Here is a 144,179-nt window from a genome sequence, read left to right as displayed (position 1 = left end):
GTGCGGACTCTAGTACAGCAGTAAACTAACTTCACTGTGCAAGAAAAGCCCCATATACGACCTCATATTGGGCAACGTAAAGGGGAAAAATTTCCAGAGCCCAGAAAGTAGGCACGAGACAAAGAAGTCCGAATCGTGCTCTTCCGAACGGCACAGTGATCGCCAAGCGAAAAAAAAGTGGCGAAGGAGGCGCGAGCGTGCTAGCACAAGCAAAGGAGTAGTGAAGCAGACAGTCAAGCATGAAGAACGGAAGAGTCCCGTGGAGAAACATTCCGAGGAAGAAAAAATGTTTCCGCAGGAAGGGACGGGCACTGCAGCAGAAAGGTGTGCGAAGCCGAAAGAAAGGCCACGGAAGGGTCACAAGGAAGCAGCGAAACGCGAAAGACAGCTCAAGAGGACAAGGTGTCTGAAACTCCGGCTAAGCCCAGCTTGGGGCACGTTGTGGACATGTTCATCGTGCTTTTGTGCACATTACTTCAGCTGCATTTCGGTCGCACAGGAAAATTCTGGAATTTGACCAAGCGTGCATTCACACCAGCAAATATTCTGTGCCTGTGTGTGGCTGTGTGTGCCCTGGAATCCATCGATTGCCTTGTTTGTGTGTGCATACCTTAGCGCACAATTCTTTTACAAGTCAGAATTTTTAGCTGGAGGGTTCAGGTTGTGCGAAACAGAAGCCCAGGTTGACCAGGAAAAAGACCCATGAGGCGAAGAGACTCTTGGGGACATTGAACGTCCTCACGCGCTCATTACCGAAGCGCAAGTAGGAACTGTATGTTGAAGTATCGCTTGAAGTACGCTTGTGTGCTCCCAGTGTAATATTATGCTAAAGTGTTGCCGAGTTGCGGCATGAAGTGAACGTTGAAAGTGGTCAAGTGTCATGTACGTGGAAACATTGTATTAGTGATGTGTGTTTTTTGGCATTCGCCATTGAATTTGTGAGTGCAAGGATGTGCGCACAAATTTTGTGTTTTGTGAATATTGTTGCACAATATTCTTAAAGGAAGAGGCAATGTCACAAAATTCGGCACATTTTCGAAAAAAAACCCGACGCTGAACCTCAAAAATCGCACCCGCGCGCGGTTAAATAAAAGAAAAACAGCGTGGAAGGACCTCCGGAGAGTGCGTAGCTTTGCGCGTACTGCTGCAAAGCTCGCCGGCGCGGCGCCGAGGGAGGCATGGCCGCGCGCAGCGTCGATTTTTCTAGAATGTCTGAGTGGTTTCTACTCGTTGTCAACGGAAAGGGGTAACTCTGCCCGCGCTAAGGTGATAGCCTCTCGCCTTCACTCATGCGCCGATGACTCAGCGTGAGGATAATGACCTGAATTTTTCTGGGCGGTGATTTCCGCGCTCGACCAATGGGGTCCCGCGCCCGGCGCGAGAAGGAGTTTGTGCAGTTGAAGCTGCGTGTAGGTGCGCGCCTTCCTTGGCGCGAAGTACAAACAGACATGGGCTGCGCCTATAAACGCGGGGCTGCAACCACTGCCTGGAAGCCAGAGCCACCGTTTAAGCTTCCGAGAAGAGCGCCCGCTCGACTCCCGGGAGAACACCGCTCACCCAGCCCGGACCAGCGAGGCAACGTGCGCCAACCTGCGGGACGGCCCCGTCGAGCTCCCCAGGTCGTCGGACTGTCGCAGTGCTCGGTGAAAAAATAGTGTTTTGTATGTTTGCCTCTCTCTGTTTTAGTCCACTTTAGGTGCAAATGATTTTGTTGTATTGTAATCTCTCTCGGTTGTTACTTTGCATGAGTTGCATTGTATTTTTAAATCACTTTGAATGTGCTCGTACGAGTGATAGTGAAATCCTTTGTATTGTCTCTTCGCTGTATAAACATTGTTTTGTTTTGTGAACCCTTTGGCTCCGACCCATTCTCTAGCTTAAGACCGGCGAAAGCGGGGCACCAAACGACCATCCCCCTTGTCACTTGGTAGCTGGTCTCCGGCTGAGCTTGCCACGTTGAGTCGAATGCATCTCCTCTGTGACCGAGACCGCCACCTCCACCCGCTCTGAAGCTGTTTGGGAGAGCTCGAAAATGTGCGCAAAGTGGTGACTCTTGTGCATAACGATCTGCTGAAAGGGCCATAAGGGGACTTCAATTGTGTTCAGTAATCCTGTTGGTCAGGTAGGAGGGGCCTTCGTCGCTGGAAATTTTGGCAGGTTTTCGCATAATGTGCGACATCGGCAAACAGTCGGGGCCAGTTATACATATCTTGAATGCGGCGGCGGGTGCGAGAAACCCAGAGATGTTGAGTGGTCGCCTCATCGTGTGAGCCCTGTAGAACATTCCGTGAACTTGCATGTACAACAAGGAGTTAGGCTGTTTTGCTCGCTGCGTAGTTCTTCTTCATGAGGACATCATTTTGTGCTCAAAAGGAAGACAATTCTCGCCGTTTGCACTAGGCGTGGGTATAGAAACCTTGTCGTCCAAGTACTTGAGGCGTTTTAGCACAGTGTCCGAGCGTTGCTGCTATGACAAAGAGCTGGTGCTCGTAGTTCGCCGGAAGGCGTCATTATCGCCGTCCCGCGGCTGTGCATCTAAAAGGTTTGGTTTATGGGGGTTTAACGTTCCAAAGCGACTCAAGCTATGAGAGACGCCGTAGTGAAGGGCTCCGGAAATTTCGACCACCTGGGGTTCTTTAACGTGCACTGACGCATCTATAAGGGCTCGCGACAAGCAATCGGCGCCAGAGTGCTTGCGTCTGGACTTGCGAACTACGGCGTCGTCATACTCCTGAAAGCACAGAGTGTCGAGCAAGGTGACCGGAAGGCTCCTTCAACCTAGAAATTGTACCAAAGACTTAATTAAACTAGGAGTTGAGCGTTGAGGATGAGAGGCCAACTCATATTTCTGCAATTTTATCCATTAGGGGTCTTCTGAAAGTCTCTCCACACGGCTCAAAAGAAGAGTTTTTACCAACGGTTGCAGAGAGTTTTTTTTTTGGTTGGGGTAAAAAGTTAAGCATTTTGTTCTTTGATATCATAACGCTGGATTTCTAAGTGTAGTTAGTCAACTTACATATTTTGCATGGCAGACAACTGGGTTTGTGTATGCGCCTAAGAAATGCTTAGCTTACTGTTATAGATGTTACTATTAAGCTCTATACTTGAGACCATGAAAATTGTGCGCAGGTTGATGTTTATTTTTTTCCGTTCCACACAAACTTCATTTGTACTGTAGACAGGAACCTTGATTGTTTTCTTAGTGTGGCCTTACAATAAGCTATCATTTCTTTCTGTAAAAACAGGGTGCCATTTTTCGAACAATCCAACGCACTTTTCACGGTCAGTGAATAAAGCGCACATACACATGACTGCCTTTGCTCTATGAAGTAAACGTTAGCATTATACAGGCTTTCACCACAATGCAGCCAGGTCGCTGGGTGGTAGAAAATGTAAGCTGAAACGGATTTTTTGCTGCTTGTAGACGAGGCTTCTAATATTGGTTCGGCATAGGTACTTTCGTTTGCTTTGAAATTGTGGCTGTATTCAGCATAGTCGCGCATATTTTGATTCAATCATGCTGTATGCGGCTTAACTGAGTTCATTTGCGGGCTCTACAGCTAACTTCGCCAATAAATAGTGTATAATTTATCCATAGCCCTTTCGAAACGTTCATTACTTCTTTCTCGAACATTTAGAACAGCATACTCTTGCATGAAATAAACAAGGAAGGTTACGATTACGAATTTGAGACATTCTCTTTGACCTATCGCTGTAAACTATGGGATATCAAAATAATCCGCTTTATAGAAATATGCTAATAGCGCTGCGGCACTCATCTTACTAAATGCAGCACACCGACCTAGTCAATATGACTCAATTTTTGCCATGCCTTTAAAGAACTAACTGAGCACTCCTGTGATAGTACTTCACTGAAAAGCTGTAATTTGAGACCAGCCTTTTGGTGCCCTCCAGTCACCTATATAGGCCGCTCTTAAGCCGAACTGTACATTCTGTAATTCTATGCATCGTTCGCTGGGGCAAAACGCAGCAATGTCTCGTTTTTTTTAGAGGTCGAATTGTTAAAGGCAAGATATTCGGGCCATTCCGTAATAGTAGTAGTGGAGGCCGCCTAGCGCCCGAGTTTCTGTGGCTGTTCTCGGCACAGAGACCCTGCCTCGAGTCTGTCGCTGCTATTATCTCCTGCACCTCAAGCAGATAAAAGATGCGCAAAGCGCCATTAAACGCAAGAACTCGATCACCATCATCAAAGCTGGTCTTGCACATCTCCCGCTGTCTTTTTCGTTACGAGCTTGGACACAAGTCAATCAAGAATGCGTCTTACTATATTAAGGGTTATCATGAATATATCATGCAGTGACTGGCTAGTGCCGCACACTGCGTGACGCGAAGCACCAGCCACGGCTGTTATAAAAAGCCGCTCTCGACGACGCGACCCATCTGCAGCGTTGCAGGATCACCCCGGATGCAGCAGTGGTGCAGGGCGCCGCTTGAGCTCTCAGCATTAGCGGTAGTCGTTTGCCAAAATCCTGCTATGTGTCACGGGATGAACGCTTCAGTACGCTCCCCGAAAAAGCACAGCACGAGCGGATGCTTTAGCTCGTGCGAAAACCTCTCCCACACCAAAAAGCACTCGTTCTAATCCTCCCGAAGTAAAGGCACAATCATCACACACTCATGTGTGATGATGTGGTCTATCGCAAAAGACCTTACTGCCACTACTGATCCAATGCGGGCAACTCTAGCGTGGCTCAAGCATTTGAAGTAAATCCAACCGTTTTAAAACGATACGGTGGATTAGCAAGTGCAGACATTCAGCATTACTATCGACGTTATCACCTCTAAATATTTAAGAACACGCGACTGCTTCTGCAGAAAACAGTGCATTGGAGTGGATCCATTAGATGAATTTGCCTGATTTAGCTCTCTGTTAAGGTCCCGCACGTTCGAAGCAATTGCTGCCTTATTATGGGGGAATAATTTTAACTAAAAACGACCCAGGTTAAAATAATTAACTCTTCTGTCTGTGCAGCCGACTGGAGTCTGATACTTTCTCCTCTTCCATAAGTATCCAGTAATGTCGTACTGGTTTACGGTGGCATCCTCAAGAACTTCGTCAAAAGCCATGTTGGAAATTCCGATAATTTTTGTCAGATAATTCAGAGAAGGCCTGCAACCGCAAGAAATATTTTCAGAGCTGAAGCCTTTTTCTTTCTCTCCCGCATGGTTGCTTCGGGCTTCATGCTTCATATTGTAGAGCAGCCATTACGAAAAGGTAGTGGGCTAAGGCAGGATGTAATATGAAGTCATTCAAAGAAAATTTGCTCTTGCACAAGTTAGTGGGCTTAAAAAATGGTGATTGTTAGGCATAAATTTTACTCCTTAAGAAATAAGGTGTTTGTCGTCCGCAATTTCAAGACTGCTTGGAGTAGTTCTGCACTCATTAAAATATATAGTGGTAACGAAATGCTACCAGAGGGGAGTTAATGTGGTTGCATTAATGACCATAAAGAAACGTAACACAAGCACACACGGGCATCTGAAATAAGAGATAGTGTTACTTACTGTATTCTACAGGTCAACAAGTAAGAACTACGATATATGGAAATGTGGTAGAACTAGACCGTAGCTCCTTATTTCAAAATATTTAATATTCTCTCCTTGTTATTTCTAAACTGATGCACAGCCTTCGCCATGGCAATTTCGTATCATGCGTTAATGCCCACTATGAATGTGTGCGCATCTTAAACAAAAATTTATTTAAAGATAGCGCTTCTTTGAGTGCAATTTCTTGTCATTTTTCTTCCTTGAAAAAATAGAATGTATATTCAGCATGATGGCGCTGATTACAACTTCCAGTCAGAATTGTGTCGCCTTAATTAGGTCACACCAGCGGGATTCGATTTTTTTCTGTCTCTTTCTACAGTCGTTCATTTCTAATAGTGATACATTATGTTGATATAAAAGGCACAGATTGCTTTACTAAGACATTTTAAAGTGTTTGTGGAACGTTCAAATATGTGGATCTTTTAAAAATGCAATACTCATCACTTTGGCACAGCTCACGCGGGCGAGTTATAGCGGCTGAAATCGGAGCCAAGCTGCTAACTCATGGTTTTCATAGTTTTTATTTTTCAGGCAGCGCTGTATCCGGCTGCCAACTTCTGCTGCAGTGTGATAGGGCCTAGTGACTCTTCAAGTGTTATTGCGCAGGCGGATGTCGTCATCCGTCGTGTTCTCCTTCAGAAGATTGATATGACAAACTTCCGTCCTCCTAAGAAGTTCCCCCTTTGTTTCAGACTGTAAGGTTGGGCGATTTCTCTGTCATATTGTCAGAGAAAAATGTCTAGAGAACGCCGGTTTTAGACGAAAGCTTAGATTATGTAACACAATTCTCGTGCACGTTTGAAATTTACGTCCTACTTCAGCCCGCTCGATATGTGAACGAAATGAGGTTTTTAAATCTCTTTAAGAGTCCAGTTTAAATAACTAAATATTCGTCTTTGGCAAGACTCTTGAAATATGAATCGGTCGATAGCTTTTTCAGCCGCCACATTAATTTCGACAGTGAAGTCAGCTTGCCTCTTCAATGGGCGGTACGAAACGCTTGTCTTCGAATTTTTAATCGTTAACATCGACGCCAATGCATTGTCCCGTTTGAACGCTTTGACGAACCCTAGGTTTCCTGTTTTGAATGCGCTCATTGGATATATAGAGCTTTGCCTCTACGTTTGTCTTTTTGCGCTGTTACGTGTCAGTGTTATCTTACTTCGAGAACAATTGGTTTCTAGCGGGAATAGACACAAGTTATTGAAGCTTCTCAATAACTGCAACCGGAGAATTGAAGAAGTCACATTAAAAATGGGAGCACAGTATTCCTCTTCAGACACAGGTACAATTGGTGAATATTTTGGACTGCGTATTCACTGTATTCCAGCTAAGAGAGCAGCGAGAAGCTCAAAGAAGGCGATCCATTGCAGTGGTGATGCTGGAGATTTTCCAGTATCGGCCCTTATTGTTGCGCCCCGTCATAGCGTTCTTGTTGCTCTGGCCTTGCGATAAAGTGACCAAAGTTGAATTCTCTTTCATTTAGACAACGTTATCAGCCGCCGCCCATGATTTACAGGACTGCTGAGGAGCGATGATGATGAAGAAGGAAGGTTAGATTATATAAGAACGCATGTAAAAAATAAATAACATATTTCTCACTGAGCACACTTTTGGTGCTAATGACTGATTACTTATGACAGCAATTCACACTCGTTTTACAAATGGGTTCTGTACCCGCTTTAGTACGGTAAGGAATTATTTATGATTCAATGTTTATGCATTAGATTACGCAGGGTAAAGCTCCCTTCTTTCTTTTCACCTATGTTCTCTGCGACGTTAGTGCACGTTAAATATCCCCAGAAGGACGAAATTAATCCGCAGACGTTGACTAGGCCATTTCTTCCTTTCTCCGTTCACTCCCTCCTTTATCCCTTCCCTTACGGCGCGGTTCGGGTGTCCACCGAGATGTGTGGGGCAGTTACTGCGCAACTTATCTTCCTGAAAACCAATTTTCAATTTCATTTTTCTGACCAGGTTCTTGCACACCGAAGATATTTTTAGATTTCGGTAAAGCGCCATTTATTCACGAAAATGAGTTTTAGAAAAATTTTGGTTAGCAATTTGTGCTAAAATATTTCTTATTGCGGAGAGATGTCTGCCCTCAATTACGGTTCTCAAACATCTTTTCAGACCCTCGTTTAATGCTGCGGAGAAATGTGAGGATAACTCTAAAGGCGCGATTTAGAAGTGAGGGGCCGAAACATGCATACCAAGACCAAGACAGCGTTTTATCGGAGTCACTGTATTAAGCGCATTCATGACAACGACCTCGTGATCCGAGTATCTTAGGTGCTTAAAATGGTTGCTGCAATGTTTAATGTTTTGAAAGTGTGTAAAAAATCACTAACATATTTTGCCACTGAATACACTTTTTGTGGTAATGAGTAATGATTCAAGGAAGCAATTCACACACGTTTACATATGAGCCCTGTAGCCGCATTATTACGATAAGGAATTATTTTTTATTTATTGTTTATGCATTTCGTGAGGTACGACAAAACTTATTTCTTTTCACCTTTGTGCTGAGCGAAGTCAGTGCACGTTAATGATCCCCAGGTGGGCGAAAATAATCCGGAGCTCTCAACAACGGCACCTTTTCCTTCCTTTCTTCTTTCACTCTCTCCTTTATCCCTTCCCTTACGGCGCGGTTCAGGTGTCCGCCGATGTATGAGACAGATGCTTCACATTTTCCTTTCCCAGAAACCAATTATTATTATTATTATTATTATTATTCATTCTTTCTTTCTTTTTCACTCCCTCCTTTATCCCTTTCCATACGGCGCGGTTCGGGCGTCCACCGAGAAATGTGAGGATGCTACTGCACTGCTTAATTTACTGAAAACCAATTTTCAATTTTATTTTTATACGTGGTTTTTACACCCCGCAGATATTTCTAAATTTGCGCAAAGCGCCATTTCGCCACGAATATAGGTTTTCTTGAAAATCTTGGCTTGCAATTTTTGCTAAACGAGTTCACATTCCAGAAAGGGTGTCTGCCCTCAATTACGGTTATCAAACGTATTTTAAAACCCTCGTTTTAATGAGGCGGACGAATATGAAGATACCTTAAACGCGCGAGTTTGAAGTAAAGGGCCGAAGCATGGGTAGCATGACGTTTTATGGGAGTCACTCTATTAAGCGCGTTAATAATCACGACGTCGCGACCCGAGTACCGTCGGTGCTTAAATTGGTTGCTTTGATGTGGAATGTTTTTCACGTTGCAAGTAAATGCAAGCAGGTCATTTTCAGACTCTGCAGTACCCCCGTCAGAGATGCGTGACGTACGCGAAGAAAGATTATAAATATCGCCCGAAAAAAGTCTTACTTCGTGAATAATATTTCAGTGGATCCTGCGAGTTTCATGTTGTTAAAGAAATGTTGAGAAAAATGTAGCGTCTAAATAAGAACAATTATTGTAAATTTCTTTGTGCTGCAGATTATAACCGGGTAAAACCAGAACGCCAGATATTTTCGCATAATAAGCCGATTTGTATTCATTATTAGGCTGGAAAAATATCTCTCACTTTTCACCGGAAAAATTCAGAAAAAATTTAACCTGTAAGCGATGCATCATATGAATAAAATACAATGCTTGTATGGATTCAACACCGTAGAAGGAGACTGGGAGTGTAGAACTTGTATCGTCCTCAGGCCCTTTGTATATACTACGACCCCAGTTTACATGAAGCACTTTGAATGTGATAATGTAGCTTCTAAACATGATTCAAATACTTCTGCTATTCGAATTTCGTACAGAGCCCTGGAATAAGTACTAAATACTGAAACTCATGGTGTTTGTGAAGTGGAAGCCTAAAGTACTGTTCGCTCTACGGTACGATGGCACGCATGTGTCCGTGCTACATGATGTCCTGTGCTCTTAAGTGGTTAAAAATGCATTAAACACTTGAAAGCATGTGAAACTCACTAATTTTTTTCTCTTATTTTTAAACGTCCTTGCAGTGATCTGCACATACTTTACATTTACTAAAGAGCACAAAAGCAACAGCTGCTGACGAGGTTTGTTTTACAGAAAAAAAGAAATAATGTTAAACCGCATATCCTATAAGGTTGAAGGGTAATTAAAGAAGCGGGCACCAGGAAGCTGTGCCCGTGCCCGCGATTCGGTTCCCCGGTAAATTAAGCAAATATCTATAGCCGAAACCCAGGGTTATAAAATAAAACAAGAAATGGGGAAGCAAACGACAAATCTTGCTTCCAAATGCAAAACAAATTTTTACAGGTTTTCAAACAACGCCTGTAAGAACAACTACTTTTTCAGAGGCTTAGAAAATTTCATATAGTAAAAAATTTTACGGGACGCGAATATTACCTAAAAATTATTCTGATATAAAGACCTCTCAAGAGTAGAACGTATTGCTTTAGTACAGGTATATACCGTAGAAATCCGCGCAAAACTCGAATACGCCCCGTTTAAGAGCTTTTATTTGTGCAGATGAAATTAGTGCTAGGTGAACCAGAAATGAAAAGATTTAGAACATGCCAAGATTCCACTTATCTAGCGTGTGAAAAGACAGCGAAACCATTCGTCCTATTTTTTCTTACCTAAAATATGAAAGAACTTGGCTGTGAGAATTCTGCACCCAGAATAGTCTTGGGTAGCGGAGCAGCAGATATTATAGGCCAATGGCTTGCTAAAATCAAAGAAATTCTAGAGAAGTGGTGCTGATGATTAGTCGCTTGTCGGTATATGGCCAGACGGAGGAAGGCGCGTGTTAAAGCAGAGTAAAATCTTTGTGTTGCCTTTGCTGATGATACCATCTACATTGTGTGCACAGCATGAGACTGCACGTAGATCTCTAAACGTCGAGGCAACGTTAATTTTTGTTCATGTCATAATATTTCCTGTTAGCACAAAGAAATACCATGCTTTATACATGTTTAATTCGATGTTCCGCAACTGTTCACACATTTTCCCGCTTTCCTTGAAAGGAACAATGAATAATGAAATTTCTCTATATCGGTAGCGGTAAGATTTGTAACCAATCACAGGCCGCTCTGGCTAACTATACATTTTTTATATATACCTACAAAACAGGAAGCCTAAACCAGCGCTCGAGTTCACAAGTTAACTCCGGTTTGTCAAGACCGCTATTTTCCCGTATCCCAAAGGTAATTTCCTCTGCGATGTACTTCAAGCAGGGCTAAGAGAATCCTTGTCGTTGTGGACGTTACGTGTCTCAATGCAGCGGCTGGAAAATTTTTAAACGCCAACTCGTAGCACTTAAGGTGTCTTATTGGTGCAGGTCAAATCAACATGCAAGAAAGGACCATTAAATCGACTTTACAAAAAAAATGGGTGAATTTATTTCGCCGGTATTTCTAAAGAACTCATACTTGCTTTTGTGACCGGAAATAAATATAATCAAGGAATAATGAAATACATAAAATGAAGCTACTGTCGGGAAGCATAGAGCGCTCTCATCATTTCTTCGCTGATCGCTATTAAGTAGCTGAGTTTTGCTGCAAAATATTCTGTCGCGCCCTGTTTCAGATGGCATTGTTCACGCGACGAAATATTACGCTATGCGATGAATAATTTTTGTGGAGCGAGTCAATGTTTAAGGTTAAAAAAATTTTTTGGATTCGTTTATTCGTGGACCAGTGGATTGCGATTATATTTTATTTACTGTATTGCCATTTTGGTTGATTATTCCCTCTTAGAGGTTATAGAGAACACAGAGATCAAGGTGGCTGACGCTATGAATAAGATTTACTTAACAAAAAAAACCTATACGAAAAAGCTAGCAGCAAAGACCATGCGCTTCAATGGATGACATAGAACAGGGCGCCTAGTGCTGGAGTGAAACTGAATTCTTGATAATGCCTCAAATACCTCACCGTAGACAGCCCTGCAAGATTTCTATAGGGCAGGCTCCCAACAGTCATTGAACAAAGCTGCAGTTACCTGATTTCCACTAGTTACTTCAATTTTTGCACTGCAAGTAGTCGTTACAGTAAACATTGCTTAGCTCCAAAATCAATTGGCAAGGAGGTCGGCGGTTTTATCGTAAAATAAAGAGTTGATCCTCCAGCGCAGAGTACACCAGAAGGGAGAAACATAAGTCAAGGACACGTTCAGGTTAATAGGGTGCGAAAGGCGACAAGAAAACGGAAAAGTTGGTGGTCCAGGTCAGCTTAAAGGAATACGCTTTGGGCGCGCCTGATCTAAATGAAAGTTTTGAGTTTTCTAGACTACCTCTTTCGTCGCCGACGGGATGTGCAATCAATACTAAAGAATGATAAACCTACCACATGCGCTTCATACAGCTCTTCACTGAGATGATCACTAATCTTATTAAATCAAAGCACAGATTTCTGTGAAGAAAAGTACTCAGCAAGTAGTGAAAATATCTCGACAACAGACACAGAAAACACGTAGCATACACAGAATGATAGAAAAAGCGAATACAACGCACGTGCTTCGTCTGTCTGCCTTTCTGTGTATGTGTAATGTTTTCTGTTCCAGTCAACGTGATATTCCCAGTCATCACCGTCGCCATCATCATCATCAGACTGCCTAGCCAACTGCAGAGCAAAAGCCTCTCGCATGTCTCTCTAACCCTGTCCTTTGCCAGCTGCGCCTACAGTAGTGCGCAAAGTTCTTAATCTCATTTGCCCACCAAACTTTCTGCAGCCCCCTGTTACGCTTGCCTTCTCTTGTAATGTACTCTGTTACCCTCAAAGACCAGCGGTTATCTTGACTTCCTAGTGCATGCCCTGCCGAAGACCATTTCTTCCTCTTGATTTCGACTAGGTTTCATTAACCTGCGTTTGTTTCCTAACCAACTCTGCTCGTTTCCGGTCTCTTAACGATACGCCTATCATTTTTATTTCCATGGCTCATATCGTTGTGCCTAACTTAAACTGAACCCTTTTCGCTAACCTCCACGTTTCTGCCACGTGGTTGAGTACCGGTAAGATACAGCTGTTGTACACCCTGTATACAAGTGGGCTCGGCAACGCAGCAGCGATGGGCTTCGCTCACATTCGTCGCCTCTTTGCCGCGCAGGTAATCACCCTTGCCCTGGACTGCTTTTCGTCCACCAACGACCTAAGTGGAACCGACATACCGTAACTACACCATACAAGTTCCTTGGACGCGTCTCCAATCTCGCCGGAACCTTCGCCTGCAGAAAGTGTGGTCGCGCCCGTGCACTCCTCCCCTGTACTGTGCACTACGGAGCATCCCATCTGCGCAGCGAATTGGCCTCTCGGTTCGCAAGCTGCCAGATTGCCAACAACATCAGCCCGTCAAATAAAAGGCGCGGTGCGCTTGTACTGCTCTTCAGGGGGTTCGGCAACGCAGCAGCGATGGGCTTCGCTCCCATTCATCGCCTCTTTGCCGCGCAGGTAACGGACTGCTTCTCGTTACATGCTCCCCGTGCGCGCTACCGGGCGCTCTTAGCGTTGCCGAGTCCACGCTGTTGTTTATCCATTGCTTATTACTGTGCCGAAGTTGCTTTATCTTGGGTAGTTTTGTTGGGCGATGTCGAGTTAAACCCTGGCCCTAATCTTCGTTCTACTGAAACTACTAGCGACATACTGTCTGCACTCGAGGAACTGAAATCCGGGCAGTTATCATTACTGAATGAAGTGAAAGCAATGCACGCAAATTTATCAAAAATGACAAGGAATTCGAAGCAATTCGGAACCAGCTTCTAAAAGTTGAACAAGATTGTTCCTCTATTCCCGATTTCAAACAAAAGTTAGATGACGTAGAATCTGTCGCTCAAGAAAATGCAAACTTTTCCACCTGTCGTGAGAAGCGGATGCGTTCGAGGACAGGGCCCGTAGGTCAAATCTTCTCTTCTATGGCGTATCACATAGCCAAGAAGAAACTTGGAATGAAGCCGAGGGTTTGGTAACTGAATTGTGCAAAACAAAGCTTGACACCGATTTACAAACTGTCGACATTGAACGTGCACATAGGATTGGCTCTTTCGCCGCCCATTGGCTCTTTCGCCGCCCATAATTCAAGAGCAATAATTGTTAAATTCGCACATTTCAAAGTTAAAGTTCAAGAGCGTATTCTGGCAAACGCAAGTAAACTGAAAGACACCCATTTCAGTGTGTCAACTGACTATTCACCGAACACTTGGCTCGCCCGCAAAAAGCTTGTTGAATTTGTGAAATCCAAAGATAAATATTATAAAATTCGACATGACAGGTTGACCATGGAACATATTACCTCTGTTTATGACCACTCTACTGAGGAACCTGTTGAACGTCCTGCATAGCTAAGAGTAAGGTCTGAAGAGCAACCACCAATTGTCATTTTTCCGTCTTATATAAAAACATTAGAAGCATTCTGTCAAAGCTTCACTCAGTTGCTAACCTTTGTTACCACTACAGATAGCAACGTTGTCATTAAACTGAAAATTGGTTGAATTCTGGCATCGCCAATCTTGAACTTCAAATTGTTTTCTCTAACTTTGATATCTTCCGCTGCGATCGCAATGGTGGAAAGGTGTTAATAGCAACTAACAGTTGTCTACACTACTTTAAAATTGATATATCCTGTCCGTTGGAAATACTGTTCGTTTGCACTAAAACTTCGCACCCACCTTTAATACTAGGAGCATATTTAATACTAGGAGCACCGACCCCCAGTCGCCGACCCAAGCTTTGTCGCATTTTTCCACAAGGCACTTGGCACTCTGGCGCATCTCTTTCCTAGTACACCAATTCTTCTGTTCGGGGATTTCAACTTTTCAGCAATAACGTGGTCGGACATAGCACTAACAATGTCGAAAACAACACCGAAAGTTATTTTTCTTAACTCGTGCCTTACGTTTGGCTTGTCACAGCCTATCTCCACCCCAACAAGGCATAATAATCAGTCTTCCAGTCTGCTCGATCTTTTGTTCACCACACATCCTTATAACCTTTCTACGCTAACTTTATTGCACGAGCTCAGCGATCATGCCGTAAATCAAGCTACATATCAATCCCGTATAGTGTACTTGAAAATGGTGAAGAAAATAACCCTCTACGACAGAGGTGATTACATCGCTTTCAATGAAAAGTTAACTCAATTCAGTTTCTCTTCTCTTGACACACCCTCATGTCGTTCAGTTGAAGATAACTGGCTAATTTTTAAATAAACTTGCAGGAATTAAACAAAACCCCTAATCCCACAGTTGCCGTAACCGAACGGCCGTCTTCCCCCTGGTTCAATGACACGTTAAAGCGCCTCAACAATAAAAAAACGACTCTATCGCATTGCCAAAGAAAATAACACTTCACGCGCATGGGAAAAATACCGCAGCGCTGATAAAATGTTCCAGTCTCTAGCTGCAAAAGCTAAGCGACCTTTCTTTTCTACTTCACTCCCTGATATGCTGCGTACTAACCCCGGTCAATTTTGTAAGTTATAAAACCATGCCCGAAGAAATCCATAAGATTACTTGCCCAAAACGACATTCCTATTCCAGATACCGACGTTGCAACCGCTCTACACTCTGCTTTTTTTTCAGTTTTCACCAAAGAACCCGTAGGCAATCTTCCTTGTTTTCCTAACCTGTAACAACCTGGCATGCCAGACATTACTTTTGAACTTCACGGCATGTGCAAATTAATCGAATCCCTGAAAACTAACCTCATCTGCTGCAGTGAACGACATCAACGCCAAAGTACTCGAAAACACGAAAGGAATTACCAGTGTCATACTGTCGTACATTTTTCAACAGTATCTTTAGTCTGGAGTGGTGCAGCTGGATTGGAAAACAGGTAAGGTCATTCCAATTCCTAAGAAAGGATCATCATCATCATGTCTTGACTACCGGTAAATTTCTATTACTACCGTTTGTTCTAAGCTGATGGAGCATATTTTTAGCCAAATCATGAATTTTCTTATTTGTAACAACTTTTTTTATTCCAGTCAGCATGGATTTCTTAAGAATTTATCTTGCGACACACAACTTGCATTATTCATCAATGACATCAGCTTCCACGTAGACTTCAACACACCTGTAGATTCACTGTTTTTAGACTTTGAGAAAGCTTTTGACAAGGGTCCTCGTAATGGAATTTTCTTGAAACTTTCTCGCCTAAATCTTCATCCTCTAGTCTATAACTGGTTACGTAGTTTTTTAATTGGCCATCATCAGTTCGTTTTCGCAAATAACAATTCCTCTCTGCTGTCTCCTGTGGTTTTTTGTGTGCCTCAGGGTTCCGTTCTCGGCCCACTGCTCTTCTTAATCTACATCAATGACCTCCCTAACGATATATCTTTTAACATCCGTCTGTTTGCTGATGACTGTGTTATATACCGACCGATTAATGATTGTTCAGATGCCCTCATTCTTAAACGCGACTTACAAAAAGTAGAAATATGATGTAAAACTCTGTAAATGCCTTTAAATGTCAGCAAAACGTCATTAATTACTTTTCACCGCCGCCGTCCTCACGTAGTGCCTACGTATTTTTTTGGTAGCACAGAAATATTCTCTATGACATCTTAAAAACGTCTAGGTCTTATTTTAACACAGAATCTTTCATGGTCCTCTCACATAGCGAAAATATCTAACGATGTTAACCGCACTCTCGGCTTTCAAAGGCGAAATCTTAAATCCGCTCCCCTTCCGTAAAAACCCTTGCTTACAAATCCCTTATAAGGCCCAAGCTAAAATATCCATGCTCAGTTTTGGGCCCTCATAAGACTAATCTTTCTAACTCCATTGAATCTATCCAAAACAGGGCAGCTCTGTTTATTTTTAATGACTATTCTTCCTACATTAGTGTCGCAGCTGCAAAATCTAATGAAAATCTTCTCAACCTAGAAACTCGACGTAAAATAGCCAGGCTCGTTCTCTACCATAAGTTCTATCATTTTTCAATTGATGACAGCGTTATATCTCCCGCTCACCGCCATTCATCCCGGACCAGTCATTCCAAGTCTGTATACCCGCTCACGCGCGCAGATTGTCGCACGTTCACTCGTTTTTTCCACAAACAGCGAAAGACTGGAATGATCTGCCTGAAGAAACGGTTCACCACTCCAGTGCGACAAATGTCAGGACAGTCATTGCAAATCTTTCTTTGTTGAGCCACAAATCCTTGAAATCGTCTGTGAATCCGCCCACCTCTCATGTAAAACACCTGTCCGAGGGGTATTTGAGGACTAAATATATAAAATAAATAATGAAGCAACAAATGGCCCCCGCTCTTCCCTTGCATGCTGATCAAGCTCGCTTGGACCATCAATCAGGTGATAGAGAAATGCTGCGAATTGAAACAACCTGTATATAAAGCTCTCATAGGTCATGAGGAATCATTCGAGTCAATCGATACCTATGTTGTGATGTCCACTTGTGTAAGCAGGACGTAGAAGAAGCAATTTTGAGGATACAGGCGTGGACGGAAGCAAACAAACTGCGCCGCAAACGAAAACACTGCGTGTCATAGCCGGTCAACTTAGCCGGGCCATAGCTATGGCCGGGCGAACACTCAAAATTGGCACGCGCTTATGCAGGCCTCAACCGCCGCGATCCTCCCACAGCTTTGGTTGCCTCTCATAAGGCTTACATGAATGTCGCGGTCATGATGACTATGATAGAATGGTCGGGCACTCTGTAGAGAGCTAGAATTTTGGAAAGAGCAGACGGCTACACGAATAAGGCACAGCCTGCGGAAATGGCGCTTCTCTTGAGACCGCTATATGCAGGCCAAGGCCGCAAACAGCCCACGTCTTTCGCGATTTTGTTCCATTTGGGACTGAGTTCCGTCTCGCTAGCAAACAAACGCTCTCGAAACGCTCTATATACAGCCGCAGTTCACAATAGACACAGAAGGGCTAGAAATGGCAAAGGAAAGTACCTACCAATGGCAGGTGGTCACGCAGGGCGGAAACTTGAGACAAAAGAAACTAGAACAAGAATTAGTTGCTTTAATTTTAGCAAGCTCTCAAGTGACAGGCAGCAGTTTACCAATATTACTCGAAGGAGAAGCACGTTGCACGTGCAAGTTACCGGAAAAGGACGGAACGAAAACTGTGCACAGCTCAGCTAGCCAAGAAAAGGAAAACGAGAGCATACCTACGTAACATACGCAGCGAAGACGGAGAGGTACAGCGTCCGCCTCGCGTGCAAGAGGACCAGGGCTCGAATCCCGGTCCCGCGCAATTCTCCACTGGGCTTGAAAACAAACTTCGCATGTCGATGGAACTGCATCAAAAAGCCTGGAGCGCGGGCTAATCTAATTAACCTTCGGCTTTCAGCCCCCAACGGCTGCGGAGGAACTTACCAAGGTGGTGGTCATACCTGTGATGCAGCGAAGGGTGCTAGGAATCACTTGCTCTAGACAGGCCGCCATTGAAACCTGAACCTGGCAAAGTTTGACGCTAGAGTCTTATCTGGTGAGGCTAGCCTAGCAGTACTGTTCGAGGAACTAGAGGGCATTATATTGGATGTCATAGGGCTTAGTGAAGTTAGGAGGACAGGTGAGGCGTGTACAGCACTAAATGACGTGTACATACTGCGCTTTCGCGGATTAGCGGATAAGCAAGAACTAGATGTGGTATTCCTCATCAATCAGAATATAACTGAAAACGTTCTATAATATAGTAACGAGAAGGTTGCAGCTGTCGTAATTCGGCTCAAGAGAATGTACAAGGTGATTGCGTTGCTGGCCTAAGCGCCAACATCCAGCCATGATTACCAGACCGTTCAAATTTTCCACGAAGGCGTTGAATCGAAAACGAACAAAGTAAAATCACAGTACACTGTAATGATGGGCGAGTTTAATTTGTAGGTGGACTAGAAGTAGGCTGGTGACCGGGTGGTAGGCGACCATGGCATAGGTTCCAAAAATAGTAGGGGAGATTTGTTAGTGGAGTTCGCAGAAACGAAATAATTTACGAATCATAAATACCTCCTTCCGCAAGCGAGAAAACAGGAAGTGGACCTGGAAGAGCACCAATGGTAAGACTAAAATGAAATCGACTAGACACTATGCGCTCAACCTGGCATCCTTAAGACTGTGGACGTCATTAGAAAGGTGCGCTGTGGCGACAACAAAATGGTAAGATCTGATACTTGCTTAGACTTGAAGAATGTACGAAAAAAGCTAGTGAAGAGGAAGTCGATTCGCAAGTTTGAGGTAAGCGGGGAAATACATGAATTCAAGATATCGCTGCTGTACCAATTTTCAGCCTTATCAGAGGAAGGCGATCTTATGTTCGCATAACGAATGATAATCTGACAGCTATCATTACGGAGTGCTCAGTAGAAGTAGGCGATAGGACGGTCCGGCAGGATACAAGCAAGCTATCTCAGGATAGGAAAGATCAGATAAAGAAACGCCAAAGCACAAGGGCGTTTAACGCCACTGGGAGAATAGAGCTAGCAGAGCTATCAAAGTTGTTAAATAGGCTCAAGGTAGCCGGCGTAAGGAAGTTTAATATGGAGAGAATCGAGCATGCTCTAAAGAACGGAGGCAGCCTAAACGTTGTGAAGATGAAGCTAAGTATAGGTAAAACCCAGATATATGCGCTACGAGACAAGGAGCACAAATTCATTATCAATATGGAAAAGAAGACTAAGTAGCAGAAGAGTTCTACCCTGCATACGAAACGCCTTGTGACCTCGACTGCCCCAGAAGCCTTGAAGAATGCAAACATTATATTAATTCTTTAGAAAGGGGAAGCCAAGGAGTCGCAAGATTACAGACCGATCAGCTAACTGTGCGTTGCCTAAAGGTAGTTACTAAGGCAACCTTGCACTTTGATCAGCCACATGATCAGGCAGGCTTTCGTAAAGGATATTTTACAATCGCTCATATTCACACTATCAATCAGGTATTAGAGAAATGCTCAAAATAAAACCAACCCCTATATATCGCTTTCATTGATTACGAGAAGCACTCAACGTAGTGGAAACCTGAGCAGTAGTAGGGATATTACGCATTCAGGGTGCAAAAGAACTTTATGTCAAAATATTAGAAGATATGTATAGCAACTGCACCGCTACAATAGTCCTCCATAAAGAGAGCAATAGAATTCCAAGAAGGAAGGGCGTCAGGCAAGGAGACACAATCTCTTCAATGCTATTCACCTCCTGTTTACAGGAGGTAATCCGACGCCTTATTTGGGAACAGTTGGAGGTAAGAGTTAATTGAGAATACCTAAGTAATCAGCTATTCGTTGATGACATTGCCTTGCTGAGTCCCTCAGGAAGTGAACTGAAAATCATGGTCGATGAGTTAGGCACAGCACAACGGTGAGTCTAAATTTATTATGCAGAAAACCAAAGTAATATTCAACACTCTACCTAGGAAACAACAGTACACAATTGGCAGCGAGGTGCTGGAAGTGGTAAAGGAATACGTCTCGTTAGGACAGGCAGTGACAACTGCTCCAGATCATGAGAGGGAAATAGCTAAAGGATAACAATGGGGTTGAGCGCAATTGACAGGTTCTCTCAGATCATCAACGGCAGTTTACCAATATCCGTCACATACCGGCCGATACGTGGAGGCTTGGAAAAAGAGTTCAGCTTAAGGACAACGCCATGGAAAGAAAAATGATAGGTGTAACGTTAAGAGACCGGAATCGGGAAGAGTGGGTGAGGGACCAATAAACGCGGGTTAATTACACCCTAGTCGAAATCAAGAGGAATAAATGGCTTGGGCAGGACATATAATGGGAAGGCAAGATCACTGCTGTGTGTATTCCAAGAGAAGGCACGGTGTGAAATTTAAGACAAGGCAAGCGTAGCAGGGGGTGTCGGAAGGTTAGTTTAGGGATAATCGAGAAACAGGAGAGAGGCGTTTGCCCTCTAGGGGGTGCAGTCAGGTTGATGATGATGATGGTGATGATGATGACCAGTGTAAGCTTAAGAGACAGGATGGACGAGAAGGCCGCAGAATGGTTGAAGAAATAAAACTGCATTATTAATATTGTCATGATATTTGTGACAACACAGAGACCCGATAACTTTGCAGCACGCCCTTCAGTGGGCTCGTTGCCCTAAAATAAAGATTACACATACCCACAACGGGGGAGTATCCAAGACACAGAGGGTGAACTGCTGGAAACAAGAACATTTAGAAATGAAAAGGAGTAGTAATAGGATATAGCCTGGCGGACTGGACGATGAAAGGACAGGGCTCCTGTTAACTGGGAAATCGAAGACGGGACAATGGCCTTACGTGCATATTGGTATACAACGCATGTAATATTTCAATTTCACTCTAACTGAGAGGTAGAAGAGAACGTCCTTCAGAAGGGGAGCTGGCGGACTTCAACGTCCTATAATCCGAATGCGACCAGCGTCCACATCTTTTTGCCTGAGCGCCACCTGGCATTCCTTTCCTCGTAAAAAAAGGCACGCACACCAGGAGATATAATCACGCAAAAAAGATTCGTAAAAACCGGGGATTCACCGCGCAAAGTAGGGCAAAACCCACGAGTTCTGAATAGCACGTCGCTACTGTACCACTTGAGCTATGGCGATAGCTTTCCAATCTTCTGCTTTCGAGTGTATTTATACATTTATTTATTAAAACTGAAGCGTTGCTTCATATGACTAAAAATGTGGTAAGAAAGCGGTATGAAGGGTGGTGAAAAAGCGACAATAAACAACAATCATGTTTAACTGATGGGCAACGGTGTCAGACGAATGAGTATGTCTCTTCGACGGCAGATTTAAAGAAATGAGCCTTGACAATGGTCGCCACTTCAGTCCGAAAGCCATTCTAGTCATGGGCTGTCTTCATAAACAATGATTGCTGAAAAGTAGTGGTATGGGCACGAAGAGGGTACATTGCATTCGGTTAGCTGTGGTGTGAATTGCGCTGTGCGCTTCGGGCGATTTGGTTTGCTTCCTGGGTAATATGAAAAAAAACTTATGAAATAAACAAAGACGTGCACATATACGACGTGAGACCGATGTAAGCGCACGTAGGCGGGTTTTTAGTGCTCAGATGCTTGTAAGATAGGAATAGTCAGCTGAGATGAATCTGGCTGCACGATTATGAAACGACTCAGTTGTGTTGACCAGGTTAGTGTGGTGAGGATCCCAAACAGAACCGGCGTATTCCAGTTTTGGTCGGACGGAGTTTATGTAAGACAGCGATTTAACGGTATGTATTCTAGAACCAGGATGCGCCGCCGGTAGCCAAGAACACTGTTTTCCGCGGTGTTTAAGTGGGTGATGCGGTCTTCCCATGTTAGGTAATGGGAAGTGTAGACGCCTAAGTGCTTGTACGAATCGGCAGAGGAAATTACACGCATATTAATAGTGCAAATAGCACGGTAAAATTAAGACGACGATGGAAGAAAATAAGTGAGGTTTTGAATATATTAAGAGACATAAGTCATGTGTTACACTATTCTTGCACTTCTGTTAGGTCATTTTGGAGCGTAGTAACGTCTAATCGATTTGCTATGAAGCGATATACGACACATTCATTAGCAAAGGAATGAATATTGCAGATGCTGCAACACGAGATTAGCAACAGATGCTGCAGAAAGAAGTCATTCGAGTCTTGCACCCTGTGGGCCACGCCAGTAATACTAGTAAGAAATAAAGACACTTCATGGCGAATTTGTCTCTATTATGATCGCTTGAATGCAATCAAAAAGAAGGACGTGTACTTATTACCACGCATTGATGACGCTGGTGACTGTCTAAACTCAGCATCATGCTTCTCCTCCGTTCATCTCCGATACGCGTATTGCCAAATACCGAGTCATCCATCAGACCGAGAGAAAACGGCGAGAAAAGAAATATGATAGTTGTAACGTTGAGAGACCGGAAGCGGGTGGAGTGAGTGAGGAAACAAACGCGTGTTAATGACATCCCAGTCGAAATCAAGAGGAAGAAATGTGCTTGAGCAGGGCATGTAAACGAATGCAAGATAACGCTCGTCCTTAAGGATCACGGAGTGGATTCCAAGAGAAGGCGAGCGTAGCAGAGGTGCGGCAGAAGGTTAGTTGGGCGGATGACATTACAAAGTTCGCTGGCATAGGGTGGGCGCAGCTGGCAAAGGGCAGGGTTAATTGGAGAGACATCCAAGAGGCCTTTGGCCTGCATTGGGTGGTGTAGTCAGGATGATGATGATGATGATGATGATGATGATGATGATGATGATGATGGTGATGGTATTGAGTATGCTAGTCGCGCATGAACGAAGTTCGAGTGCAGCTTCACTGTTTCTATGTTTTGTTTTGGGCTTTCTTTATTCACTTCTTGTGTTCTGATGAGCTGACTGCCACCGCTGCTCTGCCAAGCGTACACCAAGATGCAGGACCGGTCAAGCCTCCAGGAGGCTTTTTGCCTGCCATCCTCGACATTATAGCTGTATGGTGTAATGTTGGAATAAATATTTGAAATTTGAAAAAAAATATTTGGCTGTTGTTTTTGCTGTCCACAAGCTCCGCCCGTATCTGTGGGGACATCTGTTTGCAGTCGTGACCGGTCATCATTTCCTATGCTGGGTATTAGGAATTGATCAAGATGAGAGCATTGCTCTATTTCGAGTTGTTTATATAGCAATAGTCGATCTGTATGCAAAGAAAAATGTAAAACATTGAAAATGATTGTTATGGACTCTATGATATACGCCATCGTAGAAAGTTGAAAGACCAATTCTTTTTGTGGCCGCATTAATTCGGTTCGCTGATTTCTAATTAGTAGTTTGCTCCTTTCCTTGGTAGCTGGTTTCATTTGTCCTAACAATATACAACATGTTCCAGAAAAGTCTGACACTGATCTTTACAAAGAAGTTGAGGTAGTCAATAGCTTTTGCGGCATTGCAATATTTTTAATATTTGTGTTAGCGAACTTCAAAATACAGGATCATCATGGTAACTTCCCTCATACAACTGTAGAACGAAGCGGCAGATGACCCTCAACAGAGGCCCTACCACCCCATGGCTTCGGCAATTTGTGACAATGTTGTGGTTAATCCATTCCCAATCCCAAGTTGCTTGAACTTATTCTACTCTCACGCTAGCGTGAAAGAGGTTAACTGCGACATCATCATAATTGGCCAATATTAAAATTGTGCACGCAGGATTGTAAGTCATCCTTTCGCCCGTCACTGATTATGGTCTGCTTTATAGGTCTAAAAAAACGCTTTTCTTTTTTTCTGAGGGCAGCTCGAACCGAGCAAGAGTCTTGTATTCGTTGATGCTGCGTTCAGCCTTGGCTGGTGTGAAAAGTGAATGTGGGGCTCATTATTATTAACTCTCCTCTCAGATTTGTGATCTAAATCATGGGTGGCCGCTTGCAGCAATAAAAAAAAATTTGAAGCACCGGTATCTTTCATACTCTAATTCACCATGTTTGCTATGGGTCTTTTCCTCTCGGAATGTGTCCTTACTTTTAGCTGGAAATATAACGTAGAAAAAAACCGCAGGCCACCCTAATTCTTGCTCCACACAGCATTTTGTATGAGACATTAATTCATACTTGTAATACTACAGAACACGCACTGAAGCATTTCCGAATTATGCTTTCGCTCTCACCAATGTTGTTTTTCAAGAACGAGCTGTCAAAGAAAAGTATGCACGAAATCAAGGAACAATAAAATAAATACGGCTTTTTCTGTGGCACAGACAAAGCTAAACTGAAATTATAAACTTAGATAATAATTTTTTCAGCTGACGCTAATTTTGGCACCTTTTTATCAGAAAAACAAAAGTCAACGCAGATATTTCTCCGAATTTAACGTAACCTTGGTATTAAAGCTCTGACACCTATGGTAAATAACTGGCCATAGTTTTTAACGCCCGTTTAAACATTAGTTTTGGCTCATTTCAGGTCAAATTGCTAAGCCTTACCGGTCTCTGGTCAAAGCTGTACCAGTGTTTGCAGCACAAGTCTCTCATATAAGTACCGTGGAACTGAGCTCGCCCCTGATGACGCAGTGATTTGTTTGACGCTGCACCGAGTAATTATTAAGTTTAGAAACGCCGAATATCCCTTGAAAACAGGATCGGGCACCTACCTAGTTATCAAAGAAGTAAAATGGTAATTTGTGTCTTGAGAAAGCGTTCAGTTCCAACGTGACAGCGTTAAGGCTCTAATTCAGCGGAGACCAGTGGTTGTCCGGTCGCGACGGCGTTGTGTCCACAAATCCAACAGGCTTGACGTCACGAGTGGATGATTGAGTGAAAACGTTGCGGAAGACGACTTTTAATGTGAAATAAACCTCAGTGCATGCCTGAATTTACCTTATATGCAATGATTTTTGTTTTACATGAAAAATATTGTTCATTATTTGATAAGGCGACGTAGGCGCGTTTACATTGCTGTCGTGCATGTGAGGGGAGCGGCGATGTATGTGTGGTGCTCAAATAATTTCATGCTTAGTAACATGCTAATTTGTGCGGTGAGTAACATTGCTGGAGTAAAATTAAGTGCGGTATAGTTCAAAGACAGCCATGCGAAAACTGTGTGCTGGTAACTCAGATACATGTCTGAATGTGAACAATGAACACGGTCTGTGTGCGAAGAAACACCGCTGACAACCCATAAAGGCATCGCTTAAGTATCCCCCCCTTTTTTTCCAATGCACGTTTGAGGTCAACGGCACGAGATCGCCTACCTATGTGTCAGCTACAAGCATTAAAGCTCTACTGTAGTCGAGTGTTCGACGGACACTGGTTTGGTCAGGCATGGCAATACGATGAAATCATGAAGCCGACACTGACAAAAGCCTAAAAAAGTACAGGCGTTCCAAAGCCTGCACGGTTTTTTGGAGGGAGCATCCCAGACACAAGGCGAAGGTGTACGGTGTGCGTAAATTTATTAAGAGGAGCGAGATGGTACGCAGGGTGAAAAAGGGACGGCAGGGATGCCCGTTAGCACGGAGAAAACAAGATCGGGTGGAGCTCCGATTAAAGGCCTCAGGCTTCGGGTGGTCGACCAAGACTGAATCGTGCTGGCCGAGGAAGAGGCGGTGAGGTTGAAGACGGCCGCACTTGAAGCCGGGTGTCCGAGCCTGAGTGGCAAGGAGTTACGCGAAGGGCACAAGACCCACAGAGGCGACAAATGGCATATGGAAGTATGCTGTACATATGCACCACGCCGTGTTCGGAGGCCCAGACATTCGGTATCGGTGTAGGGAAGCAGATGGTGCAAGGCGGACGAGAAGACAGGGCTGTCACCGCCATTGAGTCAGGATACGAGGTCGGCTCAAGGGCAGTGTGGAAATGCTCACCGGGTGTTAAGCTAGACTGAAGAGATTCCTGTGCTACGGCACAGGAGCTCGAAGCAGAAGTAGGCATATCGTAAGGCTCATCAACAGTGGGAGTGGCGAAATGCGAATGCGTCGCAAGTGGTGGCAGGGCGTAGGATGGTGAGGAGGCAGCCGGCTGGATTGACTAAACGAGGGCCGGAGTTGTGGTCACAGTTGGTGGGGTCGGTACCTGCGGTTTACAGTGCGATCGGAAACGCAGGGAAGTCGGAGAAGGGGAAGACTCCTGGCATGCTGATGTGCTCGCCATGAAGAGGTCGTCCGTGGCCGTGCGAAGCGGAAAATCCCAAGCACGCTGGTCGCTTGGGAAGGTGCATGGTTGCGAGCAGTGGCGAGTTCAGGAATCGTAGTGTGCGTAGGACGAGCAGCGGCGATGCGACCACAGAGAGCACTCATCCCTGCGGAGCGCCTCATAGTGCCGAAACTGGGATGACGCGCCAGTGCGATGTGCGCGCAGGACCGTACAGTCGGAAGACAGCTTTTGACTCGTGCGACTCAGCGCGAAGATGTGACCGGAGCGGAGAAACAATGAACAGCAGACAAGACATCCATAAGCAGGCCAGCCATTTGGGCCTTTGAGGCGATGTCTGCTGTCAACACGCTAAGGATTGTGTGCACACGCTCAGGAGGGCGTTGCAGCAACAGTTCCCACAGGAGCGATGCGTCCACAGACGAAGAATGGTTAGCAGCCAGGTGCAGCATACAACGAAGGAGCCCGATGGGCTCGCGGGCGCCGAATTCTTCTGTCTCAGCAAATGTTTCAGGCGACGTTTCTCTGATTGAAAAGTGCACAAAATGAGCGCCGCTCGTAGATGGCCGAAAGGGCGATCAGCGGGCGGGGAGAGCAGAATGTCCCGGACGACCATAGCAGTGACAGGAGGCAGAGCACCAATGACATTATCGTATATCCTCTTTTGGGGGTCAGATGCCACGTTTGCGAAACTTGCACTCGATGGTCAGGAACCAGAGTTACGAGTCCGAGGGAATTCAGACAGCTTAAGCGCGGAGACGTCGTGCTCATGCGGTGGCGGCGGCGGGCCCGATAGAAGCGACGAGGTAGTGGAGGAAGCTGCTACCATCGCTTACAGTATCTGTGGCAGGTGTCGAAGGCAGCCGGTGTCTCGAGTTCCGTGCAGCGGTAGGTGTAGGCTGATGCAGGCGCAGGCCGGTATTAAAGGCGGGGCAGCTCGAAGTCCGGAGTCACCAGTTCGTGGAGGGAGCATCCCAAACACAAGCTGAATGTGTCTGGTGTCCACAAACTTATTAAGAGGACTCGTTTATGCAGGTTGGAGTGGAGCCGCCAGCAAGCCGAGAAGGTAGAGGGCCGAGATCCGATCGCGTAGACGTCGAATTTTTGCTGTTTTTGTTTCCTTAGTGGCATGGCACGCACACAAGACGGTGGATTGGCCAGGGTTATCTGCGCGCGCCCGCCGAGCATGCTGGAGTATGTCTTCTTCTGGAGGCGGCCACCACGCTGTACCGCGCAGGTCCTTCACAAAAAGCAGGAAAGTGGCGGTGGCGAGACACCCCTATAGGTTTCGAAACTCTTTTGGCTTTTCGATAGCAGCCAGTGACAGCTTCTTCATTTCATCGGATGAAGCACTACTGCTGTCCACGCAGGACACATTTTTTTGTATCACTAAGTATTCGAAATTAAAAACTTTTTTCACTTTTACGGCATTCAAAAATGTTTATGAATTTTACCTATAAATGTACTCTACAGAAGTCATAGGAGCTCGATATCAAGATCGGGGCGTCTCTAAATGATAAATGTGCATTTTTTCTTCTGATCGGCAATGATCTTTGAAAACAAGTGTGGGTAGGCAATCGATTAGACTATATAGAAATCATAGTCATTGAATTCCTCTCTTTAATAGCATATCTCCTGCTTACGTCTTGCTACTGCAAAAGCAATTTCGTAGGCGATGCCTAAATATAACAGTTTTAAAACTGTCACCTTCGTATTTATTTTCTCCTTTGTTGTTCGCATTATGTTCTATTATCCACAAAATTTGGAACAATAGTGTGGGTATATTTCGAGCCTTCCATTTCACAATAACAGCATGAATGGCCCAAATAGTTTAGTAATTCACGCAGGCCAAGAACACTCACGGTCATGGAATTTTTCAAGCCTATTCATAAAAAAGGCCTTCATTTCCAATTGTTTATTTTTTTATCATCCAGAGCGGTTTTAAGAATGATATTATCAACAACTACTTGTATTAAAGCATTGCACTGTATGAGAGAAGCAAACATTACAGCACAATGCACATCCTAGCCGCACTTTAAAACTTCACGACGTCTGTTACTGTTATTTTTTAATGAGCCTTTTTTTCCGTGCACGAAATGCCAGCTCCATTAGCAATGTTACCATAGTCGCGTGCAAGCTAGGCACAATGCATAGACTCCGTACTTTACGGGTTAGATTTGACACATTTTTTGCACACTATAGCTGCAAATATAACTTAACTGAAATCTAAGGTTCGACGAAATCTCTGCCAGTACTGGCTACCGCAGTGTTCCACAGTTACTAAAGGTGGTACGTTCTCATGCCCGACCACCTTTGACACCTCTGCAGTAGCCCATTTCAGTGAAGGAGTTTAGTTGCAGCCCAAAAGCATATATTGACTCGACAACCGCTTTTGTCTCATACGGACTTTTCTGAAGAGGAAGTTGCGTTTCCGGGGTCTCATATTATCAAGAGCTTTCGATGCTTCGCCAAACAACTTCCTTGTGCCCCTTTTCGCAAGATTTGGTCTTCGCACTACGCGGCAGTTCTTGCAGTACATGGCTGGGTTAACGACTGAAAAGTCGCTCATAAAGCAGAGGGCGTAGATCTGTGCTGTGTGTCGGGTGAGGTAAAGCCTTCCATGTTACGTCTGATCAAGCTCTGAGCAAAAGCGCTCCATCTGATAATACGAACATCGCGAAGGTTTACTGAAACCATTCGCTCCGAGTTAGCATTTGTTATGGAAAACTCTTGCTATAGAAACAAGGTGCCAAACCTCGCCGGCCGTATAGAATAGGGTTCTGTATGCAAACTGGTACTGGAACAAGCGACTCACTGGGAACGCCTCCAAGCAACGCTTACTGTTGTGAAGCTTTCACTGTTGAATGTGAGTTTTTTTGCTCTTAGCACTTCTGTTTTGTGATTCCTTCGTTCCTCTTTTTGCTTTTCAAGTGTTCTTGGGGGGGGGGGGGGGAGCTAATTCATGAGCAGACCATGCTAAAAAAGCGTAAATATCAACAGCTTTGCTGAAACGCTGGGAGGGCGAGTTGTATTATAAAGTAAGTACTTTGTGTCTAGGACCATAGCGCGAGTAAAGATGTTATATTCTTTGCAGGTGAAAATGAGCGAAGATAGGGAGGAGATCAGTGTTCAGTACGTGAGGAAAGATTGTTCCGTGAAGCTCCTGGAGAGGTCTGCTAATCAAGCAGGTGTACCGGAGCCACGAAAACATCAGAAAAAGCACAACTGCCGCAAGAAAACGTTGCTGGTTGTGAAGATTGTGTTGCCCGTATGCCTGATTATAGCGGGTCCTGCATTGACTTTCTTCTGGCTTCGGCATGTGGAGAAGGTATGCTAAAATGTTTTTATTTGCATGCATTAATCAGCTGCTCTTGCCTCACTAGAAAACTCAGGAGCCGCCTTAAAAATTGAGATGTTCAATTGTTGCATAACAATACCAATGAACTGGTTTGCCTCTCCCGCTTTATCTTGACAAGATCTATAACCTCGAATGTTGAGTAATATCTACAATCTGCACTCTGATAATTATATTATTTTAATAGGAAAGAAATGCCAAAATTCTGAACACAAACAAACATTTACAAAATTTTTCTCCGCGTGGATTCGTGGAAAAGATAATCAATATTTCATTGCCTCGTTAGCGAGTCAGTTGCTGCTCACTTCAACACGTCAAGCATCGCAATTCTTCAAAACTCTACGTTTTAAATTGATAAGCTTTACCTCACCGGGGAGAAATAACTTTTCTTTCCGGGAAACTGCCTCCCGTAAACTTTCTCATTGCGCGCATGTAACTCACTATCACTGACGCTTCCTTATCAACTAGTCTGCTCGTACTCCCTATTTCGAGCACATTTTAGTCACTTAAAGAAACACAAATTTCAGCAAGCTCTCCCTAATCGTCACTTGAAAGAGAACACTCAAGTTGATTTCTTTGATATACAGTTAATATCGAAATTGCTCTTACTTTTTTAGGTGGCGTTTCCTGGCGAGCACGCTTCGCTTTACAGTGAGTAGCCCGCTCATTTGGTCTTCATAGAACATTTTAGGTTGTGGCTATTAGGGTGATTTAAAAAACTACATTACCAGAATCATGGCAAAAACGGGCAATGGCTGAAAAAGTAACTTCTGGACTGAAATTTTTTATTGACCTCATTTAAATCACACTGCTTCAGCTAAAAAACTTAATGATTTGATGCGCATAACGAATATTATTCGCTGATTAGTAACCAAGCAAACTGAAGTTGATGTAGCAGAAATCTAGAGAATATGAACGTTTAATATAGGTCTGCAAGAATTTAAAACCTCATTTTCAAATTACTTCTTTTGGTTTCGAGAAGAATTGCATAAAACAATTCCGTAGAGCCCAAACAGATTTCCGTACACTGAGTGTAAATGGTGTCTATTTGGCGAGTCTGTATTCGTCTGCAGAGTGCGAAGCATGTAGATAGAATCTTGACACAGAAAGAAAGCCTGTATAGGTGGTCCGATATCAATGCACGTTGATTATAACGGGTGATTGCCATCTTTCAGCAGCCACCCATTCGCTTCTGTGCCGCACTTTCTTTATCCATAGCGGTTGAAGGGTCCTCCATAAGACTTTGCTTGGCTCCGAAATCACTTCAGTTTTTCGAGGCTTCTTTCAGCTATCAATGGACCAGTCTAATCTCACTTCCCTCTCTTCACTAGACGCCAACATACCCGTTAGAGGGAAGAGGGGGTGAAAACATGCATTGCATTTGCAGCGGACCGGAGGAATGCTTGGATCAGCCCGTAAGGGACCAGTCCCTACAAGCACTAGGTGGAGGTCCCTAGTTTGCGAACCCAGTAGCGTGGGCCACCTCCCACGCGCTCCATTAAGACTTTTAGGGCCTGCAAGTCATGGCAGCCGAGCAGGGCCGGCTTTGTCTTCTTGATCAGCCCATATTGTTATCTTGAACATGCGCCCTTTTTCATCATTCAGTAGCAGCCTCTACTCAAGTTACGTTCGCATGTAACATTTATATGACTTGAGGGGACATTTGGTAATATCATATGAAAACTTTATTCTCCTACCTCCTAATTTCAGATGAAATCAAATCAAATCATTATTCAGCATTCTTCCGCGTATAACAAAAGGAATGCTGTGACAAGAGCTAAAAGCTGCTACAAGCAGCTTGACGAGGCCCTTGCCCCTGTTTGATTGGCAGCACGAAGGTTTTGCACTCACGGTAAATACATATTGTTTGCATATATCTGTTGAATCTCACAGAAAAACGCAAGACAAATGTATACGCGTACAATAGCATCCCACGTACAGAACAACATGTTTGTAAACATATACAGCAAAAGAAAAAGAAAAAAACGCATTTCCGGTCCAATTTAGACCATTCTCACTCAGGACGTAGACATATTGAAGAACCATACAAACCTAACACAAAAACAAGTATGCTGCAAGATAAGAGAAGACGTTTACATTGCAAAATTTTTCTTTTCTTTTTTTAAATCTGGAGACCATCGTTCATCATTAAACATTCTTTCCATTGTTTTCTAGTCATGGGGCTTGGGTCTATATGTCTCTTTTCAAGGCCGTTTAGCAGGAACGGTACACGAAATTTCAACCTTTTAAAACCATTATTGGTTCGGGAAAATATCAAGAGAGAGAGAGGGTTTATTGATAGGAAAGGCAGAGAGGAGCGAAAATATCAAATCCCATATTTCTCTTTGCCTTACCCTGCACAGCAGCTGCAAGGAGTTTTTGAGGCGGCTTATACGAAGAAAATGCTCATTTGTGTGTGTTTAAGCTGTTCTTGCATTTTTAGAAAAGTTTAAATATGTATGCAAGCCGTACAGTAGGGGCATTAAGTGATTGAAACAAATGCCGCGTATGGGCATCGTATGGGGCATTTGCAACATGGCGGATAGCTTTTTTCTGTATTAAACGTACTTTGTGAATGCTTGTTCGAAATGTCGTCCACCAAACAAGGTTACGGTAGTTTATATGCGGGAGGAATGAGGCATTAGTAGCTTGAGTTTTGGTAGAATCACCTGTCGCAATCTACAAATGATTTCACATGCCCTCCATACCTTCTTAGCTACAGGGTCAACATGAGCGTCCCATGCTAAAATTTTCGCTAAAAAGGACTCCTAGTGTTTTAACCTGTTTCGAGAGCTCTACTTTATAATTGTCAAAATAGATATCCAGGCAATCTTTTATTTGCTTTTTCACCGGCGAAAAAAAAATACATTTGATTTTCGCTGCGTTTATTTTTAAGGAATTTACAGTGCTCCATTGAAACAATCTATCAAGGGTAGTATTAGCTAAGCTTGCGAGTTTGTTAATCTTCTTGGATTGAAAGGAAATGCTGGTATCATCTGCATTGATAACAAAATATGCTCGATCACTAATGCTTTTTTAAATCAATAATATAAAGATTGAATAAGATCGGTTCCAGTATACTGCCCATCGGAACCCCTGCCTTCACAGGAAGCAAAGACGAGTATTCACCTGTAATAGCGACGCAATGTTTTCTTTGTTCTAGATATGACTTTAGTAATGCTAGAGGCATTCCTTGAAATTTATAATGTGCCAATTTGCATAAAAAAGTAATATGATTAATCCTGTAGATGGCATTCTAAAAGTCTACAAATATGCCAAGGGTTAACATTCTTCAAATCTATCAAGTATGTACTCTTTTTGCGTCTAGAGAGCCAGTTCGGTTCACACCTGCTTTCGAAAACCGTACTGCTGAGACGTTATAACAGAAAACTATTACAAAACGTTGTCGCTCGATTAAAAATAAATTTTTCTAGACCTTTTGAAATAACAAATATTGCTACTGGTCGGTGATTGCATAAATTGCACAACACCGAAACCTTTGCCAGCTTCATTTTGTCTGTAAAAACACCCGTAGACAAACAAGTATTAAACAGATGGGTGAAAACTGGTACCAGGAGATTGAGTACAAACTTAAAACGTCCAATTTGAATTCCATCTATATCACGAGCTTTACTATTTTTTAGTGATAAAAATACTAAGAATACTTCCTCCGGAGATGCCAGCTCAAAAAAAGCACCGTTTGTAATCTGCGTGTCCAGAAAGCTCGTGGCAGTTTCATCGTGGACACTGTCAACCAGATTTATGAAACATTCATTAAACTTGTTCGCCAAATTTTGTCCTTTAAATGCTTCATTATTAACTAGTATTTCAAGTTCTTCATTTTGGCGGCTTCCCCTTTGTATAAGTTCGCTCGATTTGCGCCAGATTTAATTACCACAAGCGCCCGGTTCCCCAAGAGGTTTTCAAGATAGCTATTTTTAGCATTCCTTTAAAACTTTGTCACGAAGTTTCTGGGTTTTCTTTTTGTAAGCAAGAAAGTCTGCGCGGTTTTTTGTTTGCAGAAATATGGAATACAATGCATTTTTTTTTATCATATTCAGACATTCATCTGTAAGCCAGGGCTTACATATCTTCCTGGACTGCTTTATCATTTTGAACCTAAAACAAGTTCTGTAGGCTTCAGTAAGGATACAAATGAGAGTGTTGTAGGCTTTCTGAGCGTCTATGCATTAATAGACAGGGTTTCAATTTATTTTTTTGGATTTATTCCTAAAAGTAATTTAATGTTCTCGGATTTATCTCTTGAACAATGAATGGGTCAGAATGATTCACAATTTTTTTCATAATTTCGCGTGCTTTACAAAACATACAAGTAGGTAAGTTGACACTCACGGCTGCTGAGACAACACCCGATTGTACCGTTTATTCGATGCTGTTAGTTACGAATAAATCCAGGAGGCTTTCATAAGAGTCGCTGATGCGTTTTGGCTCATTTATAACGTTTTTGCAACCAAAATAATCCAACATTACCTGCAGTTCTCGTGACTGATTTGAGTTTTGCAATAGGTCAATGTAGCAGTCACTCCCAATTGTAATGTGCAGGCTATTTAATGACACAAAACTCAGCACGCTCTCTAGAAAAGCAAGAGATGCGCCCAGTTTACCATCCGGCGGCCGGTACAGTAGAACAAACACAGATTTCTGATACTGTAAGGATAAGGCTCCATAATCTGGCGTTACTATCGATAATTCGGTGAGTAAGCTGCATGGCATGCGCACGGATATAAGTTGCGAAACACCCCCACAACGGCAATGTGATATATTTAAAAAACGTTCGAAAACCAGGCATGCAAAGTTCTTCCCCTACAGATTCGTACCACGTTTCTGTGACCATGATGACGCCAAATTTGAAGCCGAACTCAGCCAGAAACATCATCAGTTCGTCATGCTTGTTCCTAGCCGATTGCGTATTGCAATGCGAGAATGAGATATAGGCACAACCGCCTGGGCAGACAACGTCACCTGGTATAATGATCGGAGTAAAAGGAACGAGAATGACCGCGCCAATAGATAGAAAAGAGCTACATAATCTTTTCGAAGTCGGCTTCACATGTTACGCGTAGCATGCGGGCATTTTCAGTCTTTCGAGCAAATATTTTGCCTCCCCTCGCCCATGCATAGCGCGATTTAATTTCCTTTTTCTCCGCCACAGTCATTCCAAAGTAGCTTCTTTAGTTGAGGGGCCGGTTGCTCATTCACAAACACGGTTTGCTCAGTTTCAAATCTTAGCTCAGTTGTAGTGAGCCTCGTCTTTTGTGCTTTTTCAACAACTGCGTCCTGTTTCGACCACCGGTTAAACACCACAACAATGCTCTGATCCGACCCATCTGTCCCATCCGACCCGCTGTTCCGCACAGGAAGGCGATAGCAAACCTCAATGTACTGCCAATTTATGGGCTCGCTCAGAGCTTCACCTAACTTTCCAAGCACGTTCACAAGGTTCTCGTCTTCTTCAACCGAAATTCCCTCTACTTCAACGTGTTTGTTTCTCGAGTACTGATCCTGAGCTGTTATCCTGAGAGAATGATCATGGACTTGAGCCGTTAATTTCTCCACCTCCTGAGCCAAAAGACCATTCGACACATTTAAAGCTGCATTCTCTTCCTTGAATCTAGCACATTCCTCCTTCATGTCTTCATACTGTTTGTTTATGAATTCCAATGATTCTTTTAGTTCCCTTAACTCCTTCCGGAATTCGCGTCTTAGGTCAGCTATCTCGGTTCCCACTGGGGCAGGTTGCGATTCAAACACAGGCGTACAAAAATTGACAATCAGGCAGAAAAAATGACAGTAAGGCAGCAGGGGCAGCAGAGACAGCAGAGGCAGTACGTCAAAAATTAGCTGAAGTAATAAGAGTTCAGACCTGTGAAGGTAAAGAAAGCACGTTGTGCTCCATGCGCTGCCCGCTGCCAAATGCTTCCAGCAACGGTCGTGGCGTGCTTTTAAGCCAGGCAAAGTAAGCGTGTAACGTGGTTCCACAAAACCGGTCAATTCACCGGCGCCAGGACGACGTCGCTGTATCTTGATGCAGCTGTACAGCAGACACTTCGTCAGTGGTCGAGCGTTTCGCCTGTGAAATGCAAGGTGAAAAAATCACGCTCTCCTCAGTGCGCCGCCCCACCGCAAAATGCTGCCAAATGCTGCCACATAAAATATTTAGTGCAATTATGGCATTACTGTGCCGCATGTAAGAGTTTGTCTGTTATAAAAGGCATGAAAAAATTGACAGACAATTAACACTGCTTACTTGTGTAAATGCGAAACCATTACTGCTTCTGGCTGAGTGTCTTAGGCATAAAATGTATATATGCATTAAAGTTTTTTCTCCGAGTATATGTGTTTGTGTATTGGTTGCGCACCAGACAGGTAACGTTCGGCCCCTCTAGCAGGAAAGCGCCTCACAAGAATGCGCTTATAGCACCGCCCGGAACGCTGTACGACGAACGGTTTCATCATAGTTTACATACTAATGTTTTGGAAGGCATAATATTAAAAGTGCATATCTCTACAATTCAAATCCCAGTCTCCAGCTAGCCTCCAATTTGTTTACCACGTGTAAGCTATATGCAACGAGAAATCATGCGACCCCACCGGAAAGCTTCACGATAAATGATTGCGCCAAGATATTGGTACGAAAGTCGAGAAATCCGGCACAACTTGAAGGTCGGCCAGCGTAGAGCATATATAGACAAACAACATCTATAAGATTGCCTGAAGTGCTGTTCGGCTTGCAGTGTGCGTCATACGTTTCCTTGATTAGATCACCTTTTCTTGTCATCGCTGGGATTTTCTGTACCGTCTGAACCACAGACACGCACACACGCTGCCGGCTTTTTTCGCTATAGGACTACTAATTCTTTCGCATTAATATTTCTGCAGTGCTCGCAGATGTGACAAACCTCACCTTAGAATCGACAGACGGCAGCTCATTCACAGTGACCTGGGAGCCTGCGGAGGGCCTCTTCGACTACTACATGGTTGAGGTGACTAAGAGCAGCGATGAGAATGGCGGCAAAATTCAAACACACCTCGAGGGCTCATGTGCCAAAGGAACCATCATCGGCCCTGATAAGACGCGCATCACATGCAATAGCCAACAAGCTTGCACAAGGGCGAGCTTTACCCTGCGCACCTATAGCAAAGGGCCACCAGAACTTATATCACAGGGATCTTCACTGAGCGGCATTATTATGCCTGGTCAAGGTAAATATTTATACTTATCGTACAGTGATAAAATTTTAATTGCACGAAAGACCAATCTCATGTAAATATGTTAAAGCGCATGGACGTGGCAAGAAAATGTATATTACAATCTCTTCTTGACACTATAACACATATGTGCTATCAGATGTTCAACGTTATGAGCAGACGAAATCAGATGCTGTCGATTTCACTTCGTGCCGTTCAGTTAACGAGAGGTTTCTTTAACGCCAAGGAACAAGGAGCATACTGAGTGCCACAGTGCCTTCATTATATTAAAACGCTGGCGCTACCGATTTATACAACTTTGTCGCTACCTCTAGCTGCCATATGCGGAGAGACCGTATGACTTTGTGTCAGCAGTCACGAGTGCTTTAGCTTCAAACAGGCGCCCACTTTATTGCGCACTGCTTTCTAGGTGGTAAACTAGCGAAACATATATACGGCTTTTAATATTTGGGCTTTGAGGAAGGAAGAAAATAAGGTTCCAGCTTGGACGCTTTAAGTTTCATGCTCGACATGTTGGACAGCGATGCCAAGGCACGCCGGGTATGATCGGCTGCTTAAATCTGGCTGGTGGAGGTGTCGAGCGGAGCCGACTAGGCAGGGAAGTATTTTGCTACCGTTGTGCAAAATTCCAATTGAGTTAAGGTTGGCTCAGAAGGTATGGCCGAGCACACCTCCCTGTCGGGAACTTCACAAGCGAGGTGCAGTCTGAATATTTATATGGACTTAAAATGGCCTCGTTCTACGCTTGAAAGAAAATTGGTGCGTACCGCGGTGTGGCAAACCGAATAGTTGTGCCAAGCATACGACATATGGAGAGTCCCGAGAAGACACATCGCAGTCATCCAGAGGAGCAGGTGCTGGCTGGCTACACATTCAAAGTCATATTTGCAGTTTTTGGAAATTTGCACTTGAAATATTCAGCGCTAACGAAGCGGCTGTCAGGTTTACGACTTCTCTCGAATGCAGACGGGTGAAAAGAACCTTGTTACGCTTTCATTTCCTTTAACAGAGTGGCAAACTTATACCCCTGAAGAAATTGCTCTCAAACTGATCGCACTTGGAGTAGTATTCCCCGCTGGAAAGGCAGCCTTCTGCATCGATATCGCTCGCCTATAGCGGCGATAACACCAGCTTGAACCTACTAATGAATGAAATTGTCGAATCCAAAAAGGAACGCATTCCTTTGATTTAGAAAGATTGATAAGTAGATAAATGGCCAACTTTTGAAGGACTTCCTGTCAAAACAAAAACAAAGATTAGTAACTGCTCCAAATTTTAACATTGGTCTTGGCTTGCTTGCTGTAGTGCATGAGAATTTTTACGAATTTCTAGAATTGACGTGTTCTTTACGACGACTGAAAAGTTGATGCTTCATTAGCCACTGCTTGCAATTTTGTAATGCCAACGTCAACGAGTAGATTAGGCAAGGGCGCATGCATGGCAAGAGGTAGTTCAAGAGGACGGTTTGCCTAGCACCATGCCATTCTACAAATTACTTCATCAAAAACCGGGCAGTGTACATAAAAAGATTGCAAAGCAATCTCTCTATGACTAGGTGATTAGGGTAAACGATTTCAGGTATTTAAGCATCTTCAAAGATCAAGTCTTTTTTCTAGAGAACAACTGACGGTCAGAGATTTATTACCTCTTTTCCTAGCCCCACACCCGCCACGCAACATCACCTATTTTGGAATCGCTCCTTCATTGACGCGCCTGCAGTGGGAACCGCCGGAGGAAACGTCCGGCAGTATCGGAGAATACACAGTGAAACTATGCGAGAACTTCACATCGTGTGACCTACAGGAAAGTCTGAGCGGCTGCATTGAACGCGAAACTCCTGTGACATGGCTGGATTTCAAGAGCACAATGGGCACACCGTATTGCGTTCTGGTCGTAGCCACAACTAAATGCGCGGCAGGCGTCCTCAGGAGCCCCGTAGGGACGTCAGAATTCAGGACGCCTTTGTTTGGTGAGTAAACTTTGCACCGCTGATCGAGACAACAGCATGGTCCTGCTTTAGGAGTCCACTATACAAATAAAAATCAGACTTAAATAGATTTAAATGATGGGACCACTTTTGCCTGAATACAAGATCCTTGTTAATTGAGAAGCTTGAGAAGGCTTAGTTCTTACATTCAGATGGGTACCTGAGTACAATGTTTGCAACAAATTGTGTCAGGCCACCTGTGCGCCATCAGGCTAAAATGAGTTTTGTGCTAAAAATTTTTGAATTACTCTGGGTTGGTTGAGCACTTAGTAAAAATAGCACTGGGCTTGTAAGTTCATTTTCTTGTCTTTACAAGTTTATAGATCTTATTACACCGCAGTCTGAACTCTTCCCGAATCTTCATCTCCTAAAAGCATACTTTTTCTAGTTTCACTGAAGAATTTCGTAGTTCATTCTTTTATTAAAAACATATGTAGTGCACTGCCTGCGTAAAGTGACGAAAAATACTGCTTTTTCTCCTTCTCAATATCTGGCATCCAAAAGGGCTAATAATTTTATCTCGCATTTCTACCGAAATAAAAGGACCTTTGTACCTGAAATTATCTCTAAATTTCTCTTTAGAGCTACCTGACGTCGCACATCTACGCCTGGTTTCCACTGCCGAGAATTCCTTTACTGCTACGTGGAAGAAACCCGAAGTAAGCTTCGACTACTACAGGATTCAAGTCAGCGATGACAGCGGTGATAGAAGCGGTCTAAGTGAGCCACATCAGAACGGCTCCTGTGCAACAGGAACAATTATTCATCCCGATCAAACACAAGTTACGTGCAGTCCCCTCCAGCCGTGCACGAAGGCAAGCTTCACAGTGCGCACCTATGCAAGTGGACCGCCTGAACTTACATCATTGGGAGTCACCCTTCACGACATCTTCATACCCGGTCAAGGTAATTTATTGTCGACTGCCGCATGCAAAGTGTTCTTAGAGAAATCGATTCCTTTGCCTGCTTCAGTTATTGTACCTGCTGTGAACTGTTTCAACAATATAGAGTTTTTAAAATTAGTTTTGATGAAGCAAGGTGATCATTTCCAATCTACGAATGTCATATTATATAAACTCTGAATAGGTTACAGACCACATAGGGATCGAATACATAATATCAACGCATGCATTCTGAAAGCAGGGACTACAACACAAAAAAGCACCAAAAAACTGGAAACAGAGCCACTAAACAAAAACCGCACGGTAAAGGTTAAGTGAATGCCTCAGTCCTCTTGAAAACGACATAGCAAAGAAATATGTCTCCTTGACAAACCGTTCGCTAGAGGACAGGGGCTCCCCGTCGAACTTTGTTCCTTTTGTTTTGTGTGTTCGGAAACCACATCGCCCAGCCCTCTCTAACCAAGAACACTTATGTTCTCTGCCCCATTGATATCGCTCATCTGGCAATACAATGTCGAACACAAAAGCAAATGCAAAAATACCTTGCTCATCCGCTCTATCAGAGAGGCTAAAGGCAGCTAGTAAGGACTGATTAAAGCTCGGAGTTCTACAACCAAGGAAATTGTCCATTCAGTGCTCATGTTGATTTTTAGCAGCATCGTTAGCCAAAATTATTTTTCAATGGGTTATGGCAGATAGATAACTGTCCCTGCGAATTTGCGAACTTGTGGAGGTAGGAAGAAATTTCTAAGATAACATGCAAGTTGCGCAATGTTTACTCTTAGCGCCAGATTATGGAGGAGGAGGACTCAGTTTGACATTTTATTTAACATACCACACACCTGCAATAGCATGTATGCATGATGACTTCAATCTGATATTTGCTATAACCATAAGTGGGCCACGTGAAAGGCTCGAGGTGTAGCGGCCTGCGTGTCTGTAACCCAAATTTTCCCTTAAACTTTCAATGCAAATTCTTCTGTCTGTGCGGCAAGTAGCCACGTGGAATTGATTATCATTCAGTGGGTCAGGGCGCGAACAAACTGATGAACCCACTTTTTGTCGAGCATCTCTTTTGTTCTTGTAGCGTAATTTTTCCACTCCCATTGTTTAGATCCTGAACCCCCCGGCAGCATCACCATAATCGCGACATCACCTTCCCTGACTCGCCTCCAGTGGACGCCGCCGACAAAATTTTCTGGCGGCATCCAATCTTATGCCGTGAAGGTATGCGAGGAGTTCACGTCATTCAACACACAGGCAAGTGTCGCCGGCTGCACTGAGCACCAAACATCGGCGAACTGGCTAGAATTCGCAAGCACCGCAGACACCCCGTACTGTGTTCTGGCTTCAGTAAGCGTTCAGTGCGGCTTCAATGTCCTCTGGAGCAGACCAGCCGTGGAAGAGTTCAGGACCCCCTCATTCGGTAAGGCTTAAGATTTTCAAAGGAGAGATAATTATTCTTCACTCGTATGTTGCTCGAATATTTCCATTTGCTATATTTGCTATTTAAAAATTTTGATCCTTAAAGAACATTCTAAACCTGGGCCACTGCATATGAGTATTCATGAGCTGTGGAATGTGTGTTCATTTCCAAGACGCCCCTTCAAGCTGGAAGCCTTAAATCTTGTGGTTTTCTTATAACATAATATATTATCTTCCTACATATTCACAGCATGCTCCTCAAAGCTGACACAGACTTTATTTTAACCATAACTTCCTTATATCGTGAACCTTCAGTGTGTAAAAAAAAAAAAACTTCATATCTACTTTCTGGCAACATTGCTTATTATTTATCGAGCCATTCGCATCGTTAAATTCAAGGTCCTAAAGCTTCATATTAGCAGTGCACATATTTATGTCCCCCATGTCACTATATTTGCTGTAAAAGAGCACATTTCAGACTGTCTAACGTAATCAGCACGATCTTGCTGCAGTTCTTCCTGACGTCGTAAATCTTCGCCTGGTGTCCACTGCGGCAAACTCCTTCACTGCCAGTTGGGATCGACCTGAAGCACGCTTCGACTACTACACAATTGAAGTTTTGAATGACAAGGACCAGGGAAGCGGCCCCAGTGAACCCCAACGTTTGGGCTCATGTGCCAGCGGCGTCATTATTCATCCTAACCAAACGGTCGTCACCTGCACCCTCCTTGAAGCGTGCGCTAAGGCGACCCTCATAGTGCGAACATTTAGGAGTGGACCACCTGCGCTTACATCGTTGGGGGTTTCTCTCCACGGTATATTCGTCCCTGGAGAAGGTGATCCATGAGCCACATATCATCTGCACGTTTATTTCTAAATGAAGTCGTTTATTAGAACTGTTTTCAAGTATAATTTCTGGCCCTTATTTCAATATTTTTCTTAGAAACTTCTAAAGCATTTTCATTATAAGCTGATGCTTTTCGCCATCGAAAACACATTTCGTTCCTTAGTAAAACCAATTAAAATGTAAAACATTTTTTCTACGCCTCCAATTAAAATGGTGGCGTCAGGAACGAAAACGATACGAGATCACAATTTGTATATAAATGAGGGTTTAGACGTCACTCAAAAGTTTTTTTTCAGTTTCATTATGACACCGCAGTTCACTCGCGAGAATGCATGCTGGTTATGAAAACCGTATTTTTGGCTAGTTTTGATTTCTGTCAAGGTGTTATTTGTTCCGCAAAAAAAATTGCAATTTTGGTCCCTTGATTTAGAGGAAGGACAGAGTTGGTTTCGAGCAATTCCCGATGTTGCACGTCAATTATCAGTGTAAAGAGAGCTGACCCAATATTTTCCCGAAGCGCAGTAGCCGATATAAAAAGTGGTACAATAATACCACACTGCTCCACTCAAGAGAACATGAAGAAATATTGAAAATATATTGGAAATGATATGACGTCGAGGCTCTCCTTGGAACCATTCTTCTCTGCGCGTTGAACCACGGGGAACTTTTTGAAGGCACTGAGCACAGGAAAACAGAATAGACGTTTTCACAGTTGTGGGTTCCAGCTGTTCATTTATTTTGCAAATATAAATGAGATTATAATTTAAACATGGTAAGTTACAGAATAATGTAATCATATTTTTATTTTTCGACGCAGACCCACCCCCACCAAGAGGTCTGACTATGATCAGCAAGTCGCCTTCTTTGTCCAAAATCCAGTGGCTAGCACCAGGGAATGTACCCGGTAATCTCGTTGCTTTCACGGCCAAGGTATGCACCGGATACTTTTCGTGCGACGCCCAGCAAACTGGTAGTGGATGCATGGAGTATGAGACGTCGGACACCTGGGTGGAATTTGAGAGTACGGGAGACACATCGTACTGCGTTCAAGTGAACGCTAGGGTCCGTTGTGGCTTGGACGACATTTCGAGCGTTGCAATGACAGCTGATTTCAGGACAGCGTTGTTTGGTAAGATTTTGCAGATATGCTGCACTCCTGCATACTGATAAGTAAGGGCGCCTCTAGTAGCTCAGCGCAAATTGCCATGGATCTGAAGGTATATGCTGATGATGCAAACTGCCACAGGTTCACAAAACATTAACAGATTTTCACTGACCACTTAAGTGTGAGCTAGGCTTCATACGTTGCTGCCATAAATTGTTACACTTTGTAACATATGGCCTCTGTAAAAGACTTGCCGAGATTCTTCTATACTACAACAAGATCAAGAGCCTGGATCATATAGGGATTGTTGCCTAGGCGGAGAAAAGCGGCGCAAGTCCACTTTCAGTAATATATTGGCCAACTCTGCAGTGCTTCATTACATAATGTATACACAGTAAAGTAACCTAGATGCCAGACAATATTTCGCAAACTTGTCGTCCGCTGTCTCTCTCTTCTACATAGAGATTTTATAGCAGCTTTGGATGACGGCAATGCAATTGTTTCCCCAGAGGGTGTGAAGCACCGAGTGCACCCGCTCACGTGAGCCTGGATTACAATAGGGTGGTACGCTGTATGAACGTAAAACTAAGAAAATATTTTTTGCCAACTAGTGGTGCTATTGAAGGTATCTTTTATAGATTTTGTGTAATTAGTGGACAAAAATGAAAGCATGAAAAGACTGCAATGTTTACTTCACAGCCAAATGCGGGTCAGGTCGTTATGTGAATATGTGGCGGCGACCTTTTTTCGGCATGAAAAGCGATGACTCTAAATATAAAAATAATCACGACTGCGCTCTTGTAAGTACATCCTAGCCCTCTGTGACTTTTTTGAACGAGAAGAAGAGTGCAAGCTGATAGTGTCGAAGTGAGCGGCTCACCTCCTGAATGTTTATCAATGCATTCACACAGAACACGTAACGCACGCCCCGCCGAATCAGGAAAGCGATGGCCACGCCACCAAGAGTATAATGAGGGAAGCTCTTGGGCATTCATCGCATTCAGCTACTAAAAATGCTAATGAAAGTGGTGGGATGACGTACATCAAGATTGTCTCCGTTTCATGTTTTGCTACTATTTTGCAATCTGTCGAAGCGAGTGGCGGCCGCTCAACATTGCATGGTATGCGCGCATGGTTTTATCGCAGAAATCACGACAAATAACGCTGCAATACGGTTGCAGAAAAGCGCAGTTATATCGTAGTACTTCGTTTCTCGTGGCCTTCCTTCAAATAGCAGAGAAAATACCACACAGAAGGCACATCGCTATAGAAATTTTGATCAGTCGTTTCTTATCCACGTTCACAGATTAAAGAAATGTATTCGGCACTACAACGACTACCATTTGAGTGCAACTATTATTATCTAATAACTATACGAGAAAAATTTAAAAGAAACACATTTGGGTCACGCAATGGAAAGCAGCATTTTTTATTCATTGCGGATGTGTGGCGAAGGCAGGTATATATCAGAGGAAGCGACTGTAGTAAAGATTTACGCTAGCGTAGGTCTTAAGCCAATGTTGCGAAACTCGCTCGCTTCACAGACTTACCTTTCACTGACGAGAGAAAATAACAGCGGCACCGTCCATAATAATGTCAGCTCAGCATCAATTACCTCTTTTCTGGTTACCCATACAGCCAGTAGGTCGTAATCTAGTATCCGAATTTTAGGAGCTCCGGGGTTGTATCACCAGTGTCTCGGCGTACGCACGGTTTCTACAATAAACACAAGCTTTCCCCTGACCTGGTGCTCGGCTTATTTAGGGTGAAAGTATTTGTAAATGGTCATGTGAGAACATCTTGAGAAGAGAAAACCATCATGCGCCTTGGTGCTCTTTGGCCCCATGAGCCCTTGCGCCATAAAGATGCACAACCATCAATTTCCTAATTTCAAAATTTCTGTATTTGTTCCCACAGAGCTGCCGGATGTGACCAACTTAACCCTCGTGGCTACAGGGGACAGGTCATTTACTGTACGCTGGGAGCGCCCCGATGTTCTCTTCGACTACTACAGAGTTGAAGTCCTCTCCAATTACAACGAGCAGAGCCCTGGTGGTACCGAATGGCGCCGTGGGAGCTCGTGCGCCGCAGGCTCCATCGTTCACTCTGATCAGACGGAAGTCACATGCAACTTCCTCGAGACCTGTACTAACGTCAGCTTCAGGCTGCAAACCTACCGCAGAGGACCACCGGAACTTGCATCTTCAGGAAATATACTAGAAGGCATCCTCATCACCGCCGAAGGTATTTCCCTCAGGTATACGGAAGAACTATCAGTAAAACATGCTAGGTAAAAACAGATCTACACAAATGTGGTACGGTTTAGACATCACTTTCTGCGACAACGGAAAAAATGGTTCGAATAAATGATACCTGGCACTAATATAAATCCAATTTCGTTACGTAGTTTACTTTTTGGAAGAGTGTCCGGCAGCATATTGTTTCCCTTTTCTAAACGATATCTGCGATCTCCATCTTGAACAAGATGTGTTACGTTCAGAAGATGTGACTGGTAAGAATTACTTGCAGATTCAAAATTCGCGCAATCTGGTAAATACAATTTTTTCGTTTTACTGGTCGGCGTCTCTTTGTTTTGATATCTGGTAAATATAGGCGACAAGGCCCTAAACCTAACATATCTGAAAACATCGCATAATATTAAATTTGAAAAAAGCCATCGCTCCTTAAGAGAAGAAACATGTAATTATAACTTCAAATGCCGTGGGTAAATAAAGAACTAAATGCATTTTCCTGTTCTTGTTTATGCCGAAGCAAAAGAGATGAAGAGCAAGAGCAAGCCCAACACGTGTGCATATAGTGCGTGGTGGGGCACTCGCTGCGTTTTAATGCCATGCATTCATGCCTCGCATTTACAGCGTTTGTGATTTATCCTGCAAGCACGCAGCCGAAAAGTATGCTGCCGCGAAGACTGCATATCTGCCTATATTTCTTATTTGAGGCTGTTAGTAGGTACCGTCATGCATTTCATTGGTTAATTTGTTACTGCGCGGTTAAACTTTTTTTTCTCTGCTGGGCTCACAATGCTTGCTCGAGCTAACTCTTAGCTAAAGCTGAGAGATGCAAAGAAAATGCGGCTTGAATCCAACGGGTATTCCCCGTCACTGGATCCTTCACATGAACAGCATATTCGGTATATCGGTAAGGAACAGTATATCCGCCTACATTTGACTGGCCCGTTTGACTGAGTAACGCTGCCTTCCACCAGCGTATGCCAGAAGTGTTTCCGTGGAGCGTGCCTTTCCCATTTTCAAGCCAAAAAATAAATACTCGGATCTGCCTTTAAAAAAAATTAAATGCGGCATTATTCTGTTCTGCACATACCGCAGTTTAGAACGAATATTTGATATATTTTTGAATTCCTCATAAAAATACACATGTTTAGGTTTTTTTGGCAACTGCAGAAAAAATTATCTGGTAACTGTTGAGGGTACTGCCGTACTTATTCCATTTTCTGCAGGCAACCATTCAGGAACAAATAAGATGCTCTAAAGCAATAAAGACCGAAATAATATTTGATCTCTGACACTTCATGAAAAGTTGCGTTTACGACGTGCTATCGTAAATAAAATAAATCCCTACCTGAAAGCTGTGGACGCCCAAATGGACAACGTTTCATCCAGTCTATATACAACGTGGAATGCATTTCTTAAAAATACTGCAAAAATTATCGACACGAAATTAAACATAAAATCTTAACATTTCAGACCCAGATCCACCAAGGAGCGTCAGCGTAGTCGGCATATCGTCCTCTTTGACCCGTCTGCAGTGGGACCCGCCTACTAAGATCCCCAAAAATATTCTATCATACACGGTGAAGGTTTGTGACGTATTCAGCACATGTGACGGAGTAGAACCTATGACCGGATGCACCGAACGAGAAACCTCGCACACATGGCTCGAGTTTGAGAGCATGCCTGACACCTTATACTGTGCTTTGGTCAGCACTAGTGCCCTATGTCGTGGAGATGTCCTCCGGAGCCGTCCAGTGACAGAGGAATTCAGGACGCCAGTTTTCGGTGAGAAATTTATTTTCTAATAGAATATTTTTTCTTACCCTCTGGCTCCTGCCATGTAATATTTCGTTCTTGTATTTCAAAAAAACTACATATTGCACGGCGTAGCCTTCCTTTCTTAAATACCCATGTGTTTTTAATATTTTTCTAATCTGGGGACATAAATATGAATTACCGGCTCTAATTTTTTGCTACATGAGCATGGCTGCATTCTCTCGCACATCACGCACCAAGGTTGTTACTCTAAAGCGATTTTCGCTCGTATCTTAGAGGAAGAGGCAAAAAAAGGCTAAAAGACTTTAGCACTCAAGTGAAATGCAGCTGTGAACGACACTGTAGGTGTCGTCAAAAACTGGTTTATAATTTCTGGATCAGCATGCAGGGCGTAGCACACATTTATAATAATAGGATATACAATATCTTTAGATTTCCAAGATTTTAAAAGGAAGATCGAAAAACTTGAGTTACGCTGAGTGGGCGCACTTAGAGAGCGCATTAGTATTTTAGGCTTAGATATGATGGACCTTTCAAGATAATGAATGCAAACAAGCCGCTTGCACAGTAGATATAGAGAACACACTCAAAGGTGCGGAGAACTTTCGCATTTTACGTACGATTTTGCATTATGTATCTATCTAATGCTTGTCAACTTGTTCTATTCAGCCTAGATTCTCCCTCTCTTGCGTCAGAGTATGTTGCCTTTTCCGTAAAAAAAATATAGTAACCACCTGATCAATCTTGTGTAAGTTGAACGCATATGTGTTTTGTACGCAGTAGAGTCAGTATATAAAGAGTGAATCTGAGAGAAGCTCACACCACGCGTACCTAAAAAAGAAATGTTATGTCCCTGGTCTGAGACATAATCTAGCGAAGGACGAAAGCATTTTGCAGTGAAAGGAAGATATTGTCTCTTCGATTCTTTTGCATCGCGTTGTCTTGCCGGCTCGTTGACCGCTTCCTCTCCTAGCGAGCCTTTCCATATTCTCGCTTCCTTCCTCTCCTTCGCTTTCTTTCATTTTCTCTTTATAGCCCTCCTAAAACACTTCACGTGCTCAGTCTCTCTTGCTTCACTTCTTACCATATTACTGTTGGTGTTAGAAAGTGAATTTCCCAAAACTGAAAACCTCTCCTGAAGGAAATGGCTTATAATTCTTATGGTTCACGCAGTTCAAACACTGAACGAACACAGAGCTCTCATCTCGCAGAGAAGTTTTATAGTTTATATTGTTACAAGTTGGAAATGCAACACAAAACAACACACGCAGCATGCTACTGCTCTCAACACGAGAATAAACTCATACGAGACGACAGAAAGTACTTCCAGGATTATAATATTCAACAGCCATAGAATATAAATTTCGAACTTTCCAAGAAACTTTAGGCCGCACGCTTTGAAGGTTAACTTTATTGAAGATTTTAACCGAGTAGTTTACACGTGTGGCTTATTTTACAGCTTAAAAGTGGAGCACAGTGCACCAGTGATTTCATTTCTCATTTCTGTAGCCGATCTCTTAATGGAGCTTCTGTAGCTGCGTAGATGAAGAGAGTGGTAATAAAGCAATAGTCTAACACGAGCAATGACTATCTCTTGCCACGCAGTTCAACCTCAAATTTCTTTCGCAGAGATAACGGATGTGTCCAACTTAACTCTAATATCTGCGGCGGACAACTCCTTCACTGTGGCATGGGAGCGCCCCGCCGACCACTTCGACTACTACAGGATAGAGGCAAAAGGCGGCAGCAATGGCGTAGATGAAAGCATCGGAACGCCATACGTCGTATCGTGCGCTAGAGGCACCATTCTTCACCCCGACCAGAACCGAGTTGTATGCAGCTACTTCGATTCCTGCTCGGTCGTGAGCTTCACCGTGCACGCCTACATCAAGGGACCACCTGAAATTACCTCACAAGGAGTAACACTCAGCGACATCTTCATACCTGGTCAAGGTTCGTGGTATCCAAACCCACTTCATTCAGTGGCAGCAAGCAGTAATGCGGCTATCCGGACCCTTTCGAAAGCAGTTCTGGGGTTTGATTTATTAAGTGGGTCGGGAGAAAGAGCATAATTTAGTTTCAAAGAAGCTTTTTTTCTGTCTTCAGTTTTGAGAAGAATAGATTAACATATTATAAATATGGTACAAAATGAATCGTACTCGTTGCGCTTTCTCCACATTCTTTCGTATTCGATGCGCGGTTAAATCACAAAGACACAATACAGCTAAGCAAGCTAGGTTCTCTTTGTTCACAGCACCCCGCCCATAATCTATGGCACGCTTCCAACACATACATGTCTTGTGCAGGGGACGTTAGAGTGTGCAGAGCGCCAGCGAGCTCGTCGCTGAACTCATCTAACGCTGTGCAGAAAAAAACACTGATGTGTTCGAACATTCCACGGGTCACGACATCCCTGCCCGTCAAAAGTTTTGGACTGAGTTGTACAGTCTATGGAGCTAAGGTGCGTTGTGGGTTAGCTAACCCGAAGCAAAAACAAGATTACTAACGAGGGTCCTATTTTTTCTCGTTTGGCTGCGTTTTAATGCGCGCTATTTTGCCCGAAACTCACCCCTGATTATTGTTGATGGCGGTTGCTGTGCATGTGTCTGCCAAAACGTGTGGCCAAGATAGCAACAAGGGCGGGCTACAAAGCATGGCAGTGTGGCATATACTGTGAACGGTGGAAAAACTGACTGACTTTTTTCAAACAAAATATGCAGGATGCTTTTTACCTTCTCTTTACGTTGTTGCCATTCTTTATCCGCGAAACTAGCAATAGTTTTTCTAATTTTGAGCCATTTCCCACCAATATCCAGACGCATTATTTTTTGTGTTTGAAACGGTCATTTTCCACGTTCTTGGTCGCAAACGTGAGACTAGGTATGAAGTGAAAAACTTTGCGTTCAAAACAAGCAATGTGCATTTATTTTTCCAAAGCAAAATTTGTCATAGCTGTCAGTACCATCCGTCAGCACATGCAATGAACCAGAACGGGCAATTTCCTGCACCTAAAGGACGACCTCTTCGATTTCTCGCATCCCACACAATGAGTTTACAAACCAGCGAACAATCACGCAGTGCAGGGTAAAAACGTCTGCACGCTAATATATCTGGTGTTCCAAGCCATTCTGAAAAGTGGAGCACGAAAGCAAAGTTAAATTCCCTGTCTTAATCCCTGTCAGTGCAATTTATATGCATTTTAGGAATGAAGCTCAAGAGGTAGGATACTTACCTCAATGTCTGCTTCAATTATCGCAGTGCTTGATCGAAAATAAACTGATTTCTCACGAACAGCCTGTGCTAAAGTGAATCTTAACAACTACACTCTTTCCAGCTGGATTTGTATGCGCACTGCCATCCTTTCTGCGGCGTCAAACCATGAGCACGTCTTTACTGTCACAAAGAACGCTTGACAGCAAAAAAAAAAACGTAACTTCTCGGTAACATTACTGAGCAATTAATGCCGCGTGAAATACTAAAGCTGTAGCGGTGTGTTTCGATCCCTCGCTGACCTGCGCCCGAAAGCTGTTGTGGTGGGAGGGCTTAACAACCTGCGATTGCCAACGATTACGTGTAGTTGCGATGAACACTGACGCCCGGTATGACACATTCTTGGGTATTTTCAGAAAATGTAGGCAACCGCACGGCGTGGTACCACTGCCTGTCCCGCGCTGCGCATGCAATTGGCCTATTTGATAACAAAAGCGGCTTGTAAAACCCAATGCTATACAAGACATGTGTCACAGGCTAGGTGTACAGTGCTGCTGACAACTTTAAATTTGCTTCGTCATGTAAAACTGAACCGCGTTTGTGACAATGAGCTACATTGTTTCAATTGATAACAATCCCTTAACTTCTACAAATTCACAACTTGTTTCTGTACTGAGCTATATAAGCACATATAGGACCGATTATTTCATCACATTTGTGCAGGAAAGGAGGCCTCGGTCAGGTAGTACGAGAGGTACGTCTGACGCGAATAGTAGAGTTATTAGTTGTCGCTACAAAGTGTGAGAAAATTTGTTGGGTTGTCTGGACGTTCTCTGTTTTGCTAATGCTTCAGGCAATAGCTCTAGGCGCACAAGAGAAGGTACAGTCTTCTCTGCGTGTCTAGAGAGACGAGGTTAGATTCATAGGGAAGAAAAGTTTTGGCTAATATCTTGTGCATTATTGCAGAACCTGAACCACCGAAGAGCATCACCATGGTAGCCCTAGCACCCTCAATAACTCGTCTACAGTGGGAGTCACCGAAGAAACTTCCTGCCAGCGTCGTTTTCTATACGGTGATGATGTGCGAAGACTTCGCATCTTGTAGCGCACAAAAAAACCTGACCGGATGCATCGAGCATGAAACGTTTGCAACTTGGCTGGAAATCGAGACCAGCGTGGACACGAATTACTGTGTTTTGCTGTGGGCGACCACAAGGTGTGGGGCAGACCTCCTCAGAAGCCGCCCAGAGGCAGCAGAATTCAAGACACCAATGTTCGGTGGGTAAGCTGTGCACGTTACGGGGAGAGAATATAATTTGTCCGCTTGCGATAATCAAGCTTTCGAAATAGCGCAGGCAGACTTTGTGTTTAAAGTAGAAAGTGTTTGATAGTATCCAGAAAAAGCCGGGTGTGGTTAAAGTAGAAAGTGTTTGATAGTATTCATAAAAATCCCGGTTGTAAATTGCTTTATAATGAATTCCATGACTTGCTCTATATTCGAGTGAAGCAAGTCTACTCTTGCTTTTAAAGGAGACGCAGAATGAACAATCACTTACGGAGCAGAGTTTTAGGGCAGCTGTCATTCTTGATATATCTAGCAGCAGCGGCAATACGAAGGCGGACAAAAACACAAAATTACAGTTGTTTGCGTTTTTTGGTCCATCTGTCTGTTGTGCCGCAGCAAGGTAATTTAAAACTGAACAGTGCTGTAACACCATTTTATGGTGCACGATATTCTAAAATGCACACTGCTATGTTCTTGCTAAAAAGGCACCTTTTCGAAGTGAACCTTTGGGATGCAACCGTCTACTGCTTCTTATCCACGAAATATGTCACGATTGAGTTCTTAGCATTTGGTATCACTTATTTGTTTTTGGTTTCTTCGCGATATGAAGAAATGGACCGCTGCAGTTCTTGCATATATTCCAATAGAAATTTGATAATCACCTGCGCCTTGCTATATTCGGGCAGCGGCTGTGATAAAAAAAAACAGCACCAGTTGAAAAAACGGGACTGCGCGATTGTCTACAGTCATTGGACTTTTGCTGTCGCAGTGCTCCCCGACGTCACCAATCTGAGACTTGAAAGCGCTGGAGACCACTCCTTTACTGCGACCTGGCAGCGGCCCAAGGCCCTCTTCGACTACTACATGATTGAACTGGCCTCAGAAACCGATGGTGGAAGCAGCCTGCGAAAGCCGAAACAAGTAGGATCGTGTGCGAGTGGCACGATTGTGCACCCTAATCATACTAGAGTAACCTGTAACCTGCTGGAAGCTTGCAGCGAGGCAAGCTTGACAGTGCGCACCTACAGCCGAGGACCGCCCGAACTTTTCTCTTTGGGTGTTACTCTGCACAACGTATTCATTCCTGGCAAAGGTACTTGCATGGACATGTTGCGGTTATTTAGCTTTTGTCATGTGCAGAGCTGACATAAACAGCACATGAGACAGAAGAGAGTAGAAGAAAATGGCGTCAGACTCGGCAGCGCTAGCTAAAATGCCTACATCAGGTCGCATTTTCCCATACCATTCACCTCTCGTGAACACAGAAGCGGGTACAGTATCAGATATTTTTAATATCACTTAGTAATAGAAATTTCACGCGACAAATAAATGTGTCGCCCACGTATTTGAATACGAGCGCTCAAAAAGCGTCCTTAAACCAAATCTGCTTTTCCTTAAACTAACTTAGGTGTCATAGGGGTATTAAAAGGGCTAATGACTTTTTCGCTACATGGGCTATGTACACGGGTCAAAATACGATCGACTGAAAGCTAGGAGTGCTGTCACGTTCGACCAAATCTGGCCTCAGTGGCAAAGCCAGAACAGCACCACACGGGCGGCTCAAATCGATCACACATCAGCCCGATCTCACAACTCTTCTTGTATTGCATGCATTATTATGCCAACAAATGACCTTTTCTACATATCCTGACCCTCCCAGGAGTGTCGGCATGTTCGGATTAACACCATCGCTAACAAGTCTTCAGTGGCAATCACCGCAGAAGATATCCGGCAGCACTGTAGAATACACAGTGAAAGTTTGTGAGTTGTTCACTTCATGCGACGCACAGGAAACTCTAAGCGGATGCATCGAACACGAGACATCATCAACGTCGCTGGAATTCGAAAGCACAGCGGACAAAAGGTACTGCGCCCTGGTCACTGCCACCACACTCTGCGGCAGCGTCATCCTTAGAAGCCGCCCAGAGGCAGCGTTATTCCGAACTCCTTTGTTTGGTGAGCCAGCTCTCCATCATTTTCGAACTCTTCTAATAGTCAGGCGTTTAAAAAATCGTCTGTGGCCATGTTTTACCTCACTGACGAAAAAAACTCAGATAATATTTTGCGATAATACATTCAAGGAAGTGGATTCATGAGTCATCCCGATAATCACTTCGTAGCTGGTGTGGATTGCTTCGTAATTTTGATGCATTTCACCACTGAGAAGCCCATTCATTAAATATCTGCTTTTACTTGAAACTTGGGGGCAACAGAAAATAGTTTCTGGAAGACAATAGAGAGTTTTAGTTTCACGTACGTAGAGGCTTCACCTACGTAGACCTCTTACGGGTGACCAGTGCGCATGCGAAGAACGAAAAGGGTATGCGCGAGTTTCACGTACGTAAGTGTGATTCGGATTTTTACGTTGCGGTCTTTGCGCTGCTTGCGTACATAGCGTTGACAAAGATGGCGGCGCCCTGCCCGCCGCTTCACAGCTATAACAGCTTCGTCGCTAATCCCTCGAGGCGATATCGTGTTCTAAACTGTTGTATTCGCCTTCGATTTGCCCATTCTTACCCTCGCATAAGGTTTCAAGCGACAAATAGCTTTTTGTTTTTCAGACAGAAGGGCGATTTTTCAGCTGTTAAGCCTGACGAAGTAGCGTTGGTCGTCGTTATAGCAACAGTATCGCTATGAATGGCTTGGCTTAAAGACTTGTCTTGGATGATTTTGGCTACAACCAGTGTGTGTTTCTTAGTAGATGGCGATAGGAGTAACGCGCGGCTAGTGTTCCTGTATATGCTCCCGCAGGGAGCAGAGTTGCGCGAAGGGTCGCCATTTTGTTCCAAGCTGTGCGGGAAAGCAGCTCCTCGAGCGCACAGGCGCTGGGATTATGACGGGGCTGGCATTGTAGAGCAGTTCGCTTTTTTTTAAATGCTTACAAACGGCGCTCGATTGCGGGCATCCTTTTTTCCTTTTACTGTCTCAGTGCTCAGGTATCGATACTAAGCCCATCATACTTCGTTGAAAAAAACGTCGGAAAAAAATCTGATTTGCCGAAAATATCATACAGCATGACAGAAAGATCGCGGAATGGCAGCGATAGCTCGCAGTACGGACAAAATGGCGCAGAAATGCTTGGAAATGAAAATCCTGCGTGAGTTGTGCGATGAAGAGAAGTGCGGTAATGCATCTCCCGGCAGAACCACATTGAGATACATTATTCTATAGGGTTTCGACCGCCGATGTGGTACGAAGCTTGTGAAACCACGCTGCATACGATGTGAATGCGCGCAGTCAAAAGCTATCCATTTTGCACGCAAGTTAATCTAACCCACCAAAGGCACAGATATCGCAAACTCGCGCGCTTATCTTTCACAAATTATACGTATCATTTGTAGCTCTGACTTCGAGCCCTCCATTGCATTTTTCCTATGCCATGGTCATCTTTTCAAGCCAGACACATCACGTGCCGTACTTCTTTAATATCCAAAAGTTAGAGAAGCCTGCCTTAAGTCACTGCAGCTGAATTGTGGTATACGAGCTTCCAAAGATCTCGAAAAGTGATATTTCTTTCTGGTGCTGTTATTTAAGTGCTCGTTTTTCCCTAAGCACTATTGCGTTTTCTCTTGACCTACTTGAAATATATGTACCTTCTCTGCATTCTGAAATATCTTTGTTTTGGACTGCTCTATGCTTTTACTCAAGGAAAAATAATTATCTGAATATCCAATTTTGCTTTTTCAAGTATTTCATGCTATTTTTGTTCCCCTCTCCTCCAGTGTTAACATCCTTGTCAGTGGAACCTTAGGGGTATTCTTAACAAATAAAATAGTTAAAAAGTCTAGGCAAAGCTTGTTCTCATGCTGAGAGACTGGCCTCCCACTTCTGTGTAGTAAACTGGGACTAGAACAAAATTTCACATACAGTTTGCTTGTCAAACATTCTTTATTTTACAAAACAAACCATTTCTGCAAAATGTTGGTGGTGGCAGCAGAATAAGCAGACGGGCTGGCAGCGGCTGCACATGAGAAATTCTCTGTCACGTGCAGCCAGGTTAGGAACAGAATCTTTGTTCACATTTTCATTTGGAACTTGTAGCGTTGCAGGAAAAATGAAGATAATTTGTTGATGGCAAACATGAGTCGCCGCATGGAGTTTGAGCGTGCCTGCTGAACAATTTATAATTTATACTCAACTGTAATTTTTGTCAGACTAGGCACATAGCCAAATGATGGTTGCAACGCCGGAGGGAGGTATGAGACAATGGAGGTTATGTGGCTAAATTAGTCATGCAAATACGGTAAAGTTGTGCTGTTTATTCTCATATCTCGCATATTCGAGTTCCTTTCGGAGCTGCTTTCACGCGTCCCATACGCAAAAGCCAGCGCAATCGCTGACGTACGACTGACCGTCCGGACGGCACTGCGTAAAAAGCTCTGCCGCTTTCGGTGCGGTTCTTGCAGTTTGGCGCACTGCACCTCGTCATAGTTGGAGGCTGCCGTCACTGCACACTATCAAAATATATACAACTGGAGCGCACGGAAAAGGCGGGAACACACCGCACCGGACGCGTCCGATCACGATGGCAGCCGAGAGGGTACTGGGGCTGGCGAGGAACCGGCGTTGTGCCTGGAAAGTCGGCTCTTCCACTTCGAAATGGAACAAGCGTCGTCTGCGGAATCACGTGACGGCCGCTTGGCGAATGGCGTCAAGAGCGGCGCGAGGAAAACAGTCGCGCAACTCTGCTCCCTGCGGGAGCATATACAGGAACACTACGCGCGGCGTGTTTCGCGTACGTGTAACTATAAGGGTTTCAAACCACCTGCGTGCAGGCTACGTAGACCTCTGACGTTTGCGTACGTGAACCCTTTACGTACGTGAAACTAAAACACTCTAATACTTCTAAATATCCTAAGAAGGACCGTGGAGACTCTTCATGATCTTTAGAGAGTCAGGGGCGCTCAGGAGCAAACATCTGGCCTTATTCATTTTCCGCCACGAAAGCATGCTCTAGCGAGATATTCAACCATCGGTTAGGAGGAATTTAAAAAATAAATTTCTAAAATTAAAGTTCACAAGTCGAGTCATGTACAGCTGTCCTAGGTTACAGCGCTTATATCTCAGTAATCAAATGAAACACACAGGGGCGAAACTTCTACGCTAACATAAAGGAAGGTGTGATCCGCAGGCACTTTGCAAAGGTAGGGAGAAAATGCGTAGTGCGTTAATCGGAAATGGAAGAGTGATGTTTAACAAAATTAAAGCACGGTCATCAAAATCACTTTCAAAAACACCGGTGCTCGGTCTAATTTAGAATGAAATGCTCGCGAAATGGGTTTTTGACCCAACCTTGAGAATTAAAAAATACCTTGTGCCATAGCGCTTATTGGCCATAGATGCCCTTGCGCAATAAAATACCCTAATCATTATCATCATCAAAGTCACCTTCAGAAATTTGTTGTCTGCAAGAAGGGCCGGCGTAAAATAAAGTTTCTTTCTTCATGTACATGCCCATTTTGTTAAAATTTGTGAAGTTATTAATTACCTAATAGTCTCAAAAGATAGAGGCAGTGTATCTACAGCAATTATATCAAAAAGTATTTTTCAACTTTTCTGCTTTTTTGTGTTAACCGTTTCTAGGCAGCGTTGTTTGCGAACATATATAAGCGTACCTGTGTTTGCGCATTTTTTAAAGCCAAGTTTTATTTCACACTTCTTAAAATTCACGTTGCTTAATTAAGCGAGAGATGGTGCAATCTTTTGTAAATAGGAGGCGGAATTAACGAAGAAGGAATTTTGGCTTCATGCTCCGCAACTTTGAATCGTCTCGGCTTACGAAAACTCACTTTTCAGAAAATAACTACCATACTGCTTGCAGATAGCCAGTAAAGTAAAGAAAAAAAAGCTTATTTTGGCACTGGTACCTGCTCGACCAGCTCGATAACACTTTTTTCGCGTAGTACCACGCCACTTTAATTTTACACCTCCTTTTCATAAAAAAAGACAACCAAATCTCTGTCCAGAGCTTCCTGAAGTCGTCAACCTGACACTGGTGTACGCTGCGGACAGCTCCTTCACCGTACAATGGCAGCGACCTGAGGGACGCTTCGACTACTACAGGATTGAAGTCAGCGATGAGAACAAGAACAGCAGCGGCCATACTCAGCCAGAAAGGATGGTGTCGTGTGCCAGCGGAACCATAATTCATCCCGCCCAGACAAAGGTCACCTGCACGAGCCTCGACGCTTGCTCCACAGCATCCTTTACTGTGCGCACCTTCACGGCGGGGCCACCTGAGCTTTTATCTTTGGGAGCTACCATCAACAATATCTTCATACCTGGTCAAGGTGATTATAGCGCTTAAGTAGTGTCAGTGCCCAGTGCCGAAATGGCGGTTTCTGTTTGTCTCGACCTTGGTCTGTCTGCAGCCTCGGAAAGTGAACCGTTCATCCTATAGCTAGGCCAACCCACAGTGACCTCTCTAACGCACCCTCTAAGCCAGAGGGCTGCCCTCATCCTCCGGAACCTTAAATGCACCCTCCCACCCCCTTCCTGCACGTTTCTTCCTCCAGAAGCTCCAATCACCAAACGCCCACTCATATAACTCAGCCCGCTAGATGCGCCGCTAACCCTGTTCCCTCCATGAGGAATCCGCCCTGTAGAAAGACGCGAAAGAGCGGTGGGAATGCGAAATAGATTTTAAGCACGCTTTGCGAAAACCAGCTGCCCCCGAGGGACATCACCCACCAGCCATCCTACGTTCTACCTCCGAGGATGCCCACTCACAAACCATTACTGTCGACCCACATTTTGCCACCTACCCCGCTTCACGAAACTTCTGCCATGTATTTAATACTTCTGCTTTCGTTAAAAGAAATCATTAGAGAAAAAAAGTCGAAGTTAGCATCGAAGGCTAAATTATATTGCTTTAGCGAAGCTCTCGCATGAGATACCCAATTGTGGCATTTTGTTTGCGATAGCAGAAAGAAGGACATGAAGGCGAAAACTGATGAGGGCGGCGGTTCGCACCTGATGGTTGGTGATTAAGGTAATTTCCTCTCTCCGCCCCCTCCACCTGTCTACTTGTAGGGATAAGGTGACAGACCCAGGATGCAGAATGAATCTGCAAAATAAGGTGACTTAGAAATTGACTCAAACAGCAGGCAAACGAGCAAGATATGTTCCCTCCTGAGGAACTATGCGTGCAAAATTCAGGCCAGCGGCATCTAAGCGTTCCGCCACTCATCTGGAAGGGTAACCTGGGTCTCACAAGAGCTACCGGTGGCTTTATTTGAAACAGCCAGCTGCCAGTGCAAAAGCGCATCACTTAAACGCAAGCGCCACTGAGCCGTTACTGGCATCAGGACTCACAGCGAACTTACAATGTGACGAACGCATTTTGTGCAGTCGGAATAGAAAAAAGAATCATAATTGCAGTACACTGGAGAGTGAAAAAAGGAACTGAAATTAGAACAGAATCCTAAGTAGAATATAATAAGTACTAGTATAGAGTGGCGAGTGAAAGACCAATGTTACCGCACTTCCACAGAAACAAAGGAGCGGATCGTACTTACGAATATAGCTTCCCCCTGGGGTTCGTTACCATGAAAAGAACAAGTCTAATAATTTTATCTGATATCCAAGCATTCACACCGACACATGCGCTTGTTCGTGGTTGTCATTAAAAGCGCGTAATGGCTAAACATGAAAATCAGGGTTTGGCTGGGAGCAATGAGGTCTCAACAGCATCGTGCGCCGTTGTTAAATGAGAAGACGCTTCGGCCGTGCTACAGGGCCTTGTTTATAATGAAGTAGCGGAAGCAAAATCTCATTATGTTCGCTTCATAGCATTACACTCGGTGGGTAAATACAAGAGGTAAATTGCCTTCGTTCCGACGGAGCATTGGCGCCATTGTCTAATATGAAGATATTCCAGGTAAAGCCTTGTGATCTTGTTCGTCGTGTTTCCAATTTCCCTCCAAAATCCAATATTTCACCTTTGCGTTGGTTGCCACGTGCTGCTTGTCGAAGCTATTGTTGTGCTGCTTCAATCTCGCTTCAAATCGCTCCCTTTCAAAGTTGTAGACAAGTTCGCAATCAGCGCAGCGAATAATATCAGTGACAATTAGGAACTTCCACCTCGTTACCTTGTTATCAATGAACATGTACGCCTCCAAGTAGAAACATGTGCAACGATGAGTTCTTGTGATCGAAATATGCAGGACAGGTTTTCTCATACGCCGGGCACACAGCATGAGGGAATCCATTTCGCTTTTTCTTGTCACCGCGGTAGTTGGGGCGCGGGATAGGCACGACGATTGTCGACGGTAGAAAAGAAATTGGCGGTGGTTTAGCTTTAGTTAAACCTGGAGTGAAGCGATAGATACAGGTGGCCTAATAGAACTTGGTCACGTGACCAACCACGTGACGAACTCTGTGATCAGCCGCGGCGCCGGCAGTTGCTCCGCACCACGTTACCAACCACCTGACAGTGTGGTGGCGCCGCCACCACCTTGGCGCCGCCACGCTGAAGGCTCGAAACGCTACCGTAATGTGTCTATCAATGCAGAACAAACTGGGCTTGCCCAAAGAAAACGTGCGGCGCGTTTGTAAGTCACATCAGCCGCTCGGTCCTTCGGGGTTGAGGGAATTTGTTCAGCACGGCGTACTATTGACGCCCTAGATGCGCAGAACTGAAGTTCAGGTATATGCCGGTTTTCGTGTGCTTCATAATATATTAAGTATATTCCATCGTTACTGGTTTTATTATAGTGTCCAGGAATGTTGCATGGCCCCACCACCAACCCATCTCCCAAGCCCCACCAACTTTTCTATTAAGTACACGGCCGTTGACTTCTTCCTCGGTCATGATCAATATGTTCCCAAAACGCTTTTTTTTCGTAATGTACGAGCAGTCTCGCGCAAATCGAAGAAGTTGTGTCATCAACCTTCACTTGCATACTTGTTCATGCGAAATGCCTCCGTAACATTCCCAAAACATATTTTGATTTGTAACGGGGCCTTAGGTCAGCGCTTACGTGGCGCCGAAACACAGTCCCTGGTATGTCACGGTCAGGAGGCTCTCGCTGTGAACATTGGCAGTGTGGCCAGGCTAATGCCCTTTTTCTTTTTCACAATGGCCCCGATGAGAAAAGGAGCCATCCTAACGACTCATGCTGCCGACAACAGAAGCGGGTTGTACGACCGGCTTCAGTCATTGCACATGCACCGTACATTCCCACGGCCACTTTGGCGGAAATCGGAAGACATTGTGAGGGGCTCAATAATGTAGTTGACTGAGGACGTGCGCTCCATGTTGCGGTAGGGGTCATGGTATTTTCAAAGACGCTTCTTGAATCTGACGGCAGTCTTCTGCTTTCTGGGCAGCTTCAGAAACAGTTCTACGCTCAGACGAGGTAAGGCGGTTGGGGAGAACTGTGTGGACGGAATTGGATGGATGCTGGCCTTAAAGCAGAAAAAATGGGGAGAAAGCATTCATGGATTGGGTAGCAGTATTGTAGGGCATAATATACATCAGAACGTAATGTAGGGCGGAACAAGGCTCCAGTTCATGTGGTTAGCATCAATGTAGATGGCCAGCATGTTGCCCATAGTGTGAATAAATTGTTCGGATAGACCTTTGGTTTGCGGTTGGTAGGCTGTAAAAGTACGGTGACTTGTTTTGCACTCGGCGAGTAGAGTTTTCACGACGTCAGACAAGAAGACGTGTCCACTGTCACAGAAATTCACGAGGAGCACTGTGCCGATGTATGAAGTGCTGCAAAATGAAGGACGCCACATCACGAGTCGTTGCAGCCGGGAGCGCAGCGATTTGGGATAGCATGTCAGTATACCAATGGAAACCATGACCCAGCGGTAGCCAGCACTGGCGTACGGCTTAGGGCCGTATAAATCGATGCCAACACGGTCGAAGAGACGAGGCGGACAAGGCAGTGACTGAAACTCGCCAGCCGCATATGAGGCAGTTGCATACGGTGTTCGCATGCAGGGCAGCAGTGGACGTACAGGACGAAGTTACAAATGCCGCGCCAGTAGCAACGGAGACGGATGCGAGTATACGTCTTGACTACCCCCGCGTGGCCACATAGTGGGTGAGCGTAAAGACAGGTGTTTGACCTGAGACTGCAGATGTCGGGGAATGACGAGAAGCCATTTCCGTCCATCAGAGTTGCAGTTACGCCGGCAAAGCAGATTATCACGAAATTAAAAATGTGAAGCTCGGCGACGAAGGGCGCTGGACAGTGGAACCAGTAGATGGATCGGAGAGAAAGTTAAGAAGGGAGATAATTTAATGATCTTTACGCTGCTCGGAACGCATGTCGCCGGTAGAGAGCGAAGACGCAGCGGACTCGAGCGCGGGAAGGCTGACAGTCTTAGCCGGTTGCGGGGAGCGCAATGGGGCGCCAGTGCCCTTATTCTTCGGGCTGAACAGGTAGACGACGCGTATGTTATATTCTTGTTGACGGAGAGCCCATCGATCCAGGCGGCCGGAGGGACCTTGTTAACAAAGGAAGACAACATAAGGCATGGTGGTCGGTGACCACGGCAAAAGGAGGGCCATAGAGAAAAGTTAAAACTTGTGAAGGGCCCAGACAATAGCTAAGCACTCTTTTTCCATCACGGAGTAATTGGATTCGGCTTTCGAGAGGGCGTGGCTGGCGTAAGTAACTATATATTCCTTGAATGTAGGCTTTACGTAAAGTGAGCACAGCTCCGAGGCCAATGCCACTGTCCTCCATCGTGTGTACTTCGACTGGGGCTTGGTGGTCGAAGTGGCGCAAACTGGGTGGTCCCGCAGGAGACAGCGCTACGTGTTGTAGGTGTCATCGCAGGCAGGCGACCAACCCGAAAAGTCGACGTTGCTGCCAAGAGCAGAGTTAAAGGGGCAACAATGGCGGGCAAAGTTGCAAATAAAACGTCTAAAGTAGGAGCACAGGCCTAGGAAGCTGTCCTTTAGGAGGTAGGGTTAGGAAACGCAGTCAGAGCACAAATTTTGGCGGGGCCGGGACGACCACCCTACTTTGACATGACGGGGCTAAAGCTGTCCGTTCACGAGCAGCAAATTGACGCTTTTTTAAGTTGAGCTGAAGGCCTGCGTCAATGAGACAGGTTACCACGGGCTTCAGCCCGAACAGATCAATCTCAAAATCAGGCGAAAAGATCATGACGTCGTCCAGATAACAGACGCATAATTTTCACTTCTGGCTGCGCAGAATGGTGTCCATCATGCCGGAACATTACAGAGGCCAAACGGCATGACCTTAAATTCATAGCCCTTCAGAGGGAACACATTCGGTTTTAGGGCGATCTTCGGCTCCCATGAGAGCCCTGTCAGTACCATTAGAGCAAATCTAGGGACAATTTCGCTCCTTGTACGCAGTCAACAGCAACAGAAATACGGTAAAGAGGGTAAACATTCTTTCTCGTGATCTTATTCAGGCGGTGGTAATCAACGCAGAAAATATTTGAGCCATCTCTCTTCTACACGAGTACCACGGGTGAGGCCTATGGACTGTTTCCTGATTACCTTGGCGCTCAGGAGCGAAGACACGATATGTGCGCTGAAGCAGAGTGGAATGGTAACCGGTGTCGATATGCTGGACGACAGTCGACGTGCACGTCAAAGCGGTTTCTTATGAATCCAAGGAGGACCGAATCTGATGAAGAAGCGCGAGAAGTGGAATATGTTCAAGTGTGGAAGGGAGGCGTCGATGGCGGAAAGGAAAACGTTTGGAGGCGAAGTGTCGAGTGCAGGAATCGGCTGTTTGAGGGCGTCTTCGTCGACGGATGGGAAATCGTTATTCTCATCAAGACAGCGAATGAAATCAATCAGCTGGACGTTACCGACGCACTTGCCGGGACGCACACAGTAAGGTTATGTAAACGGATTGGTCACATACAATGCGGTAAGGCCAGCTGATATGGAGAGTATGGCGTAAGGTATGGGCACGCACTTGCGGCCCATAAAGAAGGGAGATGGTGCAGAAAGCACGTTGCCGTCATAAACACGGTCATTAGCGATGGACTAAAGAACTGAAGAGCACGCAGGCAGGTCAGCGCCTGCTTTGGAAGAGGCAGCAAAACGGGTATCGGTCGACGAGGAACCGCTGAGCGCAAGGAACTCGATTTCAGCACTAACGCTATCGATTACAGCGTTATTGCGCTAAACGACCTCCAACCCAAGATGATATCGTGAGAACACCTTGCCATATGATGACCTCAATTACGTAGATTGTCTGCTGTATAACGACGTGTGTACGTCGCTGAATGCGCTATAGCCTGTATGGTTGCGGAACGCAGCGAGAATCCAGAAAGTCGGATCGTCACTATCGGCAAGGATCGACAAAAAGTTGCGGCAATGGCAGAAACAGCAGCAACGCTATTGACAAGCGCCAGAACAGAAACCGCCTTCACAGAAACTTCGATCAGATTTGCGGGAGGTAAATGAGGCTTTTGAAATTTCGCTGGAGGCCCAGTTCTTGCCTCAGGAACCGTGGCATCTAGTTTCCCTTTTGAAAGATCCGGGCGCCGACGCATATGAGAAAATGAGCGGTGACGCGCAGATGATGAGAGCCAGGTGGAGAAGACAGTGCGATCATGTGAAAGAGGGCGATTCTGTGGAGGCTCGACTAGCGTTGAGTATTCACTTGGAGGAAGCCAGTAACCGGCAACTTGAGCTACTGCCACACGATGACGGCAAAGCCGGGCCACATGACCAGGCAATCCACACGAGTAACAATTTGACCGATCTTCATCAGTACGCCAAGGATTGTGGAACTGTCGAAGCGGTCAGAAAAAAAGGTGTCAGAGCGTGAGGAACTTGAGGCACAGGCGATGGACGAGCAACGTAGGTTGATCAGTAGTGTACAGGAAGAGCCTAGGTCAGGGGTGCAGCGACAGGTGCGGGCGGAGGTGCTGGCGCGGACGGAGGGACCGACAGAAGGGCCTCAGCCACTTGTTCGTTGATGTCCTTGAGAAGGCCGCCAGGTATGTAGATGACCCGGAGTGGGATGGCAGAAGCGCACACAGTCTTTAATGTGTGCGTATTGTGTAGGGCGGTCGGGTTAGCCGACAGGCCAGCAAGCCACTCCACAAGCGGGGCGTGCTGGCAAGAGAGGAGCGTCTGCTTGCGCAGCTCGTCGTAGCTCTGGCAGGGACTGACATCTCAGGCAACTGTGCGGAGAACTCGAGACAGCAACATATGAAAGGCATCATCTTGTATTATTTTCAGAATACGTTTGATATTGTCAGTCTCGCACATCTGGGCGTTGACACGTGATGACAGGTTGACCAGATCCTCAACAATGTTGTAGGCGTTACCGGAAAAAAGCAACTAATTACGTTACTCATTATGCTAAAAAATGAAACTCGTTGCCGCCCTACGTTACTTACAAGAAAAGTTACTAGTTACCGTTACTTTGCCATTACTTCATGGTCATAAATTTTAACTAGGCATTTTCGCCTTAAGAAATCACGATAGCAATTTCATAAAGTTCATAGTTCACATAAATATCATAGCCCAAACAACAACTTTACACGAAATTTTGATTTAAAAAGAATACTTTGCACAAATGTTCTTGAGCATAGCAATGTGATAATCGTCTAAATTTGCCTGTAGACTTACTCGTGATGTGTTCTAACTCCGTGGCACATAGTGAAGCCATTTTCTCAACGTGAAATTAAGCAAAATTCTAACATTACAAATCAATTCTAACATTACAAAGAAAACTTCGGAGAGCTCTCAAGAAATTTACAGTAATTCTGGAAAATGTGGTGTTTCAGAATTATCGGCACATTATCACTCTTTCGAGAGTTGTGTGAGTGGTTGGTTTGGGAAGGGCGTATAGGTAAAGGCAAGTGGGTGAATTTGTGTTCGTGCACGTGTTTCGCGCTTTATAGCTATTCTGTCTTTTTTTAGTTGGGTGCTTCGTCAAGGGAAGATGTTTTCTTGCACGCATGCGAGCGCAACAAGGGTGGTCGAGAGCACATGTACATGTTGTTTATTTGCAACATTTCTTTAGGTGCTCTGCGTTTTTTTTTCTAAAAAAATGGCCAGATTGGTGGACTATCGCAACAAAAAGCAACTAGTAATGTTACACTTCACGTTACCGAAAAATGTTAACTTAAGTACGTTACCCGTTACACTTCCGAAATGGTAACGAGTACGTTACTAAGTTACCGAAAATAGTAACGCGTTACCGCGACCGCTGATCTTCAATGTAGCTTGTGAACGTCTCACCCAACTACCGGGAACGCTAGCGCAAGCTGTGTTCGGCGCGTAGTATGCGCACAGGATGGCGTCCGAACACTTCCGTGAAGTTCGCCTCGAAAGCGGTCCACGCAGAGTAGTGGGCTTCGTTGTTTCGAGGCCACACGTTGACAACGCCGGTCAAATGAAGCATAACTTTGATCAACTTAGTGGCATCGTCCCACTTGTTATATGTGCCCACCCGCTCGTGTGATGTGAGTCAGTCTTCAGCGTCATGATCATCAGTCCCGCAGAAGAGGGAGGGGACCCGCCGCCGGAGGCAGCTGGAAGAGGAGGGCTGAGCCCGCCTGCAGGTCTTAGTGGCCGGCATGTTCGGGCACACCTGGCGTCGGTGTCGTGTAGCTGCGGAGTTCCAGGGGATACAAGGACGAGAAACTGAGCCTCCACCAAATGTAATGGGGGCTTAGGTCAGCACGGAACACAGTCTCTGGTGTTTCAGGGTCAGCAGGCCTCGCTCTGATATATGGCAGTCTGCTCAGGCCTAATGCCCGTCTTCACAGTTTTAACAATTTGTCAGTGCCCGAAAGCTTTCTGGCATTGTTACATGCTTTGATTCCTTTTTATGACTGGCATCAAGTTTAGAATAGGACAGAGTGTCATATGCTTTATCTCACTCTAATGCAAATATTAGTTCCCGGTTGCGCATTTCTGTATGCTCCTCGCCTATATACATGACTTGCAGGTTTACCAGTACGTTTATTATTTTTCTCATAGGAGGCTACCCGGACAGTGCTCGTTTTGGAGACCTCCTCCTGTAATACTGATAATTTTATATAGGTAAAAAAAAGGAAATGAATTCATTGAATATCAATAAAATTCAGCCCAAAGTACAACTTCTAATTGTAATTTTCAAGTTTATTTTGTGAGCACCTCAACTGTTCTTTCTGCTTTGATGCTCTAGGCCCGGATCCTCCAGAGAGCATTCACATCGCCAGGTCATCGCTCTCATTGGCCCGTCTTGAGTGGAAGCCACCTGGAAAAGTTTCTGGAAGCATTATATCATATACCTTGAAGGTTTGCAACGAGTTCACGGTATGCATCCCAGAGGGAAATGTCAGTGGCTGCACCGAGTATGAGTCATCAGAGAGGTGGCTGGAGTTCAAAAGCGTCTCTGACACCAAGTACTGTGTTTTGGCCACGGCTAGTGCCCAGTGTGGCAGGGACATCCTTTGGAGCAGGCCGACGGCGGTGGAGATCAGGACCCCTTTGTTTGGTAAGCCTGGAGAGCCTTTGGCTAAAGACCGTCATTCTTCGCTGGCTAGAAGCTTGGACAGTAAGAAGTTTAAAGCATGTACACCAGCATTGTGTAACGAATTTATTCAAATATTTAAACCCTCCTAGGATGAAGAGACCAACTGACTGCTCTTGAGGGCCGCAAAGACATTTGAGCAGTATTTTTTAATCCTAGAATATGAACATATTAGTCACAAGAGATCAAGTAATTCTAAAGCAATATTGCCGGGAAAAATGTCTCATGGCGGAGGTCCTACGTACCTTTTGAATAACATTCGGCCGAAATATTTGCACTGAGCGAAGTTTTGCATAAGCACCTTTTTAAAGGGCTTGAAATAATGTTTTAAAACCACAAAACAATTCACCTGACAGCGCTGCTGCCTCAGCGGGCCATGTCGCGTTCAAAGGACAAAATTTGCTTTTTTCTGGAGCTCTGTACTCTATGAGGCTTGTCTTGCTGGATGGGTGAGGTGTCTGGCCGAGCAATTGTACCTTTCTTTTTTCCGGTAAATAAATCTGTGTAAATCGTACCTCTGTGTAAAGTTTTTAGCCAACTGCTTCTCAAGAAATTAAAAGCTCGGAAGTGACACTCTATTCCCGGAAGGCAATCTTTAAAACTTACACCTTCTAATTTTTACTAACAACTAATATTGGACGCGAAAAAATACTGAAGATTAGGCCACATGAGTCCGAAATTCCCTCGGTTCGTTTCACCCGGCTAGAACGCTGTTTTGTTTTGCAATGGTGGTTACATTTCACTCTTGCACCTCGTACATTGAGAGTAAAGACTGGAAAGCAGTACGAAACTGCTGAACTTCAACGAATACCGCTTAGGTTTCATCGGGCCGTACCCGGGTCTATGATAAAAACTACCTATGAGGCAGCAGCTGCGGCATTACGTTATTACGTTTTTTTTTTCAGTAAAACTTCCTACGCAACATTTATCTGCTATCAAATTGTGCAACTTGCCAGTGGTACGGTCAAACTGAGCGAGATTACATACATCGACGTCAACATATTTACTTCCGTGATTCAGGTTACGTGTAGTAACGGATAGGCTTTTTGTGTCTTTATGCATTGAAGATTCGCGAAATTTTTTCGATGTATTTGTCAGAGTAATAATAATAATTGGTTTTTTGGGGAAAGGAAATGGCGCAGTATCTGTTTCATATATCGCTGGACACCTGAACCGCGTCGTAAGGGAAGGGATAAGAGAGGGAGTGAAAGAAGAAAGGAAGAATTAGGTGCCGTAGTGGAGGGCTCCGGAATAATTTCGACCACCTAGGGATCTTTAACGTGCACTTACATCGCACAGTGCACGTTAAAGATCCCCAGGTGGTCGAAATTATTCCGGAGCCCTCCACTACGCAGTTTTGTTTTTTACTACGAATGGTACTTCATAGAATTAAGTACCATTTATTCTGGTTTCGCTGCTATAGTATGTAAACGCTTTGTGGTCAAATGGCACAATTTTTTTGTTGTCAATGATTTTTTAGGTTTTTGAGTGTTCTCGATCAACCACTCGTACCTTCCATCTGAACCGTCTTTTGTTCTAACCTATTCTACCATCTTTAGACACAGTTCATTGCGTGTGCAGTCGTGTCGCGTCCCTGTCATTGGCGCTGTTCCAGACATTTGATATCATGCGCACTTGTCGAGCTCACGTTTATATCGTCATGATAAACCACTTGTGCCTTCCAACGGACATCATCTTACTCTCCCGACCTATCCTGCCCCTATTTAGTCCACAATTCAACGCCTATGCAGTTCATTTTCGCTCTCAACGCAACACGAACGGGACACAAGACGGACTAGCACAAACTAGTGCTAGTCCTTCGTCCTGTGTCCCGTTCGTGTTGCGCTGAGAGCGAAAATGAACACTTACCAACTCGCCCAAATTTCCGCCTTGCTGAGCCTATGCAGTCGTGTCGCGTACCGGTCGTTGGTGCTGTTTCCATCATTTCCCTGCGTGCACACTTGTCGAGCCCATGTTAATATGTTCCCGATCAACCACTCGTGCCTTCCAACGGACATCATCTTACTCTCCCGACCTATCCTGCCCCCATTTAGTCCACCACTCAGCGCCTCTGCAGTCGTGTCACGTACCTATCGTTTGTGCTCTTTCCTTAATTTCTCTGCATGCACACTTGTCGAGCCCGTGTTAATATGTTCCCGATCAACCACTCGTGCCTTCCAACGGACATCATCTTACTCTCCCGACCTATCCTGCCCCCATTTAGTCCACCACTCAGCGCCTCTGCAGTCGTGTCACGTACCTATCGTTTGTGCTCTTTCCTTAATTTCTCTGCATGCACACTTGTCGAGCCCGTGTTAATATGTTCCCGATCAACAACTCGTGCCTTCCAACACACATCATCTTACTCTCCCGACCTATCCTGCCACCATTTAGTCCACCACTCAGCGCATCTGCATTCGTGTCGCGTACCTATCGTTTGTGCTGTTTCCTTCATTTCTCTGCATCAACACTTGTCGAGCCCGTCTTGTAGTCTCGATCAACAACTCGTGCCTTCCACCGGACATTACCTTACTCTCCCGACCTATTTTGTCCCCGTTTAGTCCACAATTCAGCGCCTCTGCACTCACGTCGCGTACCTGTCGTTGGTGCTGCTTCCTTCATTTCTTTTTGTGCACACTTGTCGAGCCCGTGTTTATATCTTCTCGATCAACCACTCGTGCCTTCCACTGGGCTACATCTTACTCTTCCGACCTATCCTGCACTCTTTAGTCCACCGTTGAGCGCCTGTGCAGTCGTGTCGCGTACCTCTCGTTGGCGCTGTTTCCTTCACTTTACTTCGTGAGCCCGTGTTTCTATCTTCTCGATCAACCACTTGTTCCTTTCACCGGACATCATCGAGCTGCTCCGACCTAACTTGCCTTCTTTAGACCATGATTCAGAGCCTGTGCAGCCGTGTCACGAAGCTGCCGTTGGCGCTGTTTTCCTTTCTTGACTTCAAGCACCAACTAGGCCGCCAAATAGTCCTACTCGGATTTTCTGTAGGCCCTTAGCTGCTGAGTAAATAAAATTTGCCGACATTTTTTCATTATAAGCGAAGATTTGAAATAGAATTCGGCATATTTTGATTTTTTTAAGAGAAAGTGTATCTCTTATGCGTATTGTAAAGCGAATGGCCCTCCCAAACGTTTCCATTTAATTCTTTCCTACGCTGCCATCAATGTACTATCTTTCATTCTACCGCGAAGCATGTAACAGAGGTACTTCGCGCAAATGTCAGCGTTGTCAATGTGAAGCTTTAATGAATAACGCCGCCACGCTCCTGTCGCACCTTCGCCCGCCACATAACCACCGCGTAACCTTAAATTGGGATCTTCCCCCGCCCAAGGTCACCGTCAGTCCAGAGCACTAGTCCACACCCGCCCATGTACCCTTCGGAAGTACCATCCCAGGCTCGATTCCCCAACCATACCGCGTGGGTATGGGTGTTATTCGGTGGTTTCGTAAACACGAAAATATGTACACATACTATGGCTCCTTCGCCTAACGCAGTGAAAAAGGTAGAGGATAGATGTGGCCAGATAAGAAAGAGGCGGTAAGCCGCACAGGTGTTATTTTCAGTTGCTCTGAGACTATAGAAATTCAGTCCAAAGCAGGAAGCTGCAAAGAAGGGAGGCTCGCCGACAGCACCGCGCCAGCCGAGGCAACACGGGTGACTAATGAGGGTGTTAAAGTTTAAAACACTGTTTAATTTAGGCAAATTTTGTTACTTGAAATATTTTTTTGCAGAGGATATGCTCTGTCGTTTGCCAAAAGAAAACAATAGAGGGGACTCGGGCAGCTTTCTTCGCTCGAACGACCTTTCCAGTTAATCCAAAAAACTGGTGTCGGCGTTGTCGGCGTTGTGATCGTTAAATAGGGTGGCGTAGCTGACTCAGGCAGCCATCTCCGGAGAAGCAACGACCCTCCCCAGGCCTCAAAACAGGCCCACCGCATTTTGAGCAAGAAGACATGCTTTGCAGGTGGAAGTTAAATTAATGGCTGCTGGTGAGAGGTTGATGGGGAAGCGCAAATAGAGTCCCATAAGGCAAGATTAGCGCACAGAGACGTACCATTTTAGCTTTCTTTTTTGCTTCCCCCTGCCCTGTTTAGAATAACAGTGTTGAAGGTTTCCTTCTGAAGATGAGTACTTATCCGATACATTGTTTGGATGCAATTGCTTCGATTGTGTTCCAGAGAGCTTCACTTTATAAGTTCTAAATTCCGGACAAATGCAGTGGAGCTGTGGCTTGCTGCTTTCATTGTTGATTTTCTTCTTACTAGAACTCTGTCTATGTCTACCTACAGCTTTTTTTGAACGATCGCTTTCGGGAGTTTTGTTTTGCGGCCACCACCTTCTGAATGTTTTTCAAACGCGCTGCATCGTCACTGAGGCAGCGGGCATCAGGTTTACGTTGTCTGACTCTTTTCTTCGAGATCTTAGCTTTGCCAAAGTGGTAAGTTACTGTGGATATGCTTAGATTCCAGAAGAAATAATTTCCTCTCCTTTCTTTATTTTTAACTGAACCACGATACATCTCATGCTTCGTTTAATAATGCGCTGCAGTCGTCCAAGCAGAGAGACGTCAGAACCAAAACATGAGCTCCTTGTGTTTTCTTCGTTATTGTCATGTCTAGTGCGTCACATCCAGCCTTTTAAATACCATTTTTAATCGCATAGACACTTCAAAGAAAGAACTTGTGTTCCCAAATGTTATTCCTTCCGAGGGATGTAATTTCGGTTTCTCTACGGAGCATTGCATTCACTGTGCTTTCTAAGAGGATATTTTCAAGGAAGCTCTCTCAGTGAAGTAGCTGAGTGACTTAAAATTTCAGATTACTGGTATGTTTTGTCACTTTTCTGAACGTTCATGCTGCTGCTAGTCACAACGCGTGCAGTTCTTTTTGCTCATCAATATCATAAATGTGTGCATTTTGTCAGGCATTTTTTCGCCCCTCAAAAGTGAAACCAAATTTAATCGCAGCTTTACGTGACGTGGCCACCCTGAGGCTCGTGTCAGCAGGTGACCGATCCTTCACCGTATCCTGGAAGCGACCTGAAACCCGCTTCGACTACTACAAAATCGAGGCGACAGGCGAAAATGGCTACGCCAACCAAGATGTTGTAGGGCATCGCGCCGGTTCTTGCAGTAAGGGCACCATCCTTCAACCTGACCAGACTAGGGTTACATGCGGCCAATTCAAAGCCTGCACAACAGCAAGCTTCACAGTGCGCACTTACAGGCAAGGACCACCTGAGCTTACATCTACTGGAGTTACCCTCAGTGACGTCTTTATCCCAAGTCAAGGTAACAATACTTTTATTTCTCTAACCGAGTATTGACAATTATGATACATCGTTTTTCTTGTTTCTAAGCGCAGCATAATAAATGTAGTACATCTGTATCTGAATAAGATATAGAAACCTCTGTCTTATACAGTAACTATGAAGGCAAAGCAAACTGAATAGTAGTCAGTATTTGGCTACACCTTTTCCAAAAGAAGCATGGCGTTAATAATATATAGTAGATATTAAAGGTTAGTGTACCTCGAAATACAAAATCTAAGGAACCAATAGTCCACACGCATTTTGACTGAGTGGAGATCTGTTAGCACATGTCACATTCAAGAGGACTTTTTCCATCGCCAGCAGAACAGCAGTTCCTTCGCACTCCACATATTTGTAGGAGCTAGTGATCCTTGGATGCAGAGAAAATTAATGTAGCATCTTACTCCACCAAGTGCGTCATTGTCGCGAGAGAAAGGAGACCGGTAATGAACTGAAAAGCCATTGATACTGACACAAAGGTAATCGGTTTGTTGACAAGCCAAAACGTAGGTCATTCTTGATATAAGTGATAGTGTTCTGTAAGAGGAAAGAGCTGAAATTTCGTCTCCTTTTTTGAGCAAGCACAAACCCATGTGGGAATAGGAACTCAGCCTTGTTCTCTAACGATGACTTTCTCATTCGGACATGACGTGAACATGACGAAAGCAAGAGCAGATAAGAAAACAAACGGCTAATCACAGACAGAGCGAGCCTGGTGATGGCGAGGGACCTAATTTTGCTGAGTCAAACCCACCACGCTGCGACCAATTTGTCACGTGAAGTAGGCTCAGTTTATTTGCCAAGACTAAATTTGCAGTGATAAAGCTTGTCAGCCTTGTCAAATGTATCATCGGGCGGGCTCGGTCGTCTGTAGGCGTTGGCTGAAGTCGGCCAGTAGGAAATGAGCTCTAGACGTTACGCAAAGTGGCGGCACCACGGCCATCTTTCTGTCACTGTCAGGGTTACGTCTGCACTAACGCCCTAAGAATATTGAAGCATCGTGCAATGGTAGAGAACGAAATGGAGTCGAACGGAAGTGGATTGTAACAGAATACGGCCCCTGCCTTAGGAGTACTTCTGTCCACGCAATCGGGCACTGAATCCAATCTACGCATTTATTCGCAGTTAGAAAACAGCGGATGTGAATGCGACATGGCTAAGGCACTCTATGGAAATTAAGCGCTAGAATTCGCTCTTGAATTTCTAGAAAGTTCTTTTATTTTATAGCAAAAAACACCCCAAAAGTCTAAGCTTGCCAGACCTTTGGGTTGGTCGGAATTTGTTTCTTTATGTTTTCAGTGCGAGAAAACGTTGCCCGTTTACAAAGACGAAAAGCAAGCAATTTTTTTTTGTTTCACTGTAAGAAAGCATTTTTTGTCACTTGTGCATTTTTCGGCATGTTTACAACTGCAGAACATTTTATTATTTCCCTAATACTGCAGGTCTCGGTTCACCACAGAGCATTACCATGGACGTTATTTCAACCTCATTGACCCGACTTCGGTGGGAGGCTCCTGCGAATGTGTCTGGAACCCTGGCAGAGTATACGGTTGAAATCTGCGACACATTCACGGCATGCGATGTAAAAACGAGCCTGACCGGGTGCATCAGACAGCGTACGCCAGTGACTTCGCTAGAATTTCATAGTACCATGGACAAACCGTATTGCGTCAAAGTCACGGCAAGCGCCTGGTGTGGTGCTGACCTCATCTTCAGCCGTTCTGCCGTGGCGGAAATCAAAACACCTTTGTTAGGTAAGCTTCTTTCAGTAACGGAATATGAATTCTCTGACTTCTCACAGCTGACAAATTGCAGAGAACTGTTTCAAGGATGCCTTAAATTAATGATCACAACCTCACCATTCCAAACATTCGCAAACGCTGGCGACACACATTGTTACAAAATAATATTTAGCAGCATGCCTCAATATTCTAACGAGGGTTTCACGACTCGAACTCAGGATGTCGTGTGCAAAGGAATCGCAGGCTAGCGTGATACTGAACTGAAATCTCTACCCCATCTTTTTTTTCGAAGAGGAGTCGACTAGCCTGAAACGCAGCGATTGTGCATTGAGCTCCTCGAAGCTGAGTATGGTCGTCTATCTCGGGCAACTGAATATAGACAGCAGTGAATTTAGAGGCAGAATGGTTGAAAAACGGACAGCAATGTCCAATACATAGACAAAGCACGCGTGGCCATTTAGTTCTAGATCGCCCTGGACGATTTGGGATTACCGTTGAAATAAAACAAAGTGGAGGATGCCCTAAACAAAGAACATAAATATCTCAAACAATAAACATTTCCGGCAACATCGTTTGAAATCTTCATCTTTTAAAGAGACAAAAACACAATATTTGCTCATTATAAGAAAATGGCATGTGCCATAGGGATTCCATCACCCGTCGCCCAACGGCAACAATTCATGAGCCAGAAACTATCCGTAATAAAAATGATGCGGCTTAAAACTGCGCTGCTTAAAAACAAAGAGCTCCAGCTAAACGCCTGTTTTTCTCCTATGCCACATGATTGTGTCGTTTTTTTTTCTCAAAGCTAACGCTGTCCCCTTAAATACTGCACTTCAGACATCACTTCATTCCATTCCAGTTCTTCCTGCTTGAAGATATTAACAAATTTTTTTTGCAAAAAAACAAAAAAGTAACGTCATTCTTCTTAACGCACAGTCTCTACGCACTAAACAGGATGAATGAATCGCATTTCTTGGCTTGTTTGAGTTCGAGTTCGGCATCATCTTTTTTCACCGAGACCTCGTACTGAACTGATCATGAAGCTCTTACCAAGGCGCACTATAAGTCCTTCCGAAAAGCCGCCTAAATAAATAATTCTTGGAGTAATGATAGGTGCAAAGAAATCCTTTCGCTGTTCAGTCCTTCCTGGCTTTACTAAATCTGTGAAGGATTTGAAATACTTTCTCTAAAGGCTGGGCAGAACATTTTTTCTCTTTTGTATAGACCTCCATGTGGCAGCCTCTCTAACTTTTTTTTAGTTCCTTGACACTTTTCAACATGGATAACAGAAAACAGGCTTCACCTAGTCATTGGCGGCGACATCAACACAGACTTTTCTATACCCTCAACTCAGCAGCATCAAAGGAATAACCTGCTAGACTGTTACGGTATAATTATTGCCATTATTGACCCAACGCTCTGTCCACATCGACCCGAGGTTCAATAGACGCTTTCATAACAAATTTGCATGAGAAGTCAATAGTGTCCGGCGTTATCTCTAGGAAGATTAGTGATTACTAGAGATTTTTACTTCATAGATAATCGTGTAACAAAGTAAAATAAAACTCCACTCTGGAACAGCGACAGTTAGTGCATAACGATACTTAGACACACGTTCGGTCTAGACGAAGAAATACACTGGAGCCCTGTTTATGAGGTTACAGATTCTGTGAAAGCAAAGGATGTATTTATAAACATCATAAAACCGGTGTACATTGAAGGCTTCCCATACCGAAGCACCAGAAAACCTAAGAACGCTCGTAAGCCATGGATAAACAAAGAATGTTTGAACATGATAAAACATAAAAACTACCTTTAAATTGTTTCCTTAATACCTTAGTAGAAACATAGACGACTTCCTTATATTAAAGGCGTCCAGAAAAAAGGTGACATGATTTCTTCGTCAGGCTGAGAGAGAATACATCCATAGTTTAATCAACAAGGATGTTCTGACACGAAATGCTAAATTATGAAAACAACTTCATACCATTATTATTCTATCCAAACGCATAACTGAAGTGGAAATCATCATTGATGATGAGAAGTTTTCAGCAAAATACTGGATAATTATTTTAATGGTTTCTTTGTGTCTGTTGCGCATACCGTACATCACCCTACTTGCATGCGATATTTTGGTCATGTCAAACTCGTTTGCTGCTTTCCTGTCTCTAGCAGACCAAAACGAGATCAAGCGTTGCATTATTAGCCTCAAAAATTAATTCGCAGGACATGGAATTATTATTGAAGTGGAAATCATCATTGATGATAAGAAGTTTTCAGCAAAATACTGGATGATTATTTTAACGGTTTCTTTGTGTCTGTTGCGCATACCGTTCATCACCCTACTTGCATGCGATATTTTGGTCAAACTCGTTTGCTGCTTTCCTGTCTCTAGCAGACCAAAACGAGATCAAGCGTTGCTTTATTAGCCTCAAAAACAGTAAGTCGCAGGTCAAGAGCCATCCTTTCAAAGCTTCTGTACTACATTCCACAATGCAGGAAAAAAAACATTTATACAACTCATTGTTCACCAGTGTTACAAATTATTGTTTCTTACTCTGGGATACAAGCAGTCTCCAATACTACAAAACTCTATGTACTACAGAAAAAAGCAGTTACTGCAATTGGAGTGTCGTGCTCGGCTTAATCAGAGTGAAATGCTTGGGAAATGGCTCTTCTACCGCATCTTGAGTAAATGAAAAATACATTGTGCCATAGCGCTCATTGGCTACTGATGCCGTTGCGTCATAAATATTAACGATCATCATCAACTTTAACTGCTGTTTCACCCAGGGAACTTTTCTCAGTAGCGTGCAAACTGCGAGAGTCATTGCAATTCTTAAAGGAGGGGATGCTAATAGTTTATCCAATTATCATCCAATATATATACTCTCTGTATTTTCTAGCGTTTAGAAAAGCTATTACATGCGAGGATACTAGGTTTTTGCGATCACACCCAGTCAGCACGGATTTAGCAAATTACAATTCATTGCGACCGCTCTTCTAAAACAGAAGGAGCTGATTCTAGATTCTTTTGAACACAAAGAACCAAGTCTAGGCATTTTGCGTAGATTTTTCTAAGCGTCCGATTGCGTTAATCACGAAACTTTATTGATAAAACTAGATACGTGGGCTTTTCGTGGTTTTTTATGGTATAATTCAATCCTATTTAGATGCCCGGTTTCAGCCGGTTGTAATTGATAACACTGTATCTGACTCCGAGCGTATTTCTGCCGGTGAACTCGAGGATAGCATACTCGGACCGCTACTTTTAAATATCTACTTTAATGATATTGTAAACAGTGACCCTAACACCACTTTGTTGTCTACTCTGACGACATCATCCCATTTTTCAGAGAATCAAGTGTATCGAGACTGGAAATAGGTGCTACGAGGTGCCTACGTTCTTTCACCCCTGGACCCTTTCTAACTCGCTGAATATCAATATAAGCAAAACAAAAGCTCTACTTTTTAGATTCTATATGTCTGTTTCTCAGTAAACATTATCACTCGGTTCGTAAAAAATACACATGTCCCTTTCCTTAAAAGCCTTGGTGTCATGTATCACGCGACTTCATCATGACAATTTCATGTTGATAATTCAGCTGCTCAAAATTCAAGAGCCATTCTTTCAAAGATTCAGTACTGCTTTCCACAATGCAGCACAAAAAAAACATTTATACGACTCATTGTTCTCCAGTGTTACAAATTATTGTTTCTTAGTCGGGGGTACAAGCAGTCTCCAATACTACAAAACTCTATGTATTAGAGAAGAAAGCAGTTACTGCAATTAACAACATTCCATATGATGCACAAAGCAAAGCTGTCTTTGAGGCACTACACATTGTACCTATTCTGCAATTCTACTCTATCCTGTTGCGTAAAAAGTACACATCAAACATTAATCAAGGAACTGCATTTTTCGATGATTTTTCTAAGATAATATGTAGAGAACGCGCCTACAATACGCCCATTGGAAACAATTGGTCTGTACAGCGTACGCAAACTACGGCACACAAAAACTGTCCTATAATCTGCCGTTCATTTTAAATAATTGTGAAAGCGGAAATTAGAGAAGAGTAATAAAATATCGATTCTTTCTTTAGTGTACAAATTCAACCTGCCATTGTGTCTTCTCTCTCGACATGAATGTTTGAGCGTTATATCTTTATTGATGCCCTGATCATTTACATTTCGATGCATTGTGCTCTTTATTTAAATATGTCCAGCATACCATGTGCTGCAGTGTTGTGTGATTTTGGGTTTTTGTGCACAATGAAGCAGCTCTAGGGGGCGGGGACCCCCTCAAGCCTATATAAGCTTTTGTCCCCGCTCCTCACATCCTCCATGTGAACTAAAACCTGATTGACTGATGTAATTGTTGATTTATGGTGCAACCACCCACTGGACACTTACAGGATTGCATATAAGGATGATAAGTAAGGTAGAGCACGAAAGGAAAAATTTCTCTCGTTCCAGTGCTACCTGAAGTGGCTGATCTCAGCCTGGTAGATGTGACGCTCAATTCCTTCACTGTGAGCTGGAAGCGACCAGAAGCTCGCCTTGACCATTACTTGCTCAAGGTGACCGAGCTACATGACCAGAGAGGCAGAGCAGGGCAACACCCTCCGGGCTCCTGCTCCAACGGAAGCATACTCCGCCCTGACCAGACACAAGTCACCTGCACCCACCTCCAAGCGTGCAGCAACTACACCTTCACAGTGCGCACTCACATCCACGGTCCGCCTGAACGCACATCTTTGGGACTAAGTATCGGCGGCATATTCATACCTGGCGCAGGTAGGTTTTTTTCCCATATTTAGAATGCTGTCGCAATGAGAAACATATATGTTTAGAATTCATCTCATGTTCATAAGAATTGGCTGGTATTGTAATAATTCGTACACAAAGTTAACCTGACTAACAGACCGCCCTAAACAGACGAATGCTGAGGGATTGCAAAGCAAGTCTCCTGCGTCGAGAGATACGACGAGAGAATGAAGGCAGTATGGTCATTACCGAACTAAAGAAGATGAAACTGCGATCACTGAATGCGAGCATGAAAGGCTTCTTAATTTCAAATACCATTCCTTTAAAATCGAAGGTACATCTTAATCGCTTCTAATCGTTCGTTATCCGTCAAGGTTTGTAGTGCTAATGATTTATATTCCCATATTCGCATAGAGTATTAAAGAAAAAGTAAAATCTTCGGATCAAGTTCAAGAGAATACATCTCCATTCGGTGCTTTCTTAATCGGTTCGTATTAGAAGAGCGGTGGTCGCCACGTTTACGTTGTTAATAAATTCTCTTTCGACTTGGCACTTCGAACCAGTATAGATAAACACCGGCTAAGCAATAAAACCCATTCGGTTAACCCCACTTCGCTGAAAGTTTTCACAGTTAATTTTTCCAATCTACAAGATTCTGAACAAACCTAGAAAATACCTAACAAAAGCTTGAATTTGTGTGGCGACTGAATGAAACAGTTATCTTTACATCGGATTATGTTCAAGTAGCTAATATTGTAAATCAGTAGGATCAGGCAGTAGCTTGCTGTCACCTTACCAGAAAGTGGTCATTGCATGCCTACTCGCCAAGACTTTTTTTAGGGGTCCTTTGATACTTCTACAAAACATTATGGCTTATCAAAATTTCTAGACAAAACTATGCCGCGCTCGCAATCCTCATGTTGCTTTTGATAGCAAAACAGTGTAAAAATTTCTCGGAAAAGAAGTGTGCGAGGTTCCTGGTGCTAATTAACTTTCAAAAATCGAAAGAAATGCCCTTGCAAACATATCCTCCTACGACATATATATATATATATATATATATATATATATATATATATATATATATATATATATTATATATATATATATATTGCCGCATGCAAGAAGACGCCGAAGATGAAGACTTCGTCTACGAGCGCGAGGCAAGAAGAAGAAGAAGCTGAAGTGCGCGGGGACATTTTCTGGTTAACCAGTAAACCGTTTTACCTTCAGCTCTCCTCGGGGTTGTACCGAGTCCTGACACTGGCGGAGCGTGCTGGGTATGCACAGGACTCCTTCCGGCAGTCCACAGCGAGTCGCGGACATCAACACGCCTGTCCATCGCGCTAGCCGCCGACGTCTAGGCCTTTCCCCGGAGCACAACCATCTACCGGGCGACTCTTCAAACGTCAAAGTTCGCCGGGTCTTCCAAGCCATGGCACCTCTCACCCCTACGTCGGTGACTCTTCACAACACCAAGGTACCGGAGTGCTTCCGCGGAACGCGTTTGGAGATGTGGAAGACTGGCTCGACCAGTTTGAACGAGTGGTCAAGTTCAACAAGTGGAGCGTGGACCAGAAGCTTTGCAATGTTTATTTTGCACTTCAGGATACTGCTAGAACTTGGTATGAAAACCACGAGGCCAGCTTGTCCACATGGAATGACTTCCGCCGCCAGCTGGTGGATACTTTTGCCACTGCTGATCGACGAGAGAATCCGCTGCGCCTGCTTGAAGTGCGCGTCCAGAAGCCAAATGAAAGCGTAGCTACGTTTGCGGAAGACATGGCTCGACTTTTTCGCCGTGCCGACCCCGATATGACTGAGCAAAGGAAGCTACGACATCTCATGCATGGCATCAAGGAGCAGGTGTTTGCCGGCTTGGTGCGCAACCCACCTTAAACCGTCGGTGAGTTCGTCAAGGGGTGCTACAGCTATAGAGCAAGCCCTCCAAGAACGGTGCCGCCAGTATGACCGACCCTTCACCGGTGTTCCACCGACTGCGGCGGCCCTCACTGCAACCGATGGGAACACTCTTCGAGACCTCATTCGAGAAATTTTCCTTGAGGAGCTGCAGCGAATTACTGCTACGAGCGTTCAGTCACCAGACGCCGTCGCAGCGGCCGTTAAAAAAGAGCTCCGGCATGCTCTGTCACCGTCTGCACCATACCATGAGTCTCATCCAGTTGACAGCGCGGCAGCCGTTTGCGGACCAAACCACGTGCCCCAACCCAACAGCAACACGGCCGTCAACACGGCGCCTTACTATGAGCCGGAGCCGCAACCCGCGAGCTATGCGGAAGTCCTTCGTCGTCCGCCGTCAGACCACGCCCCACCGAGCTCAGCGAGTCGTCCGCAGACGCGGTTCATCCAGGAGTCTCAGTGGGCACGTCCCAGCCGCCCTCAGCCGCGCTGAACTGACCTGTGGCGCACTTATGACAGCCGACCACTCTGCTTCTTCTGCGGACAACCTGGCCATGTGTATCGGTACTGCCGCTACCGCCAAGAGGGGCAGGCCTTTCCGCCTGGTTCTGCTCGACGCCATTTCGACGCTGGCCGTGCCCAACTTGAGGACCCGCCGCTCAGCAGGGAAGCCGAATCACCGGGCTTCCGCCGCCGCTCCCCATCTCCGCGGTGTTATTCTTCACCGACGCGTCGTAGCGATGCTGACGTTAGCGGACGGCGCACGCCGAGCCCTCGCCGGGGAAACTAACTGCCGCAACCTCGCGAGGGGAGGTTGCAACCAGTTGAAAAGTTTCAAAGCCCTCACTACAGCCGCAACTGCCGACCGCAACCCATGATTGTGACGCCTCTGTTCACATTGACGCTGCCGCACTACCACCGAAAATGCCGCCTACATTAGCACCGAACATGCCGAACCAGATAAGCAGCCCCGAAGACGAAAATAACAGCGCCGACCTTACCGCACTTCCCCCGCAAATGCCGAGAGAGACGAGCAACCCAAACGACGTTGTTAGCGCTGACCTCGCCGTTTGCATTGATGGGCTGGAGGTACACGCTCTGGTGGATACCGGGGAGGATTTTCAATCAAGACAAAAACTGGCTGACAAGCTGCGCGAAGTAAAAACCGAATGGACTGGGCCAGTAATAAGAAGTGCTGGGGGTCAGCTACTGGCACCGACTGGGAAGTGCACTGCCCGCATAGGAATCTGAAACTCAGTGTTCGTTGGCAGCTTCGTTATCCTCTCAGACTGTTGCAAACACCTAATCTTGGGCATTGACTTTCTGCGCCTTCATGGGGCTGTGATCAGCTTTTGGGACAACGACATTGCCTTCACCAAAAATCATGGAGACCTTGGTTATGCGCAAGTACCACTGATGCCCTTACGAGTTGCCAATGAGGGGGTGACATTACCTCCGCGATCGTGCTCTCTTGTTGAAGTGAAGTGCGACGTGGCGCATACCGGCGATGGCGTCGCCGAACGGGCCGTCACCCTGATAATCAGCCGAGGTGTTTCTATAGCTCGAGGACTAGTCAGTTTGGCCAATGGGCACGCCGAAGTGCTTCTAACAAACTTCAGCGACGAGCGTCGGCAAATTCCGAAAGGCAGAACTATGGCCTTCGATAGCGTCCAAAGTGACCAAGACTATTTCGTGCTGCAACTGGAAGGATCAGTGAGCAAGGCGCCCGCACCCATAGTCGATGTGAGCCAAAATCTGTCGTCTTCAGAACGGGAACGTCTTTTGGAACTCATACATCACTTTCTAGACTGTTTTGCTTCAGAATCGCGGGTCGGCCAAAAACACCTTTGACCAAACATCGCATTATCACGGATGACGCGATTCGCCCGATTCGACAAAATCCTTACCGTGTGCATCCGAAAGAGCGTGAGGCTATTCAGCATGAGGTGGCCGAAATGCCTCGAGAGGACGTTATCCAGCCGTCACAGAGTCCCTGGGCTTCCCCCGTGGTACTTGTTAAAAAAAAGGACGGCAGCTTACGATTTTGCATTGACTACCGCAAGCTCAATCAAGTGACCAAAAAAGACGTGTACCCCCTCCCTCGCTTCGATGATTCCCTTGATCGGCTACGAAATGCACGTTACTTCTCTTCAATGGATTTGGAAAGTGGATATTGGCCAATTGAAGTAGATGAGAGGGATCGGGAGAAGACAGCATTCATCACTCCTGACGGATTGTATGAGTTTAAGCTTCTTCCATTCGGTTTATGCTCGGCACCAGCAACATTTCAGAGGCTGATGGACACTTTGCTCTCAGGACTCAAGCGGCAAACATGCCTGGTGTATCTTGACGACGTGATCGTGTTTTCGGCAACCTTCAAGGAGCATCTGCGCCGTTTGGTAGCTGTTTTTCAGGCCATACGATCTGCAGGGCCTCACACTAAAACTCGAGAAGTGCCACTTTGGTTACGAGAAGCTGCAATTTTTAGGACACGTTGTTAGCCAAGAAGGTGGCGGGCCTGACCCCTAAAAGCTCTCCGCAGTCGCCAAGTTCCACACACATACGGACAAAAAGTCGCATAGGCGCTTCCTGGGGCTTCGCGCCTATTACCGTCGATTTATTGCTGGCTTCTCGCGAGTTGCCTGGCCATTAACTTCACTGACACGCGACAACGCTGTCTTTCGCTGGGGTGAAGAAGAGCACCAATTTTTAATGAACTCCGGAGACGCCTACAGACGCCACTTGTCCTGGCGCACTTTGATGACGACGCCCCTACCCTGCTTCATACCGATGCAAGCAATGTGGGTTTAGGTGCTGTATTGGTGCAGCGCCAGGATGGTGGGGAAAAAGTGATTGCTTATGCCAGCAGGACTCAGTCTAAAGCTGAAGCGAACTACTCGGCAACAGAAAAGGAATGCCTTGCAGTTGTATGGGCGGTTATGAAATTCCGCCCTTGTACGCTCGCCCCTTTAAAGACGTTAGCGACCATCACTCTCTCTGTTGGCTAACGAACTTAAAGGACCCTTCAGGGAGACTCGCGCGTTGGAGCCTTCGGTTACAAGAGTTCGACATGACGGTTATTTACAAATCCGGAAAGAAGCATGCGATTGCTGACTGCCTTTCGCGAGCACCAGTCGGACCCTCCACAATGACCGATGAAGACACTACTTTTTTAGGAGTCATAGATGACGCAACTCTTGCCCAACAGCAGAGAGAGGACCAGGAATTGCTTCCTCTTATTGGTTTCTTGGAGAAGCGAACTACGGATGTGCCTAAGATTTTCGCCCGCAGCCTCTCGTCATTCTTCGCAACGACGTAATTTACAAGAACTTCCGTCCTGGGGGGAACAGTGATCTATTCGTCGTCCCAACAGCTCTTCGCACGGAAATCTTGCAAGCGTGTTACGACGAGCCAACCACTGGGCACCTAGGCTACACCCGCACGTTGGCTAGAATACAGCGCGGATACTACTGGCCGAAACTACCGGCGACAGTGAAGCACTATGTACGGACGTGCGTAGACTGCCAACGTCGTAAATCACCCCCCTGAAAAACCAGCCGGTCTACTTCACCCTCTTCAAGTGCCAAAGACACCTTTCAAGCAAATTGGCATGGATCTCCTGGGACCATTTCTGACGTCTACTGCCGGGAATAAATGAATAATTGTCGCCACCGATTATCTAACTCGCTACGCGGAGACAAAGGCTCTGCCCAGGGGTACTGCCGCCGAAGCAGCTCGGTTCTTCGTTGAGAACATTGTCCTCAGGCATGGCGCTCCGGCACTCATTATAACTGACCGAGGAACTGCCTTTACGGCCGAGCTTTTGGGAACCGTTCTCCGCCTCAGCGGTACCAGTCATCGTAAAGCGACGGCCTATCACCCCCAAACCAATGGATTGACGGAACGCCTCACTAAGACAATCGCCGACATGCTCTGTATGTACGTGGACGTAGACCACAAGAATTGGGACGAAATTCTTCCCTACGTCACGTTCGCCCACAATACGGCACAACAAGACACCACTCGCATGACGCCTTTCAGCCTTCTTCATGGCCGACCAGTGACAACTATGCTAGATGTCAAGCTGTTCCCGAATGCCGACGGTGAAGATGTCGATCAGGACGCCGAGGAATTCGCACAGCGCGCAGAGGAAGCTCGCCAACTAGCGCGTGTGCGCATCAGAACTCAGCAGGAGGCTTACGCACGACGCTAGAATCTTCGCCACAGACATGTCATGTATGAACCTGGCGACAAAGTGTGGGTCTGGACGCCTATTCGCCGTCGTGGACTCTCCGAAAAATAATTACGGCGGTACTTCAGGCCCTATGTTGTGCTGCGACGTTTAACCGACGTCACGTATGAGGTGGTGCCGGACGCGTTATCGACATCCAAGCGACGCCAGCAACAATTCGACGTCGTCCATGTTGTACGTATGAAGCCGTACTACTCGGACCGATCTTGACCTCTTACTTCCTTTTGTTACCATCGAGACGATGCTTCCTGAGGAGGGTGGCAAATGCCGCATGCAAGAAGACGCCAAAGATGAAGACTTTGTCTACGAGCGCGAGGCAAGAAGAAGAAGCTGAAGTGCGCGGGGACTTTTTCTGGTTAACCAGTAAACTGTTTTACTCGGGGTTCTACCGAGTCCTGACAATATATATATATATATATATATATATATATATATATATATATATAGTGCCCACATCCCTTAAGCCTTTCCCCTGTGCAAGCCAACGCAACGTACTTGTTCTGGTTAACCAGTAAACTGTTTTACTCGGGGTTCTACCGAGTCCTGACAATATATATATATATATATATATATATATATATATATATATATATATATATATATATATATATATATATATATATATATATATAGACGTAACAGAGTTGACACACGGTGGAAAAAGTAACGATATTTATTCTAACGTTTCGACCAGGGTCTGGCCTACATCAGTGTGATCACTCGGCCGAAGGACGATGGCCAGACCCTGGTCGAATCGTTGGAAATGTTCTGTATCGGCCAGGCGGTCAGATAAGATTGTACCGTCAATGACGTGTGCCTGACCAGCATGCAGCGTTATCTATAAAAGTACGCTGCCGCCTCGAATAAAGAGCTTTTTGCGTTGCTGCCACTGAAGCGTGTGTCTGCTGCTTAGAAGAGAACATCTGGCGACGAGGATGGGATCTGGCGCGCAGTAAACCACCGCCGGCCAGCAGCAGTCACGAGGCTGAACCGCCGGCGGTACAAGGCGACACGGAGCCCTTGCAGTCACGATTTCATCGACGGTCGAGAGCAGCGCATGAACTATGCGAGGAATCAAAACGTCACGGAGCCCTAGCATTGACTTCAGCGGCTGGCTTGAGCAAGCGAACTTCGACAGTACGGACAAGGCACACCGAGGAAATAGGCTGGGCAGATCAGTGAAATTTGCTCATTATGGCAGAACCCGGACGCAGTCTGCAGCTCGGCTGAATGACAGAATACCACCCGAAAATCGACAACATACGCTCGTATTTTAAACGTTTCGAGAACTACGTAGACATAAATGATGTCTCTGCAGACAAGACACTGAAGTTGTTTATGAAAGTACTCGGCGCGCATGAACATGAAGAGTAAAAGAAGATACCTGTGCCTCATTTTCCTTCTCAGAAAACCTTCGAAGAAATTAAACAGCTTCTGGAAGGTCATTTAAACCCAGCCCGTTAGGTTATCGTAGATCGTTGCAAATTTAGTTGCCGAAAGCAGCAAGAAAATGAATGTTTCGAAGATTTCATCACTGAACTGAAGCATCGTGCAGGAGACTGCAGTTTAGGCACGTTTTTTAAATTATGTCTTAAGGGACAGACTGGTGGCTGGTTCGCGTGATGAGGAAACGCAACAGGCTCTTTTTTCACAGGCTGACTTCACGTTCGAGCTGGCGTGCAAAAGAGCGCTGGAAAAAGAGATAGCTGCACAACAGGCGAACCAAATGCATGAGTTGGACCCAAAACCGTGCAGCACCAACGTCATTCAGGGCGAACGTCATCGTGATAAGGAAAAGAAATCGAGGACGGTTACATGGTCAAAACATAGGCGAGAGCAAAAGCAGCGAAGTGCTTACAGGCATTGCGGAAAGCGTCATGCGGGAGAAATATGTTGGTATCCAAACTGCACCTGCAGAAATTGTAACCAAAAAGACATTTGCAAGCCGTCTGCAAAAGCTATCAGATATGTCGACACCACGGATGACGAATCCAAAGGTTTGAGCTGTCAAACTGTGTTCTACTCGGGCAAAAGTTAAAGGGGCTACAGCGTCGACCTGAACATTGAAGGCAAAACTGTTCCGCTGATAATTGACACCGCTGCAGCGGTCACGATCGTATCAGAGCAGTTGTATAAGCAGTATTTCCCGCATAGCAAATGTGTGGAATCAAAGGTGTCGTTGCGCACTTACACCGCAGAAAAGCTCAAGGTACTTCGAAAAGCAAACGTTTTAGTCAAACAGGAAGGAAGCCAGATATTTTTGCCCGTAGTGGTAGTGCAGAGAAACGGAACGCCGATGCCTGCTCTCTTGGGAAGAGACTGGCTCGAAACACTGCAGATTAAATGGAAACCAGTATACAGTCTGTCCACGGATAGGGCTCTGGAGCAGAGGGTAGAATTTTTGCGGAAGATGTATCACGAGGTTTTCAAGAGCACCCCGGGTGTCGTCAAAAACTTCGAAGCTCGCATTTTCGCTCTCAGCGCAACACGAACGGGACACAAGACGAAGGACTAGCACAAACAGGCGCTGACTATCAACTGGTTTTTATTGAAGAACGAAAAGTGTATAAATAGAAACAATGAACTACTTATCAATCAACAAACGTTATATGGAAGGCACGGGGGAGGTCAGATAGCTCAATTCCCTCTCGGATAACGTTATAGAGGGGCTGCTGATACATTCTGCGCCATTGTGTTAAATATAAAAAGCTTCCATTACCTCGCGTGTTAAATTATTGTTAAGTGGGAACAGGATGCGCGTGTTCCTGTAATCGGGAACACATTGTCACTTTTTGCACTGGAAAGACGCCTGGGCAAGGGGGTCCCCTTTTTCTCTCCTTTCTGCATGATCCTTTTCATGCCTGCATTGGCATTGTCTCCTGTGGGAGCCTGTGGGAGACAGGGGGTCATTTTTCCTGGTGTTTCCATGCTCCATCAAGCGTTTGTTAACGCACCTGCCAGTCTGGCCAATGTACATAGCACCGCAGGAGAAGGGGACCTGGTATACCAACCCTACCTCGCAAGGTATAGATGGCGACACATGACGCACCTGACAAGCATCCCTCTTGCTCTTGCCGTAGTGCTTCTGATTGACCTGTTTGCACATTGCGCTAAGTTTTCTAGGTGCAGAAAAGACAGACTTCAACGTCGTATCTGCCCGCAACTTTTTTCAGCCCATGTGACAAGCAGTGTGCATACGGGACCACAGCCGGCTTTTTCTTCTTTTTGGCTTCTTTCGGCTGAGCCCCACTCTTGAGCTGCCTAAGAAGTTTCTCCGCTGCCTTTGAATTGAGTTGATCTGGGTACCCGTTCACACGTAACCTGCCTGTTTGTGCCAAAATGCTCTCTCGCGTCCTTTCATGGCAAGATTTCCTGAGAGCTGATTGCAGGCAAGATGCGGCAATGCCTTCCTTTATGAGCTTAGAATGGCCAGACAGGAAGTTTAGCAATGGTTTGGCAGTCCTCGGGCGATACCACCAACACAAGTGTTTTTCCACTTGTGCCAAAATTTCCGCCTTGCTTCGAAGCTCGCGTCTTTGCTAAGGAAGGGGCTCACCGAGTATTCTCAAAAGCACGGCCAATACCGTTTGCCATCAAAGAGGAAGTAGCAAAGGAGTTGCAAAAGCTCGAGCTAGCCGGAATACTAAAGAGGGTCGAAAAGTGACTGGGCAACGCCACTGGTGGTGGTCGCGAAGAAAGGCGGCGCAGGATTAAGGTAATGCGGCGATTACAAGGTCACCGACTTTGACTACAAACGTAGAGTCGCTTACGCGTTGCACTACGACAGCTTCCTCCTGTGACAGGGTTTCCCCTCTCGTAGTCTTGACGAGACCTGTCCCCCGGGCTTCCATCTGCAAGTTCCAAGGTCACGGCCACGGATAATCCTGTTCTAAAAACAAACCATTACCATTTGCCATTGCCGGATGATTTCTATTCCATGCTCCCGGAAGGTAAAATCTTTTGCGTCCTGTATCTATCACAGGCCTATCAACAAGTGCCGCTTGCTGAGGAAAGCAAAGCGTTGCTAACGGTGAACACTCATCTCGAATTATTTCAGTTGCAATTCCTTCCATTCGGCATCTCAAGCGCACCCGCTATCTTTCAGTCGGTAATGGACTAAGATATAAAAGGAATTCTAAAAGAGGGTTGCTATGTCAACGACGTCAACGTCGTAGGCGACAACATAGACGACAGTCAAGAAACCGCGAAAACGGTGCTTCAACGAATGACAAAGCATCAAATGACCGTAAAAGAACAAGTGTGAATTTTTCAAGCAGTCCGTCGTTTAACTTGGACACAAAGTGACAACAGATTGTATTTCTCCAACCGCAACAAATATGAAAACAATCACGGAAACACCTGCGCCCAGCAACGTGACTGAACTGCGAGCTTTATTGGGCCGGCTGAATTTATGCTCAAAATTAATCAAAAATTTAGCTACAGTAGCTGCACCAATGTACGACCTGCTCAAAAAGGACATGAGTTGGGTGCGGACAGACGCATGTTCAAGATCATTCGTGGAAGCAAAGCAGAGTCTCATCTACATCCAAGTTCTGACTTTTTACGACGTGAAAACGCCAATCGGTTTAAGCTGCGATGCGTCCGCCTTTGATCTTGGGGCCGTAATTTTTCACGTCATGCCTAAAGGTTTAGAAAGACTCATCGCATTTTCCTCAAGAATATTAAATGCAGCGGAGCGCAACCATTCGGAAGGCGAGAGGGAAGCCATGGTCATAATTTTTGCATCTTTTGCAAAACAGCGCGAACAACGTAGGACAAGAACAAGAAGGACACCGGTCGAGCGCTGTGTTCTTGTCCCACGTTGTTCGCACTGTTTTACAAAAGATGCATATGTACCATCTCGTCTAACTGAACGCTGTGCCGAATTTTTGGTTTAAGCAGTTTTCATAGACACCTGTACGGGCGCAAATTCATGCTGTATACAGACCACCAACCGCTGTTGGGGATCTTGGTATCGGATAAAATAATTATTTCTTTGGCTGCAGCCAACATTCAGAGTTGGGATATCACCTTATCAGCTTATCAGTACACACTATGCTACAAAAACGGCCAAAGCGTGGAAGTTGCTGACGCACTTTTACGGCTTTCACTTCTGGTCAAACATAAAGATGACACTAAATAATGTCTTGCAGTGTTTGAGTCAACGCCTCTCGCTGCGAGCCAGGTTGCTGCTGCGTGTAAAAGGGACCGCTTTCTTTCCGAAGTCGTACACATCACCTTATCTGGCTGGCCCACGCACCACGTTGTAAATATCCGCCCTTTTTATGTTCGTCGAAACTAACTATCGTGCGATCAAAGCTGCGTGACGTGGGGCCAGCGTGTGATCATTCCCGACGAACTTAGAGAAGCAGTCATAACATTGCTACATGAAGAACACCCTGAAATTCAAATAATGAAAATGCTTGCTAAGTCGTTTGTTTGGTGGACGTTGATTGACAAGAACCTTGAAGACATTGTCCGTCAATGTACAGTGTGCCAAACGAGCATGCTTTCTTGCGAATGCACAAGGACCATTGCTTCCATAGACTTATCCAACTCGTGTTTGGCAAATAGTCTATGTCGATTTCGCCGTAAAAGATGGCTCCAACTTGTTCCTTCTACCAGAATCTTACTCTAAGTGGATTGAAGCAAAATGTTTCTGCAATGCAACGACCCCAAGAACGATGGACTGTCTCAAGGAGATACTTGCAGCGTATGGCTACTCCGAGGAACGAATAAGCAATAACGGACCTCAGTTTACTGCGCAGTTCTACAATTTCACCTCTTCTCACGGGATCCGACACACGCGTACGCCACCGTTTTACGCTTCATCGAACGGGGCAGCAGAGAGGCTTGTTCAAACGACAAAAGCCACTCTACCCAAGCAAGTGCTTCACGATAACCTAACAGGCCAAAACCGAACTCTGCATCAACGACTTAACAACTTCTTGCTTGCTTACTGGAACACCCCGATTTCTGTAACAGGAAAAAAAGCCGGCTGAGCTGTTCCTGACACGACAACCTCGAGCGACGCTTTCACTTCAGAAGCCAAGTTTTGTGCAGGATATGCGCAGCCGTCAAGACAGAGACATCGCAACGAGGGCCGACGAAGGAACCCACAGATGGAAGCTGGTGATACAGTTCTTGTCAAGACTACGAGAGGGGAAAACCTGTCATGGGTAGAAGCAGTCGTAGTGCAACGAGTAAGCAACTCTACTTTTGTAGTCAAATTCGGTTACCATTTTCGTTTTGTGCATATCGACCACTTGAGACCCAGCTGAATATCGGGCCCAAAGATATCATTACATCCGGACGTCGCAAAAAGAAGTGCACCCTGAGACCACCCCAAGTGCCCGTATTCAGCCAGACTTTCCATCAACGCCCTCGGAAAAAGATCCACCTGCTGACTCCATGAGTAGTGGGCCTACTGCGAACCAGCTTGAGGATGTTCGCTTAGAAGCACACATGACACCTCCGCTCGCAGGCAGAGTTACAAGCATAAAGCGCTCTCCATGTACATCTCACTTCAAAAGAACACATCACAATCGCATCACATCATTAAAGAACGAAAGAACGCATCATTTGATGTCACACTCACAACATCACTCGGTAGTCTGTTCCATTCTCTAATGGTTTTCGGAAAAAAAGACATTTTAAACAATTCAGTTTTTGCCCCGAATTCGCGGACTTTAAAAACATGGTCAACACGGTTGGATCTATAAAAAGGCTCCTGCACATACCTTTCGCGTTCAGCCCGAGCAGTTGAATAATAAACAGCATGAAATAGCTTCAGACGCAACTTCTTTCGGCGCGTGTCAAGCAATTCCCAGTTGAGTGCATCCTTCGTACGCGATGCACTGTAACGAGCCCCGCGTGTGCCAGACACGAAACGAGAGGCAATGTTCTGCACCCTCTCCAACTTATTTTTATCTCTAGCAGTAGGCGGGTCCCAGACAGTGCATGCGTAGTCCAGAACCGACCTGACAAAAGTCTTGAATAAAATGTCACGACATGACAGTGGAAAAGTGCTTGCATTTCGGCGAAGAAATCCCAAGTTTCTGCATGCTTTAGCAGAGATATAATCGACGTGACGGCGCCAGCTCAAATCAGGAGTAAAATAAACGCCCAGATATTTAAATTGAAATACCTGTTCTAACATTGTGTTCCTAACAACATATGAAAACACATCAGGGTTTTTCTTTCTTGTAAACTTCATATGGACATTCTTGGACAAATTCAAATTCATATTCCATTTAACGCACCACTCTGAGATTCCGTTCAAATCTTCTTGGAACATTTCCACATCTCGTTCACTAGTGACAACACTATAAAGAACGCAGTCATCCGCAAATAATCGCATTTGAGATACTATTCCGTTACCAATGTCATTCACGTAGAGCAGGAACAATAGTGGTCCCAACACGGAGCCCTGGGGAACACCAGACACAACCTGCACTCTTTGAGACTCGGCGCCATTCATAACCACAAACTGCTGCCGTAAACATAGGTAATCTTTTACCCATGATATCACTTGAGGGCTAATATTGTAAAAAGAGATTTTTTGAACCAGTAAAGAATGCGTCACGGTATCAAAGGCCTTTTTAAAGTCCAAAAACACGCAGTCCACGCTAAGTCGCCTGTCCAGTGCCTCAGCCAGATCGTGCGCAAATTCAGTCAGCTGCGTAGTACACGATAGGCCCCTTCGAAAACCATGTTGACGAGGATTAAACAATGAATGTGCGTCCATATGTGCTGCTATACTGGTGAACAAAATATGTTCGAGTGTCTTGCACGCAACTGAAGTTAGAGATACCGGTCTAGTAATTGGCTTTTTGGGGGAAAGGAAATGGCGCAGTATCTGTCTCATATATCGTTGGACACCTGAACCGCGCCGTAAGGGAAGGGATAAAGGAGGGAGTGAAAGAAGGAAGGAAGGAAGGAAGGAAGGAAGGAAGGAAGGAAGGAAGGAAGGAAGGAAGGAAGGAAGGAAGGAAGGAAGGAAGGAAGGAAGGAAGGAAGGAAGGAAGAGGTGCCGTAGTGGAGGGCTCCGGAATAATTTCGACCACCTGGGGATCTTTAACGGTCTATAATTTGATACAGTGTTGCGAGGGCCAGATTTGTAGATTGGCACAACACTTGCAATTTTCCAGTCATCTGGAAGGCAGGATTCTTCAAGGGATTTTTAAGACAAAAGAAACGCGTGTAGCTTTAATTAAAGAGGAAAGAATGTTCTGTATCGGCCGAGAGGTCTGATAAGATTGTACCGTCAATGACATGTGCCTGGCCGGCAGACAGCATTATCAACAAAAGTACGCTACCGCGTCGAATAAAGAAGTTCTTACATTGCTTCCACTGAATTGGCTGTCTGCTGCTTAGTACAGAACAAGAATAAAGAACGTTACTTTTTCCACCGCGTGTTAACTCTATTACAATTATATTGTACCGGATACAACCGATCTTCACTCCCTACTTATATACCTCGCACAGTTTTCGCCAAATACCCACGGAAGCAGCAGATTGGACAGCCGTCGCTGTAGCTCAGTTGGTGGAGCACCGCACGCGATATTCGGAGGGCGTGGGTTCGGATCCCGCCAAAGCAGTAGATAGGACAGCCCTCGCCGTAGCTTAGTTGGTAGAGCACCAGACGCGAGATTCGGAGGCCATGGGTTCAGATCCCACCAGCGGCATGGTTGATTTTCTGCTGTTTTCTAAGTAATTTTCTTTAAGCCGATTGGTTGGTGCTAAAGTTTAAAAATATAGAAACATTCCCCTGTCCACTTTGGTTTCGTGACAGTTGTCTTCCTTCATATTTTTGTCACGGATCTCCTCGGATAACACTCGGACCGAAAGAATAGACTAGGCGACAGGTGTACCCACAAAGACGCATATTAAACACACCCTGCGTGACAAACGCTAGCAAAAAGACTAACACAAAACACAAAGACTGTCAATACACGCTACCCGGGAACACTGCTACCGGCTTCTACTACAAGCGGTTTACTATTAGCGGTCGGTGTTCGTGCTCACGGTTGGTTCGGTGTGGATGCGGCGTTGTAGGGCCCACTAGCCGGCCTCGAGATGGCGTTCAACGTGCTGCGGCTGGCGTCGCTGGATGCGTCGTACAAGCTCCCGTTCCAAGCGCCCATTGAGGTGATGGCGGAGTTGTTTACGTTGGAGGTACCAGCCGGATGGGTGGCAACAGCGCTGGAGACAGCCCTGACTGTAGCATGTCGTAGCGTCGTCTTTTGACTCCTCGGAACGGGCTCAGGAACGGCAGGAAGTCCGCGGTGCGAAGCCGTCGAACAAGAGCTCACCGGAGCCGTAGCCGGCGTCGCTCTTTTTCAGCCGAAGCGTTCCTCAAACCGCCGGAGCCTCCGCTTCTCTGTTCTTCCCCCTGTGCCTCGCTCTCTCTCGCCCTTTCATAGCCTAGGCGTTAGTCCACGTAATGCTTGTCGTCGTCTTCTCCTTCTTCTATTCTCCACCAATAATCTCTTCCCACCTCACTAAATACTTCCTCTTCATCTTTTTTAGTCTTCGGTTAAACCATGTCGTCCTCATCGCCATTCCCTTCGTCTTCTTCAAACCTCTTTCCTTGATACTTTTATTTCAGACTCCCTATTATATGCGATAACGGCCCCCTCACTCAAGAGATTTTTCGTGAAAAACTTCTCACAACAACCTTATCTTCAAGCCTTCCAGCCAACCGACTATTATCTATGGCGTTTCTGGACCCAGCACACAACACACCGCAGATGTCCAGCACACACTACCAACACAGCACACCAAATGGTTCTTAAGGAACACTAACACACCACTGCCGTTGTCCGTGTGGTGTCCTTAATACACATAATAATGTCCACAACACAGTCCCTTGTATAATCACCTAACAACAACAGCAACAAAAACAACAAGGTATAATCCAGAGGTACCTAGGTCAGCAAGAACAACCAGATACATCCTAGAGATACCTAGAGCTCTTCAGTTGGCTCTACTCATCAAGTCCGCTCCAACGTTATCTCTGTTTTTATTATATTGCACTTGAAATGAGTATTCTTGCAAGGCTAAACTCCACCTTATAACTATACTATAGTTTATTTTGGCGTTGGTTAAGTATTCAAGCGGCTTTTGATCCGTTTAAATTCTGAAATATCTCCCATTAAGATAAATGTGAAATTTCTTTACCTCCACACCACCGCCAAGCATTCATTTTCAACAGAGGAGTAGCTGCGTTCACTAGCCGATAATTTCTGGCTTGCAAAAAAATACCGGATGTAGCATACGATTCTCTTCTTGCAAGAGTACGGCTCCTAAAGCTCGGTCTGATGCATCAGTGCGAAGCACAAACTCTTTATCCAAATTCGGGGCAAGCAGACAGGGCGGTTTTGTCATATTCAATTTAACATCACGATTGCGTTCCCATGGTCAGCAGTGCAATTCATCTTATTGCTTGCACCCTTTTTAGTGAGTTCGACCAGCGGATCGGCTATGTGGGCATAATCGGGAATAAAGTCCCTGTAGTATCAGGCTAAACCCAAGAATGACTGCACTTCTTTCTTGGTCGTCGGTGTCTGGGCTTGCTGTATTTTGACCAAGATGTCGATCGTCGCAATGCGGCCCATCCCCACCTTGTGTCCGAGAAAAGAAATGGCTTCAACGCCTAGCTCACATTTTGCCGCTTTTATGGTCATACATGTTTGCCGAATTCTATCAAATAGTTCTGCCAGCGCAATTATATGCTAATCCCACGTATCTGTTGCCACAAGGGTATCATCAATATAGTGTTCTACATTCTGGAGTCCATCCAAAACATTCCGCATAAGCTTTGTGAATACTGCGGATGCTGTCTTCAAACCATAAGGCATTAATTCAAACTGAAAGAAACCCAATTACAGAGAAGAGGCAGTCTTTATTTTAGAAAAATGTTCCATTGGTATTTGCCAATGTCCTTTGGCTAAGTGAAATTTAGAAGAAAAAAACTTTTGTGAGTCACCTTAGCGAAAACCACATCCAATCCAATCCACCAGATCCTCCGTCACTTGGATACTGTCAATAGTCCTCAATGGAATAGCGTCAGAATAACGAGTGACCAAGCCAACCAGAGTAAGCACATATCTATTGCCTTTGGCGGATACAGGAGAGATTGGCCCCACAATGTAAGTAGCCCCTCTTTGGAATGGTAGGTCGATGGCTGGTGTCTTGCCCAGAGGTACGAGACCAACTCAATTCAATTAAATTTATTTCCCATGCATAAATGGTGAGGGTCGAGGGAAAAAAGCCAGAAATTGTGGCTTGACATGCTCCACGGCCCCTAGATTTGTAGGGCAGCAGGTAACATTCATAGACAAAAATCATTAGAAAATACAATGAGGAAATGAAGCATACACAAAAAATGATGACAAAAAGCAACAAAAAATATACTTCACAAAAAAACATGTCATTAGTTATTCAAATCAGGTCAACACTTTATGGAACGAAAGAGATAAGGAAGCAGTGAAAGCATGGTGAAATCTAAACAGTAGCACATACATCTTGCTATACATACCATAGATTGTGCGGCATGCTGAAATATGCCACAGTTCGCTGTGTCTGCTAGGGTAAACTTCTACATTTAGCGAAAGGTATGCTGTGTAACGCTAGTAATTTACATTTCGTCTTAAGTCCTTCTTATACCTTTCAGCCAGCCTAACATTATACATCTCAGATACTTTTACGGCATTGAACTAGCGGAATTAGTCGCATGTGTTTATATCTGTACCGACATTGAGTATTGCACGTAGAGCCTTCTTCTGCAAAATGTAAATCTTATTTTTGTTGGTACCTGCAGTTGTTCCCCAAACTAAGTGCGCATAGTTTACTTGGGACATAAAGAGCGAACTATACAGGAGAAGTTTAACTTTGCATGGAAGTAACGATGCCGGTTAATGTTACCTGTGACACGAGAAACCTTACTGATGACAGCGTTAACATGATTATCCCAGCTTAGCTGGCTGTTGAAATATACCCCTAATATTTTATTACTGTCTACAATTTCTATCGTTTCCAGACCTAGCTTAAGATCGCATAGTATAATAATGTTTTTATTTTTTGGTTTGAATATAATAGCCTTAGATTTAGTTACATTAATTTTAAACTGTTTATTTAGGGGCCATTGCTGGAGTTTACTTAGTGTCCTATTTGCCTCGTTTATCACATCTTCACATACATTTGATGAGAAGAACTGTGAGACGTCATCTGCTTACAGAACACACTTCGCATGCAGGCATTTGCTAACGATATCATTTATATATAGGTTAAAAGGAAGCGGTCCAAGGATGCTTACCTGAGGTACGCCAGTAGTTACTTTTTTTACTGAGGACTGACAGCTATTAATACGTACAAACTGAAAGCGGTATGCAAGATATGACAAAATAAGCGCATGAAGACGACTCCTAAAGGCGTAGTCGAACAGTTTTGCCAAAAGTATATTATGACTGATGTAGTCGAAATCCTGCGAAAAATCTATTAAAACACCAAGGGTAAGTTTCCTTTCCTCGAAACCCTCTAAGATATACTCTTTTTGGCTTAGTAATGCTGTCTCGGAAGATTTATGTTTGAGAAAACAAAACTGCGAATCTCTTATTATTTGGTGTTTGTCACAAACGTATGATATTCGCAAGTGGGTAATTTTTTCCAGTCCTTCAGAAATGATTGGCAGCACGAAAACTGGCCTGCAATTTCAAACACAAAGCTTACCACCTGTCTTATACAAGGCGGTCACTTTAGCAGTTTGCATGCGCCGTGGGAACACTCCGCATTCAAAACCTAAATTAAATATATGTGCTAAAATTGGGGCTAGAATATCTAGCACATGCTTCAAAGGCCTTATCACCAGATCATCCGCATCGTGGCATCTGTTGTTCTTGTTCAAAAATGCAGTGAATACTTCAGAACATGTAGTAGGACTTAGATACATAGAATCGCTGATTTGCCTGATGAGATCATCATAGGACATGTTTGACGAACTTTGGAATTCTCGGGTAACGAAATATTGATTGAACGCCTCTGCTAGTTCCTGCCCATTTACTCTTCTTCCTTGAATAAGTACTTCCTGAGGAGAGCTAGGCTGCGATGTACGTACAACAATTTTGTTTATCTGGTTCCATAACTTTCGGGAATCACCATCGCATGATTCGAATTTTCCGTAGTAATACGAATCTCTAGCATGCCTTAACTTTTTATTTAGCTTATTTCTGAGGAAATTGTATCTTGCTAATAGCTCGCGGTCACATGTTTTAATGAAGTCTTGGTACATTTCTTTCTTTAGATTGTGTCTCTGAGCACTTGTGACGTCATCCACTCCTTGCGCCCTTTTCGAGGTCCCCGTGCGCCTTGTACGGAAAATGTTCGATTTCGACGTGTGTCACAAAGAACACGTCAGATCAGGTTATATCTGAAACAGCCTGTCTGAAAGAAGCGAGGTTTTTCTCAGTTATCTCTTGTAGAAAGCAACCACGTGCTGGTTTTTTTCTTTGGGCCTGATTTCACCCAAAGCACTATTGGGAAATGGTCACTAATGTCATGATGAAAGACAGCGGACACAATGCACTTTTCAGCAAAATCAGTAATAAAAAGGTCAATAAATGATTCTGTATGCATAGTAACTCTAGGAGGTGTACCAATTGTGTTAATGCAGCAATTTGCGGAGAGCAGCAGAATAAAATCTTTTGATGTGCTACTATCGGAAAGCAGATTTACATTACAATCGCCGCCTAGAATGACACTGAAGTTGTTAGAGTTCACAAAATTAAAAAATATGTCAGCGAAAGAAAAGAATTCAGCAATGCGGCCATCAAGAGGGCGGTAACAAACTGCAATAATAGTGCGGTAAAAATTTAAGCAAACCATTTCGTCGTCACATGTGACACAACAAAATCTTCGTACTAGGTCACAATTTATGCACTTTATTACTAAAGCACAAACACCGCCACCTCGATTCAGTGATCTATACATGAAAAACGAGTTGTACCCGGGCATATTAATTACTTCATCACAGAAGTACCAGGTTTCCGTAATCATAAACACTTCAAATGTATCTAATTTATTAAACAGGTACTCAGGATAAGCAGTTTTATTCACGGCAGACTGCGCATTCACATGGACGCAATGAATTGAAGTGTTTGTTAATATTTCAATACATTTTACTTCACTCGTGGTGATTTGATAAGGCTGGTTGATAAGGCTGCGCACTTCTAGATTGCTAATGCTTGCGGCGCCCTGACCCAGTGGTCCGTGGTTTCATACTGTGCTCTACTTCGCTTTCTTAGTTTTTTTATCCTAATTCAACGATGTCGTTGCTATCATTCTCCCAGACGAAAAGACAACCATTAATTAGGAATTTATCATACGTCAGCCTCACTTATTCTTTCCTGTCACGATTTTCCTTGGTTCCATTCCACAGCTTTTTTCCTTACCTCTCGGACACTTTGTGAAAAATCTTCGCTGATTGAACAGGTAGATGCTTTAAGTTTAGAACACTCCTTTAAAATGTTCACCTTATCACGGTAGTCTAGTAACCTAAAGATCACAGGTCTATCTTTGCCTCCATTGTCGGCCTTTCGCCTACCGTGCCGATGTATTTTTCAATACCTGAAGCCGTCACGTTTAGCTTATCTTCAAGAATATCTTTTGTTACTATAGTCTAAAGTTGTTCGTCAGACTCTTATTCTTGTTGCACTATGCCAAAAACAATCAGGTTTGATCATGGGCTTCAATTTTCTAAATCACCAATTTTTTTTGGTCATTAAGGACAGCTGTTGCTCCAATTCAGTTACATTTTTTCACATTCAATGATTTTTCGTTAAGGCTACCTATCTCTTCCAGCTTCTTTTCAATACCGTTGAGCTTCTGGTTCGTTACATTTTTTCCTTTTTTATTTCCTGTATGTCGGCTGCAATCAATTTCAATTGCTCCTAAATCGAATTACTTGGTCCGGGGTTTGCCTCGATATCGCCCCCCAGGAGCAACAATAACCGCAGTGAAACACTTAAACTACACATCCAGTCAAGCACGGGTTGTGGGCATGGCAGCAAAGAAGGCAAATATTGCTGCTATGAAAGCATTTCCCGAAGCGTTTGCTCAACTGGATAAAGAAGACAAATGGGTTTGCAGCCTTCATCCTGGTATTGCCGCCACGCCCACTGCCGCGTGCTTCGTGGCACGCCTCTTTTATACAGTCGGGTGTTCCTGCTGCGATGCTCCGGCCGCTTCCGTAGACGAAGCAGTGGCGCCTCTGGGAAGGCTGTGGTAAAAATCTTATAGTACGGCCTCTTCTTGGAATCTTGGAATACTTGACGTGACGACGGGATCGATTCAAGCAGCCGTACTGTCCGATAACGGTGGGCAGTATAACGTCGGTGGCTGCCCCAACAGCAGGGGAAGCAATCCGACTAGAACATGGATAAAGAAGACAAAATGGTTTGCTGCCCTCATCCTTGTGTTGCCGCCGCGCCCACTGCCGCGTGCTTCGTGGCACACTTCTTCTATACAGTCCGGTGTTGCTGCTGCCGATGCTCCTGCAGCTTCCTCCTCCCTTCGGGACTGTGCGCTGGCACACGACACATAAGCGAACAAAGCGCTTAACGTCACTCCGAACACCAGACCAAAAAAACTCCTTGGTTATCCTAGACACCGTTTTTTGAACACCCTGCTGTCCGGCCATAATGTCATGTCCTAAGCATACCACTGTCTCGCATATCTATCGGTAACACCAGCTGTCGGACCCGCCTCCCTGCGCTAACAATGCATTCCCTGTGCAGAAGACCACTTAACAATTTATACTCGAATGACGTACGACTCTTTTTTCTTTTCACTTTTTCCCCAACTCTTTCGAAACAGGCTTTCAAGCTCAGGTTTTGTCTTTGCCTAATTGCAATTTCGCACGGTGTTACGCTCAGGCACCTAGTATCAGGAGTAGAGAGCGGACGCTGCGTTGCTCGGGCTGTCGCTTGAGCTCTTATCTCCTCTGACGACGAGAAACTGACTGCACCCGTCTGAGCTGTCGCGGGCCTTTCCTCCTTTAGATATTCTTCAACGTCGAGCATACTCTCCTAGGGATCGGGGTGTTCGTCACTTCTTGCACTCGTAATGTTTCGCAAGATGAGTCATAGATGGGTTGCTCTACGCATTTTTACACTACCTGTCTAGTAAAATATGGCGTGGACAATAGAATCCAGGCTTCAGGTAGGAACCTTACTGTGCTATCTACAAGATTGACGGCTGACGCTTCCCCTGTAAGATCCTCGTCCTTCACCAGGCTTCTCCGAACCAAAACCGTGTTGGCTCCGTTGTCTCTAAGAACCAATATAGGATGGTCCCCTATTTGCTCAACCACCATCGGCATCGCTGCTTTCGACTTGGGTGTTGCACTCACCACCTCATTTCTCAGCGTTGTTTGCTCTCCTTTTAGCTGTGGAACTTCAGGTGGTGTTACAAGTTCTGCTCGAGAGTCCACAACGCAAGCAGCTCGGTCCTACGTTCTGTATCGGCACTCATCCAGAATATGACCCCTCCTCTTGCAACCTTGACACACAACCTGTGTTTTTTGGGCAGCGCTACTAGTCCGACAGTCAACTGTACGGTGCCCGATCTTGCCACAAAGAAAACACCTTACTAGCGCCTTAGATGTACCGCCATATGCTCTTGGGTTTGTCGCATCTGTCTCCAAGACCTTTTGTTTTCCTTCCTTTCCTTTCTCATATTTATCAGGCCTTGAGCCTCGAAAAATTGGTCTGAAGTGTCGGAAAACTCTTCCAGTGAACACATCTTTCTTTCAGAAATAGCGCAAGGTTTGGACTTGAAAGTGCTAAAAACTGCTCTGTCACAGGATTGTCATGTACCCCTTCAAAATTCTTTTCTGTATTTGATATATCAAGCCACCTATCGAAATAATTTGTCAGCCTGCAGAAAAAGTGCTTAGCGGTTTAAGAATCCTCGAGTTTCGCGGTGCGAAATTTTTTGCAGAAACCCTCTGACGTAAACCTAAATCGTTGAAGGAATGCCTTTTTGACTTCCTCGTAGCCCATGGATTCAGCAGCAGGCATCCTTCCAAACACATTCAGCGCTTCCCCGACTAAACGCATGCTCAACCCCGTGGTCCATTCACTACTTGCCCAGTCGTGCCCCAAAGCTATCCGCTCGAATGATTGCAGATATGCGTCCAAATGATCTCTTTTGTCATCAAAAGGAACCATCAGCTTTCTTGGATAAACTCATGCCGATCTAAGATATACTCTATCCGCTAAGAAACGCTGATTACGGTCCGTGATCTCCTCATATCCTAGCTCGACATTCGCCTGTTTCCACAAAAGAAACTCCTTCTTTTTTTCTATACTTCTTTTCTCCTGTTATTGTGCTTCGCGAGCTATTCTAGCCCCTCGCTCTTCTACCTCGGCAGCGTCTGCGCGTGCTTGCGCCCTTTTCTCTCTCTGCCTCTTTGCCTCCTCCTCATAGAGACGCATCGGCTCTTCCTTGCTTAATCACAGCTTGGGCGTCAGTTTTAATGCTTTGGCCAAATCCATCCTTTCTGCTGTCGAGAGATCGGAAAGATAGACACAAAGCAAAAAGAAAAAAGGAAATGAACCACGCTACAGGCTCGCCACTTATATTTGTCACGGAAGTCCCCGGATAACACTCGGACCGAAAGAACGGACTAGGCGACCGGTGGTCCGCACAGGCGCACACTAATACACCGTACGTGACACAAACGCTAGTACACAAAACTAACAAAACACAAAACACAAAGGCTATCAATACACACGACCCGCGAACACCGCTACCAGCGTCTACTACCAGCGTTCTACTGTTAGCGGTCGGCGTTTGTGCTCACGGTTGGTTCGGTGCGGATGCGGCGTTGTATGCGTCCAGTAGCCGGCGTCGAGATGTTGTTCTACGTACTGCGGCTGGCATCGCTGGCGGCGTCGCTGATTGCGTCGTACAAGCTCCCGTTCCAAGCGCCCTTCGAGGTGATGGCGGTGTTGTTGGCGTTGGGGCACCAACCTGATGGGTGGCAACAGCGCTGGAGACACTCCTAGCCGTAGCAGGTGGTAGTGTCCTACGTTGATTCCCCGGAATAGTCACAGGAAATGGCAGGAAGTCCGCGGTGCGAAGCCGCAGAAAAAGAACTCACTGGAGCAGCAGCCGGCGTCGCTCTCTTCCAGCCGTAGCGTCCCTTACTCTCCGGAGCCTCCGCTTCTGTTCTTCTCCCCGTGCCTCTCTCTCTCTCCCTTTTATAGCCTTGGCGTTAGTCCACGTAATCCTTGTCCTCCTCTTCTCTTTCTTCTCTTCTATACCAAACACCTCTTCCCACCTCACTCAGTACTTCATCTTCTTTAGTCTTCGGTTAATCCACGTCGTACTTATCGGCAGCCTCTTCGTCTTCTTCAAACCTCTTTCCTTTATACTTTTCTTTCAGACTCCCTATTATATGTGACTTGTTTGTCAAACTATCCCCTCATTTCATTTGCCTTCTCTGCTAATTGCTTAACGAGGGTCGCGGTTCTGGCAATCTTGATGCCATAGATAGCTGTCACTGATCTCCCCGGAGAACACTCGGACCGAACGAATGGACTAGGCAGCAGGTGTACACACACAGACGCACATTTATTGCCCCCTACGTGGCACACACACTAGAACACCAAACTAACAAAACTAACACAAAACACAAAGGCTATAAACACACACGACCCGTGCACACTGCTACAAGCGTCTACTACTAGCGTTCTACTATTAGTTGTCGGCGTTCGTGCTCACGGTTGGTTCGGTGCGGCTGCGGCGTTGTATGGATCCTGTAGCAGGCGTCGAGGCGGCGTTCGGCGTGCTTGGGCTGGCGTTGCTGGCGGCGTTTGACGTGCTTGGGCTGGCGTCGCTGGCGGCGTCGCTGGCTGCGTCGCACAAGCTCCCGGTCCAAGCGCCCGTGGAGGTCATGCCGGTGTTGTTGGTGTTGGGGGCACCACCCGGATGGGTGGCTACAGCGCTGGAGACCCTCCTAGCCGTAGCATGTGATAAAGTCTTCCGTTTACTTGCCGGAACGGGCTCGGGCAAGGCAGGAAGTCCACGATGCGAAGCCGTAGAATCCGAGCTCACCGGAGGAGTAGCCGCCCTCGCTCTCTTCCAGCCGAAGCATCCCAGACCCGCCGGAGCCTCCGCTTCTCTGTTCTTGCCCCCCCCCCCCGCGCCTTCCTCTCCCTCGTCCTTTTACAGCCTTGGCTGTAGTCCACGTAAGCCTTCTCGTCGTCTTCTTCTTCTCTTCTCCACCAATCATCTCTCCACCTCACCGAATGCTTCATCTTCATCTTCTTTATTCTTCGGTTAATACACGTCGTCTTCTTCGCACCTATTTGCTTTAAAATTTAATTTATGCTCCTTAATATATGTGACAGTAGCATAAGAGGGTTCTCGCAGAGTTTCCGCCCTCGCCGTTAGATGACGTTTTACGTCACACTCGCAGTATTAAAGACATGCTACATCCACTGCTGTGGACGAGGGTGGCGCTGGTGGACACTCTCAAGGTTTGCTTACACGCAAAATATAAATACCCACGAAAGCAGCAGATTGGGCATCTGTTGCCGTAGTTCAGTTGATAGAGCACCGGACGCGATACTCGGAGGTCGTGGGTTCAGAACCCACCACCGGCATGGTTGTTTCTTCTGCTGTTCTTTTAATTTTCTTTAAACCAATTGATTGGCGCTAAATTAAAAAAAAAGGAAACATTCCCCTGGCACCTCGGTTTCGTGACTGTTGGCTTCCTTAATATGTGTATACATATTTCAGGAAGCAAAATTCGGCAGTCGTTTTATCTTCTAATAAAAGTATTCCTTCATTGGGCAGTAATTATATGGTGTAGGAACAGCGCTAGGAACAGGACAGAAGTCAAACATGGAAGCACAGGGACGGGCGCTGTGCTTCCATGTTTGACTTCTGTCCTGTTCTTAGCGCCGTTCCTACACCATGCAATACCAACTAGCCCGTGAACTCGCTCTCCTAAAGTAACTATAAATATATATATATATATATATATATATATATATATATATATATATATATATATATATATATATATATATATATATATATATATATATATATATATATATCACATTGTCCACAGTCGAACAAAGCGATAAATAATTCTAAACTGCCGCGCTCCTCAATTCTTTCATAAGTGGAATTCGTAATTGAAAACACCGTTTTTTTCACATAATTACCCGTAAATTATACCAAATGCGTCGCTAGTAAACATGCTGAATGCAGACGGCAGACAGAGAGTGAAGCAGGTTCATTGAGACGCAGCATTAAAGAGCCCTGAATCTCCTACGCCAAATTCACGAAAATCATCTGGTGCGTCAGCTGGTCCAAAGGTAGTAGAAACGTCACCTTTGGGAAGAGAGGAGTATACTTGGTGAGGCAGCCTATTTCGGCATTAAAGGCTTCCATTAGAACACGGACAACCTACTGTCGATCTGCTCTGCGTCTGTCAGTGGAACTGCTGCTTGGCAATGGCCCAGCGTCTAAATTTCTATGCCGTCACACTCAGGAGTAGATCTACCTTACTGTGGTATGTGACATCAGTTACCAGGTTCAAAGCCTAAGCGACACATACAGACGCCTCACTTGTTACGCAGTGTTCGCTCTCAATAGAGCCCATCGGCTCCAGCGGCCATTGGTCTTCCGGTTCTTGAAGCAAATCCGGTGCGTGTCACCATGTGGAGCTCTACAGTATCTTTTCACAGGAAAACCAACAAGTTCTGCCTTGGTTATCTGTTACGTGGTTGCGTATCAATGGCCTCCACTTGACAGAGTTACTTCATACACACCGAGCGCAAAAGTAGGGTTCGTCCTTGTGTAGTACTCAACCATGGAACTCGGACAGCTGCCGTATAAGTGCTTAAGCGACAGAGACCATGTAATCAGTACACCCACCCCAATCTTTAACTAGCTTGCGCGACACTCCCGTTTTCTGTCGCCCAGCACCTTGTCGCGTATCAAACTTGTGGAAAGGTCATCATTACGCAAGGGCTTGGTGAGCCTCTGGTTAGACTGATTTTTTTCCAAGTTACTGCACTGTAACGCACGGGAGCACAGGAAAAGAGGAAGCTGTGCGCTATAGTTAAACATTTGGGCGGCTGTACTCCCAGAAGCACTGGAAGAGGCAAAGCCGTAAGCGTGGCCACACGCAACTTCATAAGAAGCAAGCATGCTTGTCTATGAATGTGCGAAATGGCCTAGACTTCAGCACTATATGCAAGTCGACTTGCATCGCAAACTTGATGTACTTTCGGGACGCCGGGTAGCTTCCTTCCGCTCCCGTTGAAATGCGGGATTGCAAGCGCTTCAGTTTTCTGGAGCTGTCTGACCTACTCATCGCATTCGTAGCGGAGGCGTTCGGGGATGGCCAGACTGCAATCGACTGCATGTGACCAAATTTTTATGAAGAAGATGCACATTGAAATGATGAAAGGGCTAAGAAATCCCACTTTAGATTTTGGGACCAAATATTTAAAACAGGTAACAAGTGGGGTCCTTAATACAGAACTTTACGGTAAGCAAAAAGAGTAATTAATACGTGCACCATAGCAAACTATTGCCTGCAGCAGGTCCGCAAAGCCGTGCCCGCGGGTGTCAGAGCGAGCTGCCTGGTTTTTCTCTGGCTTGAAGCCAAGACGATGCAAAACATGTAGTAGCTTTACTTTTTTGTCAGTAAAATCAACTGGTGGAGAGTTTTCCTCCTTAACTCGAGAAAACAAAACTTTAAAAAATTGTCAGATTGCTGAGCGTCAAATGTGGATGTTCTTTCGTGGAAAGAGCTTTTGGTGGCCACATACTTTATTGCAGAGTAGAAATCAGGTCTGTGCAGTTGCAGCTCTAGTGAGCAAGATTTTCTCGAATGAAGGCATACATTGTAATTTCCTCTGAAAGTTTTTTTTTTTTACTCTTGTGACGACGTGGAGAAAGCAAAGAGCGTTTCTTCGTGGGGAGCACGGTGGCCTTAAAACACACTGAATCGGTTACTTGAAGTCAATATCTAGCGTGATTTGTTGCCCGGAACAACGACTGCCTCTTCAAGATTAGTCAAATGGACGCCATAAAACTTACATCTTCTCCGTCAGTCGCGGGCACGCCTGTTTGTTTTCTGGCGACATGTGTCGCTTTTTGGCTCCTCACGCTGGCGGGAAAAACTTCCCGTATTGCGAACTCCTTAAACTCTAAGGACAGGAAGTGTCATAACCTATGATTTTCGTTTTTCTCTTCCCAGATCCGGATCCACCGTCGAATATTTCCACAGTCGGGAAGTCCCCATTATTGACACTTCTCCGTTGGGATGCGCCGAGGATTGCGACGGGTACCATCGATGCCTATTGGGTGAAGGTTTGCGACGACTTTACCACATGCTCTGAGAATACTGCCTATGCCTGCAAGCTCTTTGAGACACCACAGGCCTCATTGGAATTCGCTACTACAGTCAGCAATGATTATTGCGTTTTCATCACGGCCACTGCGCGATGCGGCGGGGACGTCCTGAGAAGTCAGACTGCTACTGTAGAGATCAAAACTGCTTCCTTCGGTGAGAGTCTTGTTTTTTTTCTGTTTGATTATGTTTTCCTTATGACGTTTTTTCTTGGAGGGAGGGGGGCGGGCTGGGTGCGGACGGGACAGTTGGAAAATAGGAAAACAAAATTTATTAACTTTATAGATTTCCAGCTATAGTTTTGTTTGCTTTATGCTTCATCTGCATCTAGACATCTTTCAGACATTTCTTTTATACATTTTTAGACGCTTAATTTTTAAACATTTTTAGACATTTTCACCTATTTTACATGCGTTTGGAAGATGCGGGTATTGTTCAAAATTCTATTTGCGAAATAATATTTGTATATTATAAACATCTGACGACTAATTCAGTTTCAGTATTATTGTAAAGAATCCGCACATCACACTCTGCTATCAAAAAATAGCATTGCATGCGTCATATTCGCATTTATTACCTCAGTTTTGTTGTTTTCATTACTTAATTATGGCCATATATACAAAATTATCAAAAGAAATTTTAGAGGTTTCTTACCGTTCATCAAGGATCATTTAATTTTCGTGTTCATTACATTCACATTAGGCCAGTAAATGAGTGCCTCTAAGACGAATGTGGGAAATAAATCATGAACTCTTCGCCCGTTATAGTTGTGGTGAGGGGATAAGACATTCTTGTGAATAGCTTCTCGTGATCTACTACGGCGTTAACCTTTTTTTTTTTTACTGAAACGCATGTACTCTACCACAGCAGTATTTGGCATGGCCTCTGATCATAATTGCTGTGGTCAGAATGTTGTTAAGGGAGTGCTATTTTTGAAGTGAACATTTCATGAATTAATAGAGCAGACGTATGCACAAAACCATTTTAAAAATAATAAAGGCATCAAATAATAAAGGCATATATATATATATATATATATATATATATATATATATATATATATATATATATATATATATATATATATATATATATATATATATATATATATGTGTGTGTGTGTGTGTGTGTGTGTGTGTGTGTGTGTGTGTGTGTGTGTGTGTGTGTGTGTGTGTGTGTGTGTGTGTGTGTGTATACACACACATGATCAGGAGAACGAGGTGAATGCGTCTCGGGCTCGGCAAGCGGACGCAAGCTGGATTCAGTCGGCCGTGGTGGTCTGAATAAACCACCGGTCGTAACATCTCGGTGGAGGTGTGGGGTAAATGCCTTCACAAGAAAAGACGTATGCCCCTTCTCTCGAATTGACGATGCTATCGACTGCCTTTTTTCATCCTCCTACTTCTCCTCTATTGACCTCCTTTCGGGGTATTGGCAACTCCCTGTGCATCCTACAGACAAGGAAAAAACAGCGTTTATTTCAGCTCAAGGCCTTTATGAATTTAATGTAATGTCATTAGGCATTAGTAATGCGTCCGCCACCTTCGAGGGATTTATAGACACTATACTTCGTGGTTTCAATTGGGAAATATGAATGTGCTACCTAGACGATGTTTTCATTTTCGGAAAGACGTTCACTGAGCACAACGACCGGTTATCTCTCGTCCTGGACTGTATGCGCAAAGCTGGTCTGGTGCTTAACTCTAAAAAGTGCCACTTTGGTGCGCGTCAAGCGTTAGTACTTGGACACCTCGTTGACAAAGACGGCGTCAGACCTGATACTGCCAAGACTGCAGCTGTCGAGTTGTACAAGCCACCGCAGTCTGTCGAAGAGTTCCGAAGTTTATTGGGTTTATGCTCATACTTTCGGCGCTCTATTCATCGCTTTGCGGACATTGCACACACCCTAAGAGGGCTGCTTCAGAAGGATACGGCTTTCAAATGGACCGCAGAGTGCGAGTCCGCCTTCCGCCAACAAAAATTCCTTCTCACATCCCGCCCTGTACTTCGCCACTTCAATCCCTCCGTGCCCACAGAGATTCATACCGACACCAGCGCTGTTGGTCTCGGCACTGTGCTCATCCTGCGCTGCGACAACGCATAGCACGTAGTTACGTATGCAAGTCGCTCGCTCAGTAAGCCGCAGCGTAATTATACGGTCACCGAGCAGGAACGCGTCGCCGTCGTCTTCGCCGCTCAGCGTTTCCGTTCATATTTATACGGATGCCGGTTCACCACCGTAAGCAACCATCATGCCCTCTGCTGGCTCGTTAACCTTTGTGACCCGTTTGCGCATCTTGCACGGTGGGCTCTCCGGCTACAAGACTTGTACTACACAGTCGCCTACAAGAGCGGTCGCCCGCACGCTGACGCGGGATGTCTTTCGCAGTTGCCCCTTCCTGAGACGGAGTCTAACATCCATAACTTCGACCACTGCGTCGCGTCAGTGTCATCGTTTATTCTTGATTTCACCACATTCAAAGCGGAACAGCACAAAGATTATACACTGCAGTGTCTCATTGCGGAGGCTGAACACACATCCGGTGCAAACCATTTCTGTGTGCATTGCATGGTGCATGGTTCATTTCTGTGTCAGATGGTCTATTATGGAAGAAAAACTATTCATCTACAGGCCAGCGCTTCCTCCTGATGGTTCCGAAGAGCCTGTACACCTCTGTCTTAGAGGCCTTGCATGAGGGCGCTACATGTGGACATCTAGGGTCGGCGCGCACGCTCCACTGTATCTAGGCGCGCTTCTACTGGCCGAAAATGCGGGCTACGACTGAGTGGTTTGTCCCCAGCTGCACTCATGGTAAAGATTACAAGCGCCCAACTAGCGTTGCATCTGGTTAGTTTCACCCTGTGACTCCACCTGCCGTACCGTTCGACCAAGTGGGTATAGATCTCCTGGCCACATTTCACAAATCCTAACATGGGAACCGCTGTATAGTGGTTTCCGATGATTACCTTACTCGATATTGCGAAACAGCAGCCCTGCACCCATCTAGAGTGTATGATGTGTCCCCTTTTATGCTGCGCTCCATAGTTCTCCGTCATGGACTCCCAAAATTTATCATCAGTGACCGTGGTCGGCAGTTCACCGCCGACGTCGTGGAGCAGCATATCCGTTCCTGGGTATAGCATTTTTACCATTCCTCTCATTCCCATCCCCAAACAAATATGCTAACTGAGCGCACGAATTGAACGATCACTAACATGCTATCAATGTACATTGATTCAAAGCACAAAAACTCGGACAGCGTTCTGCCGCTCATCACCTACGCTTCCAATACCGCGCGCTATTAGACTACTGGCTTCAGCCCCTTCTGTTTACTATATTGTCACGAAGTGGTGACGGCAGTCGAAGCAGCGATGAAGACGGACAAAAGTGTCTTCTAAAAGAAAACTGTTTATTGGGCTGACTTGCACCCAAAATGGACTGAATCACTCGGCGGCGGCGAAGCGACAAGCGTGCTCGGCGGTCGTCGAACAGAATGCCCGCCGCTGTCGGCCGTGCTCAATTTAAAGCTGATGGCGAACATTCCAGATAAAGCGTGCAAAGTTACTAGAACATTCTAGAACAACGTAGAATCAGCTCTGCCTGGCTGCGACCAATGGAGATAAATCTAGTGGCGTCTTGCGTCGCAAACAAAGCGATAAAGTGGTGTGGCGGCAGATTTGAAAAACGAACAAATACTGCAAATACTTTCGGCATTACTCCCCTCTCAAAGAAGCATCGACCCGATGCATCAAAACAAATACTGCAACTAGTTAGAGAAAAACGCATCTCGCGAAAATAGAGCAAAGAAATGCAGCGGCCTTTAGCGCGCAGCCCCGCCGCGGTGGCTCAGTGGTTAGGGCGCTCGACTACTGATCCGGAGTTCCCGGGTTCGAACCCAACAGCGGCGGCTGCGTTTTTATTGAGGAAAAACGCTAAGGCGCTCGTGTGCTGTGCGATGTCAGTGCACGTTAAAGATCCCCAGGTGGTCTAAATCATTCAGGAGCCCTCCATTTCGGCACCTATTCTTCCTTTCTTCTTTCACTCCCTCCTATATCCCTTCCCTTACGGCGTGGTTCAGGTGTCCAAAGATATATGAGACAGATACTGCTCCATTTCCTTTCCCCAAAAAACCAATTATTAATTATTTAGCGCGCATAATACGGCTTCAGGCGGACTACATGGACAACTTCTGATCGTACGCGGCGTCGCATGGATGCAGTCGTTGCGTCAGGAATCACTTCATAATCTAGTTCACCTAGCCGACGAAGAACCTTGTACGGGCCGAAAAAGCGGCGCAAAAAATTGTCACTCAATCCACGGCGGCGAATGGGCGTCCGCACCCAGACTTGGTCTCCTGGTTTGTACTCCGTGTTCCGTCGTCGTAGCTTGTAGGCTCTGGTGTCGGACCGCTGCTGATCTTTGACCCGTAATCGGGCAAGCCTTCGAGCTACTGCGCGTTGAAGGTAGGCAGCAACGTCGACGTTCTCTTCTTCTGTAACGTTGGGCTGCATGGCGTCTAGCGTGGTCGTCCTCCCTGCCTTGGACGAGCCTAAAAGGCGTCATCTGGGGGGTCTCCTGCACTGCGGTGTTGTAGGCGAAGACGACGTAAGTTAGGATGACATCCCAGTATCGACATACATGGCGGGCATATCGGCGATGGTTTTGTTCAGGCGCTCGGTCAGTCCGTTGGTGTGCGGGTGGTATGCAATTGTCCTCCGGTGGCTGGTTTGGCTGTAACGCGGGATGGCTTGCGTTAGTTCCGCCGTGAATGCTATTCCTCTGTCCGTGATGAGCACATCGGGGGCGCCGTGTCGAAGAATATTGCACTCCACAAAAAATTTGGCTACTTCTGCTGCTGTTCCGTTCGGTAGGGCTTTTGCCTCGTTGTAGCGGGTCTGGTAGTTGGTCGCTTTGATGATCCACTTATTTCCAGATGTTGACGCTAGAAAAGGGCCAAGCAAGTCCATCCCCATCTGCTGAAAGGGCCTTGAGGGAGGTTCAATGGGGTTCAGAAATCCTGCTGGTCGTGTGGGAGGGGTCTTTTGTCGCTGAAAATCTCGGCAAATTTTCACATAGTGTGCCACATCGGCAGACAGTCGGGGCCAGTAATACTTGTCTTAATTGCGGCGGAGGGTACGAGTAAACCCGAGATGTCCAGCTGTCGGCTCGTCGTGTGAAGACTGTAGAACTTCTTCGCGGAGAAAAGCAGGTACAACAAGGAGGTAAGCTGTTTTGCTCGCTGTAAAGTTCTTCTTCACAGGGACCTCATTCTGCACACAAAAGGAAGACAGTCCTCACTTGAATGAAGCGGGGGGTGAAGAAACCTTGCCTTCCAGGTACTCGATGAGGCCTTTTAGGTCGGGGTCCGAGCGTTGCTGCTGAGCAAAAGAGCTGGGATTGATGGTACCCAGGAAGGCGTCCTCATCGTCGTCCTGCGGCGGTGTATCTACAGGGGCCCGTGAGAGGCAATCGGCGTCAGAGTGCTTGCGTCCGGACTTGTAAACGACGGTGACGTCAAACTCCTGGAGACGCATACTTCATCGAGGGATTTGGCCAGAGGGGTCCTTGAAATTGGCAAGCCAGCACAGCGCGTGGTGGTCGCTGACCACCTTGAACAGTCGTCCGTAGATGTAGGGGCGGAATTTCGACGTAGCCCAGATGATGGCAAGGCACTCCTTCTCAGTTGTCGAATAGTTTGCTTCAGCCTTGGAAAGGGAACGGCTAGCATATGCGATGAATTTCTCCTGCCCGTCGCTTTTTTGAACGAGGACGGCGCCTAGGCCCACGCTGCTTGCGTCGGTATGAACTTCAGTATCGGCGTTTTCATCAAAATGCGCAAGGATCGGTGGGGCCTGTAAACGACGCTGAAGTTGCTTGAAGGCTTATGCTTGCGGCGCTCCCCATTTAAACGGCCGTCTGCCTTCGTCAGATGGGTCAGAGGCTCCGCGATGCGCGAAACGTTTTTCACAATTCGTCGGTAATATGCGCACCGTCCGAGAAATCGGCGCACTGCTTTCTTATCGGCCGGCGGTGGAAACTGTTCAATAGCAGCTGTTTTCTGCGGATCTGGGCGTACTACCTCCTTGCTAACTATGTGGCCTAGAAACGGCAGCTCCTCGTAGGCAAAGTGGCATTTCTCTGCTTTCAAGGTTAGGCCAGACGACTTGATTGCGTCTAGTACTGTTCGCAGTCTTTTGAGATGCTCTTCAAAGTTCGAGGCGAAGATAACGTTGTCATCTAAATATAACAGACATATTTTCCACTTCAGTCCTGCCAGCACTGTATACATCATTCGTTGAAACGTCGCTGGTGCGGAACAGAGACCAAATGGCATTATCTTGAACTCAAACAGCCCATCCGGAGTGATGAATGCTGTCTTTTCGCGATCTCTTTCGTCGACCTGAATTTATCAGTAGCCGCTCTTGAGGTCCATGTATGAGAAATGTTTGGCGTTGCAGAGGCGGTCCAGTGTGTCGTCGATGCGGGGGAGGGGGTAGACGTCCTCCTTTGTTATGTTGTTCAAGCGGCGGTAATCCACGCAGAATCGAAGTGCGCCGTCTTTCTTTCTCACTAGAAAAACCGGTGCTGCCCATGGGCTGTTGGAAGGCTGGATGACGTCGTCGCGAAGCATTTCTTCGACTTGGTCCCAGATGGCTTGTCGTTCTCGCGGTGACACACTGTAGGGGCTTTGATGGAGAGGTCGGACGTGTTGGTCCGTTATAATTCGATGCTTGGCAATTGGCGTTTGTCACACCTTCGGCGATGTCGAAAAACACTCACAGACGCTTTGAAGCATATTGCGGATCTGGTCTTGTGTGTTCCGATGCAGGGCTGCGTTGATATCGAAAGTGGCGAGTTCTCTTGGTCAGGCGAATCTTCTACGGAGAGGTCGGAGAGAGCGAAGGAGTCTCGTACGTCAGATATTTCGTCGAAGAAAGCAATCGTCGTTCCTCTGTTAATGTGCCGGTAATCTTCGCTGAAGTTAGTCAGCAGTACTTCGGCCTGGCAATTGCAGAAATGTGCGATGCCTCTTGCGATGCTGATTCCTCGGTCTAGAAGCAACTGCATGTTCCCCTCGTTGATGGCTTCAGCGTTCATGACTTTCGTGGCGCCTACGGCCACGATAACGCTTGATCGGGGTGGGACGCTCACTTCTTCCTCCTGGCCACTCAGGGCAACGTGATTTTCCCCAGATTTTATCTAAGCGATGGCTTCGTTCGTCGAAAGCAAGATCAGCTTGGATCGCAGGTCGATGATCGCGTAATGCTCGTTAAGGAAATCCATACCCAGATCACTTCGCGGGAGCATTGCGGTAGCACAACAAAGGTCGCAGGATAGGTATGTCCTTTGATAGTCACTCGCGCTGTTCATCGTCCTGATGGTGTAATGAGGTGGCCCACTGCGGTGCGAATTTGTTTGCCGTCCCAAGCCGTTGTGACTTTTCTCAGCTGCGCAGCGAATGATCTATTCATCACCGAGTAATCGGCTCCTGTGTACACTAGAGCGGTAACATTCCGGCCGCCGATAGTCACTTCTAAGTCGGAGGTCCTGGCTCTTGCATTGCATGCCGCTCTCGGCGTCGGGTCACGGCTTCGTCGAGTATGCGAGTCACGGGTTGGGCGTGTGGTCGAAGCTCCTCTGGGTGGCGGCGTCGATTTCAAGGTAGCTTGCGTCGTGGTCGGGGTTGTCATTTTGTGCGGCGTCGGTGCAGCGAGAGTAGGTTCTTCATGCGGCGTCGCGGGTGCAGCGTCTTCATGGGGCGTGGTCGGTGGAGAATCTTCGGCGTTTCGCTCGTGAGCAACCTCACCTCCAGAGGTTGCGGCCTTTAGTTTCTCCTACGGGGGCTGGGAGACCTTCCTCGTACCGCGGCTGCATAGCTGCGGCCTGGCGACGCAAAGCACGAGGTTGACGGCGATGGTGAGCGCGAAAAGTGGTTCGGCGTGTACTCCTCTCGACGCAGGTGCTCGTCGACTTCCTGCGGACGTTGTCCGAAGCGTGGTCGTGGGGCGTTAACCGCAAATCCTCGAAGATCGATACGTCGGTACGGGCAGTGACGAAGAATGTGGCCGGCCTCACCGCAATGGAAGCACAACGGCCGGTTGTCGGAAGTCCTCCAGGCGTCGCATTTCCTGGGGCTTGAGCGTCAGTCATAGGCTCGGCGGGCGGGGGCTTGGAGGCGGCGTTGTGGAACAAGTGGCTCAACTCGGGGATGACGTAGGGGTTGTCGTTGGGGCTGAGCAGTCCTTACTGCAGCGGCGTAGGTAATGGCCTGGGGTTCTGTGGCCATCGGGTGCCAAATGCCTGTTGGACTTCTTCCCGTACCACATCCATCAGACTCGCTGCTTGTGGCTGTGGGGAGGATGGCAGTAATCGGCGTATCTCCTCTCGGACGATTTCGCGGATAACTTCCCGCAAGCTGTCGCTGGTGGTGGTCGTCCTGTCCGATCGGATTGCACTGCCAGAGGAAGGGCGATTGTACTGCCGAGCTCGGACGTCGAGGGTCCTCTCAATCGTGCAGGCTTCTTGCATGAATTCCTCGACTGTTTTTGGCGGCTGGCGGACGAGGCTGTCAAAGAGTAGTTCTTTTACGCCGCCCATTAAAAACTGAACTTTCTTTTCCTCCGTCATCTCGGGGTCGGCGCGGCGAAATAGGCGCTTCATCTCCTCGACGTAACCGCGGACGGGCTCATTCGGAAGCTGTATCTTGGACTCGAGGAGTTTTTCGGCTCTTTCTTTGCTCATGACACTGGTGAATACCTTGAGTAGTTCTCTCTTGAATAGCTGCCATGTCGTAAGGGACGACTGGTGGAGGTGCTGGGTAGTCGCAGCACCTCCCCCAGATGTCACGTAGTGGTGACGACAGCCGAAGCAGCGATGAAGACGGACAAAAGGGTCTTCTAAAAGGAAACAGTTTATTGGGCTGACTTGCACCCAAAATAGACTGAATCACTCGGCGGCGGCGAAGCGACAAACGTGCTCGGTGGTAGTCGATGAGAATGCCCGCCGCTGTCTGCCATGCTCAATTGAAAGCTGATAGCGAACTTTCGAGATAAATAGTGCAAAGTTACTAGAACATTCCGGAAAAACGTAGAATCAGCTCTGCCTGGCTGCGATCAATCGAGATAAATCTAGTCGCGCCTTGCGTCGCAAACAAAGCGATAAAGTGGTGTGGCGGCCGATTTGAAAAACGAACAAATAATGCAAATATTCGCGGCAATATACTCGTTCCTTACGCTACACCCTGGAAACCATCCTAACATTTTCTGCCGAGCCTCATGAAGATCCCCCCCTCCCCCCATCGCCGAGACACTTTGTCTCGCCGAAGAGGCCAGGCGTCTTTCCCGCCTTCCTAAACTCGCCTCCCTTGATCGGTCCAAAGCGCGGTACGATACCCACCGCCATCACGTCACTTACAGCACTGGTGATTTGGTCTTGTTGTGGCGGTCTTCCCGAAAGAGGGGATTGCCTCAGAAGCTGTCGTTCTGCACTAACTGAAGTGACTCATGTTGGCCGGTTGAAGCCCTACTATTCGCGCGATGCTTTGTAACTCGCCCTGCGGGTTACGACTGCGTAGGGAGAAGTCTAACGCCCATGAAGACGCGATGCCTAGCCTATTCGGTCGGTATCGTCGACTACGAAGAAGATGAGGAGAACCAGGTGGATGCGTCTCATGCTCGGCAAGCGGAGCCCAGCTGGTTTCAGTCGCTCGTCGTGGTCTGAATAAACCACCGGTCGTAACAATATATATATATATATATATATATATATATATATATATATATATATATATATATATATATATATATATATATATATATATATATATATATATAGAGAGAGAGAGAGAGAGAGAGAGAGGAAGAGTATCGGGCAGCCGCTCTGAACGCTCCGGTGCTCGTGTTTGTTCTTCGATACACTTTCCATTGTGACGTAGCGGCCCTTCGGACATTTAATACAATATTTATAATACTGAATGTTAGGCCATCAGAGCCTTTTTTATTGTACCTGTTAGGGTGATCTCCCCTCACTAATTTCTCAATATGAATATGAAGCAGCCATTTTTTGGACTTGAATAAGCATATACTCTAAGGAACAGAAGTTGTGTATAGTACTTTAGTTCCATTGTCCTTCACATACACACCATAACATAACCGCGTCGGTGGTCCACGCATGCGATGATAATTTTTAAATTTACTCACGGCTGCTTTGCTTCTTCGTGGTAATCATTTTTAACACAGACCAGCAAGTACGTCGCCTTTTGTAAATACATGACATCTCTGACTGCACTACATTCAGAATGTGTCAGTTATATAGATATATCCTTTCTTGCGTTTGTAGGATATATCTCCTACGTTCTTTTTCTTGGTTGTTTAATTAGGGAAAGAGAAGTAATTATGAATGAAATGTAAAAGGAATTGGATCACAATTTTACCAAGAACTTCTGCGCATTCTAGGCAAGCCGCAGAGCGTTGTCATTTCATCTTAAAAATTATCTATAGACCTCACTAATGTCGATGTAAAAGTTTGTTTGGACTAATTAAGAAACTCATTTCTCTGCAGAGCCCGCTGATCCAGTCAACCTGCGCCGTGAAGCTGCTACTGCAAACTCATTTACGGTGACCTGGACGCCACCGGAAGGGAGGTTCGACTCCTATTGGGTAGAAACCATGACTGACAAAAATGACAGCAATGTTTTTCAAGAAAACCGCTTGGGCTCTTGCGCCTTTGGCACGCATCTCCTACGCAACCAGACACGAGTTACCTGCGACCGGGCTACGCCCTGCACGAACTACACATTCACCTTACGAACACAAGTCAACGGACCACCGACGCGCAGATCGAGGGGTGCGACCATCGCAAGCATCTCTATTCCAGCGAAAGGTAATGCACGTTCTCTCCCTATGAAAAAAATGACGGGGCGCACTCACGAGCATATTTGTTGATGAGCCGGTTCTCGAAACTGATCCGTAGATAGGCATCGACCAGTGAGCGAACAGCTCATAATGCACAAAGTTTTCTTCCATGGTTTGTCAGTCATGTGGCGCTTGCAGATGGCACCTCAGCTATTGTCGCCATTTCATTGTTCTAATCACAGTGTCCTTTATCATTCCTTTAAAGCCTATTGCCAGGCTTCACTCAGCGTAGCATACCTAAAATCAAATAGATAGCAGTATTATTTTATTTCTTATTTAATTACAAATACTGCTGTCTCATACTTAGGACATAGCAGGACTGAGTACAGATTGCAATGCAGAATAAGAACATAAATAACTACAGAACCTATGAACAGGTCACATGATCAGACTATTCCACCGAGAACTTTTCGGGTGGCAATGAGCGAAGTGAACCATCAAGACTATTCCAGATTTCAACTGCCAGTAGAAGAAATGAAAATTTTAAACAGTTTTCGAGTGACCTGAAAGAAACAATGTTCAGTGGGCGGGTCCGTCGAGCAACACTGAAGGAGAAACCGCCGACGTAGCAACGGTTACACCCTCTTTTAGTCACGAAGCATCACAACGGCGAAGGCGGCTAGACGTCCAGGTGCGCCTCTGCTTGGTGAGCCGCGTGGCTTGCCTGTGCTCTGGGGCCTTAAGGTCAAACGCGCATAAAGATTGACTTCGGGAGACAAGTAGTAATACAGCTTTCGCTCCAAAAACGGAGGGCGCTAAAGCTTCACTTTCAAGTGTAGCACCCGGCATGGTTATCGGGTGTCATTCGTATCGCCCTCTCCTTCACCTGATTTCTAATTTGTGTGTTCATGATTATGCATTTACCCACCAGTACATGTCTCTAAGAAGCTTCAATAATTGAAAGACTGCAAGGTTCGCTTTTATTCAGCTTTCACAAATGAGCCTCTGTTTAGTGAACAGTTCACGTTGGTGCAGGAAGTTTACAGTGTGCCTGGCAGGCCACCTGAACGGTTGCCAGTTCTTGACGCATGGGTATGTCTTCCGCAACTTTGATGTGCAGGTGGAGTGCAGTGTAAGAAAGACGTGAGAATGTGTCTCTGCATTGCCGAATAGTGTGTGTGTACGTGAAGTATACGGTAGCTCAGCGGGATTGATTTCCATGCAATAAAGAAAAACGAGCCTTCATGGGCTAAGAGTAGCGTTCCTACATCGCAAGCCAAAGGTACTGGGTTCGGTTCCTACTACAACCACAGTAACCAAGTTTTCTTTCAGCTCTCAATTTTACCAATTCTTTGCTTCTTTTCCGGGACTTTTTTCTCATGGACAAAAACACCGCCGATGACGACACTGGCTTTTCTATGACAAGGGACAGTTAACGTTATCCCGTTAAAATATTATAACAGAGAACCGGCTCACCGGCTCCCCATCATTATCTTCATAAACCTGAATATGTCCACGGCAGGAGAAACGGCCTTTCCCACTGATCTCTGATTAATTCTTTCCTGTGGGTGCCCTGAAATCTTCCTACTCTCGTGGCTCCTGCTTTCACTGTCTGCCACCCATAGCTATGCTTGCAGTAGGTGGGTAGCTCCACTTCAAAGGACCTGTAATTATCTCATATGCAATATAATATCGGTGCTATATTAGCCGTAATTATCCACATATACTATACTATGCCACCATACTTCCGCAGTAAGCATGATAATCAACCGCAAGTCTTCAGGTATATTTACAGTGCAGTTCTAAAGTGCAGTAATTATCTTACATTATAGTACACTCACACTATTCTGTACCACCGCACCTTCGAAGCAAGCATGACAACCTTTTGCTAGTTTTTTGGGTATTTTTAGAGCGCAGCGTTGTCAGCGTAAAACGCCACCTGACAGGTGGCGTGGGAACAGGGTAGCTAGCACTGAGACACGCAACCTGCCGGCGGTGGCACGAGGCGCGTGAAGAGCTGCGCTGAAATTTTTCATTGCCGACTATGTTAATAGTCAATATTTTCATTTTGAACGTTGTAGTTCACTGCAGAAAACTTTTCTCTTTAACAGTTCATGGGCAGCATAGAGTAAAGCTTCAATGCGGCATCTTCCTCTTCATATTGATTTTTATTTTTATTGGTCTTCACTTTTTATGGATTAGTAAGACTCTGACCTTCTCTCTTCCTCGACGCCAGCGTTTATGTTACAGGAGCTATACATCATCTTCCCAGAGGGGTAGACGTAGTTTATAATGTTTACATGGCAAGTGATCTTTGATATTTTTATTTGAAAGCCCATTTCAATGCTTTCTTTAAAGACGGAAACAGACAGAAGCGAATCTTGCATGTTATACGACTTGTAGGTCGGCCATGCGAATGCGCAGATGTTGACTTGTAACCAACGATACAAAGAAAATGGTGCCATGCGCTACAAAAACCACAGTATAATCTCTCAGTAGCTGCAGCAAAACGATGAACGCACAGCAAGACGAATTAGCATTACAAAACTTGATATGGTACAATGAGAAACGAGCGCTGGCCTTCTGCAGAAGCTCGGAGATATGCAAGAAAAAAGGATAGATTAAAAAAGGGCACATGATTTGTGACAGGTGGTTCTGCTGTTCTCGGCTTCCAAATATTTGCAATGTTTATTGCCAAACCCCTTCAACAACACGCATTCGTTCTTTTCTACACTGTTTCCCACGATGTGTTTATCGGACCCGTTTCATTACTGGTGCACCACGTGGTATAAGAAACTTATTTTTTTCTTTTCCACTAGCTCCAGAACCACCGAGGAACATTACATCGGCCCGCAGAGGGACTTCTGTTCGGGTGCAATGGAAACAGTCCCTTTCGCCTGTTCTCATTTATTTGGTTAAAGTGTGCAACTGGTGCGCCTGGGGAGACTCAGATTGCTGCTGGACCAAGAACACAACAAACCCGTTCCTCGTCTTCAACCAGGCTGGCGACGAGGACTATTCCATGCAGGTCACTGCCGGCACACAGTGCGGTAGCGAGATCCTCTGGAGCAGACCGACCACTCAAGAATTTGTTTCCGGTAAGATTTTCTTTCTTTTATTACTTTAGCATTTCTAACCTTACTCTCTAGAGCGAGAGATAGAGGCAGTAATTTGATGAAAGGAAAGGTCTGTTATTCTTTACAAATCCATCTGAATGTTATTGTATATTCTGTCATCCTCCTGAAGGCCTCCGCACAATACACGTCGACCTTTTACCGAAACGCGTTCCGCCCTCAACAAACCTTCAACCAGCTCTATGACTGTCAAAAGCTGACCTTACTACCACCAAACCAGCTGCCTCCTCTGTAAAGCCTCCACCACTCAGCATTGCTCCCACCTACATTGACTGCCAGAAACCGCACCACTAACCCATGTCCAACGATTTTGGACAAAAGGTTTGAACATTGAAATAATATAACTTACTGGTAATACATATTGAAGGTAAAGGTCCATTCTTCTGAAATGCAGCAAAATCTTTTATAGTGCCTCCATCGCTCGCCTCAAGCACTTAAGACTTCCATAGGAACCGAATGGGGAACGCGTTTCACGATAGCAAAAATGTCAATGGTAAAAAAACTAAAGTCGGTCTTCGGGATAACGGGGGATATATTGATTGCTATAGTGAAATCTTACAATGTATGAAAAAGCTTCAATAATAAGTTCGTTCCTTTTCACAAACTCTTTTCTCCAGAATTGTTGGGTATGCACTTGCCTCCAACGAAAACTTCACTAACTACTTTCTTCTGCCCTTAACGAGACACCCACCAATCATCAGCTGATTTCCACCCTCAAGATGTCTCCACCCAGCCGAAGCCCACGCACCGCCGAAACTTAAACCTTGTGGCGAAATACAATCAGAAGAGCTACTAGAAAGCCAGATGTATGCAGTTAATAGACAAGGAGGGCAACATCATTAGCAATATGGATAAGATAGTTAAAGTAGCCGAACAGTTCTACACAACTCTATACAGTAGTCAATGTAAAAAGAACGTTAATGTGAGAGACAGTAGCGGACAACAATGTGTCGCTCCCCAATTAAGAGAGAAGAAGTAAAGAAAGGCATAGGAGCAACGCAAAAGAGAAAACCAGCTGGTGAGCATCAGGTAACAGCACATCTGTTGAAGAATGGAGAGGCAGTTGTGCTAGAAAAACTAGCCACCCTGTGTACACAATGCATTTTGGCCTCGACCGTATCAGAAGCTTGGAAGAATGCAAACATAATCTTAATTCATGAGAAAGGAGACGCGAAAGACTTGAAAACTTAGAGACCAATCAGCTTACTGTCAGTTGCCTACAAGGTATTTACCAAAGTAATCCATAAAAGAGTCAGGGCAGCCTTAGACTTTAATCAAAAAAATTATCAGGCAGGATTTCGTAAAAGATATCCCACAATAGATCAACTTCACACTATCTATCAGATTATATAGAAAATGCACAGAATATAACCACACCCTATATATAGTCTTTATTGATTACGAGAAAGCATTTGACTAAGTGTAAACCTCAGCACTCATACAGGCATTGCGGAATCAGGGTGCAGATGTGCCTTATGCCAAAATACCAGAAGATATATATAGGAACTGCACTGCTACCATAGTCGTCCATAAAGTCAGCAATAAGATTCCGACAAGGAAGGGCATCAGACAAGGAGACACGATCTCGCCAATGCTATTCACCGCCTGCTTACAGGTGGCATTCCGAGACCTGAATTAGGAACAGTTCGGGATAACTGTTGATAGAGAATACCTAAATAATCTATGATTCGCTGATGATATTTCCTTGCTGAGTCACTCACAAGATGGACTGCAAATCATGATCATTGAGGTAGACAGACAAAGCAGAACGGTGGGTCTAAAAATCGACATGCAGTAAACCAAAATAATGTTCTACAGTCTAGCAAGAGAACAGCTGTTCAGAGCTGGCAGCGAGGTGCTGAGAGTGGTAAAGGAATACATAGGGCAGGTAGTGAGAGCTCATCCAGATCTTGAGAGGGAAATAACTAGAAGGATAATAATGGGGTGGAGCACATATGGCAGGTTCTCTCAGGTCATGAACAGCAGGTTACCAATACCCCTCAAGAGAAAAGTGTACAACAGCTGTACCTTACAAGTACTCACCTATGGGGCAGAAACACGGAGGTTAACGAATAGGGTTCAACTTAAATTAAGGAGAACACAGCGAACCACGGAAAGAACAATTATAGGTGTAGCGTTAAAAGACCGGATGCGAACAGAGTCGATGAGGGAACAAAGGCGTGTAATGACATCAAATCAAGATAGACAAACGGGATTGGGCAGAGCATGTACTGCGAATGCAAGGCAATTGCTGGTTCTTAACGGTAACGGGTTGGATTCCTAGAGGAGGCAAGCGTATCAGGGAGCGGCAGAAGGTTAGGTGAGCGGATGAGATTAGGAAATTTGCAGGCATACCGTGGGCGCAGCTGGCAAAAGACAGGGTTATTTGGAGAGTCATGGGAGAGGCCTTTGCCCTGCAGTGGGTGTAGTCAGGCTGATGATGATGATGATGATGATGATGATGACTAGAAGGCGAATATTATAGCGACGAATTGTACAACGAATAGTGCTAACGCAGATCTGTCGCATCACCTCGCATTATGGCCTAGGCGTTTTTTTTTTCTTTTTGAAAAGCCAGTAGTTGAATACGTGCGTCACCAGTGGCAATGCAAAAAAACACGTTGCGATATGGTACAATCGAAAGCGTCGAATCAAATCTCGTCGCTGACGCGAGTCCTCACTATTAAGGTCACTCCTTATATCACTGCACAGTTTCGGAGCACGTCACGTTCACTGTGCTTTGAACACTAAAGCGTAATCTGCTGTGGCTAACCTCTTATTTTACAATACGTTTAGCGAGTAATGTAAAATGCAGAACGAGCGCTTTGAAGCCACTGAAAAGTTCTTGCTGAAATAAAGATCATTATCTGAATTATTTATGGCGTAAGTGGAAATTAACTTTGGAGATCGCCCTAGCGCAGTTGAGCACGTTGGTCCACTCACTATAATTTACGGAGTTGGCTATGGGTTTACGCTCTACACATATAGCGGGACATAAGTTTACGTAATCAAAGAAGCGGTGTTAAAGGCAAGGGGTATCTCTTCTAGGTTAACGCCAATGTTTTATCCATGTTGTTAAAATACGATAATTTTAATTATATTACAGCCTCCTTGCTTCCTTGTAAGAGTTTTTTTTTTTCTAGAATAACTATAAATTATTTTCACAATGCGGAAACAGCCAAATGACACTTAAGCTTCTGTGCCTAGTCAGGGATTGTGCACCACTTTATTAAGCGATGGCGACTGAAGCATTAGTGAAATCTGAGTAACATACCAGCTTTCAATAACTCAAACATTGTCTTAAAACTGCCTCGGAAAACATAAATTGTCTCTTCTGATCGAATGTAAACATATAAATTTTTGGTCAGGAAGAAGGGGGTGGATGTAAATAGGCAGTTGATGATCACGGCACTTCAGATCTAGAGTCCCTGTAAATATTACACGGTAAAAAATACCAAAATGGTATAACCTATATTATATTTCTGCTGCGAAGAGACAGCATGCTTTTATAATGTTTGGTGGGAGTGGTCATTCCAGAAGGGAAAAGTGCAGCTGAAGTGGCCCAAAGCACTTAATTTTCAAAAAGCTACTCATTCACATTTTAAACTCCTTACAGAGTTCTCCAAGATATGTACAGATAGCAATAACAAAATAATTTGCCTAACTGCACCCACTTCAGGACAGAAGCCTCTCCCAAATCACAATTAACCTTCTTCTGTGCCTTCTATGGACTCCTCCCCACCAACCTCATCTAATCTCAACCGCTCTCCCGACCTTCCGCTGCCCTTGCTATCCTTGCCTCGTCTTCGAATCCAGTCAGTTTTCTTTGAACATCATCCTTTCAATACCGCTCATAATACATGCCCCGCCCATGCCTTCATTCTTAGTGATCTCTGCTAATATGTCATTAATTTCTCTCTTCCTGTCTGTTAACACTACACCTATTATTTTCTTCTCATAGCTCCCTGTGTTGTCCTCAATATAACCACTACGGTTTTCCTTAACCCGTATATTTCTGCCCTCTAGATGAGTACAGGAAAGATGCAGCTGTTGTACAGGGTGTCCCGGCTAATTTCTTCGAAGGTTTAAAATTATGCCATTGCTTTTTAAGGCGACGCGCTGGGACGCGTTTTGCTGGCTATTGCATGGAGCAAGCAACATTATTTTTTGTATTCTGCTTAATTGAATAATAAGCCTAAGTAATGTAACCTTCATACAAAGAAGTTAGGCAGAGAATCTAAATTAAAAAGTTTTTGAACAGCCACAAATCGTCCCAATGGAGTTTATATCTTTCCAGAACTTGTTAGTTTTTGCCGCTCACTCCAGATGCCCGCGGAAAATTAAAAAAAAAATGCAACGTGACCTGCCCGCTTGCGCGCCGCAATTGCGGTGGTCTGAAATATTTCGCTTACAATGGAACAGGTCATTCAGCCGGGTGTGGTGCCGCCCTGGAGGTGACAGGGTTATGAAGCAGGCGCTGGCTATATGATTTAAGCCAGCCGAAGCAATAAGCTTCTGCTTCTCGATATCATAAACCGCTGCGAGAAAAGTATACCGCTGGCCTAAATCGGACTCGCAACGCCTTCATCGCAACCCTGTCACTTTTAAGCGGCTGCACAACCGGCTGAATGATCTGTTAAACATGTTAGTAGCCATTCATAACGACTGATTATGCAGTTAAGGAGAATTGAAAAAATAGTGTGACCTGTTTCAAAAATAGCCAGCAACATGCATTTAACACGATGGCAAGACGTGTGAGTTGGTGATGCATACTAGAGCGAAAATAGGGCAGAAGACGAGGACAACAAGGAAAGAAAACAGGACCAGCGCTTCTTTCCTGGTTGTCCTCGTCTTTTGCGCTATTTTCGCTTAAATGAACATGCATTTAGTCGTGTCGTTTAGAGTGCATCGGCATATTTTTAAGCCTTGTTGAAAGTTATCTGGGACAGCCGCCGCGGTGGCTGAGTGGTTATGGCGCTCGGCTAGCTGCTGGCCCGAAAGACGCGGGTTTGATCCCGGCCGCGGCGGTTGAATTTTGATGGAGGCGAAATTCTAGAGGCCCGTGTACTGTGCGATGTCAGTGCTCTTTAAAGAACCCCAGGTGGTCGAAATTCACGGAGCCCTTCACTACGGCGTCTCTCATAGTCTGAGTCGCTTTCGGACGTCAACCCCCCCCCCCCCCCCCCCTCTAAACCCATGAACCAAACCAGTTAGCTGGGACAGCCTGTATATCTTTTTCTTAATGAATATTCGTAAAACATCGTTCGTAATCTAAACGTACCTGTCAATTTCGCTCCACTCCATTCTTATTCTACACCTTATTCGACTCTAACGACGCTGATCTACCGTAGCAAACTACCCAATGTGTATTTACTACCTTACCACTTCAAACGCTTCACTGCATATCATAAAATTCTATTCCCGTCGGAGACCGTTCAACAATGCTTTGTTTTCTGCCTATTAATTTTTAGTCCCTTCTTTCTTATTTGCCTCACATGTCCGAGATCACTATTTGCAATCCTAACCGAGGGAACAAATTTTCAACCTTAAGGAAATTTAAAATTGAACAACTGGGTCTACTAAATATTGCCAATTTATTCAAAAACAATGTTTTCTGAGTCACATCAAGCGTCTACTTTTTGGTTTCGGGGTGGTGGACGATTGAGACTCAAGAGAGCGATGGGTAAAAATATTTTACGCCCATAAACATTGGGACAGTAATAAGGGAGTAATTATACACTGGCAGGCACCCAAGCGCAGCCAAACGACTACAGTCAAACGGCTTATTAGAGATTTACTCCACCTTGTGGGATTCCCCTGAACATTCGACCAAATGCGGTACATAAACAGAGTATTCGAGTTTTGAAAAGTAATATAAAGCCTATAAATTTTTCAGCTGTAATAAAATTGTAGGCGTATAATTTTCACTCACATGACTCTCAGTTCCAAGATGCAAATTGCACGTAAACTCTTGTTATATGCAAGAGAGTGACCCTCAGCCTCAAGCGGTTTCAATTTCCCATCGCAGTGCTTACCGATGTGACCAACCTCCATTTGGTAGAGGCCACTACCGACTCCTTTACCGTGACATGGCAGCGACCAAAGAGCCGCTTTGACTATTACATTGTCAAGGTCAGCGAATACGAGAGTAACAGTGGAAGCACCAGCGGCGGTTATCATCATGTGGGGTGGTGCCGAAACGGTACCATCATCCATCGTGATCAGACGCGATTGACTTGTGGGCAGATCGAGACGTGCGGAAATGTGAGCGTCACGGTGCATACCCACAGGAATGTGCCGAACGAACGCACCTCTGCTGGAGCCACACTACGGGGTATCTACTTTGCCGGAAAAGGTATGATGTTTAACAGCGAAAGCAGTTACAGGCAGCCCAACGCAAGCGACTCATGCCGTCTGTTCCGCTTCGAAGAGCAGCGCTATCCCGTGTGCAGTCCATGAAACAGCTGGCGATCAAGAAGCTGCTTAGCGCGCAGCACTTGAGATGGCGCTGCTGCTTCAATCTTAGGCAAACTAAAGAAACGACCCTAGAGCAAAATACGTGAAACCACCCTGTCCGCTACGTAGAGACAAAAAAAAAACATCGCTTCCATACAGAGCTCGAAAATTAGAAATTGAAATCCTTAAGTAAAAGGTGTAAGATAATTCAGTATAGAATCAAGCATCACTGAGGAGATCGTTTTTGCCTAGCATAGGAGGAGAGAGGGAGTGTTAAAAACATTAAACGTGTTTTGGAGGACTATAATGTTTTGCATTCTGATATAAAAAAAATAACCGGGGTAGCCTTCTAGAAGCGCCACTTTATTCTCCCTAATCTATCTTTATTCAAAACACACATGCACACTAAAGCCAGCCCCGCTTAGATTTTGCAAAACCAGCTTCATGCCACTTAGAAAAAATGGGCCATAATAAACAAACAGCGCTAAAGATGTGATGTCATTATGCCACCGTACCAAATAGCCCAGATGTCCCTTCTATTGCAGAAAATTGGTGTTATTTTGTACAGTCAGTCCGAGTTCTTTGAAAGGCCAAAGTGAAAGCTTCTAACCACCAGGATGGTCCAAAGAGAATAACTGCTTTTTATTCCACAGCTGTCTTATTTCACACCAAACTTTGCCGAAAATTTATGGTCGCAGACTTTTTCGATTCTAGCTGGAAGCTGTACATAAGTACCATCTACTTATTCTACACAGCTTGCGAACAGTACACCAAATATTTAGATCTGAAAACGTTGGTTGAGAGCATACTGACATCAACATTTGTATCAAAGTTCTGTATAGTATTATAAAGAGTACACGGCTTGTTAACTTATGCCCCGAAATCCGTCCGTTGGGCAGCAAAGGGTAAAACAGATTCACAAGGTTGACAAGCTGCATCGGTGGTCTTCTTTGTTTTAATAAAAGGGGATGTTCATCGTGTAAGTATAAAGTGTAAATGAATTCTCGTTAGCTTAACTCGATTATCAATGTTTTTGGAGCATCATTCTTGCAAAGTTACGCTTAAATAAGCAGTTTTCAAAAAGCCTGCATTTTTTTCTGGTTCCTTGCAATTGTTGCACGAGTAAAAGCAGACGCGCGGAATTAGCTGCTACATCAATTTTTATCTAAAGGCCATCCACTAATTATTTCTTGCAAATTTGGACACTAAAAAATCGGTTTCTCAATGGGCAACATTGTATGTATGCTTAATTGCTTATGTGATCATCAACTTGCAGCTGAGCCTCGTGACGTGGTCGACCTGAAGCTGGCAGCCATAGGTACTGACTACTTCACCCTGAATTGGACACGACCGAGAGGTTGTTTCGACTCTTACTTGATTGACTTCATCAACGAGAACCACAGAAGCGGCGCACGTCGACAATACCGGTTCGGCACGTGCCGCAACTCCATCATTGGCCCGGAACAGACCAGCATCACTTGCAAAAAGCTCAAGGCGTGCACTAAAGTGAGCGTGAGAGTTCGTACAGCGCAGGACCGACCTTCTACACTTACCTCTCCTGGTGTAATGCAGAAGGGAATACTCATCCCCGGAGGAGGTAGGAGACATTTTCTTTATTTCCAAGCAATGACGACATTGCTCAAGTTGGCATTGCGGCACGAAAACAAATCTCACCACCAAGACAGTACATGTCCCCAGGCAGATAGCATTGTCCGTAACCCCAGAATCTCCTTCTTAGATGCCTGTATTTGAAAATTTCAAGGCACTCTGAAATCTAAAGTCTGACGAAAACTCGTCTGGTCGGGTAGAAGATTCATGTATGAAGAAAAAAAAAGGAACGCCGACCAAAAGGTTGTTGTCTAAAACGAAGACGTTTCGGCTTCCATACGGAAGCCATACGGAAGGCTTCCGTATGGAAGCCGAAACGTGTTCGTTTTAAACAACAACCTTTTGGTCGGCGTTCCATTTTTTTTTCTTCATACATCAAGGCACTCTGAACGGTAAAGTGTCTCTTACCTGCCATCTCAGAACTCAGATTCATGATGACAGACCGTATGGCTTCCGTATGGAAGCCGAAACGTTTTCGTTTTAAACAACAACCTTTTGGTCGGAGAAGGAAACCAGCGCAAAAGACGAAGACACAGGAACAAGGAACACAGGACCAGCGTTGTCCTGTGTTCCTTGTTCCTGTGTCTTCGTCTTTTGCGCTGGTTTTCTTCTTCAACCTTTTGGTCGGCGTTCCTTTTTTTTCCTTCATACATCAAGGCACTCTGAATGGTAAAGTGTCTCTTATCTGCCATCTCAGAACTCAGATTCATGATGACAAAATATATACTGCTATATGAAATGTAGCGATAGCTAAGACACGTGGCTGACCCAACCCAAGCAGTTTGAACTGCTCAAACTTGCATGATAGTTTTCTTCTGCTGGCTCAGTCTGCAGTGGTATTATTTGGCAAAGGTCCATTTCTGGTGTGAAACTAAGCAAGTAGCATTCTCATAATGAACGCCGCTCGAAACTCACCCTTCGCTGTATTGAGACAATAACAACGGCTCCAATAGGGCTGAAAGCGTAGAAGTTACCACGGTCTAAGGAAAGCTGATATCCTTCACCACTTCGCTACCTTCGGCCCGCCGCGATCACTCAGTGGTTACGGCCTAGTGGTCTGGTCATCCGCTTCGGCTGCGGGAGGTGGTTGGTTAGAAACCCACCGCCGGACACCCACCGGTAAAAATGGGTACAAGCCAACCCCGGCCCGGCGCCCGGCTTCTTCAGGGGTGTGTACTTGGAGGAGGCTCCGCATACCCCGCAGCCCCTCATTGGGACAACTCAGCCTGCAAAGGGGGTTCGTGTGTCATTCCCAAGTGAAGGGTTCGACTCAAGGCACGTAAGCTCTAACCAGCGTCAAGTTCAACACTAAGGTGCTTCGTCAGAAGCGATTCAGAGTATCACTGCGGTCCTGGGCAAGTCAGGTTTTTCGGGCTGTCCGACTTCGTGAGAAAAAAAAAAGAGCCACAAATGGGCTTCTACCATACGAGGTGGATTTAACGTTGCTTGACGGCAGAACTTATCTCTGATCCGTCAAGGAAACTGTGGTCAAGACCCTTTTCCCAAGCATCTCACCCAAGGAAGCAGAGCGCCAGGCCTGAGGAAATCTTGTACCCATTCGAGAACCGGTGGGCACCCGTTGGCACTGAGGATCGAACCCAGCACCTCCCGAATGCAATGCGGATGCTCTACTACAAGGCCAGCGCTGGGTTGGCCTTAGGTGGCCGGGACGGTCGAATTTTGAGAAAGCCAAAGTTCTATAGGCCCATGTACTGTGTGCGATGTCAGTGCACGTTAAAGAACCCTAGGTGCACGTTAAAGAACCCCAGAAAAAACTGCCCATTGTGAAGTTGCAGATCGCCTTCGAAAACAGCAAAATGAAATATTCGCAACCAGATGTCATGTACATTGTTTTTTTTTTGCGTGTCTAGAAAGAAAGGCTGCCAAATAAAAAAAAACCTCTTCCGCGTGATAGCAATACTGCTGGAGAGCACATTGACCCACTCTCTAGAAGCAAAACCTTATCACCTCCGGAGCTTCATCTATGACGAGATTCTGCGCTTGCGGTGGTTGCGAGATACACCTGCTCTACCTAAGACTTTCCACAACTTATAAAATAAGCTTTTTGAGTACGGTGCTTATTTCGTCACAGCATTTTGAGCGGTTTAGTACGTCAGAATAGTTAACTATTCTGTCATATTGAAGCCGCCTGCTAATTAGGACATATTTCTGTATTCTAATGTACCGCACCACTGACGATGCTCCGCCAAGAAAACTTCTAACTGAAAAAGCATTAAACTTAAAATTTCTGGAAATCCTGAGGTAAAACACCGTGTATACGGCAGCAGCCGATGACATATCGGTGGAAGCCATTTGAAATCAGCAATTGGCGAACGCTACTTAGCGAAACCACACGAGAATTTTTATTCAATGCTTAAGAGGTCTCTTTATAGGCGCTTTATAAGGGTTGTATATATCAATTTATATGGTCTTTATAAGAGCTTTATAAATTGTGCGCGGCATATAGGAAGGAAAAAAACATACAATCAAATAATCTCTTTGGAGCGTGTTAAATCTACAAAAAATTCCATCAAGAACACGCACATGTAATGAGGTCAGGAAATAGTGATGTACAAGTGATGCACCAAGTTTTCGTCAAAGGCGGTTCCAGCAGCAGAGTAGTCGGAGGGGAGAATGACGAAGAAAATGTATTTGTGTGGGCAATGGCCGTGTGGATGCGAAATTATAAGGTTTTCGTCGTAGGTTCGAATAAAAAACTTGAGAAACAATCATAAACTAGCAATGTGACGACGATGATGTATGCAGATTGGACTTTAGTTTTAAAGATGATATGCTGATATCGGAAAAATATGACTGAGAAGTGAATCTAGTGGCCCTGTTCTCATCTGCTTCAGTCAATCAAACGACGCATACGGTTGTTTCTGAGACCAGAAAGGGGATACCTATAATATTAAGCAAACTAATGATTCGGGGTAGACCGCAAATTTCAGGTTCTCTTAGATCATGAACGGCAGTTTGCAATTATTACCGGTACTCGCCCGGTACTTACCGGTACTCGCCTACGGGGCATAAACGTAGAAGCAAACGAAAGGGTACAATGCAGTAGGCTATAGAAACCAAAACTATTTATAGGGAAAAACTATTCCATCCCTAGCAAACTTAACCTTATGGGAAGGTAGGGTGCATCTCGGTCTCCAGAAATTTGGAAGGTTCCTCTCTTACGTAAAAAGTTTAGCCCTCAAATGTTACAGTATTCCCTTCCATCGTTGCTTAACTATGTGCAAAGTCATTCTATCAATTTAGAAAATATTAGCATGCCGACATGAAAATGCAATATTCTTAATTGATTATGTTATCTTCAGTTCATGCAGTGGCTTTGCACACCTACATACTGTATGAAACTTGTCCTTAAATTTAGCACTATATATGTAAATACGTTGTACAACCGTTGTATGCCTTGTACATAGGGGCTTGAACCTCGTCAAGTGAACTATTTCTCACCTTTGTTCGAGCTCCTGCAGCTTTTATGGTAATAAATCAAATCAAATCAAGCCAAAATGATAGGTGTGACGTTAAGAGACCGCAAGCGGGCAGAATGTGTAAGGAAACAAATGCGGGTCAGTTGCATCCTAGTCGGCATCAGGAGGAAGAAATGGGCTTGGTCAGGGCATGTAATGCGAAGGCTTGAGAACCGCTAGTCCTTAACGGTAACGGAGTGGATTCCAGAGAAGGCAAGCGTAGCAGGGAGCGGCAGAAGGTTAGGTAGGCGGACGTTATTAAGAAGTTTGCCGCCATAGGGTGGGCGAAGCTGGCAAAGGGCAGGGTTAATTGTAGAGACATAGGAAAGGCCTTTGCCCTGCAGTGGGTGTAGTCAGGCTGATGATCACAGTGATGATGATAATGATTCGTAGTAGCGGGTTCACATGCTTTCACGGTAGAGATAAAGTTTTCTGAATGTAGAGCGTTTTTGGTGAGGGATGATATATGCGAAATGTGTATATCTCACGTATGTTGATTGCAAAGATGAACAGCAAGATATTTAACCTTTGCATAGGTCGATAGGAACGTCATAGATGGGGTTGTGGACAAGAGGAAGATTATATGGCAACAATTCAAGGGCACATATTTGCATTTGCTTACATTAAATCGAATTATACTGAAGTTGCTTCCTTTCTGTGCATGATTGAGGTCTTCATGTACGAAGTATTGATCAAAGGTGTCAGTGAATTAGTTACAGTTAAGAAACTCGTCGGCAGACTTCTGAATATGGGTATCGAATTTCTGAGGAATGTCGTAATTTCTGAAACACGTCGGCATAGAACATCGCCATACGTGATTTTTAAGGTAAGAAATCCGTTTGCAGTGTGATAGACGCATAGATGACTGATAGCATCGTTTCGTTTCCTGGTGTGCCTAAGCACCAGAAATGCTTCTACACGAATACAGACACACCCCACAACTGTACCGTTGTTTTGCTTATTTCCACTCCTTATCCTCGCTGACGCGAAATTCTATGCTATACACCGTCCGTGGTATAGTCACTTTCTTGCAGCCTTAGCTCTCCGTGTCATCCCTGAAAGTTCTCCAGGATACAGTGTGACACTTGATTTATGGCATAGCTCTAGAGACGAGCGCCCTTTCACTGTTCAAGCCACACTACGTTCTTGGCTGCATAGCGGTCAGTGCTAGTTAAAAATAAAGCAAACGCACCGTAGCTGTCTCGCAACAGGTCGACACATGGACATTTCGGTAAGAAAAAGAATTATTAAAGGAGTAGAAGATACAAAGATAAAAAGAAACCCAAGGAATATGACGCAATTGTGTGTTGAATGATGCAATTAACAACGCCTGCCTCTAATCATGCAGAAGCGTCTCTCTTAGTAGAAGACTGTGATGCGCATGAAAGCTAAGAATCAGCTGTGCGTCTATTGCACAGCATTAGATTCTCAAGGCCTGCCGATGACAGGCGGCTAAATATTGTGACGGTACCCGTGGATAAAAATCTCTAGTTGTATTGCTCACTTCCGTTCGCAACCTACTGCTTTAGAAAGTGGAGGGAGCTGCATTTCTGCTACACGTTAACGGCTGCTGACGCATATCACAAAGCCACTCCCAGGACAGATCTTCGTAGGGCATCGAGCTCTGTAGATGGGCGGATTTTGTCCTTTGAGGGCGTGTAGTTGGGCTGTTAAGTAGCACTCCGATTATGTGGCAGTTCTTTTTTTTTTAATTAAAGCAATCTAAGCAACAGGTACAAGCATTTCATTCTGCGGCGATTCAAGACGGTTTACAACTTCTGGAAGCAACTTCTTTCCGAAGGCAACAATTAAAAAGTTAGCTAATTATGCCTCACCATATAGCTAACTTTGTAGAACGAAAGAAGAAATACTGGCGACCAGACCCCACGAACGTCAAGAAAACTCTGTTTGGTATCAGTCGCCTAAGAGACAACGCCTTTTTAATGCGTGATTAGATATAGCTGGAACAACAAGCACACAATTTTCATCTTTCAGGCGCCTTGTTTCTAGAATCTCCTGTGCGATAGTGTCGTGAATGAATCTTTCAGTGTCCACGTCAGACAAAACCTGCAGATACTGACGCTGAAATTGTATTCCTCATTTTTGTATCGCCTCGACTAATAGAAAATGCGAAAAATGTTGTTAGGTATAAAATGCTAAGAGTCCTTAAAGAAATAGCGTTTGAGCAGGCAACGTCTTCTTATAACTTCCGGAGAATTAAACACCGGTTTTGATTATCACTTTTATAAATTGCATAATTTGTACATATTAAACCTTTCTACGGCTTACACGAAATACTTTAAATTTGTATGTTTAAAAAATTAACGCGAAAAGAACTAGAAATCTGTTGAGAACACCAGCCGTGTCTGCACAATAAATATATCCAAGGTCGATGCAGCATAGCTTCTGCCTGCTGATATTTTTTTAAACTGCTGCTAGAGTATGTATATAACAGGCATGGCTTGGAACTGATCAGCCGTGTCAATTAAGGTCATTAGCTTTATAAAATCACGCAGTTCTCACATTGTGCTTTGTGCACATAAGGACGTGCTATCCCATGATAACTGAGTTAAATTCCAGTTCTACGGGCAGTAAGACGTGGGAAACTGCTCACAATGCATTTAAACGCACAACGTTTGAGTGAAGGGACAGTGACTACCTCCTTGTTACCGCCTCCTTATTGAAGGTTGTCAAATATCGACTACTTTGATTAAACGTTAGCAATTGAAACAGTGACCTCAAGCTTTTAGCATACATCTACAATTTTTCTTACGCAATTTGCATATCCTAATAGCTGTAATTACTCCTTTGATAGTTTGCACATCGGTACATCAGTTTTAGGAGTTAGGACCTTTACCATCGCTTATTTACATTAATGCCTTGATTTGACCACATCAATTCTTCTCAGTCAATTTTAATGATGACTGCATAATTTACGGAATAAATTCTTTAAATTTCAACTCCATCCAAATTCATTTGGCCACCAACAAAATATCCGACTGAATCTATATCTGAAAACTGCAAATTTATCTTAATAAGTGCTAACCAAAGAGAACTCCCAGTAATACCACTTTTGTTTCCACTCACGTTTTAAACTACCAAACAGGGCTTCCCACTAGAACAAGGAAGGTCCTGCAGATAATTACGTGTTTACATAGCCGGTATGCTACCCTACCAAATGCGCGTAACCCGATTGTCAGCGTTTCCACTCGCGTGATTAGATATTTAAGGCATAATTTTTTTATAGCACCTTCCTCCGTAAAACTGTTGATTTAAATATGCGTGCCCGGTATGGAAAACCTGTTTTAAATATCGCTTGCGAGTTTTATAGTAAGCAAAATTGCAGCGCGTGGTATAGACTTAGTAACTTCTCTCGTTTACTCAGTGTGTCATTAATCAAAGCTAGTTTGAACGTTTTCTGTCTTTTCTTAGCAAGAAAATTGTCTCGAATATGAATACTTGGAAAATTAAATCCTCACAATCACCGTCGTTAAACAAGCCCTTCTACTGAAACATCGCACATTTCGTCTCGCAGATGTCGCATTCATAAAGTATATCTGCCTATTTGTCGATATAACGCGTTTTTTTAAACGTTTATATTTAACAAAACTAACCAATGGACCCACCTCTAAACCTCAAACGCCACAAGAAACTATGCACGGTTGTTCAAATTTGCCATTGAAAATCATGTTTATTCACAGGGACTTCTATTTGGTTATTTCGTCCTAAATTGTTTTTTTCCTCCAGTTGCAATGCCGCGTTAAAGTGTTATATATTAGGATTTCCGTAATTCATTCCACTTCCTTCCGCAGTGTATTCCGGCTTTCAGAGATTCTAGGTGAAAAATAAAGAAATAAATTGATTCTTTTCATTAGATTTTTAAATAAACGCAAGAGATTTATCGACGCATTTCCTGCACAACTTTTCGCCACAGTTTGATTGAATCGAGGCGGAACATAACGTAGCAGATTTCTTCAGGTGTATGTATATTTGATTTTGTCTTCGAGCCCGTGTTTTTGTGCTCTTTACTCTGCGACATACTTGGCAGCGATATTTGCCTTAAGATGAATATACTCTTCTCTCATTCGCCGCTGCTCTAGATGCTTTGAAAGAATTTGTGTAGACTTGAACTTTTTCGAAGTTTGCTTTGCCTTGTTGAGACCGGCGAAAGTGACATCACCTTATGTTGATTCTTTTTTTTTCTCCCCACGCGAAGCTCCCGAAGGTTTCAGCATCAGCGTAAGACGGATAAACCTCAGGTGGGCACGAGTCACCATTGGCGTCTCTAACATCGAGCCATGCACGCTGGGCAACTGCAGCTATATAGTGGAAGGTCTCCGGCACGGCGCACTTCCTTGTGGCCGCGACTTTCTGAAACCATTTTTTATTCAGGTGCCTGTTACCGTTTTTAAACGTTATACCATCCATGTCACGTTAGCAAATCCCCATAACGGGTTGACCTCTACGAGGACGGCCTCTATAGGATAAATTAAGAACGGCAGTAAAATTCTCCCATTCGTTACGCATTATCTAATAATGGAGATGTTAACTGAGGGCCATGGAAGATAATTTTTCCTTTAAAACTCCAATAAATAGCTCACAAGAGATTTCTGGATCTAAAGGATCTACTTAGAGGATGTATAAAATTTTTTCGTTGACTGGTCAGTCAATGAACTAAGAGTAAGTAATGAATTATTTGACTGATTTAATAATTGACTGAAGAATAAAGTTAATTAATGAAGTGTGGGTCGTTGTTTGTGGCATGCCTGTCAAAAGAAATATTTTCTTTAAAGTTGGGTTCCTTGTCCGTAAAGCCCAAAGTGCAGCGTGCAATCATAAGCATGACTTATGCGGTATTAAAAGTAACAGTACAATGTAAAAATTAACATTGGTAGCCACGATAACGACGCAGAGTGAAAGAGAGGGGTGAGCTTTAGCACAAGTAAGAAAATTATCAAAGAATCCTGCGGAACATATACAAGCTTCATTTCTTACCGCTTTTGCAAAAACGAGTACAAAGGTTGGAATGGTCCGCACCCTATTTTCACCTCCGATACCCATCGGTAATATAATACTTTGTACCGGGGCTTGGGGCGCAAAATTTATACGTAAGGGTACAGCAGATGCCAACTGGTTTGATACTATCAGGTAGTCAGGTTTACGCGTTACGCACTGAGAGAAGTGTACCAGCAACTAGCATAAAAAATGCTTTCAAGCCCATAAGCTTTCGCCGTGAGCCCAAGAACGTCCTGTGTTTCTTCCGTAGTCGAGTTCACAATGGAAAACAAAGGTAGAAGAGAGAGTTTTGCGAAAACCTTGAACGCCATTCTTTCAGGAATCAGACTAACATTTCCCACACGTGAAAACGTTATGTCCGTGTCAGGCAGAAGACCCAAATGAATGCTGATTTGCTGAAATTGTTTCGTGAAAATCGCGGATAAAAAGCAGGAGGTGCTTCGAGAAGTGAGGTGCCGAGCGAACTAGAATTACTGTGCGTGAGAAAAAAAAAAGTAAACAAAACAAAAAGTATAATGCTGAAGTTCGAGCTTGTTCACTGGCTGTTTTGTTTTAAATGGCAACTGTAGAGGCTCTAGAATTTGATGATCGCAAAGCGGATAATTATACAAAAATTGCAGGAAACGTTTGCGAAGCATTTTTAGGCTAGGATTGTAAATGGTGCCCAAATTGCGAACTGAAATTTCGAAGGCCTGTGAGCTCTTCCTTAGCACACAGCGCCAAGTTGGGGGCATATGCTGACGTCATATATGATAGCTGTGCGTTTCAACGCAGAAAGTCTTGGCTTGAAGGAAGAAAACCATCGTAAGTGAAGCCAAGGCCCGCCGAGCGTTCTTTGACAGTATTCAGCGATGCACGACAGGGTGAGGTTGAGGGTAACAGAAATAAGAATTTTTTCCTCCGCGACGCAAATCGAGCTTCTCTCCACTACTGCAGTGTTGTAAAAAGGCTGAAATTGAATTGTCGAATGAGTTAAAATATAAACCCTATCGCAAAAAAAAGTTGGAAATGATTTGCCTACAGCGTAGGCAGATTTACATTCTTGAATAACTCAGAATTATCAAAAACTGGTCAAATTCCCCTCTACTAAAAAACACCGCGCGAGAAGTACAGCTATGCATGAAACAAACGAATATCACGTTAACTTTCTAATCACTACTATTCAGGACCTTCCCCTTCTCAACATTGCTTTCATGCAAAAGGCAACAACATAAAGGACTAACATGTATTAGTGTCCCATCATTTTCATGCTGTTCAGTTGTAGTCCTAGAATAGCTTGTCGCAATTTTAATTCCATGTTGGCTACAGAAGTCCCCGTTATTTTGCCTCTTTTGAATTTTGCACAATTTTCTAAAAATTATCACGCATCTTCTAATTACAAAACCTGTAGTTTTCACCCCTTCTCACCCTGTACAAATGTACAACTATAATGTATCTTCTGCTTTTGTCTGCGTTACCTGTTAACATATTTGCGTTCGGCAATTATATAAACCATTGTATTCAAGATATCAGAGTTCAGTGAATAAAAAATGACAAGAAATCAAATGAAGTGCCTGGAATTATTGCAGACTCAATTCCTTCGTCAACCTTTGAATCGCGCAATCGTAATGCCTTTTTATAAGCAGAAACCAGTTTCTCGCTAATAATTATAGCCTTTTGGCTGTTAGAAATGTTTCTCACTCTGAATTCACTTGATGTTTACGTTTATTTTAATCAGCACTGGCATGAATTCAGATGTCATTGAAGTTAGACAAAGATGTTAGAAGTAAACGGTAAGATTTTGGGCCAGATGGTCATTGTTGCGCTTTATTACAGAGGCCTGGAACAAGATTGACGCTCTTAACATTGTCTTTGGAAAAAAATTTCCACCAGGATTCTGTCAAAAATACCTTTAGGGTTAAAAACAGCAGAGATTTTTTGCATAGATATGATAAGCATCGAAGCTTGTTCATACAACCGAAGGCAAGTTGTAGGTGCTAAAAGCAAGTCCTGTTCGTTACTACAGCCTTACGGTGTCCTTCTGGCGTCGTTTTTGGCTATTTAATGTAATTAGAGCATTCTACGAAATAAAAGCCATTTGCTATTCACTGTACAGTTTATTTTTTAACACAAAATCTCAAAAAACCTGTAGAAATTTCTATATATACATATGATAAATAATAAAGAGCAGTGATTTTTGTGCCACTTACAACACCAGTTCCAATAAAACCAGTGGTATCCAAACGTGAAGGAAATCATTGCCATGCACAATGGCTGGTTCAAAGTTTTCCACAGACTTTGTCGGTGCTGTTACATTAAAGAGAACCTTGGCGTTCTCAGCTTGCTAATTAGCCTCTTTGCACTACGCTACGACACAGCGTTCATCCTTGAGCAACTCCTAGACGGCGGTGGAATATGGTGCATGCTACGGACTCCTTCTAAGAGACCTCCAGAAACTGAAAACGACAGTCGCACCTTGTCAACAGATTGCAGACGAATTCTTGGTATATTTTTCAGAAACCCATGCAGCCGTTCTTGAGCACCAAGGAATAACTTTGATCTGTCAGAGCGTTCCTGGAGGCATTGCATTACTGAAGTGCTGAAAGGTAACGTACAGCGTTTGACAAAAATTTAGAGCCCAGGAGGCTTGCTTCTAAGCCACGTTTTGGGGCTACTCTAGCATTTGTGGAAATCCTACCCGTTGGAGGTGGCCGGTCCAAAAATCTTCTTACATGCAGGAAATCTTTATCACTAAGGATGCATTACAAATCACACAGTGTGGCTGTGAACCAAACCCCTTGGAGTCTATACTTTTGACGAAGGGTGTACATTAGGACTAGACGAGTATGACTGGTTTTATTGCGTACCTTACGCATTTTTAAGCTGGTAAGAACAGCCTACAAATAACAATTTTAAGAACTAAATGATGGAATCCTGTTTCATTGAAGCCACTACGCGCACTCAGTGTAGGCGGAGCGCACCACTATTGACGAAAAAGGGATATATTGTGATGGAAGGCCAGGCCGACACGGCAGGACGTTTGTGGATGAAGGCTATGCCGAGACGGCAAGACGGCCGTTCCTGGCGTTTAGTCCAATGGCGGACCCGAGGCGCGTGCCACAGGCGGAGCAGCGGGATGATCATGGTATGTACAAGTGAAACAAGATGATCCCTTGAAGGCTCACACAATCTTCCCGGGCAGGCTTTAGTGTTGAGGCGAGCAAGGTAACGGCATCTGGCCACACAGGATACGAACTGGGCAGGTACTGATGTGTAGGTATGCTCAGGCGTAGAGAAGAAAGAACTGCCTAGAATTGTGGTGCGAGGACGGCCGTAAACGAGGAAGAACGGAGAGTAACCGGTAGTCCGCTGTATTGCTGTATTATAGGCGAAAGTGAAGAACGGCAGAATAGTGCCCCAATTGCAAGATCCGATGTGACGTACATGGAGATCATATCCAATAAGGTGCGATGAAAACGCTCAGTTAGACCGTTAGTCTGGGGATGGTAGCTTGAGGTTGTCGCATGAAGTGTGGATGATGCGTGAGGTACCTCGGCAAAGACTGCCGATAAAAAGGCCTTCCCGCGGTCACTTAGGAGCACCCGAGGAGCACCATGCCGCAATACAATAGATCGCAAAAAGAAATTTGCAGCTTCTTGAGCCGAGCCAGTAGGCACGGGTGCTGTCTCGGCATATCGCGTAAGGTGGTCAACAGCTTTGATGACCCACTGGTCACCTCGATCGGAGAGAGGCAGGGGATCATGTAAGTCGATGCCGACGACATTTAACGGCGTGGCGGGACAGGGAAAGGGTAGTAGGAGGCCAGTGGGTGGAGAAGTCGTCCGTTTGCGACGTTGACACAGGAGGCAGGAAGCGACGTATTTAGCAACGCTGCAGGATAGGTCAGGCCGAAAGAAACGTCGCTTCACGCGATCGTAGGTTTTGTGGAAACCTAGGCGGCCGGCAGTAGCGTCATTGTGGAGGGCCGCCAGGTTATGAGAGCGAAGCACCCATGGCACGACTGGGATCCAGCAGGTTCCATCGGGGCAGTATACGTAGCGGCGTAGGATGCCATCTTCGAGCTTGAAGTTGCGTTGCTGTCGGTGGAGCCGAGCATTGGGTGGGCTCGAAGCGCCGATAAGGCGGTCGATGATGGGACGGCAGTAGGCGTCGGCTAGTTGCTGCGAGCGGAGAGTGTGGTTGTTGTCGGACTGGTAAAAAAAAAACTGCTGTGATGTGCGTCATAGAGAGTCGGCTCTGATCAGAGGAGGAAAGGCATCGCGTAGAAACACAGCAGGCTGATTCCGAAAGTGGGCAGCAAGAAAGCGCGTCTGCGTCCTGGTGTTGGCGAACCGATTTATAAAGGATGTCGAAGCGGTACTCTTGTAGGCGTAGAATCCAACGGCCAAGTCGTCCTGTCAAATTCAGTAGCGAAGACAACCAGCAAACAGCATGGTGATCGGTCACAACTGTGAAGTGGGGACCACATAGGTAAGGGGGGAATTTTTGGACTGCCCAGACGACTGCTAAACATTGCTGCTCGCTAATGGTGTAATTTTTCTCTGATGCAGTCAGGGTCCGGCTGGCGAACGCAATCACTTTCTCACGCGTAGTGGCGTCGCGCTGCAGAAGTACAGCGCCGAGACCGTGACCACTGGCATCAGTATGCAGGATGGTTGGAGCGGTGTCGTTGAAGTGACCAAGGACAGGGTTCGATGTGAGGGCGTGCTTGCGGTTGGTAAAAGCAGTGTGGCACTGGTCAGTCCACACGAAAGTGCTGTGCACTTCAAGTAGCTCGTGAAGTGGAGCAGGAATAGTTGCGAAATTTCTAATAAAACGTCGGAAATAGGACGCGAGGCCGAGAAAGCTGCGCATATCTGCAGTCCGTTGAGGACGAGGAAAAATCAGGACCGCGATGATTTTTTCAGGCTCTGAACGTATGCCGTCGTGGCTAACAAGATGTCCCAAAATTTTAATTTCCTTCTGTTCAAAGGGGCACTTCTTGGTGTTCAGCCGAAGGCCCGCTGAAGTGAGGCACGTGAGAACCTCATTCAGGCGCCTGAAATGGTCTTGAAAAGTTGAAGAAAAGATAACAATGTCATCCAAGTAACACAAGAAGGTTCTCCACTTCAAGCCACGAAATACAGTATCGATCATTCTTTCAAATGTGGCTGGTGCATTGCAGAGGCCAAAGGGCATAAAGTTAAATTCGTAAAGTCTATCCGGAGTTGCTAAAGCAGTTTTTTTTCTTTTTCGGCCTTGTGCATAGGTATTTGCCAATAACCGGAGCCTAGATCTAAGGTCGAGAAATATTCGGCGCCTTGAAGAGAGTCAAGGGCGTCATCAATTCGTTGCATCGGATTGATATCTTTTCGGGTATTTTTGTTGAGCGCATGGCAGTCAACACAAACTTGTACCGAGCCATCTTTTTTTTAACCAACACTACTGGTGAGTTCCATGGGCTTGTTGAAGCAAGAACAGTATTGCGGTGTAGCATATCATGAACATTCTCCTCAGTGACATTGCGTTCGGAGAGAGAAACTCGATAAGGCCATCGCCATATGATCGAGTTCCCTTCGATAAAGATGTGGTGCTGTGCAACAGTAGTCCGTCCCAGTGCTGGGGAAGTGGCATCGAAAATGGCTTGGTGATTGCGAAGCAATGTAAGCAATTCTTGGCGTTGATGCGGCATGAGGTTCGGATTTATTGTCTTCGATAGAACAGTACGAGGGACGTCTGATGAAAGAGGTTGCCGATGCAGAGGGGCGGTGAGCACCATCAGGGACATAGGTTGAGCATCCACTACGCAAGAGAGGTGCGTTCCTTTAGGCAGCACGACGGATTCGCGTGAAGTGTTCATGGCTGCTACGATCGCTCAGCCGCCTCACAACCGGAGAAGCTTTGACGGGAAGGCGATTCCACGCGCAAAATGGCGATGAGATGGTCCGACGAGTACGTCCCCATCAGTGATGCGGTCGGAAAAAACGGTAAGGAGGTTTTCGCACTGAGGAGGCAAAACTGTATCAGCTGCGGCAGTGAGAGGATGATGTCGGTCGGAAGAATCATATGAAAAAACACTGTCTGTGATATGGATGACACGGTCGCCACAAGAAATTAACGCTGAAGCTGTTGACAAGAAATCCAATTCAAAAATCATCAGACGTGTACTAGGTGAGAGCACAGAAAACTGCACATGGTGGCGGACACCGTCGAAAACAACGCGCACAGTGCACTTCGCGGAAGGGCGCAGTGTGACATCATTTGCTCCACAAAGTTCAGGCCCATCATATAGTGCCGTC

General features: G+C 45.1%; 2 protein-coding genes across 2 annotated transcripts; both read left to right on the top strand.

The window, feature by feature from the left end:
- The first annotated feature begins 28,593 nt into the window (after positions 1-28,593).
- Positions 28,594-52,613, top strand: LOC144103951 (fibronectin-like). Its single transcript, XM_077636675.1, has 14 exons — positions 28,594-28,910; positions 29,139-29,372; positions 30,017-30,050; positions 36,300-36,623; positions 38,287-38,598; positions 39,199-39,522; positions 40,633-40,944; positions 41,456-41,779; positions 42,608-42,919; positions 44,813-45,139; positions 46,621-46,932; positions 48,553-48,876; positions 51,100-51,411; positions 52,188-52,613. Exons 2-14 carry the CDS (start codon positions 29,145-29,147, stop codon positions 52,562-52,564), a joined length of 3,822 nt encoding a protein of 1,273 aa, XP_077492801.1. The 5' UTR covers positions 28,594-28,910; positions 29,139-29,144; the 3' UTR covers positions 52,565-52,613.
- Positions 52,614-53,046: 433 nt separating this feature from the next.
- Positions 53,047-139,445, top strand: LOC144103952 (uncharacterized). Its single transcript, XM_077636677.1, has 12 exons — positions 53,047-53,374; positions 57,385-57,708; positions 66,553-66,864; positions 71,883-72,206; positions 73,669-73,980; positions 78,451-78,771; positions 107,202-107,510; positions 117,916-118,236; positions 121,028-121,306; positions 127,371-127,697; positions 129,075-129,395; positions 137,102-139,445. Exons 1-12 carry the CDS (start codon positions 53,047-53,049, stop codon positions 137,371-137,373), a joined length of 3,750 nt encoding a protein of 1,249 aa, XP_077492803.1. The 3' UTR covers positions 137,374-139,445.
- Positions 139,446-144,179: the final 4,734 nt, after the last annotated feature.

Source organism: Amblyomma americanum, chromosome 9 (assembly GCF_052857255.1).
Source record: "Amblyomma americanum isolate KBUSLIRL-KWMA chromosome 9, ASM5285725v1, whole genome shotgun sequence".
NCBI lineage: Eukaryota > Metazoa > Arthropoda > Arachnida > Ixodida > Ixodidae > Amblyomma > Amblyomma americanum.
This window is presented reverse-complemented; position numbering and strand designations above follow the sequence as displayed.

Coding starts and splice junctions, on each gene's coding strand:
- LOC144103951 (XM_077636675.1), top strand. CDS start 29,145: ATGAGCGAAGATAGGGAGGAGATCAGTGTTCAGTACGTGAGGAAAGAT. Junction 30,051..36,299: donor CGAGCACGCTTCGCTTTACA/GTGAGTAGCCCG, acceptor ATATTTCTGCAG/TGCTCGCAGATGTGACAAAC. Junction 41,780..42,607: donor TATATTCGTCCCTGGAGAAG/GTGATCCATGAG, acceptor TTTTCGACGCAG/ACCCACCCCCACCAAGAGGT.
- LOC144103952 (XM_077636677.1), top strand. CDS start 53,047: ATGACCTTTTCTACATATCCTGACCCTCCCAGGAGTGTCGGCATGTTC. Junction 78,772..107,201: donor CATATTCATACCTGGCGCAG/GTAGGTTTTTTT, acceptor TTCTCTTCCCAG/ATCCGGATCCACCGTCGAAT. Junction 129,396..137,101: donor AATACTCATCCCCGGAGGAG/GTAGGAGACATT, acceptor CCCCACGCGAAG/CTCCCGAAGGTTTCAGCATC.